This window comes from Pinus tabuliformis, chromosome 4_2 (assembly GCF_031772625.1).
Source record: "Pinus tabuliformis cultivar Carrire ecotype Pingquan chromosome 4_2, CPIR1, whole genome shotgun sequence".
In the NCBI taxonomy this organism is placed as follows: Eukaryota; Viridiplantae; Streptophyta; class Pinopsida; order Pinales; family Pinaceae; genus Pinus; species Pinus tabuliformis.
This window is the reverse complement of record NC_142304.1, coordinates 520,577,545-520,721,723: the sequence shown is the minus strand read 5'-3', so window position 1 is coordinate 520,721,723 and position 144,179 is coordinate 520,577,545. Positions and strand designations below refer to the sequence as shown.

The 144,179-nt window shown below is 38.4% G+C and overlaps 1 protein-coding gene across 1 annotated transcript; it reads right to left on the bottom strand.

The window, feature by feature from the left end:
* Window positions 1-41,010: 41,010 nt before the first annotated feature.
* Window positions 41,011-138,282, bottom strand: LOC149170272 (GPN-loop GTPase QQT2-like). Its single transcript, XM_089428975.1, has 5 exons — window positions 137,838-138,282; window positions 137,455-137,681; window positions 92,435-92,725; window positions 41,912-42,117; window positions 41,011-41,769 (listed from the first exon to the last, which is right to left on the bottom strand). The coding sequence occupies exons 1-5, from the start codon at window positions 138,007-138,009 to the stop codon at window positions 41,544-41,546; spliced, it is 1,122 nt and encodes a 373-aa protein (XP_089285101.1). The 5' UTR covers window positions 138,010-138,282; the 3' UTR covers window positions 41,011-41,543.
* Window positions 138,283-144,179: the final 5,897 nt, after the last annotated feature.

The following is a 144,179-nucleotide window of genomic DNA, read 5'->3' as shown; positions in this document are numbered from 1 at the left end:
AAAACATAGGAAAATATACTTAAATTAAATAATTAAATCCAATTAAGGGAGTGAACTCCCTTGATAAATGAAATACCCCTAAACTTAGTCAAAATATATTTTGACTTAAAGGTAAGATTCTCTTGCAACATACTCCTAAGGTGAAAAAAAATCGCGGTCTCCTAACCATGTGCTTTCATAGACTAGTAAAATCCTACTGGATCCCAAACTTTAGTTAATAATCGATTGTTTTCTCTATCGTGTTGTCATTGTTCTATTGTTGTCTTCTTCATTGTTATGAAACCAACTCAAGAAAAGATAGATCAACGCCTTAGAATTCAACCTCTTTGAGGGGGCAACCTCCTTTTCATTACATAAATGAATAATTCTTGGATGATTCAAATGACAAAACCTCCTTTCTATATATAGGAGTCTAAGGAGTCACAATTTAACCCAGCCGACCTAACAATAATAATATAAAGCCACAAAAATAACAATAGATGGATTCTATGGGGCATAATAATAACAATATGGGGATAATAGGGGCACAACAATATTAATAAGGGATGCAACTACAATAGTAATGGGGTAATCACTAGTATTATAGGGACCCAACATTCTTTCTTCCAAGATACCAAACTTTATGCTACAATTCCCCTCCTTATTTACTAATGTAGAGCTACTCATTTATCTCCAATTTGCTACTAACTTTGCTTCTTCCTGCAATATGCCTCCTTTGAGACACCTTCATCATCAACTTCCTCATCTCTTCAATATTTATGTCTAGCTTGTCCTCTAGTTTGTACATGCTCTAAAAATATTTATTATTTTCTTGCTGAACTTTTTTGTTGGTATTCCTTGTTGTTGATGCACTTTCACCTCATCTTCCTTCAAATTGTTGGAACTTGTCATGTTTGCACTTTCTTCACCACTTGGATTTGGATTATCCAACCAATCTTTTAAAAATTTGAGCTTTACTGCAAAATCACTAACACTTCCCATATCTTTTTCAACAATCCTCAACTCATATTCCTTTATCATGGGACTGTTCTTCCTTACTTCATATTTTATAACACTATCTTTTTGAAGATATCCTACACCATCATCATCTTTCATGGAAGCTTCCAATAATTATCCATCTATGATATCTGCAAAAATATGCTTAAGAAAAAATTCCTCAATCTCAACCATCTCCTTCAATAGCTTCATTTCTTCACCTATCTATATAAACATGTCAATCGAGTGTTGTTCATTACCTGCAATCACACACAAATAATTATTTTAAAAACATAAGGCTCCTTAGCCTTGCTTGATGCATTTATCAGTACCTCCTCATATTGATCTGAACTAATCCTATACTTCATCAGATTTCTAATAAATCTCCTCCCCACATCTTTGACTTCTTCTTCATCAATGTACAAGCCTTGTCTATAGACAATTGGATTATACTCAAATATTGTGAATTGTTCCTTCAATTTGTCATACCTTCTTTGCTCAACTCCTTTTTCTATGGATGCCATCTTACCTTCTTCTTCTTCATTTTACATGTATACCTCTAGCCTTATAGCAACCCTCTTATATTACTGAGTTCTGCCCTTAACTCAACCATTTCATTTTCAAATTCTTCATCACTCATTTTGTTCTTTCCAACTGCTTTGGACTCTTCCTCATCTAGTTGTGACTTCTCTTCTATGAACCCTTGACATGATTATCAATAGTCATCATTTCCTTCTTTTATGAACTCTCCTTATTCACTCATGAGCTACAACAAGCTTTCTCCATCTTGTAACTAGTCTACAACTAGCCACAGTACGAAGATCTCCTCTTGATATCCTTCTCTTCTCTTTCTCTCTACAATTCTACCCACACTCACAATGGAACTGCCATTGGAAACTTCTACCCAACTGTTGTTAGAATTTTTCCTCCTTCTAGTTCTTTGAAATAGAACCTCTTCTCCTTCTTTCTTCTAGAGCACATATACTCCTCAACTTTTAAATCTTCCAAGCTTCTGTAATAAAGTGAAATATGGCTTATGGAATATGAATGTAAAAATAAAATGAAAATGAGTTATGATAGTGAGATGGAATGAGATGTAAGATAAAATGAAAAATAGGGTGAAATGGGGTAAAACTGTAAAAAGATAAAATGTAAATGAAATATGACAGTGAGATGAAGTGGAACTGTAAAAAAATGAAGACAAAATGAGATGGAATGAGATGATGAATTTGCAGACTCTAAACTGTAAATGAATGTAGCTTTTTGTCACTACTTATTACAGAAAGGAAATGGAAAATATAGGATGTCAGAAATCTTTGATTTTCACCCTGTATTTTCTGTATAAGTATGCCAATCAATGATTGGTTTTCAACCTCATACAATTTATTTATTTATTTACTTATTTTTATTTTTAATATCAGTCATTTCTTAGGAAAAATAAAGACTAAGTTAGTGGAGAAGAAGAATTCTTCTTCACTAGCTTCATTTCAGAGTTATTCTGGAAAATCTTAATGAACTCCTCTCTTGAAATTGGTTTTTGATATATCTTCAATCGATGACCATTCACAAGAAGAGGTATTTTGCTTCCATCTATCATCCTTATCTTAACTGCTCCGTTATTAAAGACTTCTTCAATCTCATATGGCCTAAGCCAGTGAGTTTGAAACTTCCCTTGAAAATCTTTGAGCTTTGAATCGAACAACAGTGCCCAATGTCCTACTTCAAACTTCTTCTCCTGAATATATTTATCATGCCACTTAGCCCTCTGTTGTTGGACTATACTGGTTCTTTGGACTGCATCTTGCCCGATTTCATCAAATTCATTGAGTTGCTCCAATCTATGTTTCTGTGCCTCTGATAAATCCAGTCCCAATTGGACTGCCATCTTGAAGGTTTTGATTTGAAACTCTATAGGGAACAGGGCATGTTTCCCATAAACAAGTTCATAGGGTGTATGTCCCGTTGTGTTCCTCCATGTAGTTCTATAGGCCCATGTTGGGTCCCTATAATACTAGTGATTACCCCATTACTATTGTAGTTATACCCCTTATTTATATTGATGTACCCATGTAGTGCCCATATTGTTACTATTGTGCCACATAGAAGCCCACTATTGTTATTGTTGTGCCCTACAATATTATTGTTATGTAGGCTTTGATTGTATTGGGACCATTTAGACTCCTATATATAGAAAGGAGGTATTTTCATTTGTATCATCTAAGAATTGTTCATTTATGTAATGTAAAGGAGGTTGCCCCCTCGAAGAGGCTGAATTCTAAGGCGTGGATCTCTCTTTTCTATCTTTTTGTGAGCTGGTTTCATAACATTTGGTATCAAAGCTTTGGATTCTAGGGTTTCGCTGCTCCAAACAGGTCATCGTGGCATTTTCGCTATAACTTTTTTTCTGTGGCGTTTCAGAAGTCGCAAAAAAAACCCATTTGAGAAGAAATCACGTTGAACCTTGGGTCCGAATTTCAGATCTTTTCGCGTGATATTTTCGGAGATATGATCTCAGGAAGTTGGTCTTTTTGCAGACTCCTGAATTACACTCAAAACAGGTGACCTGGGGAAAATCGTCATAACTTTCTTTCTGAGCATCGGATTGAAATTTCGTAAGAAGTTACAGAAAGAGGACGAACTGTAGTTTTCTTTTATATATTTTTCAGAGTCAAAGGTTGAAACAGTGACACGTGGCACTTCATACAAGTTCGCTCTACTGAACCAGTCTATAATCAGGTCACTGTGGGAGATTGTGCATAACTCTTTCTTGGAGAATCCAATTTGGTTCAGACTAGTGGCATTGGAAAGAGGACACAGACAGCGACTACAGATCACAATTTCAGAACTGGATGATTCGAAATTACAGAGGTACATCAGATTCAATATCAGGCTTCTTCAAAGTAAAAAAAAGGTGTGTAGTTTTTATTTTTTATTTTTGCATAAGCTTGGTTTGAAGGAATTCAAAGGGCCTAGTAAAGCATTATTATCGGTAACTGATGCCCCGAGGAAAGAAAATGCAAACACCTAGTAAGGAACCTGAAAGCTCTAGCATGACTCATGAAGAAGAGGAAGAAATGCTACATGATATATCAAAATTACAAGAACAAGTGCAACAAATGTCACGCTCACAAAAGCTAACAGATGCTAAGATAAAGGGCATGGAAGCTAAGATGGACGATTTGAAGACTGATTTGAAGAAAGACATGGCAAGTTTGAAGACAGATTTGAAGACAGACATGGCAGATTTGAAGACAGATTTGACAAATTTTCTACAAGAGATACTTACTAATGGTGAAAAGGTTGTAAAGGAAACTCATGATGTGAACAAAAGAAATGTTAATCATGATTCCATAGACTCTAATGTTGGATCGAAGACCCACCATATTCCAAAAATCGATATGAGGAAGTTTGATGGCAAGGATCCCGCCACATGGATATTACAGATGGAGCAATTCTTCGATCTCAATAATGTGCAAAACACACAAAAGGTACGTATGGCAACTTTATATTTGGAACCAAATCAATTTGTATGGTATCAATGGCTTTGCTCTCGTAAACAATTTATCACTTGGGCAATTTTTACGGAAGAATTGATAGCACATTATGAGGATACAAAAAGCAACACTTTTTTTAGCCAATTGATAAGTCTCAAACAAAAGGGTTCAATAATGGAGCACATTGAGGAGTTCCAAAAATTGAACATAAGGGTAAAAGATATTCCAGAGGAGCATAGGATTGATGTGTTCATAGGGTCTTTAAAGGATAATATCCAACATGATGTTCGCCTTTGGGAACCTGATTCATTAGAGAAGGCATTCAGGTTAGCAAGAAAAATGGAAAGCAAAATTATGGCAACTAGGAAGCATACCATTCACAACTATAAAGATGGAAGTGTTGTTGCCCATAGTCTTCCACAACCTACAAGGTTGACACCACAACAATTGGAAGAAAAAAGAGCAAAAGGGCTTTGTTACAATTGTGATAGCAAATACACAAAGGTCATAAGTGTGCTGAGAAGAAATTATTCTACATAGATTGTGAAGAGGAAGAAGAAAAGGAGCAAGAAAGGTCAAAAGAAGAAGATATACTCCAGGAACAAAGCCTAGATGAAGAACAAATAAATCCGACCATATCTTGTAATGCATTGGCGGGAATTACCACTCCTCAAACCATCAAGATAGAAGGACAAATCAAGAAGAAAAAGGTAATAGTGTTGATTGATTCAGGAAGCACCCACAATTTTATTCATTGTAGGGTAGCAAAAGAATTGAATTGCTTCCTATATCCAGCACCAGAGTGTCAAGTGATGATTGCAAATGGAGGAACAATAAATTGCTCTGGAAAGTGCCATAATATCAAGCTATCCATGGGAGAATATGTATTGACTAGCCCAATGCTTTCCATTCCAATGGGAGGTGCTGATGTTGTACTAGGAGTCCAATGGCTACAATCCTTGGGTACAATAGCTTTTAATTTTCAAGAACTTTTCATCAAATTTTCTGTGGAAGGAAAGGAAGTTGAATTAAGGGGTATTGCAGGGAAACCAGGAAAGATAATCAGCTCTAATGGTATGACAAAGCTTCTAAAAAAGGAGCAAAGAGGTGTAATTGCACAATTATGTTCGCTAGATGTTTCCACATTGGAATCATCTATTTCTCCAGATCTCCAAAAAGTCCTGGACAATCATTCCAAGGTATTTGAGACTCCCAAAGGTCTCCCACCTATGCGTGATCATGATCATGCTATTCATCTGATTCCAGGAAGTGTTCCTCCAAACATCAGGCCGTACAGATATCCCTATGTCCAAAAAAGTGAAATTGAACGTATGGTTGCAGAAATGCTAGAGGCTGGTATAATTCAACCGAGTCAAAGTTCTTTCTCTGCTCCAGTAGTATTGGTGCACAAGAAGGATGGATCATGGCGCATGTGTCCGGATTATAGGGAGCTCAACAAGCTCACTATTAAAGATAAGTTCCCCATTCCTGTCATTGATGAATTACTGGATGAATTGCATGGATCAATTTACTTCACCAAGTTGGATCTTCGTTCAGGATATCATCAAATCAGAATGAAGATTGAAGACATTCCGAAAACAGCATTTAGAACTCATGAGGGTCATTATGAATTTTTGGTCATGCCTTTTGGCCTTACCAATGCACCTTCAACATTTCAAGGTTTGATGAATTCAATTTTCAAACCATTCCTTAGAAAATTTGTGTTAGTATTTTTTGATGATATACTAATCTACAGCAAGTCTTGGAAGGATCATGTTGAACATGTTGACAGGGTGCTACAACTATTGGAGGAGAAACAATTATATGCAAAAAGATCCAAATGTTTCTTTGGAGTCCAGGAGGTGGAATATTTGGGTCATATTGTATCTCATGAAGGAGTTAAGGTAGACCCTAGCAAAATTAAAGCCATTAAGGAATGGAAAATCCCCACATCCATAAAGCATCTGCGAGGATTTCTTGGGTTGACAGGGTATTATCGCAAGTTTGTTAAGAATTATGGGAGAATAGCAGCACCTCTAACAACATTATTGAAGAAAGATGCATTTTCATGGACTCCGGAAGCAACAAAGGCCTTTGAACATCTTAAAGAGGCAATGTGCCAAGCACCGGTCTTAGCTACACCGGACTTCACAAAAACCTTTATTGTGGAATGTGATGCTTCAGGAAATGGAATTGGTGCTGTTCTAATGCAAGATGAAAGACCCATTGCTTTTGAAAGTCGTCCAATCAAGGGAAAGTTTTTAAGCAAAGCTATTTATGAGAAGGAAATGTTGGCAATACTCCATGCACTTAAGAAATGGCGACCCTACCTAATGGGAAGACACTTCAAGGTAAAAACGGATCATGATAGCCTTAAATACTTTTTAGAACAAAGATTATCCTCTGAAGAGCAACAAAAGTGGGTCACAAAGATGTTGGGTTATGACTTTGAAATCATCTACAAAAAAGGGAAGCAAAATGTGGTGGCAGATGCACTCTCAAGAAAGGATGAGGATGTGGAAGCATTGTTGTGCGCCATTTCTATTATCCAACCAGATTGGATAAACGAAGCAAGGGAGGAATGGAAGAATGACGAAGAAGTGTGGGCACTTATTCGAAAGCTACAACAAGATTCCAGTACGTCTGATACATTTAGCTGGAAAAATGATTCGTTATGGTACAAAGATCGCTTATACCTCTGTAAGAATTCCCAGCTAAAACAAAAGATTCTTATGGAATTGCACACTTCTCCCTTAGGAGGGCACTCAGGATTTTTAAAAACTTACCACAGGGTTAAGAAGGAATTTTTTTGGGATGGCCTTAAATCAGATATTCAAAAGTTTGTGGCAGAATGTTTGGTTTGCCAACAAAATAAAGTTGAAACAATTAAGACACCGGGTCTATTACAACCTTTATCCATTCCAAGCCAACGTTGGGAGGAGGTTTCAATGGATTTTATCACAGGTTTACCCAAGTCTGAGGGAAAGAGTGTCATCATGGTGGTAGTTGACAGACTTACCAAGTATGCACACTTTTGTGCATTATCACATCCATTTAAAGCCAGTACAGTTTCTACTGCATTTATGGAAACAATTCAAAAGCTACATGGAAACCCAAAGATTATTGTAAGTGACAGAGATCCCATTTTCACTGGAAATTTTTGGACAGAATTATTTTCTTGTCTTGGTACTCAGTTAGCTCATAGCTCATCTTATCATCCTCAATCTGATGGGCAAACTGAGATAGTAAACAAATGTTTGGAAGGATATCTTCGTTGCTTTGTATCTGATAAACAGACACAATGGGTCAAATGGTTGCCTCTGGCTGAATGGTGGTATAACACTTCCTTCATACAGCAACAAAAATGACCCCATTTATGGCACTTTATGGGTATCAACCACCATCCATCACATCATATTTAAGAGAAAATTCTAAGGTTCAGGCAGTGGAACATCACATCGAACATCAACAACAAGTCCTCCAACTCTTAAAGGATAACCTTGTGTTGGCACAGAATAGAATGAAACAACAGGCAGATCAACATCGCAGTGAAAGAAGTTTTGATGTAGGTGATTGGGTATTCCTACGGCTACAACCATATAAGCAAATGTCCCTCAAGCAAGCTAAGAAGGATAATAAATTATCACCAAAGTATTATGGTCCGTACAAGGTGTTGCAAAAGATTGGTACTATGGCATACAAATTGGAGCTTCCTGCAGCTTCTCGATTGCACCCAGTTTTCCATGTTTCATGTTTAAAGAAGGTTATAGGCGACAAGCTCCCAGTTCAAACAATATTGCCAGAACTTGACGAGGAAGGAAAAATTATATTGGAACCGGAAGCAGTATAGAAACAAGAACTCGACAGCTACGAAATCGATCAATTTCAGAGTATCTTATCAAGTGGAAGAACTTATCCGCTGAAGATTCCACATGGGAGGATGAGAATTTTATGCAGAAGTATCCAGAACTACTCAAGCGTTGAGGACAACACTTTTTTGAAGGAGAGGGGCATGTTGGGTCCCTATAATACTAGTGATTACCCCATTACTATTGTAGTTATACCCCTTATTTATATTGTTGTACCCATTACCCCCATATTGTTATATTGTGCCCCATAGAATCCCTCTATTGTTATTTTGTGCCTTATAATATTATTGTTAGGTAGGCTTTGATTATATTGTGACCCTTAGACTCCTATATATAGAAAGGAGGTTTTTCATTTGTATCATCCAAGAATTGTTCATTTATGTAATGTAAAGGAGGTTGCCCCCTCGAAGAGGCTGAATTCTAAGGCGTGGATCTCTCTTTTCTATCTTTTTGTGAGCTGGTTTCATAACAGCCCATAAGGCTTCAGGAAGCCTTTCTGCCCAATCTCTTTTATGTAGGTGTACAGTCTTAGTGAGAATTCCTTCAATCAACTTATTTGTAGATTTAACTTGACCATTTGCTTGTGGATGATAGGGAGTAGATTTCCTATGTTTGATCTTGTAATCTTCCACAAGACCCTTCACCATTTTAGATGTAAATTGGGATCCCTGATCTGTCACAATTTCTCTTAGAACACCAAAGCGAGTGAAGATGTCCTCAAAAAGAAAATTAACTACAGATTTTTCATTAGAAAAAGGTAATGCTTTGGCCTCTACCCATTTAGTGACATAATCAGTGCATACCAATATATACTTCTTTTGCTTAGATGAAGGATTAATTGGCCCAACAAAATCTAAAGCCCATTTTTCAAAAGGTTCAATGAGTACCTGAATTTGTAGTGGCATTTCATTTGAAGGAGCAGGTTTCCCTACCCTCTGGCAGTTGTCACACCTCTTGACATATTCTTTGGCATCTTTGAAGATGGATGACCAATAATATCCTAAAGAAAGGATTTTATAGGCTATCCTCTTGTTAGCAAAGTGTCCACCACATGGCTCATCATGACATGCCTTAAGAATCTCAGGCATTTCATCTTTCCTAACACATCTTCTGATCATAAGATCTGGGCCTGTTTTATACAATTCATTAGTGATCCATGAGTATCTTGCACTTATCTAAATGATTTTTCTTTTTTCTCTAGGAAACAAATGTGAAGGCAATTTCCCTATGACTAAGTAATTAGCAATATTTTCAAACCAAGGAGTTTGAGTAGTCACTGCAAAAATATATTCATCAGGAAACTTATCTTCAATCGGAGTGTCATCTTTGATATTTTGAATTCTGGACAAGAAATCAGCAACTGTGTTTTGTTTTCTAGGTCTATCTAGCACAGTAATATTGAATTCTTGCAAGAGTAAAAGCCATCTTGTAACTCTGCCATTAGTAATAGGTTTATTCATTAAGTATCTAATTGCAGAGTGATCTGTATGAACAAAGATTTCATAACCTGTTATATAATGTCTGAACTTGTTGATTGCATGAACAATAGCTAAAAATTCATTTCCAGTCACAGTATAATTCAACTCAATGGGAGTCAAATTCTTACTTGTATAGTAGATGGCATAGGGAATCAAGTCTTTTTGTCCTAATAAACCTCCCAAAGCTGTATCTGAAGCATTTGTTGAAATGTGAAAGGGTAGTTTCCAATTTGGACCTCTCAAGATGGGTGCTTCAAAAAATTTGTTTTTAAGGTCTCAAATGCTAACTAGCAGTCATGATTCCAATTGAATTCACAATCCTTGGTGAGTACTTTGAAGAGTGGGGATGCTATTTTAGTGAAATTTTCTATAAATCATCTATAGTATCCTATAAATCCTAGAAAACTTCAAACATCCTTTTGGCAATTTGGAATTGATAATTTAGAGATGACTTCAACTTTAGATTTATCAACTTTAATCCCATCTCCTGAAATGTGATTCCCTAAAACAATACCTTCTGTAAACATCATAAAACATTTTTCATGGCTTATTGAAAGGTTTGTTTCCTTACATCTTTTAAGATTTTTTTCAAATTTTCCAAATCTTCTTCAAATGTATTCCCATAGACTGTAAAGTCATCCACATATACCTCTACACAATAAGGTATTAGATCAGAAAAAAAGTCCTAGTACTGCTCTTTGGAATGTTGTAGGTGCATTACATAACCCAAAAGGAAGTACTCGGTAGGCATAGATTCCCCGTGGACAAGTAAATGTGGTTTTATCTTGATCTTCAGGTGCCACCTGAATCTAATTATAACCACTAAAACCATCCAAGAATGAGTAATACTTCTTACCAACTAATGTGTCTAACACTTGATATATAAAGGGCAAAGGAAAATGACCTTTAAGAGTGGCTTTATTCAATTCTCGGTAATCAATGCACACCCTCCATTTACCATTCTTTTTAGGCACAATCACTAAAGGGGAAACCCATTGGCTGTCTGAAATTGGGTAAATGAAGTTTACATTCAACAGTTTTTGCAGCTCTTCTTTCACAATTTCCCTAAGATTTGGATTCATCCTTCTCTGAGGTTGTCTGATAGGTCTACAATTTTCCTCAATGTAGATGTGATGTATACAAGTCTTAGGACTAATTCCTTTCATGTCAGTATATTCCCATGCATATGTAGCAGAATGTTGTTGTAATGTCTTGATTAGCTTTTCCTGTTGTAATTTCTCCAAGTTATTGTTTATGTTCAATGTTCTCCCTGGAAAGATTTCAATTGTAGAGCTACCAAATTCTTCCATAGAATAAAGAGACATCTGCCTAGATGACAAATATTCAATATTGGATTTTTCTTGAAATTGATCATGTTCATATTCTGGAGATGATTCAAAATTTTCCATTGTATTTAAGATTTGACTATCTTCACTAATATCTGAAATAGTAAAGAGAGGTTGAATGTCATTTTCATCATCAATCCATTCTTTGTCATCTATTTCTGTGATTGTTCTTGCTGGAGGATATAGAGTGAATTTCTTTGTTGAATTCCCATCAGAAATATACATATCACCAGATCTACAGCTAATGAAAGCATCAGCTGTGGCCAACCAAGGTCTTCCTAATATGAGTGGATGTCCTCCTAGATTGTTCTTGGGGGTCAAGATCATAAAATCAACAGGATATTCCCAAGAATCTAAGGATACTGAAATATCTTCTAACACTCCATCTGGTTTGATTACAGATCTGTCTGCTAATTACAGTAATGTAGGTGTGTAAAGAATATTAGGAAGCTTGAGTTGTTCCATGGTTTGTTTGCTCATGATGTTTATTGTTGCCCCTAAATCAATCAATGTATTTGGAATTTCAACTCCATTGATATGTGTTTTCACAATTGGACTTCCTGGATCTACATATTTTTGTATGGAAAATTTTCCCATCATTATATCTGTTATTTTTCCTACCAAATGAATTCTTTTTATTTATTTTTCTTTTCTTCCTGGTTTCTTTATGCTCAACTCCTTTATTGTTTTAGCTAGGATTGGAATCTCCTTAATGGCTTGTAACAAAGGAATTTTGATACAGACATTTTTTAATTCATCTAGAAAATCATAATTAGGCAACATGATCTGCTTTGCTATCCTCTATCAACTTGTAATATTTCAGGAAAAGGAGGTGCAGAAGTAGATACTGGCTGCTCAATTATAGGAGTTGAGTTCACTGGTTCTTATGTTTTTCATTTTCAGTATTTTGATTTTGGAGAAATGTTCCCTCAAAACTTTTATTGGGCTGTAGAGAATCTTCCTCAGAATTGTCTTGTTCCTGAATAGCTATAGGAGGCCTTTCCTTTTCTAATACCCTAACAGATCTTAGTTGAACATCATTAAGATCTAGAGTGATCATATAAGTTGGAAATTGTTTTCCTTCCACCATGTAAGTATTATGAGGATTTTTAATATTGGGGTTTGGTAATGGTTGGGCAGGTAGCTGATTAGATCTCCGCTAAAATGGCAGCAAGAGTTGAGGATTTTAGTTTTGTTGTGGAATTTGTTGTGGAAATGGTAATGAAAGTTGAGGGTTCTGATTTTGAAGTTGTGGTTGTTGATTTTGTTGTGGAATGTGTGAGAGAGGATAATTCTGATATGATGGAGGATATTGATAATATTGAGAAAATCTCCCATAAGGATTTTGTACTCCTTGTGCCCAAGGTTGAGATTGAGATTGAGGTTGAGGCCAAGGTTGTTGCCAAGAATTCCAATTTGGTGGGGGCTGAAGATACATTTGATTGTTAAATCCCTGATTTTTTGGCCCCTGCCAAGGTTTTCTAGAGACAAAGCAAAGAGGTTCTACTAAATTTGGAACTGTTCTTCTTGAAAAATAGCCTTAAGACCTGGAATCGAAGGACAACCTTTGGTCTCATGATTCTCTGAGCAAATCATACAAGTCTCTATAATTTTTGCATCCAAAGGGCATTCTCTTAGAGCATGTTTTTTTCTGCATTTTGGACAAAAAATAGCTAAAGCATCAGCCTCGGTTTTCTGCTTGTTTTGCAACTTAAGGGTGTCTATTTGCTCACTAAGACTCCCTAGAATATCTATTTTGAATTCATCAAGCATATTACCAATTTCTGCCCTACTCACTGATCCAGTTGCAGATTTATTTACTCTAACAAGAGAAGGATCTCTTGGACCTTTCCCAGTTTTGGATTTCCCTCTTGAGAGATGAACACATAATTCTCCTATGTCATTTAATGGGAGTTGAGAGATATCTCCCTTCCCCATCATGTTAAGGATATCTATCCACTCATCTCTAATGGCTTTTAATAAAAGAGATTTTAAGGTATATTCATCTAAATTGCCCATCTTTGCTCTTTTCAAATTATAGTTGAATCTCTCAATCAAATCCTCTAAATTTTCATCCTCTCTTTGCATCATTTTGAACACTTCATCTTTGTGATTGGTAGGCATGCAATAATCCAAATACATATCCAGAAACACTTTTTTCATCTCATTCCATATTCTAATGGACTAAGTGACTAACCCCATTAACCACTTCAAAGCAGATCCTTTCAGTGTTGAAGGGAACAACTTAAGTTTTTGAGAGTCTTCTAGATAATCATAGGTTTTGCACAAGACTTCAAAATCAAATGAAAATGTTTCAGGATCCTCACTTTTTAACCCATGGAAATTTGGGAGGACAGAAGGTGAGATATTTTTCATTGTGGCATTTGTTTCTTCATCCACTATAGGGAATCCAAAAGAATTATCTATTTCCCTATTTCCTCTGCCTCCTCCATTATTTCCTCTACCTCTTCCATTATTTCCTCTACCCCCTCCTCCAAACAGTGTGAATTCTCCATCCTCTCCTTCTTCTACCATTATAGTTTCTTCAGAGTGAGCATAAGGTTCAACTTGCAAGGTTACTTTGTCTTCCTTTGGTTCTTCTATTAATGGGATATGGGTGAGAGGTTCTACTTCTTCTTCCTCACTAGGTATTCCTAATTCTTCAACTAAAATGTGCTCCCCTGTGGAGGTGAAAAAGGCTACTCCTGCTATTGGAAACCCAAGATTTTTCTCATCTAGAACTGCCTTGGTAGATGAAGTAGGAGATTCTTTTGATTGGATTTCTTCCCCTGGAATTTTAGGAGTTCTATGGCTAGGAGTATGAGCTTGAGGTGGAGGTGTACCTCTTCTTGTTCTTGGTGAAGTAGGTGGTGTTGTAAGAATTGAATTCCTACCTCTAGCTATAAATCTACCCCTAGAGTCTCTTTCTCTATGCATATCATTTTTTTTTTAATGTAAGAGATAAGGTTACCTAGTTACACTTCCTCGGCAGCAGTGCCAAAATATTTAGTCAATTTAGTGTCCCTAATTGCTTTGCATAAATTATCAACCGAGGCTCGTAAGCTGATGAAGTGTAGTGCATTGTATGTGCTAGTTAACCCCTATTACTTCGTTGTTTTGTATTTTGTATTGTTTTGGGGGTTTCTGTTCTTTGATTCCTAATGATGTACAATTTGAACTATGAGAAAATAAATCTAAATTTCCTAAAGGTGAACCAAGAGCTTAAAACTAGTCAAAATCTAAGTTAAAAGAAGGAAAAACAGAGCATCTGTCTTATCTTCTCATCTAATCCTAATTCATGAGTAATTCTTAAAACTAGAAGGTAAATTTGTAAGTCATGTTGGAATAAATACAGAGAATGAAATTAACTGAAGTACTTCTAGTTACTCTAACCTTCAATTTTGAAAGATAACCTCCTTGAGATGGAATTCAAGCAACTTTTGTACTTCATGATCTAGTAAAAACTAAATAAAAACATGCAGAAGGTAACTGATTGGTTTCAACCCTTATGTAAAGTGAATGCTCAACCATTTAGTTTAGGATGGATATCAGCTTGAAATGGTGACCAAAAACATTCATTAATATAGTGCATTGACAACTTGAACTAAGAAATAAATAACAAAAACAGTGAGTAAGCTAATCAATAGTGCATCCTCATTACTTTCAATCTTACTATGTTTAGAAACAAAGTCGTTTCCTTTATGAAATGGATTGGGGAAATAAGACTGCACAATTGAATTCTAACATTATGCTATTGATTAAAACTAAAAGAAATCAAACTACAAGAAATCAACCTAAGTTATAAACACTGCTAAAAGTAAATGAGGAATTTAAAACTAAACAGAAAGAAGAAAACAAATGAAAAGAAAACCTCCTTCAGCGCAGGGGCCCTCTGCAACTAACTAGGTTGAGCTGCTAACTTAATTCAAAATGCTCCTTCAAATGATCATCAGTCAACACACGGCTTTGTATTATAAAACAGGAACAAAAGTCCAAAATTACAGAGCTGATAAGTTTAAACTTAATACATCAAAAGCTTCCCACTCCCTCCAATTCTGTTCAACTGGTATTTAAAAGAAAATATTCATAACTGTCTTTTGAGGAAAATTAGCTACAGGTGGTCTACACGTATTACAACCAGTCTGCGTAAATGTTTGATCAGCTACAGGTGACTTGAATTCGAACAAGGTGGTTGCACAGAACCGTTGACACAGGTGGCTGATCCGAGTTAATGCTTCAATAGATCTATTGGATTTATTAATTAACCTCGAAAGGGTAGACAAACAGTCATATTACTTCCCGGTTTCATACGTTTGACTCCACCTTTGACTGTGGTCTTGAGATGGCTTTTTATCTATCTGGGTTGGGTTACTAGGATAAGATCCATTTCGAGATGATTCCAGAGATGCCCATGTGGCCAGTTTCTTTGTTTGACACCTGTAACCTGTTCAACCATGGAAGTAGCTACGGAACACACAGTTAGCTGCAGAATAGGCTGCGTTCCGTAGCTAATTTGCAAAAACTTATTTCAAATAGAAAAAACATAAAAGTATAACATGTCAATCATTTAATGTCCTCCTTGAGACAAAATCTATCATTTATCAATGATGGGGATCTGTCTTTTATGGAAAACAAGAGAAAGAAGTGAGAAAAGTTGTCAAGGAGAGAGTAATTCTGAGGTCCAACAATATATAAGAAATTATGGAAAAACAAGGTCTGAAATTTATATCATAGGTACCTTGAGATTTGTTCTCTATCTCATCCAAATTTTGCAATTTGCAACATCTCAAAAACAAATTTATAGCAAAAATGCCAAAATGACCTATTTGAAGCATGTTTCGGGAACATTCAAGAACACTAAATTCCTCATATCATATCACAAATTATAGTGAGAAAACACATGAAACTTCTAGCATATCTACCTTGAGATCTCTTCTTTTTATCCTCTATATTTCATATTCCAAAACATCACAGAAAAATATGTAACTAAAATACCAAGCTACCTTGTTTGAAGAAGATTTCAAGAGCATTTAAGAAGCCTAACTTCCATAGAGAATATCTATGAAATTATAGCGAACCAAGGTCTGTAATTTGAACCACATGTACATGATGATATTCTATATGTATCCTCCATGTTTCACTATCTGAAACATCCCATAACAAAAGTTATAGAAAAATTGCCAAGATGATTTGTTTGAAAAGGGTTTCAGAAGCATTCAAGAAGCCTAACTTCATTAGACAATATCTCTGAAATTATAGTGAATCAAGCTCTAAAATTTGAACCAATGGTACATGAATATCATCTATTTGTATCCCCGAGCTTCATGTTTTGAAACATATTAAAAGAAAATTTATAGCAAAAATTCCCAAATTACTCATTTACCGCATAAATTACATTATTGCTTCCACCTTTAAACTCCAAGAATCACCCCAAAAGTTATTCCTCAACTCCTCTTGTGACCTCAAATCTCTCCATACTTTAATTCTGTACAAATGAACTCATACTCTCTTTATTTCTGGTGTTTATATGTTCACTTATGGGGTTGACTTGTAAAATGGTTTAGGTCGGCCTGCTTGTAATTTTGTTGGATCAACCTGACTAAATATTTCATATCTCCTTATTCTTATAGAATTAGGAGTATCATAGAACATTGGACAGTTATCAGAATAATATTTCCAACCATATATATTTTGTTCCAAGAATAAGATTTCCAACTATATATATTTTGTTCCTTCAAAAATAGGATACCAAATGGGGCATCAAAATTCCAAAAACAATATAACCAACGATTTTAATTTTCAAATATTTATACTAGTCATAAGTAGTCACCCCTATCTTTGACATCAATGACAACAATATTTCCAACAATATTCATTTTCCAATATTATATCAGATATAAGTAGTCCCCCTATCTTTGACATCAATGACAACAATATTTCCAACGATGTCTCGCTCTGTCATTGATGGCAACCCTTAGTCTATTCTATAATAATACCGCGGAAATCCCCCTATCTTCAATTCTCCTTGTGCCTACAACTTCTCCCCCTTTGAAATCAATGGCAAATGGATGCCCCCCTAAACTTGTGCTTCTCCTTATTTGTAACTCTTCTTTTGTATGCAACTCTTCCTAGTGTCTGCAACTCTTATTCTATTTGTAACTTCTCTTAGTGATTGCAACTACTCCACCTATATACTATGTATATTTGTCCCTTTGACAACGATTGCGAAGGGATGATTTTACTCATGGTTTCAATTTCTCCCCCTAATATCTTAACAATAAAACAATTACTTCCCTTGACTACTTACTTCTCGTTTTTCTGTAACTAGGCTCCCCTTGTCAAGATTGTGTCTATATGTCCTTGCATGCAACATTTCCTCTTTTGTAGCTCTACTCTTCAGGTTTCTCCCCCTATGCATTAACTTCCATTTACTTCTTCTTTTTAGGACTACCCCCCTGAGCTTATGCTTCCTTTTGTCTACAACTAAACTATTTTGACATCAAAGGGTTGCTCCCTCTGAACTGATGTTTTTCCTTATTTGCAACTCTCCCCTTTGCTTTTCATGCTAATTGAATTTCACTATTCACTTCACTTTCAATAGCTTATTCATATCCTACAAACTTTCCATTTCAGCATCCTTCTCCTACAACCCACTCTCAAAAGTTCCCATCTTCTTAATGTGGGCTAAGATGTTGTAATCTCTTATTTTGTTTTTTTACCGATAAGTTTTTAGGCATGTTACTCCCATAGATTAATTTTTCTTTCCTTTATTCTTATTGATTTCATATACATTGTTTGGATACTTGATTTCATTTTCTACCAATCTTCCTGAATCTACTTTTATTATTTCACATACTTTGGAATTAAATGTGAGATCATACCCTTGATCAACCATTTTACCTACACTCAGTATTTTGTGCTTTAGACCTTAAACCAACAGAACATTTTGAGTCTTTTTCCTTCCATCATCAAGGTTGATTGTGTATTTTCCCATTATCCTTCTAGAATCATTATTTCCAAAGGTGACACTCACTCCCTTGACTTCCTTTAGAGAGATAAATTTTCTTCTATCTCTTAACATATGACTTGAAAATCCATTATTTATATACCATTATCTATCTTTGTTTTGAAAACATATAGATATACCACATTCTACTTGATCCTCTTCCTTCCTTCTCCATACATTTGTTCTTTGATTTCTATCTCTGACAATATCTTCTTCTCTACATTTATTTTGAAGCCTCAATGTACTGCTTCTAAAATCATGAGGTTTTTGCCCAAAATTATTGCACTTGAGACATTCAACATGATATAATAAGGGGGGATATGGATTATAATTATGATAGCATGATCATTAAAAATTCTAGGATTGTTGTTCACACAACCATTTGTTGAGATCTTATATGCTCCCCTACTCCTATTTCTCATATAGTTATTTCTAACATATGCTCTGCAATCTATTTCCTTGTGACAAAATTATTACATGTAAAACAAAATCCATAAAAGAGATTTCAATACTTGGATGTAAATTCTTGGGGGACTGATTCTTTTAAATTCATTCTTGGGTCTCAAATCATCTTCACTCCCTTGTCTGGTTCTGCTTTCATTCTTTCAGAAATTATATCTTTGTTGATCCTCTCCTTCTTTCCTATTGTTGTTTTCATTGATAGATATTTTGAGAAAATTAACATACTTTCATGTTTATTTTTGCATTTATCTTCTAATGTCATTGAGCTTGAATCTTCCTTGGTATTTCATGATAACTAAGACATGTTTTAACAAGAGAACAATCTCAAGTTCTAATTTCTCGTAATTTCCTTCCTTTTCCTCGAGTTGACTTACCAATATTTCTTCTCTTATCTTTTCCTCTTCTAGTTGTAACTTTATGAGATAGAATGTTTATTCATTAAGATCATGATTATTTTCTTTCTCATATTTTTGCAATAGCTTATGCTTTTAGTTCTTTCTTATGAGTCTCTTTATTAGTTCTCCTTCAAAATCTATGTCACCTTCAACTTCTTATTCTTAATCTGATTTCTCTTTATTAAAATATTGGGCCTCCATATTCATGAGTAGAAATTCTTTTTTGTCATTATCAGATGCATATCCATTACTTTGTTCTGATGAGCCACATCTTTCCTTTTCATACTCATAAGTTTTTCTTTTATCTTCTTGTTCTTCTTTATCGTGACTATTTTCCAAAATTACATGTGGACATATAGAAGCAAGATAACCTATTCTTATACAATTACGATAGAATAGTAGCTTACCTTTGTGTTTTCTAGATTTTATTTTCATGGATTATACTTCTTCTACATCTACTTGACCTTCAACTTATTCCTCTAAGTTTGAATCTTCATTTTGATTATCGACAACATGAGTATTCATGGATTTTCCTTTACTAGTTCATCTGGAGACAGATTGCACTTTTTCCACCTCTACTACATTGTTGAAATAATCACAAGCTTTGAACTCTCCTATCTTATTTGAATCTTAGGAATCTATTTATTTTGAGATGAATTTTCTATCTTCATTTCATATGCAGTGTGACTGCCATCAACCTCATAGATGCTTTGCAACTTATCCAACATTTCTTTTGTTGTTTCACAACAAATCACCTTATTGGAATCTTATAATATGGCACTCACGACCTAGGGAGGAGAATTAGTATAATTTTTATTTTTATTTATTTAAACATTTTAATATCATAAAACACCAATCTCATAAACTGAACAAGTAACACAAGATATACATGGAAACCCTTACAAGAGAAAACCACAAAAAGTCATTATATGTAAGGTATTGTAGGTACCAACCTATAGGAGACACCAATCCCCTTTGTTTCTTTGTAAGCACCAACCTACAAGGGACAACAATCCCCTTTGCTTTTTATAGGCATAAACCTACAAGAGACACCAATCCCCACTGCTACAAATATTCATATGCACCAACCTACTTCACTGAGTTTGTTCACTTCTTCACAATGTATGTTACATGCTTCTACATTCACCAAGTCTACTTGTTGCTTCTGCATTCACTAGGTTTGTTAGTTAATTTTGTCTTCACCGGGTCTGCTTGTTACTTATTCCTTCATTAGGTCTATGTCTCCTAAAACTTTTTCTTTTGGCTTCTTACCAAGAACAAATTTTCACAACATGCCACTTATCCAATTTTGTTAATCTAATTTTGAATTTTCTACCACATGTTCAATAGAGATCAATCCCCAAGGGTTAGCTCAAGTGATCTAGAGCCAAACATGAAGTTATTTGCTATTGTTGCTAGTTTTTGTTGATCATAGGTTCAATTCTCTTTGATTCCCTTGGGGAAATTCCTCGTAATCAGGGTCGGCGGTTTACCTAGTCTACTATCCATGAAATGTGGGGAAGTACTCTAGGGTTTACCTTGATTTCATTCCAAGTAAAAAAAAAAAGAACCTAGAGATCTCTTCTATGTCTCATCCAAATTTCACATTCTGAAACATCTCAAAATTAAATTTATAAAAAAAAATTCCAAGCTGACATATTTGAAGCATGTTTCAAAAGCATTCAGGAATACTAACTTCCTCATATCATATCTCTGAAATTATGGTGAAACAAGGTTTGAAATTTCTGTCACAAGTATCTTGACATTTTTTCTCTATATTATCCAAATTTCACATCCTGAAACATATTAGAAATTAAGTTACAACAAAAAGGCCAAGCTGACCTATTTGAAGCATGTTTCAAGAGCATTCAAGAACACTAAATTCCTCATATCTTTGAATTTATAGAAAAACAAGGTCTAAATTTTATGTTAGGCCCCTATATTACTAGTGTAACCCATTATTGTTATTAGTACAATCCCATTATTATATTTTTGTACCCATGTGGTCCCCATATTGTTACTATTGTGCCCCATAGAAGCCCACTATTGTTATTATTGTGCCCTTACATTAGTATTGTTATGTCGGCTCCGATTATATTATGACCTCTTAGACTCCTATATATAGAAAGGAGGTCTTTTCATTTGCATCATCCAATAATTATTCATTTGTGTAATGTAAAGGAGGTTTCCCCCTCGAAGAGGCTGAATTATAAAGCGTTGATCTATCTTTTCTATCTTTTTCTGAGCTAGATTCATAACATTTGGTATCAGAGCTTTGGATTCTAGGGTTTCGCTACTCCAAACAGGTCATCGTGGAATTTTCGCTACAACTATTTTTCTGTGATGTTTCAGACGCTAAAACAAAAACCCATTTGAGAGGAACTTGCGCTAAACCTTGGGTCCGAATTTCAGATCTTGTCTCGTTATATTTTCGGAGATATGATTTGAGGAATTTAGGGTTTTTGCAAGCTCTAGAATTTCAACTAAACCAGGTCATCGTGGTATTTTCACTATAACTCTCTTGCTATAAAGTTTCAAAATCTAAAACAAAAACCCATTTGAGAAGAAATCGCTCTGAACCTCGCCTCCAAATTTCAGATCCTGTCTCGCTACATTTTTGGAGATATAGTCTGAGTAAGTTAGGGTTTTTGCAAACCATCAAATTACATTCCAAATAGGTCACCTTGGGAAAATCGTCATAACTTTCTCCCTGAGAAACAAATTGCAATTTCGTAAGAAGTTACAGAAAGAGGATGGACTGTAGTTTTATGTGCATAGTTTTTAGATCCAAAGGTCGAAATAGGGACACGTGGTATGTCATACAAGTTCGCTCTACTGAAACATTATATAATCAGGTCATCTTAGGAGATTGGGCATAACTCTTTCTTGGAGAAACAAATTCTGATCAGACTTGTGGGATTAGAAAGAGGACTTAGAGGGCTACTGTAGGATACAATTTCATAAATTTGAGATCTGAAAGTACAGAGTTACAGTCATTTCAAGATCGAGCTCCTGAAATCAAGAAAAAGTCGATATGAGGAAGTTTGATGGAAAGGATCCAGTAAATTGGATACTACAGATGGAGCAATATTTTGATCTACATGGTGTACCACTATAACAAAAGGTATGTATTGCATCTTCATATTTAAAACCGGATCAATTTTTATAGTATAAAGGGCTTTGTTCTCATAAACAACTTGTTACATGGTCAATTTTCACGGAGGAAATGATAGCACATTATGAGGATATAAAGAGCAACACCTTTAGAGCAACTCCACAACAATTGGAAGAAAAAAGAGAAAAAGGGCTTTGTTACAAAGTGGAAAGAAAAATTATGGCAACAAGGAAGTCTACCCCTCACAACTATAAAGATGGAAGTGTTGTTTCTCCTAGCCTTCCACAACCTACAAGGGTTACACCACAACAATTGGAAGAAAAAAGAGAAAAAGGGCTTTGTTACAATTGTGATAACAAATACATTAAAGGTCATAAGTGTGCTGAGAAGAAATATTTTACATGATTGTGGAGAGGAGTAAGAAAAGGTTCAATAAGTGAAAGATCACATCGAGAAAGAAGAAATGAATCCAACCATATCTTGTAATTCATTGGTCGGAATTACCACTCCCCAAACTATCAAGATAGAAGGACATATCAAGAAGAAAAATGTTCAAGAAGTGAAAGATCACATCGAGCATCAAGAAATGAACCCGACCATATCTTGTAAAGGATTGGAAGAAATTACCACTCCTCAAACTCTAAAAATAGAAGGACATATCAAGAAGAAAAAGGTTCAAGCTGTGAAAGATCACATCAAGCATCAACACCAAGTTCTCCAACTTTTAAAGGATAACGCCACTTTGGTGCAAAATCAAATATAACAACAGGTAGATCAACATCGTAGTGAAAAATGTTTTGATGTAGGTGATTGGTATTTTTACTGCTACATCTCAAGCAAGCTATTTATGAGAAGGAAATGTTGGCAATACTACATGCACTTAAGAAATGGCGACCTTACCGAATGGGAAGACCCTTCAAGGTAAAAATGGATCATTATAGTCTTAAATACTTTTTAGAACAACTATTATCTTTAGAAGAACAGAGAAAATGTGTCACAAATATGTTAGGTTATGACTTTGACATCATCTATAGAAAATGGAAGCAAAATTTTGTTGCAGATGCACTCTCAAGAAAGGATGAGGATGTGGAAGCATTGTTTTGTGCTATTTCTATTATCCAACTAGATTGGATAAACGAAGCAATGGATGAATGGAAGGACGAAGAATTATGGCCACTTATTCAAAAGTTGCAAAAGATCCCAATTCAAACAATATTGTCAGAAATTGAAGAGGAAGGAAAAATCATATTGGAACCTGGAGCAGTCACAGAAACAAGAACCCGACAGCTACGAAATCGATCAATTTCAGAGTATCTCATCAAGTGGAAGAACTTACCCACTGAAGATTCCACATGGGAGGACAATAATTTTATATAGAAGCATCAAGAACTACTCAAGCGTTGAGGACAACGCTTTTTGAAGGAGAGGGGCATGTTAGGCCCCTATACTACTAGTGTAACCCCTTATTGTTATTAGTACAACCCCCTTATTATATTGATGTACCCATGTAGTGCTCATATTGTTACTATTGTGCCCCATAGAAGCCCACTATTGTTATTATTGTGCCCTTACATCATTATTGTTATGTCGGCTCTGATTATATTATGACCCCTTAGACTCCTATATATAGAAAGGAGGTCTTTTCATTTGTATCATCCAAGAATTGTTCATTTGTGTAATGTAAAGGAGGTTGCCCCCTCGAAAAGGCTGAATTATAAGGCGTTGATCTATCTTTTCTATCTTTTTCTGAGCTGGTTTCATAACATTTTCTATCTTAAGTAATTTGAGATCTCTTCTTTGTCTCCTCTAGATTTCAGATTCTGAAACATCACATAGAGAAAGATATAGAAAAAACACCAAGCTGACATGTTTGAAGAAGATCTCAGGAGCATTCAAGAAGCCTAACTTCCTTAGAGCATATCTCTAAAATTATAGCGAACCAAGGTCTGTATTTTGAACCAAAGGTACTTAATGATATTGTATCTGTATCTTTCAAGCTTAATGGTTTGAAACATCTAGAACAAAAGTTATAGCAAAATTTCCAATTTCACTTGTTTGAAGAAGATTTCAGGAGCATTCATGAAGCCTAACTTCCTTATACCATATCTCCAAAATTATAGTAAATTAAGTCTAAAATATGAACCATGGGTACATGAAGGTCTTCTATATGTATTCTCCAAGTTCCACGTTCTGATACATCCCAAAAGAAAATTTATAGTGAAAATTACTAGATGCCTCGTTCACCCCATAAATCACATTTGTTGCTTCCACCATTAGACTCAAAGAGTCACCCCAAAAGTTATTACTTATCTCCTCTTGTGGCCTTTAATTATAAGTCACATGCCCTTTAGTAATAGTGTTTGTACATTCACTTATGGGGTTGACTTGTAAAACTAGCAAGGTCGGCTTGCTTATACTATGGTTGAGTCATCCTGACTAGATATTTCATATCTCCTTTTTCTATGGAGGTGAGGGAGTTCCCTATACTATTGGAAAGGTCTCGAAACACGATTTTCAACCACATATCCTATGCTCCCATTTGAGCTAGGTAATTGGAGTAAACATTCCTTCAAAGATAAGGTATCCAAATGGGGCATTAAAAGTCCAAAAACAATATCTCCAACAATTTTCATTTTCCAATATTTATCTTGGACATAAGTAATCTCCCCTTGTATTTTACATCAATGACTAATATTTCCAACAATATTCATTTTCCAATATTTGTCTTGGACATAAGTATTCTCCTCGTGTCTTTGACATCAATGACAACAATATTTCCAATAGTGTCTTTGGAAAGGTATGTGTATAGAATAGTGCTAAAAGTTGTTTACACTTAAGAGGAAATGTGTTGTCCCCAAAAAACTCCATTTTATAGCTCAAAATATTTCTAGACAGTTTCAAACCCTAATTTTCCAAATTGGGTCCCACTAGTAAAAATGGTCTTGTGTGTTGATTCCTCCACTTTTTCCATTGTGAAAGCGTAGAGATGGATGACAAATAATATAATGATCCAATCTGGATCATCCCTTTTAGTTTGAATCACTTGATTTAGTACCTTGTACATGACATATGTAATAATAGCTTGATATGGGTTGGAATCATAGGACACTTCAATGAATAATGTTCATTTCTACACCATTACGTAACTCTCAAGGCTACAACTCTTGTTTAGCCACTATTTTTTTGAATTTTGGTTAACCTGTTGAAGTAAGTCATTTTCAATGAAACATTTGGTAAAGTGGCTTTACTATATGCTTCCCAAGAGTTAGATAAAACAAATGAATTTTTATTTAAAAAATAGGAGCTTATATCATAAAGGATACATTATTAGAGTACAATTGTTGTAAATTTTCCATTAGAGTAGTTTTCCATAAGGATTTAAACAGAAGAATATGATTGAGCCTCAAATTCTGATACATGTAAAGTAGTTATTAAGAACATAACAACTTCTAAGTTAGTAGTACTTTTTCAAGACTCCAGGAAAGCACATGCCATCAGTCACAAAGGAGTTGAATACCCACATTGCACATTGTTGCTTATACACCAATAAGATAGTTCCCTAATTGAACACAAATATGATTTGCAAAAAAAAAATTAAATGTAAATACAAGAAATAGCATACCTAGCTAATAGATTATCGAGGAACAAACTTTCACATTGGAAAATTTTTAGTAGCATAGTGATTGAGCCTACTCATATAAAAATGATCGACTACAAATATATAAATAATAAAATGGATTCATCTATTATTCAAAGCATTAATTTCTCTACATTCAAGTGTATTTAAACAAGAAATTTATCTTTACCTTTATTGCAACAACCTCTCTCAAATTCTAATTACAAGATTTTCTAGGTAAAAGGACTATACATAGAATTAGATGGGTACGTTTATAGGAACTATTGTTCAATGATGCTTCAATAAAGGTTGGTATCAAATTTTATGCTTTGTAAAGAATACTTCCAAGCATTTGAAAAGTTGCATCATTAAGAATTATAGAGAAATGTAAGCATACAACTATATTATCAATGACTAACCTCCTAACAATGATAAAATTGTTATAGGAATTGTTTTTTGTCGTCTTAGCCAAATTAGGTCAAATGGGGAAGTAAATTCTATATAATAAGGGAATGTGTAGTGTAATAGTGAAAATAGCAAGGTTATAATAGAATGTGTGAACCCATCTCACCATTTATATTCTTGTATATTGGAGAAAGAATATTGAACATTGTGTCGCACATTGCATTGCCTTTACAACTATTATGTTGTTCGCCATAAGCATAATTTCATATGCCTTTTTTCTTCTACCCTATAAATATTGTCATTGCACTTCTATGGGTGATACCCAAATTTTTTATGTGTAAACCTTTATAATTAAGACTCCTTTCTAAATCCATCTAGCCCCAACCTTCTATAAATACCATGCCTCTTCTCAACATACTTGGATTGCAAAAAGGACAGAGAAAATAGGTAGTTTCTTCCTCGCCATACTTTACTCATTGGAACAATATAGAACATGTGCTCTTGCTACATATATCGTTGTGGTTGAATGCTGTAGTTTTGTGTGGATTCAAAGAGGTTAACAATAGAGGGTGTTATTACTGCAACAACTTTTTAACGGACATAAAATCAATTACTAACCCAATTGGATTGAACTTGAGGGGATTTTTCCTTGGTCAATTCAACTTTCTTTTCTTTTTCTAGTAAAAAGAGGTGAATGCAAGGGATGACAGCTGCAATGGATGCTTTTGCTCCCCACAGGAAATGAGGAAATTACACACTCCTGGAGTCTTTGTCATGCTTCCAACAACTAGGCAAAAGCATATGTTGCTTACCAAGGATTAAAACAAGATTCTCTTCTAAATATCTCTAGCCTCGTAATAGTGGGAGACTCTAATATTGTTATCAAACATCTATATTACAATTCCTCTCCTTCGGATTGTTAACTCAACTCCATCTTTCTAAGAATTGGAATTGACTTAAAACAAATAAAAATTAGGAAATCCTTCCAAATCCTAAGACATAATAATAAGTAGACACTCCTGGAGTCTTTTTCGTGCTTCCAACAACTAGGAAAAAGCATATGTTGCCTACCAAGGATTAAAAAAATATTATCTTCTAAATATATCCAGCCTCATAATAGTGGGAGACTCTACTATATTACAATTCCTCTCCTTTAGATTTTAAACTCAAATCCATTTTTCTAAGAATTAGAATTGACTTGAAACAAATAAAAAATTGGAAACCCTTCCAAATCATAAGACATGATAATAAGCACACACTCCTCGAGTCTTTGTCGTGCTTTCAACAACTAGGCAAAAGTATATGTTGCTTACCAAGGATTAAAAAAATATTATCCTCTAAATATCTCCATCCTCGTAATAGTGGGATACTCTAATCTTATTATCAAACAGCTATATTACAATTCCTCTCCTTCAGATTTTAAACTCAACTCCATCTTTCTAAGAATTAGATTGACTTGAAACAAATAAAAAATTGGCAAACCCTCCAAATCCTAAGAAACAATAATAAGGAGGCAAATGAGATTTCTAATAAATCCACTGAACTAGAATAAGGCATACTCAACATCAATTAGGTCTCCACATACACCCCAATACAATAATTAATGTTCATGAGGATGGAGGTTGATACATAGTTGTTTGTGATGCAAAAATTCTCATGGACAAAAAGCACAAGTGCAAACATAACTCTCGACCTTGAGACATGTCCCCTCATTTCAATTCACAAAACTTTCTATCTGGTAGAGTATAGATATGTTGGTACACACACAAAGAAGGAGATCACTCTATCGTATTGCATGATGGCAGTTCCATCATTCGTGACCCACTATTGCATGATCATGGTGTCACATCCACACATTATGAATACAGGTTGGAAACTATTCTATGTCAATATGATGTTGCCTAGTTTAAAATTTGTTACTTTCTCTCTTCATTAAACTTTTCTCTTCTCATCTCTCTGGGGCATCGGCTCCAGTTTGTTTTATATGCAATCCCTTCTACCCCCACCATTCATCTCATCCCCTTGCTCAAGTCTTATTTATCCCTCGAACACTTCATCCTCTTGACCCCTCTCCTACCCATAACTTTGTTTCTATTTACCCATCATCAATTGCCTATTTATTTTTCATATTGTTCGTCAACATTCCTTTTGACAAATTTAGAAAACATGGCTCTTCCTGTCAATCAAAAAGAAAAAGCAACTCAAATCAACCTCTTTGAAGGATGAGGATGTGGAAGCATTTCTTTGCGCCATTTCTATTATCCAACTAGATTGGATAAACGAAGCAAAAGATGAATGGAAAAACGACGAGGAAGTGTGGGCACTCATTCAAAAGATACAACAAGATCTCAGTACATCTGATACATTTAGCTGGAAAAATGATTCGTTATGGTATAAGGATCGGTTATACCTATGTTAGAATTCCCAACTCAAACAAAAGATTCTTAGGGAATTGCACACCTCTCCCTTAGTTACCATAGGGTTAAGAAATATTTTTTTTGAGATGGCCTTAAATCAGATATTCAAAAGTTTGTGGCGGAATGTTTGGTTTGCCAACAAAATAAAAGTTGAAACAATTGAGACCCCAGGACTATTACAACCTTTATCCATTCCAAGCCAACGTTGGGAGGAGGTTTCAATGGATTTTATCACAAGTTTACCCAAGTTCGAAGGAAAGAGTGTTATCATGGTGGTAGTTGACAGACTTACCAAGTATGCACACTTTTGTGCATTATCTCATCCATTTAAAGAGAGTACAATTTCTACTACATTTATGGAAACAATTCAAAAGCTACATGGAAACCCAAAGATTATTGTAAGTGACAGAGATCCCATTTTCACTGGAAATTTTTGGACAGAATTATTTTTTTGTCTTGGTACTCAATTAGCTCATAGCGCATCTTATCATCCTCAATCTGGTGGGCAAACTAAGATAGTAAACAAATGTTTGGAAAGATATATTTGTTGCTTTGTATCTGATAAACAGGCACAATGGGTCAAATGGTTGCCTCTGGCTGAATGGTGGTATAACACTTCCTTCCATACTACAATAAAAATGACTCCATTTATGGCACTTTATTGATATCATCCACCATCCATCACATCATATTTAAGAGAAAATTCTAAGGTTCAAGCAGTAGAAGATCACATCGAGCATCAACAAGAAGTTCTCCAACTCTTAAAGGATAACCTCACCTTGGCACAGAATAGAATGAAACAGCAGGCAGATCAACATCTCAGCGAAAGAAGTTTTGATGTAGGTGATTGGGTATTCCTGCGGCTACAACCATATAAACAAATGTCCCTCAAGCAAGCTAAGAAGGATAATAAATTATTACCAAAGTATTATGGTCCGTACAAGGTGTTGCAAAAGATAGGTACTACGGCATACAAATTGGAGCTCCCTGCAACTTCCTGAGTGCACCCAGTTTTCCATGTTTCATGTTTAAAGAAGGTTATAGATGACAAGCTTCTAGTTCAAACAATATTGCCAGAACTTGATGAGGAAGGAAAAATCATATTGGAACCTGAAGCAACCAAAGAAACAAGAACTTGACAGCTACGAAATCGATCAATTTCAGAGTATCTCATCAAGTGGAAGAACTTACCCGTTGAAGATTCCACATGGAAGGATGACAATTTTATACAGAAGCATCCAGAACTACTCCAGCGTTGAGGACAGCACTTTTTTTAAGGGGAGGGGCATGTTAGGTCCCTATAATTCTAGTGATTCCCCCATTACTATTGTCATTGTATCCCTTATTGTTATTGTTGTGCCCCTATTGTCCCCATATTGTCATTATTGTGCCCCATAGAATCCCTCTATTGTTATTTTTGTGTCTTTATATTATTATTGTCAGGTCGGCTTGGTTATATTGTGACCCTTTAGACTCCTATATATAGATAGGAGGTTTTGTCATTTGAATCATCCAATAATTGTTCATTTGTGTAATGTAAAGGAGGTTGCCCCCTCGAAGAGGCTTATTATTTCTAAGGTGTTCATCTATCTTTTCTATCTTTTTGTGAGCTGGTTTCATAACAGTAATTAACCTTCATCCCCAAGCCAAGTAATTTCATTTAACTTTAATACCAGTTCACATTTGAGTGGCTACCATCCCTAGTTTCACTTCCAAAAATTAACATAATAAACTAGCCTACTACTTGGTGGACAACTAGGCTGAACCTACGAGTTATCCACTACTTACTAAGCATCACAAATTCACAATTGAGAGGTTACTACATGTCATGTTTGAGACTAACAAGCCACATATTTACTCTATCAATCAAATGTTCTAAATCTCTATACAAGGACAAGGAAATGAACATTTAGGGGATGTGAAGGTGTAACTATCATAGTTCAAAATTCAATAGGATGTCTTGGCAAGGACATTATGTTAAACATATGCCAATAGCCAATGCAAACTACCACTCTGCATTAACTCCTTATCATCCACATGAGATCAGTTTGGGATTCCATGATGACTCCAATGACGCTATGCTAAACAAACAAAGCATAGAATAAACAATATCAAGCCAAATGTCTTTCGTTGGAGGGAGAATTATCTAGATCAAAAGAGACCATTCAAGAAAGGTCAAAATCGCAAAATGGATAAACTACTATGGATACAATATCTTAGTTCATCACTGCAATTGCAACCAAATCCTAACTAGGGCATCCATCATCAACAAGAAACCCCAACCAACAATATGACCACCTAGTAAGGGACCTCGTCAAGCTCTCTTGCGAAGAATAAATGCTCCACAAAAAGCTAGTATGGCACTAACAATATCACCATCAAATCTCCCACTTGTATCACATAAGCTCCACTAACGTCAAAGCACTCCAAATTTTCTCCAAGCTTGCATGCTACTAATCCTATGCTTTTCTTACACCAAGACTTCAACCTTAGTACACCAATTATTCACTTAAACCTTCAACTCTTGCATTACATAAGCATAAGGAATACTAGACAAGTACGTGAAGAATATATATGATTTTTAAAATTGTAAATACACAGACACTCTTCCCTTTATAACAGGGGAGAGAAGCTAACAATAGTGTGGATAAAATCTGAAAATAACTTAATCTAAGCCACTAGAGTATGTCCACATAAGACAACTCAACTCAAGTTGTACACATCATGTGGTGGTTGGACACCACCTCCTAAGTGCACGCTCCCATCTAAGGTTACACATATGAAATGTTCCCACAATGGCTTTAATCTCCAAACACACCTCTACACGTGTCTTTTGAATCCATGAACTCCATGTTGTGTGCTCTCCAAACAAGATACCCTCAAACTACATGCTCAGCCACTTAAAGTGAGCGACATGGTTCCAATGCTCCTAGCGCCAAGTACCCTTCCTCTTAAAGCCTAGCACTGCTTCACAAAGTAACTCCACGTTGTTTGTAATGCCCCCATCCTTCTCAACATGTGTGCCATTTAAAAGATATCGATGCCACATAGGATAGTTGCCTCTTTATGAAACACACCTCCTCTAACACATATCTTGAGAACAAGAATCCATCTCTGGTAAGCTCTCTAAATGTCAATAAACCAAAACATTCTAAGATAAAATATCGGGTTAAGTTTTTAAAATGCACCACCATCACATAAAGGACACTGCTAGTGTGGTACAAACACTTGAAACAATCCAAAAAGCAGCATACCTAAGTTATGATTAAGATCTAATTTTACTTTCATCTATATTATGATATAGAGAAAATCCAATGACAAATAAATTCTAATTATTCTAATATCATATTAAAATTTTTAAAAGAGAAACAAACTTAACTCAACCAAACTAGCCAAACACCAACATTTTAATACAAGACATCATTTAAATGATCTGTAAGACATTTATTTAAATTTTATAACGCTGTTTTCATTTCTTCAAAGATTGTTTACGAGTTTATTGGTTGTAAAAAGCGTTTCCACTAGTGTTAAGGTGGCAATTGACATTTTCACAGTATCAGAAATCATTCATTGTAATTCTTTGTCATTTTGTAATTTTCCTGAAATACTAATAAATTTATCAAATGTAAAACAAATAAACTGCATACTTGTCTAGAAATTTAATTATTGGACTTAACATGATCACAGTAAATTTAATAGACTTTGAAAGGAGTGTTTTAGATGGATTTTAACCATTCTTTTTCATGTCACGGCATGTATGCTTATTATTATGAATCTTCTTTAATTAAATATTGATGAATTGATCATACATTAAAAATATATAATTTAGCATTTCTGATAATCTAATGGATATTTAAGTTTAGCGGGCAAAATGCAATATTTAATTGGCAAATTCAAATCCAATGTTTAACTGCAGGCTGATTTATATCTTAGTAATGAACTTTTATAAGGAAACAAAAGGATGGCCTACCCTTCAATTATTCACATGTGGACATGAATAACAACAATGCTTCTTTAATGGAAGAACTTGCATTAAAGAATCAAAGAGGGAAGGAACACTAACAAATGGAAGAAGAATCTCTTCAATTGGCATTGACTCGCTAGCAATGGTTGCCCTGCTAGTTGCCCATCCACAAATTGGTGTTTGTGTCGAGGTGTATATTCTGACGAAATGATGAAACAAAATGAAAGGCAATATATCAATACCTTGTGCATATAGCTAGGATGCATGTCACTATCAAACCGTTTAACAGTAAAGTAGTCCAGGCAAAAGAGAATTTGCAATAGAAGGTTTCTTGTGATTAAAATAGAAAAGTACTAACAGAGATACAGTAATACAACCATCCAGAAGTACCAGAATTGGGTATGATCTAACATCTCAATTATTCAAAGAAAACTTGCAATTGTATTGGTTTCTTGTGATTAAAATAGAAAAGTACTAACAGAGATACAGCAATACAACCATCCAGAAGTACCAGAATTGGGTATGATCTAACATCTCAATTATTCAAAGAAAACTTGCAATTGTATTAAAAGAGGTATGATCTAACATCTCAATTATTCAAAGAAAACGTGCAATTGCATTAAAAGGGCAGCCCCAATGTCGGATGCAAGAATGATCTGCCCACTTGTGGGATGTTTTCACCAGAATTTTGCAAGGCTTGATAGAGCTTATACACCATGTGGGACAGGTTTTATCCCCCACAGGTGGTTCCCACCCTCAATCCCTCCCCGTAAGATTTAAACCAATAACCTGATAACTCATATTTGCATACAAGACACTCATATTTTGCATATGAGACTCATAGGTCGAGATTCACAACACGTCAAAGATAGTATTACATTAACTTCAATAATTCACTTATGATCACATGTCCAATAGAAATGCATGCTATGTTTTTATCATTTCAAAAGGGAAATGGTGTAATACTTCAAGGACATTGATCCTGGAACTACACTCTAATAGAGAAATTTTTCTATGATTTCTATAGTATAAATGTGTTTTACCATTACACTACAAATTCTATAAATTGATAAAACTTGTCTGAAACAAAAGTTCTTTATGCTCTTATCCACCACAGGACACCGCACAATATTGAAAAGTTTTAGACCAATCAGGATATCAGGCCCACATAAAGCTATTATAAAATACTGAAACCCAGCATCTCAATGAACAAACCATTTCATTGCTATTGTGGGAGCACAAACAATATACAATTTGAGACTTAGGTTGAGAGAGATCGATAGGAGCGGCGATTTTTGAACAGGGGCTCCCGTGCTTGCCTTCTGCGGCCTTGACAGGCCTCCTGCCTGGCAGCCCTGCTACTGGGCCCTCTCCTGCTCCTACTGGCCGCCTGGGCCCCTTTCTCATTGGTTTTCTTCGCCTCCCGTGGTCTCTTTCGGGCCTCCTGCTCGGCCCCAGCAGTGGGGCCTCTCCCCCTGCTTCATTTCCAGCTTCCGCTCCTCGCTCATCTCCGGTCAGCGACGAGTCTGACCTCCCCCCGCTCCTCTCATGGCTAGGACTGACTCCACCCCGCAGCAAGACAATGAAGATCAGGTGGAAATATTTGCTTCCCTCATTTCAGAAAATCCTTCCTCAAGAATCTGTCCCTCTGCATCAAAGTTTGTCAAGAAGTTGGCTGACATCCCTGAAATCTCTCTCCCACCCAGTCTCCCAAGGAAGGCAGTGATCCATGGTATCGATGAAATGGGTAGAACGTAACTGGAACACGATCATTCAAGGGAAAATCGCCATTAGATTCTGCAGAAGGGGCTTCTATACTTTCCTCTTCGAAACAAAAGAAGACCGGAACCTCATCTTCAGAAATGGTCCCGGGTCGAAAATGGATATCCCAAATGTTGTTCCGGTCTAGGTTGCCTGCCGCACCTCCCTCTGCATTGCTGGGGGGATGAATCTGTTAAAACTATTGGGAATGCTGTGGGAAAATACATTGACAGATGTGAACCAAAGGAAAACATGCATGCTTGCGCAAGGATTTGCGTTGAAGTTGACTTAGGGAAAGGTCTACCGGAAGCCACAAGATCAAAGTGGACCAATGGACCCATATTCAACAGCTGGACTACGAACAACTCCCATTCAAATGCAAGGTATGCCATGAATATGGTCATTTCGCTAATAGGTGTAGTAAGATAAAAGTAAATGAACTGAATGAAAATGCTGAAACCACTGAAGGCACATGGGAGCAAGTCAAAAAAAAAGAAATCAAACCCCATCCAGCGTGCCCCTAAACCTATGCCCCCCCCCCTGGAATCCCATTCCGGCCCGCCCCCCCCCCCCTTCCTCCCTCCCATATCGACCCAGCCTTTCCCCTCCTCCTCCAACCCTTTTGAATCCTTGGTGGACGAAGATCCCTCCTCCTCCCCTTCCTCTCCCTCAGCAACTGCTCTAGCAGTCATCCCTTCCCCCTCGCTGCCCCTCCCCTCCCCTCCTCCTACCATAGATCGTATTCTAACAAGAAACAAACTCAAAGAAGCAAACTACACCTCTGACCCACCGAAAAAAGCAGGCAGGAAGTCAAATAAAGAAATAAGGGATAAAACAGCAGCAAAAGAAATGGCCACGGGCACACAACAACCGATGGACTCATTCTTGGACAAGCAAAAAGGAAGCGGGGAAAAGATAAAGAAAAAGAGCGGGGCTCACCAAAAAATTAGTAAGTAATGATATTGGTCTCTTGGAATTGTAGGGGATTGGGCTCCTCTCTAAAATCCAATGCAGCCCGGGGTTTAATCAATCAAGAGCAGCCAGATTTTTTCCTAATCCAGGAGACCAAAATGTCTAACCAAGACTTCCAAACATTCACAAAAAGACACAAAAGCTTTGCAGGAACAGCGACAGATTCTGTGGGCGCCTCAGGAGGAATAGGTACATTATGGAATAAGAGAAATTGGGACCTCATCAGTCAAAACTCATCTAACTGGTGGGTCAGAACTGACCTCAAAAATAAAATCACAAAAGCAGAGTTTACTGTTCTTAACATCTATGCACCAAATCACTACAGGGATAAAGCATAATGTTGGGACTCTACCAATTCAGAGTTGCAGGTATGTCAAAATAGAAACATAGTCATGGGTGGTGACCTGAACTTAATCAGGAACATTGAAGAAAAAATAGGAGGGAAATTCCTCGCTGATCCTTCAAGAGATACTCTGGAAACAATAATAGAAACTCACAAACTCATTGACACCCCCCCTAACAATGGTAAATTTACTTGGAGCAATAAGAGACTAGGAATTCACAACATCAAAGAGAGACTCGACATGATATTAATTCATGAAAGAATAGTTACAGGTTTCTCCTCAGTAAAAAGTAAGATAGTCCATGCCACAGCTTCATATCACAAGCCAGTGGTCTTGATTCTTGACAATGTAAGAAATCTCGGCCCTATCCCATTCAAATACAATAAAATCTGGGATAGCAAGGAGGGCTTCCGAAAACTCATCAAAGATCACTGGGAGATGGAAGTCATCGGCTCACCTCACTATGTATGGGAATCAAAATTAAAATCCTTAAGAGCAGCAATCAAACAGTGGGCCAAAGAGAATGCAATACTGGAGAAAAAAAAAAAGAATAGAGCTTCACAGAAAATTGGAGAAATGGAATCAGGAAAAAGAAGACCAACAAATCTCAAAGGAAGAGCAATCACGGGAAAATGAAATGTTTAGGGAACTCTATAGGCAGAACAGAGAAGAGGAAGAGGAGCAGAGACAAAAATCGAGGTGTCTTTGGCTCAGAGCGGGAGATAAAAACACCTCTTTCTTTCATAATAACCTCAAGATCAGAAGAGCAAGAAACCAAATCGATAAAATTACTGCTGAGGGAAAAGAATTAAGCGAACAAGAGGAAATCAAAGAAGTTGCACACAGCCACTTCAAATCCCTCTTATCTGCAGACCCCCAGTACATGGACAGCGAGGATTTTCTACAACCAGTCGAGTGCAAAATCAATGCGCATCAAAACAGTGAGTTGGATCAGGATGTTTTGGAGGAGGAAATAAGGGTGGCAGTGTTTAGTATGCAGTCGGACAAGGCCCCTGGTCCAGACGGCTTCACTGCTGCCTTCTTCAGGAACCACTGGGATATTATAAAGAAAGACTTCGTTAGGATGGTTAAAAATATCTTCAAAAAAAATAAGATGGGTGAAAACACTAAAACCTCCCATCTGGCGCTCATTCCCAAGGATCCTAACTCCCTCTCCTTTGATCGCTTTAGACCTATCTCTCTTTGCAATGTCTCCTACAAAATAGTAACCAAAATCCTGGCAAATAGACTGAAAAAGCTTTTGCCTTCCCTTATTTCAAAGAACCAAGGAGGATTCGTTCCTAAAAGACAAATAACAGACAATGTCATCCTGATCCAAGAAGCAATCCATAGCAGCATTAATAGAAAGGAAAGAGGTATGATCATAAAACTTGACATGGCAAATGCCTTCGATGGGGTCAATCATCAATTCCTAGCTAAGGTTCTCCGGAAATTTGGAATATCCAACAAATTTATAAGCATCATTATGGAATGTATCTCAAACCCTTGGACAGCCCCCCTAATCAATGGTAGGCCCAGTCGCTACTTCAGAAGCTCCAGAGGATTGAGACAAGGTTGCCCCCTCTCACCCTTCCTTTACATCATCATGGCTGAAACCTTGAGCATACACCTGGAAAATCTTCGAAAGCAAAAGGAGATCACAGGGATCAGCATAGCGAGAGGGATAAAAGAAATTAATCACTCGCTCTTTGCTGATGACACCCTTTTAATTGGGGGAGCCTCAAGCTTAATTGCAAGAAGATTTAAGAGAACATTGGATACCTTCCTGGCAGTCTCAGGGGGATTGCTAAACAACAATAAGTGCAAAATCTACACTTGGAATGTCTCTCTCCAAATCATGCAAAGAATCTCTTTGATCATGGACATCCCAGTTCAAAGAAATTGGAGCCACTTTACATATCTTGGCCTTCCCTTAGCAAAAGAAACTGTCAAGTCTGAGATTTGGAACAAGCAGATCGAAAAAATGAGAGGGCTTCTCCACAGTTGGGGGTTGTCGTGGCTAAATCTGGCGGGCAGGACCACCCTCATAAAAGCTCTCCTCTCAGCTCTCCCCATATACCAATATGCTGTCACTCTGGCCCCTACCAGCACTCACAAGCACCTGGAGTTAATCATGAGAAGCTTCCTCTGGCAGGGAGGGAAGCAAGATTCAAAAAAATCCAGTCTGGTCAGATGGGATCAAGTTACCCTCCCTTTCGAAAAAGGGGGCATAGCAATCAAAATCCAAAGCATTACCAACAAAGCGATGGGCTTCAAACTGGTGTGGAGAATGCTAACGGGAAAAGGTACCTAGTGGGTCGAGGCTCTCAAAAGAAAATACCTCAATGGGCTGCACTCCAATGTCCTCACTGATGTAATAGTGGAAAGACCTTGCACTTCAGTCTGGAAACTTATAAAAAAAGTCCTCCCCCAAATTAAAAATAATATCTCTAAGTCACCTGGAAATGGCAAAGAAATAAATATCTGGACTGACAGAATTTTGGGATCGGAACCAAGAAACCTCATTCAGCAGTTCAGTCCTTTGAAACTATGGATGGAGGCCAAAAATCTGCATTCTTTATTCGACATCTCAGTCTGGGATCACAACAGTTGGTTTGCATGGAGGGATCTCCCCTTCTCAACTAATCTCAGGAAACAATGGGCAGACCTCAAGATTTCTCTAACGGGATCAGCTCCTTTAAACAAAGATGCTCGGGATAGCTTCATCTGGGACCCCAGCGGAGGACAGTTCACTGTAAAAGATGGGTATAAACTCCTCCATTCCAACCCCACTATAGGTAACTAGAATCTTCGGTCAGCTGTATGGAACACCAAATGCCTTCCAAGGATTAAATTTTTTGCTTAGATCCTTCTTAAAGGGAAGATTCTCACTGCCGAAAATCTCAAAAAAAGAGGGATTCATGGCCCCTCAATTTGTTGCCTCTGCGCAGAGAGCAGTCAGCATCTCTTCATAGACTGTCCTTTTGCTCAAAACTGCTGGAATCAAATTAGCAGTCCTCTGAGACCTAGAGAAACCTTCAACCAGCTCTCAACCCTCAACAGATACTGGGAGAAAAGCTACCCTCACACAAGAAAAGGCAAGACTACTATCACTCGCTTATGGAAATGTATCCCTTCAGCTCTTAGTTGGCAAATATGGCTTACCAGGAACAACTGCATCTTTAAAAATCAAAAACCAAACCCAGCTCGCACCCTGGCCAAAACTATGGGCCTAGTTGCTGAAATGATAAGTGCCAACTCAGTTTCACAATCTGACCACTCCAGTTGGCAAAAGGAAGAGGAAGAGTGGTATAACAAATTCCACTTAAACTATGTCAAGAATATGCAGCCTCCAACAAACGCAGGCAAGGGGGGGAATAATTGGAAACTCAGGGGATCACAAGAAGACATAGAACAATGGATACAAGAGCAAAAGAAAATAACACTCCAGTTTGATGGTGCATCCAAAAATAATCCTGGGCAAGCAGGGGCAGGGGGAATAATCAAAGACCAAAATGGCCAAGTTATTACCACTTATGAATGGGGATTGGGAAACATGACGAACAATATGGCGGAGGCCTACAGCCTCCTTCTAGGTATCTGCATTATGAAAAAACTGCAAGTCAAAAACCTAATCATAATCGGCGACTCGGCAATTGTGATTGCTGCTATGGCTTCAGGGGGAGAATTCAAGAAACAGGCTCTCAATAGCATCAAGCACAGGATCAAGGATAACTCAAATCAGCTGGGGGACATCCATTACAAGCACGTTATGAGAAATAACAACACTAAGGCGGATTCACTAGCCAACAGGGCTATCAACAGACCCATAGGACAGGTTCGTGAGAATGAACAAATCTATGACAAACCAATACCATAAGTCGACTCTCTCCTCAATCGAGCACGTGAATCAAGACTACATCAGTCATCTCTACAATACTTCCGCCTTCCCTCTCAATGCTGGCAACCAGACAGATGAATCCTCCCCCTCTGACAAGGTACTTCATCATATCAAAAGCACTGTCAATGAAATCTGCAGGGCTATGGGAAATCGGTACTGGATTATGGAATGGGATAGGTCTCGTGACAAAAATAAACAGAAGTTAGGCATCAGTCAACTCATAATCCACATTGGCTGCACAAGGAATTCTCGAAATGACATTCGGGACAGGAAAATCTCTGATCTGCCCGATTCGCATACTGAGGCTCCGCTCCTTGAGTTAGTTTATATTCAGCATGAAACATCTCAGTTCCTCCAGCCCAGAGTTTCAGTCTCTCTTTGCCATAAGAGAAAAGGCTCGTGCTTCAGTTGCGCCCCCTCCAGATCGTCTCAGGTGGTCAACAGCTCAAATATCAGCCGGTCTAGAACGTCCACAGTGCTCCTCAGCCGAAGAAGTTTTCCAAGCTCTGCTTGGTGCGGTAATGATCGTGTTTTTCGAGAGTGTATTTTCTTTATCTCTAACAGTCTCTTTATCTATTTGAAGCAGATTCTCCCTTCCCCGTCGGACCTCACTCCTCATAATCCTATCTCTCCTCTTTCTTGTCTACACCCCCCAGTCTCTCTTTTTTCCCTCTGTCGAAGAACTCCTGTCTCGGCTCCTCTTTGTTTTCCGTCTTTCTGTGGACCCTCGAGCCCCTTTCTGATCAGCACATTTTCCTTTCTCTCGATCCGCCAGTCTCCTTCCTTCTTATCCTCTGTCATCCCTTCATCTCACCTCTGTATTTCCTCTTTCAACCTCTGCCTCAAGATCCCCAAGTCTCCTCAAGGCTTGTCAGCTATGTCTGATAATCCCCTCGAACGTGTTATTACCAATAACAGCTGCACTCTGTGTAAAGCTCATTGTTTCATGATTGCCCGATTTGTCAAGCACTTCAATGATCTCAAGGATGAATTTCAGGCAGACAGCAAATCTAAGAGGAAAAAGCTGAAGAAACAGAGGGCGGAAATAGAAAGCCTTAAAGAAAAGTGCAATCACCTAGAAGAAGCTATCAATCACATAAAAACAATGACCCAAAGTATGCAAGGAGAGGCCTCTACAAAGTTCAATGGGAAAAAAGAGCCTCCGCTTGATGATTCAGTGAATCAAGATATGTAAAACACCTTATGTTCTATAAATACTGCTTTCTTTTAGGACAGTTTATACGGCAATATAGCCGTTATTTCTTCCAAATCTCAAACCACAAGTCTAAAGAATCGGATCAAGGGTCTGCGCACCCATTTTGGATCCATTCTGCTTCGCTCCTCCCATCTTATGTAACAGGACTGGTTCCTCTCTTGAAGTTTTTATAATACAATAGTAATCGACCGTGTTAAAAAAATATATATACAATTTGAAATACTTCCTAGGATAGTGCTTCATGCTAACAACAATGTGTGGCAGTTTCCAAAAAGATACACAAGGCAACATTCTGTTTAGCATTAATGAGAAAAGTGTCCACGTGCACATACTACTTCAAGTTAACTGCAACGAGAAGCTCAATAGTGGACCAGTTTATGCTAAGCTGGAAATAAGTTTACCAGGCCAAAACAGAAACCAGGATAAACTACTGGAACCTAGCTTTTGAATGAAGAAAACTCTTACAGATTTTCATAAGATATGCCGACAATTTCTACAAGCACTTCTGCCATCAGGCAATTTACCCGCCTAGAAGGTTCATACACTGGAATTCTAAGAAGACAAGTTCTGAAGGCACGATCGAAGGGACAAAATTTTCATCTCTAAAAAGCTAATGAAATTATAGATGAAAATGGAAAAAATATGTATGCTTTAATCCACATATTGAGTTTGCAGTCTCTAACTATCATGGTCGTTGAAGCAAAATAAAACATCATACAAAAAAATGTCACGTCCTAGCAAGCATTTTGCTAAATGATAGCCATGACACCTGACAAAAGTTTCAAAAGAGAATTCTGGGTGAAAATATTAGTATTCATCATCGTCTTCTTCATTCTCTTCTTCCTCTTCAGTGTAAATCTCTTGCTCCTCATCTTCATCTTCTTCCGTGTCATCTTCCTTAGGTGGACCAGAGCTCAAAACAACCCGTTCACCCCTTGTCTCCTCTAAATCTTTTCTCAATTTGTCCATGTCTGCTTTCTTCCGCTCCTCCTCTAAGCGTTCTTTTGCTGCACGTCGCTTCTCGAGATCAACCCTTGACAGCAACAAAATGGCATAATTAGCATACCACAAAATATATAGTAATCAATGCACAGAAAAATAAATATCAAACAATTTTAAATCCTTGTAGTTAAAATACCAACGAGAAAAATAATCTAGTAAAGGAGTTTAGTCACCTGTAGTTTTCCATGTACTCATCTGCGCTTGCTTCAACTGCTGCAAAGAACTCATCCATTCCAGCACCTGTTACTGCCGATACCCCAACTGAGCGCAGATTTTGATAAAACTCATCAAGTACAAGACACAAGCTTCTACTGAGGTCAGAAGTGTAGGATTTGTCATTTTCTATCGCTGCCTGAAATGCATCGAAATCCTCCATCCACTGTTTTTCCATGTCCACCACCATCAATTAGAAAATGCCACCAAATGTCTATTATGAAGATAATGAAATATAATCAGAAGAAGTCATCTGAAAAATTCAACGAAAAACTTTCATGTTATTTCCCATTGAAAATAATATAAACTAGTTTATAAGTACTTCAATTAATTTTACCACTTAGCATTCTGCACGGGGACCTGTCCCCCCCAAAAAAATCTGCATACCCTCCAGCGTTTCCAGGACTTGTAGACCCTTAGGAAACATTCCCAAACTGATGGGCACTTCAATGGAGACTCGGGTACTTGCTAGTCATCCCAAGACATTCCAAGCATATTTTAGGGATGTTCCAAACAAATTTTAGAGATGTTTTCAGCATATTTCAGGGATTTTCTGGGCAAATTTCAAGGATAATTCAAGCATATATCTTCAGTTTTGAATCATAGACATTGATGATAGCACAATGTGATTATTTTTCCCACCCATTATATTAAGATTGCACTGATTCTAAATATGCTGTATAAATTCCAACACAAAAGTTTTGTATGATGGATTTCAATTTGCGTTTCTAGTGATTTACATATTGTATTTTTAGCAACAAAATCACCAGAAGCAGAGCCTCCAGGTCAAGAAAACATTGAATATAACATTTCAAATTGCTGACCCTTACGGTTATTGCTCTTGTTCTTCTCATTTTTTGAGTCATCTTAGCTTTTACATATTGTACATGGTTTCCCAAGAGTCATTCAGGTCCATTGATTCCACCATCCCAACCTCAAACATTGTGAAAGTAATCAGATAGTAGTGACTTGAATTAGGTACTGCACAATCATATAAATTCCTATTCAATCACCTTCTTAATCTAAAATATGAATCTAATCTCTTTACATAACCAAAGTATTTTATAGTAGTTTTCAACACTGACGTAAAAGTCTACAAATTAACATAATCATCATTAACAAGAAATATGGGAAAGAAAAAATGCTATAGAGAGAAATTCTGTCTCATAGACCCTTCATGGACCTTACTGGAAAATTGAAAATGGTTTCACTTAATTTTACTGAAGCCAAACTGCATTTTGCTCATGTCTAGCAGCCAATAATGGAGTTCGCTCAGCCCTTTCTTAAATTGCTCAAGATTTTTCAGAATTGAGAAGTGTAGGGGTTGTGCATAATACTATATAGTATAGCCTGTTTTACTTACAAGCTTGAGTAACTACAAATGTTAATACTGAATTCTAAATTTTTTATGTTCTTTTAATATATCTATCTGTCTATCTATATATATATATATATATATTATTGACGTCCCTAACCTACCATCCCCAGAAAAAAATTGGGGTGCACACCAGGTGTCACGGGGACACGGCCCCCCATCTCCCACCATTCCCCCATCCCAAAAACCAGTGCAACATAGCATTTTCCACATTTGGAGGAAAGCTCTTTGCATGAGGAGATGCCATGTGGCATTGTTGACATGATCAAACTCTCAAATAAAAAATAAATGCATGCTGTCAGAAAGGCGTTTGCTTGTGGAAATGAAAAGTGGATTTGAGACCTCATCCAAAACCCTTTTAATGATATTTTATGAGAGGTTAAATCCTTCTAACGTAGGAAAAGATAAAGGATCTGCTAGTTCTTTCTTAATAATATTTTAACGAATGGTAGTTGGAAGGGAAAGCCATAAAAGGATATTCATTCTCATTTGTTAAGGGCATGGTTGGAAGATAGGGATCTCCCCCCAAAGTACTTTGTTGAATATCTTTTGGGAAGATTCAAAAATGGGTGTTGCTTCCAACTAAGGTTTCTTCCTCTCATTCTCTTTCCACGAATTATTAGTGTTTTGCAAGAATTGCAATAATATTTGTAGAAGGTAAGATTTGTCCCTGTTGCCCACCAAAATGTGGGTAACCCCATAAGAGAAAAAAATTCAGCTTTGGACAGCCAGCCAGGTGGGTTATCATTCCGCAAGTACTTCAGCAAATTAACCGGTGATTTGGAGGATTGACCAATCTTGACAGTAAACCTGTTCTCTCACTTTACTAGGGAGGTTAGTTTCTGACCCTAGTCTAGTGGGACCTCTCTATAGGAGGAGCACTACTTGGGAAACTTGGGTTGAATAGTGTGTCTATAATATTCCATATTGTAATGTCCCTAGGGTATTTTTTCCCTTAGGGTTGTGAAATTCATAAGTCATAAACTACCAATTTTTCACAATATTCCTTCAACTTTAAGCAGAGATAACATAGAGTACTGGTCATCGAACCGAAAAACCTTTTGGAACTGGTCATCAAACCAAAAAACCTTCTAGACCGAGAAACGATCAGAACTAGAAAAAAACCGGTTTACCTAAAACACATAAAATATTCATATTTTAAAGAAGAATACAGATATAGTCATGTACATCCATATCAATCCAAACCATTTACACACAAATATGCAAAAGTTCTCATTTATATAGCAAGAAATAGTGCATATAACCAAAATAGCAGGTAGTGCAAAACATCATTGAACCAAAAATGTTACAAACATCAAGAAGCAGGCAAAGGCCTTTATAGTCCAAAATAACATGCTAGATCATAGTATTATACTACATCCTACATTGCTACAAGCTACAGCTATAGCAAATCAATGATCAAATCAACCATCATCAATCATCATCAAAAATGCAAGAGACTCGAATGAATAGTGTGAGTAGAATAGAGGGGCTGGGGGTGTTTAAATAGCTTTAGGGGGGGGCTAGATTAGGTTTAGAAATTAGGAAAAATAATAATAATAAAAAAACCAAAAAAAAAACAAAACAAAAAATCAATTTTTTGGCATGCCTAGTCGTGCGGCCCGCGAGCTGGTAGAACTGGTCCGGAATCAGTCCGGACCGGTTCGGTATCAAACCGGTCATTTCCGGTTCGAATCGGTTTGCCTCCAAACCAATCAGACCGGCCGGTTTTGCCGGACCGAGTTCGGTTCCGATAACACTGAATGATGCAGACATAGTAAACTTTACAGTATATCAATATAACAATCTGCCACTAGAGCTGCTATACCAGTAGTTTCGAGTAACCAACAATGGTTGTCTACCAATACAAAATATCCACTTCTGTATTTACAATTGAAATCAACAACAATAACCTTATAAACTCTTTGACCAACTTACAGACTGATTATATACTTGATCTCTGCCTACTAAGGGTTGGTGGTGCCCTAACTATCGGTCTATTGTCCTACACAGACCTGTCAATCATTTACTGCCAAATTAATACATTTGGGTTAGAAGAATGCCCTAGAACTCACAGTTATGCCTGCCACCTAAGTCCTCCCACACGGTCTACACAGGCTGGTCGAATCTCGGATGGCTGAGGTGGTATTTGTTGTTTCAGGGGATCCGAACTTCCCAATATCTCAATATGACCTTTGTACTAGTTTCCTTGTCACAACAATTCCCAAAAGTAGGGTTGACCGCAAGTAAGCACTAGAAACTCTCATTGCCCTAATGTAAACTTGGAACTTGACGTCTTACCTCAGAAGTAAACCTTGGACGCAAGATTTCCACAGCAAGCCTTAACTTGCTCCAAAAACGACCTCTATCCAGGTAATCTTCATCCACAAGCCTCAAGGTCAAACTCGGCCACAGTGTTGTTCCTTGATCTGCCACACATCAAGTCAGGAAATGGGGTCGTTGCCTTAATTAGATGCCTTCGGGACCTTGCACTAATCAAATAGAACCTTGAGGGGCCTTCGCTACTCCAAAGTTGCCTCAAGCTTTCTTCAATCAAGCCTTAGTGACCAGGAAAGGCCTTCGCTATTCTTGATCAGAAATTAATGATCCTGTAAATAATCATAGAGAAGTTGTGTTCTTGCTTGCCAAACCAAACCAAAATATTATAATGGAATAGGACAGAGAAAAGAGAAAACTAGTTCAGGTGGTATCACCTCCACCGAAACTACTCAAGGAAAAAGGGGTCTTAAAATCCTCAGAGCTGCAACTCAAAAGAAACAGAGATATTCCAATCCAAATCAATGATGATCCAAATGATTCTATCTCTGTCATATTTAAAGATTCCTTATGGGGCTCTTCTTCATTATTTTAGTGAGAGAGGTTACAAGTTTAGCCCCCAAATCTGGCTTTTTTCCCCAGCTACCCAAAATTTACCCAATGTTTCCCCAAAACATTGGATAAGGGCTTCCCCCTTTATCATTAACTATAGGCTCCAAGGTTGGATAGGCTACTTTGTCCTCCTTAGGGAAATTAATCAGGGGAACTTACAGTCCCCCCTTCCTGACATTGCCTGTCCTCAATCAATTGTACGTCCAGATGCTACACAATGTGTTCCTTGCTTTCAAGAACGAGGACCTCTCAATTAGCTCATATCAGTGTTGCACAATGTGTTCCCCTGCTTTCAAGAACGAGGACCTCTCAATTGGCTCATATATTTTCCTTTGGTCACTTCTAATCCAACCATCTTTGTTCAAAACAAGTGATGTAACAGTCCCTGGCTCTTCTCCATATTCACCTCCACCATGAATATTTGTAACTACAAAAACCCTAGTCTGGGACATATCACGGGTAAGAGATCCCAATTGTTGAGTAGATCAAATCATTGCACTAGAGAAGTGACAAAGGATATGTTAGGATGTTAATTTTAGGTATGTTTTATGCTTAGAGCAATTTACTTCAATTTTTCATATTAGCCCAATGACAATATTCAAATTAGCAATCACATCACCATGATAGTAAAGTGCAAATAGAACATAAACATAAACAGCAAAAGGCAAGCCAAGACAAGAGGACACAAGATGTGGCACCAGCCAGGGACAAACCCCAATGTGGGGAAACCCTTGATCAATTCTTCTTATATTCTTCAATAGTTCAGCACAGAGAGAGAGATAGTACAAATACATTTGAAGTCAATACTTGACTTGCCAAAATAGGAGATCAAATAGTAGAGTTCTTCACCATGAAGATGACACAATGAGGTTGCAAATCGGATAACGAGGACTGAAGATATGCAGCAGATGATAGGCCTAGAACTGCTCAACCAATTACCCAAAATACTAAGGCTTTCCTTCAATGAGATTCTCCTTCCTTTACTACTTCATTGATCATGACAAGGTTGCTAATCTGGCACCTTTCATATTGATGTATTTCATGGCAGACCTAGTCACTAGTTAGGGCACAAACTCAGTGTGCTACAGTACCCTAAACATATCCCACCGTCCACCTATTGACTGCGGCTAGCTTTCATACAATCCATCCAACCACATGTTGCCTTATAAGGTTGTTATCTTTCTGAATGCAACACTTAGAGACCTTCAACTGTTGGCTATGGCCTGTGGCCTAGCCTAGCAGTGGACTGTAGCTTTAGTCCCTCCAAACAATGATCCAAACAGCCCTTAAGCAACAGTCCCTAGCTCCTCCCTTTTGCAGATACCGAGTTCAAGAACAGCGTGAACATACCCAAGCAGTCCTGAAATTACCACGCTGTCACCTACAACAATGTGGCATTATCCATTATGACAGCGGCTAGGTGACTACAGTTAGGATGCGTATTAGGCCTCCTTCTGGACTGCAACTAAGCCTTCTTATAATGTTGTTAGGACTGCATTTGACTAGCGGATTGTGTCTCCTCCTGTAGCTGCATATTAGGGTCTAGATGCTGCGGAATAGGATCACTCTCTAGCTGTGAATTAGGGCTCAATAGACTGCGGATTTAGGGCACCTTAGGACAGCGTATAAGGGCCTCTTTGAACAACGAATAGGGCTCTTTAGAACTGCGGATAGAATCCTCTTCTTGACAGCGTTTAGGGCTTGCACTTCACAGCTAATTAGGCCTCCTCCTTGACTGCGGCTAGGGCACGTCTAACTACAACTAGGGCTCCTCCAAGGCTGCGGCTATGCCTCCTCCTAGGACAGCGACTAGGTGACCTTACTTGGACAACGTATAGGAGTCCCTCATGACGGAAGCTTGATCTTCATTAGGGTAGCGTATAAGAGTCCTCCATGACTATGATTTGATCACTTTAGGGCAGCGTATAAGACTCCTCCATGACTGTGATTTGATCTCTTGAGGGCAGCGTATAAGACTCCTCCATTACTGTGATTTGATCTCTTTAGGGCAGCGTATAAGACTCCTCCATGACGGTGGCTAGGGCACTCCCTCTAGATCTCTCTTTCACCAAAACCCAAACAAATGAAGAGAGAGATCACAAGAGATGAGTGTGTAAAAAATGACTTGAAGTCCTCTTCTATTTATAATAAAACGTTGAGGATAGGTTGGGGTAATTTGGTTGCTGGTCGACCTTGACGAATTGTCACATAACACAAATAAATTCATATCTCCATGAATACATGTCGGAATCGGATGATCTTTAGATCAATCCTACACCTCTCGACGAGAGGAATCCAAGAAAAATATCAGCTGCCATAAATAAGAAGACCCACATGGAGTTTGGCCCTAGTTGCCAATTTTAACACTCCCTCTCAACTAGGGAGAACTCCATCTGCTAATCCATCTGCCAGTCCATACTATCTCTGCCATCAATGTAGTGCCCTGCACTGCATTGCTCTACTGAACTATGAAGAAGTGATCAAGAATGTATCATACCATTCTCTACTGACCCGAAGTCAGTCCCATATAAAGAGAGTGTCTCATACCACTCTTACTGATCCGAAATCAGTTCCAAATAAAGAGTGTCTCATACCACTCTCACTGATCCGAAATCAGTTCCAAATAAAGAGAGTGTCTCATACCACTCTTATTGATCCAAAATCAGTTCCAAATAAAGAGCGTCTCATACCACTCTTACTGACTCGAAGTCAGTTCCAATTGATCCTAGATCAATATCATCCTAGCATAGGGAGTACGGTAGTACACGATGCGTCCATCGGTAGTATTATGGTCCCTATCCTCATTTCCCTGCTCATTGGCCAGATGAGAGGTACTTCCCATGAGTCCTAGACTGCATGGGTAGGATGTCTCAGCAGGAGAAGGATGAACCACTCATCCTGCCTACATGTCGCCAGGGGTATCCCAGGGGAAGGTTGAACCACTCACCCTGTACACAACAAATCACTAGGGGAAGGCTAAACCACTCACCCTATGATTGTGTCTCAGCAGGAGAACGATGAACCACTCATCCTGCCTACATAGCAAACCACTAGGGGAAGGCTAAACCACTCACCCTATGGTTGCTCATCGCTCCAAGAAGTACCCCATGCCCCCTGGAGCTCCCAGAGCTCAATATTATACAGGACCCTCAGGAGAGGGTCTATTCACAACTCCTAGTCGTTCTCGGAAAGTCAAGAATTTGACCTTTCCCAAGGGCTTCGATAAAATATAGGCGACCTGCACATCACTCCCAATGTGATGGAGACTTATTGCTCCTCGTTGTAGCATATCCCAGATAAAGTGGTACCTGATCTCTATATGCTTGGAGCGATCATAAAACATGAGATTCCTCAACAATCGAATCCCACTCTGGTTGTCACAGAAGATCACGATGGTATCCAGCATGTGTCCAAACAGCTCATAGAAGAGTTTCCACAACCAAACAGCTTCACAAGAGGCCATACTCTCAGCTATGTATTCGGCCTTAGCGGTGCTCAAAGCAACCGACTTCTGCTTTTTGCTCATCCAGGATATCGAAGCAGAACCCAAAGAGAAACAGCACTCAGAAGTGTTTTTGTGATCAATCACACTGCCTGCCCAATCAGTATCGAAATAACCATGTAGCCTCACATTTCCAGCAGTGTATCTCAGTCCATGAGTGATTGTGCCCCGAAGATATCTCAGAAGATTCTTGGCACCAATCCAATGTAAGTGATGAGGCTTAGCCATATGTTGGCTCAACATGCTAACTGCAAAACATATATCCGAACTGTAGTTCACCGAGAACATCAATGCTACTATGAGTTGAAGAAACTCAAAGGCATTTCCCAAATCAGGTCCGGCAGCACTACTACACAACTTCTTAAAGTTAAGCTCCATCGAGGTAGTCACGGGCTTGCAGTCCACCATTCCAAATCCGGAATCAAACTCCCTCTTACTTTTGCAAATGAGAGGGTTTGCACCTGTCAGAAAGAGATCATCCACATTAAGTACCAGTATGAGAGGTTTATCATCCACAAGCTTTAAGCAATGGTTTGGATCAACTTCACTCCTAGTGAATCTCAGCTTCATCAGATAGCTATCAATCCTCTCATTCCCATCCTAGGGTGCTTGCTTCAAGCCATAGAGAGCTTTCTTCAACCTGCATACATGAGATTCTCGATCATGAATCTCAAACCCCTCGGGTTGTTCCACATTTGTGGTCTTGCTATTACATGAGGGGAAAGGTCCCTTTTTAAGTTTTCCTTCGGTACATCTCGAACATGTACCTTCATGCTCTTCTTTGAATTCAGGCATCCCTGTCACCATCTGTCTTACATCATGTAGGGCCTTACATTGAAGATGGACAGACCTCTATTGCCATTGAAGAGATGTGCCACAAGACATGGTCCCCAGTGGACTTGCTGCAACTTAATACAAAGTGCCAACCCTGAACCCAAGAGTAAAAGCATCTTTAAAATTCCTTTTCCATACATGTACCTTTCCATTGATGAATGCCACCTTGTAACCTTTGTCTTCCATTGGCAAAATGGACACCAGGTTCTTCTTGAGATCAAGGACATAAAGAATTTCTTGTAAATGAATCGAGTTACCCTGATCCAATTTAAATGTAACATTCCCTACACCCCTTACGGGATAGGTGGCATCGTCTCCAAGTATAATCTCCAAATTTGTTTCCTTCTCTATCAGATTAGAGAGCGCTTCCTTGTATCCGGTGAAGTGCCTTGAGGCACCCCTAAATGAGCCAATTTCCCAGAGTGTCCAGAGTAGAGGTAGTGGAGAGGGCCGATATAAGATAATACTCCTTTTTCTTATCAGAAACAACATTTGATTCTTCATACCTAGAGTTCCTTGCTTTCTTGGACAGACGACCATTTCCTTGATGTCCTGCATTCCTTTTTCCTTTGCCATTGTACCTGTCATTCCTTTGATCATTGAAGATGCCACTAGAATGATTGTGATCATCATCATGTGATGTGTCCCTTCTATTTGGACACTCCCTCGCATAATGGCCAAACTTATTGCAAGCAAGGCATCTGTCCCCCCTTAGATCCGGACTTTCCATTGAAGTGACGTTTAGGTAGGCCACCAGATGCTTGTCAATGGAATCTCTGATAATCTTCTTTGCTTCGGCTTCACCCTTGGTGTATTTGTTCTTTGGAGTAGCTGGTGCATTTGATGGAGGCTCAAGGATTTTACCCTTCACGTAATCCAGCACTTCTTGCTCTTCCAATTCAGCCGGGAAGTGGGATGAGGAACCCATTGAGCCTTTGACCTTGTCCAACTGTCTTCGGTGATTGCTCTTTCACTCTTGCTTGGGATTTGTCTTCACCTCAGCTTTGATACCATGTTAATTTTAGGTATGTTCTATGCTTAGAGAAATTTACTTCAATTTTTCATATTAGCCCAATGACAATATTCAAATTAGCAATCACATCAGCATGATAGTAAAGTGCAAATAGAACATAAACATAAACAGCAGAAGACAAGCCAAGACAAGAGGACACAAGATGTGGCACCAGCCAAGGACAAACCCCAATGTGGGGAAACCCTTGATCAATTCTTCTTATATTCTTCAATAGTTCAGCAGAGAGAGAGATAGTACAAATACATTTGAAGTCAATACTTGACTTGCCAAAATAGGAGATCAGACATCAGAGATCTTCACCATGAAGATGACACAATGAGGTTGCAGATCTGATAACAAGGACTGAAGATATGCAGCAGATGATAGGCCTAGAACAGCTCAACCAATTACCCAAAATACTGAGGCTTTCCTTCAATGAGATTCTCTTTCCTTTGCTGCTTCACTGATCATGACAAGGCTGCTAATCTGGCACCTTTCATATTAATGTATTTCATGGCAGACCTGGTCACTAGTTAGGGCACAAACTCAGTGTGCTACAGTACCCTAAACATATCCCACAGTCCACCTATTGACTGCGGCTAGCTTTCATACAATCCATCCAACCACACGCTGCCTTATAAGGCTGCTATCTTTCTGAACGCAACACTTAGAGACCTTCAACTGCTGGCTATGGCCTGCGCCCTAGCCCAGCAGTGGACTGTAGCTTTAGTCCCTCCAAACAATGATCCAAACAACCCTTAAGCAGTAGTCCCTAGCTCCTCCCTTTTGCGGATACTTCTGCCCAGCATACCGAGTTCAAGAACAACTTGAACATACCCAAACAGTCCTGAAATGACCACGCTGTCACCTACAGCATTATGACAGTGGCTAGGTGACTGCAGTTAGGATGCGTATTAGGCCTCCTTCTAGACTGCAACTAAGCCTTCTTATGATGCTGTTAGGATTGCCTTTGACCAGCGGATTGTGTCTCCTCCTGCAGCTGTGTATTAGGGTCTAGATCCTGCGGAATAGGATCACTCTCTAGTTGTGAATTAGGGCTCAATAGACTGCGGATTTAGGGCCCCTTAGGACAGCGTATAAGTGCCTCTTTGAACAGCGAATAGGGCTCATTATAACTGCGGATAGAAGCCTCTTCTTGACAGCGTTAGGGCCTGCACTTCACAGCTAATTAGGCCTCCTCCTTGACTGCGGCTAGGGCACATTTAACTGCAGCTAGGGCTCCTCCAGAGCTGCGGTTATGTCTCCTAGGACCGCGGCTATGTGACCTTACTTGGACAGCATATAGGAGTCCTTCATGACCGAAGCTCGATCTTCATTAGGGCAGCGTATAAGACTCCTCCATGACTCTGTCAGGGACCTATTGCTATGATTAACGCCACCACATGATTGTTGCACTAATTGTGTTAAAATGGGTGTCTTTATAGATTCAACTTGAGACTCTCCAAGTTGTGAATGTTGTTGATCTTGATTCTGTTTACGATTTTCTTCTTCCATTACTCCATTGGATGAGAGGTTCCTACTCGACTAAAACAGAAGAGATTTCTAAAGATTCACTCAGATGTGAAGCTAAGTTGCACAAAACGCCGAAACATTTTGGAGTTTCCGAAACGGGTACGTTTAGAAACATCACCTCCCAAAAATGGAAACACTGGCCGAAACGTCCACTGAAACGTCATATATGTATATATAAAAATATATATAAATAAATAAGTGAATAACACATTATCTTACAAGAAAAAAGGGAATAAGACCATAAATGACAATTTAAAAGGAAAAACAAGTCTATATTAACTCTAATGGATGATCACATGATGGCCGAGTTTCGGCCAAGTTTCGGAGTTTCGGGTATGGGTACAGCCCGAAACGCCGAGTTCTTTGAAGTTTCATGCAACATAGATGTGAAGAAACCCCATTGAAGGAGTTGGAACAATCAATGTTCTGCTTATCAGTCATGCCCAAATTTCCTTTTATTTTAGCAGGGCAGGGGCTAGGATATCTGGTCATTTTAGTCTTGATTCCATTTGCATCTGCACCATTACATGGGATCTTCTTTATCTGCTGAAAATTTGTTTACATTATTCTTGGATTCAGAGGCATGTGAGTGTCGAATGTTGTAGCTATGCTCGATCTTCATAACCAAGATTTAGCCCTCCAATTAATCAAGAAATTATTAATATATATGTGGATTACTAGTTGGCTTCATAAGAAGAAAAAATTAATTTTAAAATCATAAATTTCCCCTCCAAATGTAAGGTTGGATTCAAGTCAGCTCCAGTGAAGGAACACGCCAATTCAGCACATTCGACCACACTATTTATTGGCATTTATCTTCTCCATTTGAGCAAGAATTCAGATCACTTCTGATGCCAAAATTCGTATTATCTGAGGCAGATTTTTGGGACTAATGAGCAACAAATCTGAGGAAGAATGAAGGACGAAATCTGAGGCAGGCCTAATTCTCTGAGGAAGGCCGAAATTTCTGAGGCACAACAGACCAAATTTTCAAGGCTAATTGAGGGTTGTTTGACTAGGTTTGACCTGGGTTGGTTACTGGTCAGTTTGATTTTAGTTTATTTAGAAAATTCAGATTGTATTCCTTGTTGAATGGAAAAAATTCTCTAAGAAAAGGTTGTTGGGTTTTTCCCCTGGTTTGGGGTTTTCCTAGGATAAATTTTGTGTCTCTTGTGTTTGGCTGTCTCTGCTGTCATTATTGTTTTATTGTTGATGATTTTTTTGTATAATTACTTAATGATAAATATGGTATATGATGAGTTGGTTTAAGAATCATTGGAAGTAATTATCAGTTAAGGAAATCTTGTAAAAGTCAACAGTGAACCTCGTAATTTATATGTTGCTAACTTCATAAAGCCAGTTTCCACAGCTTTAATTGTGTGAACAACAGGATCAGAATCCTTCTGTTGATCACTGTCAATCTTGACTTCTGCAATCTCATCATGCTCATTTAAAGGTTGAGCACTGCTCCTCTTTAACTGCTTCCAAAGCCTGCCAATCAATTCTCTCTTCATCAACTTCCACCTCTACTATCTCATTATGTCCATTTAGAAGTTCAGTACCATCTTTGTCTTCAACTACTTTATTTTCCTGTACAATCACTCTTCCTTCATCAAACTCACTTGGTTGATTATTGATGATCATTATGTTGGCAATTTCACTATCAAACTGTGAGTGTCCAACATTTACCTTTCCTTTAATGGGTTCAAATGCCTTAGAGTTAATTTTATCTTCATTACAAGCACTGGACGAAGTATTATGAACCCTGCCTGTAGTGAGATTACTATTTTCAGTTGACCTGACAGCAGATCTAATTTTTGGCTTGCCTACAGTCTGCTATTTCAAGTTGATCTCATTGAAGTTCAATTTAGAATTTTTTTGCATGTAAGGTGTCTCGGATAATGATTTCCACAAAGCCCTCTTTGAAGAAGCAATGTCTTTACCAAAGCCCTTATCTGAATTCTCATCTTCAGTCACCAGTGAGCTATTGCAGGGCTCCAATGAATTTATTCTGATCAAGGCTAAAGTAAGCCCCTTTACCACAAGTTTGGCATCCCAGCTTAGGCGACTTTGCACGGGTGGGAGAATCTTCTCAATTTCAACCTTTGGAGATGTTGCTTTCTGGTAAAATTCAGGCATGGGTGTGGCTTTGAATGTCAGACTTTTCCTAAGCTTCTTGATCTCGGATTCCTGCTCTTCCTTGGACTTGGCTTGCAATTGGTATTTTTCTCTGTTACACGGGAACCGCTCTCTAGTGGTGGGAAACTCGTTCCAGTGGTTCCTGCGCTCCCGGAAGCTTTGGAACTGTATGGGAACATTCCCTTTTCTGTGGGAGCTGCAATGGGAACTTGGGAAAGTTCCGGGAGCTTTGAAAACTGTTTTTTTTGGAGTTCCGGGTTCCCTCGGGTTGGGGAATACAAAGCATGTAGACAAATATGTTGAACTGCCCACAAAACATGAGGCTTTGTTGAAACCTTCGCAGGAAGAAAGGCCAAAGACATCCTTAACACCGATATCCTTAATTGAGAAACTGGAGCAATCTCTTGATGGGTTAAGGAAGCGTGTGACACCTCAATGTAAGGGCGATATCTGGGATGTCATGCTGATGAGTATTTATTTTTTTGTTTATGTATATGTATCGCAGAAGATTGTGTGCATATTGTATGTGGCAGTCAATTCTTAACCATTAGAGTCGCTTTACTTTTTCTCATAAGAATAATTAGAGAAACATAGGTAAAATTGTTCCTTTGTATTTTTAAGGCAGATTGTTTCAAATACTGGTCATGTGTCAGAGAACTGATAATGAACTTGACATTTTAATATTTTATATATATAAAAGGGAGAGACTCAGGAAGAGAGACACCCAAAGAATATATTTATATATAAGAGAGATTATATATTTAAATTGATTTTAATATTTGAATATTTTGATTTAATATTAATTTTGATTATTATATAATTATATATTTTTTATTTTTTTATTTTTAATTTTTTTTATTATATAATATTACCGTTCCCGATTAGCCATTTCCTGTAAATTTTGGGGAAACCTCTAGCCGTTCCCGATTAGCCATTTCCTGTAAATTTTGGGGAAACCTCTAGCCGTTCCCGACACCCGTACCCAAATTCCCAACGTTCCCACCTTCCAAAAACTCATGCAACATAGGTATTTTTCCAACTCCTTGGCATGGATCTTTTCCTCTAATTTTGAGTACATTGCTTTCCATTTCTTAGCTCTCTCATCACATCTAAAACCGAAGCTCATGCCAGAGACAGCGTTGTTCGGTTCCTCTTTCTAAGGTTGGGTTGGGATTGCAGTTGAGGAAACAACAGAATAGGTGTTTTCCTTGCCCTCATTTTTTTAAGCTACTTGTATGGGAACCTTTATAATTTGATTATGCACCCTCAAGCTCTCAGAACGCAAAGACTTGCCGGAAGATTGGATTGAAGCAGTCCTCACAACCAATTGTGTCTTTTCGGAAACTGAGGAAGACATGATATTATTTGCAATGGTGCTCATCTCTACCATCAACCATTTCATTATCAACAGGCCGAACTCCAGTAAAAACGCTTCTGTCAATTGTCATAACAAATAGTCGTGGGACAGTGTAATTTGATCTTGCAGATCCAACTGGGTAACGTGATTTTGCCTTTATCAGCTTCAGATACCTCTGTCGCATGTTTCTTAGATTTTTGAATTTGTATCTATACTATTTCTTGTTGTAGCTTTTGGGTTTCCTTTTAACAAAGTACTTGATTTCTGAGAAGTTCTCAACTTCTGGTTCTGAGATTCTGTAGTTCTACTATTTTCTGGGACAGTGGAGTTAACCTTCTTTGATTTCATCCAAGTAAAAAGTGGATTAGATACTATTTTGATACCCTCAGTAGCCATTGGATAGTTTTTGTTCAGGTACAGGATATTCTGTTGTGCATTGTTACATAGTATTGCAATATCATTGGGAATGCTTGGTGATCCTTCATCTGGAGATAGAAATGGAGCCCAAAGAATATCTGCACCTTCAATTTCAACTTTCTTGTGCTCCTTGTCTAAGCCATTTGCACCATCCACATTGCCCGTCCCACTAAAGTCAAGTTCATGCCTCAAATCTGTCTCATACTGTGCCTTATGAGATTCAATTTCATCTCGTCCCTTGTTATAAAATTCACCATCGGAAGTTTGGTGTTCGCTAGGTTCAAAACATTGGTGTCTTTTATTCCTTACCTCTTCCTCCACAACTTTAGCAAGGCTTTGGCCCTCAGCAACCTTCACTTTAGCAGTCTGTTGCTTAACCTTCAAATTAGCATCATTCTAAGTTGAGCTCTCATCTTCATCACTTATATTTTTCCCTTTGTCCACCTTTGCCGGGAATAGAATCTGAGTTACCTTAGCACTTTGTTTCATTGCCTTCGATTTATCTGTTACACATCATTTTTTCACTATTAGGCAAATGACCGCAAATCCAAATCTCTCACTATCCGATGAACTCTTGCAAGCAATCCCCTACAATGTTGGAAGCAAAACCATTCTGAAAACAACAAGAATCCTGGATTACATTGCTCAGAAACTTCATTTCAAGCAATGTCGCACTTTTCCTAGCCATTACCTGCGCAAATGCAGTTCTAATCATTCTAGCCTGCACAATCCTATGCTATGTCTTCCATCAAAAAGTGTGACTCGAGCCCCTACCTATTTGGGCCTCATCCCATAGCTCATGAATCTATTCCCTCTCATTATGGAACCCTAATCCCCTTCTTTGTGGATCTGATCCTTAGAAAGAGGATCTCTAACCCTCTCCTCTTGGCCTATAAATTCAGCACAAACCAGAGGGGAAGGGGTGGACTTTTATATGTAAACTTATGCTGCCAATTTGAGGCTGGAAGTTTGTCACTTAAGGGAGGATTGGAGACTATTGGAAGGAGATTTGTCAACATCAAGGCTAGGTTGTATCTCTCCTTTTCATTCAATTATAATAGAAAATAATATTTCTTTCTCACTATATTGTCCATTGGATCTCATATATTGGATGTTTACTTTCCTTGTCCATTGGTTATGATATTAGGTACTAGTCTCTCCTTGATCACTACATAGGTTGTATTGAATCATTTCTATATCACGTGCCTTTAATCTTGTTTGTTAGTGTATTTGCAGGTCTGGATTTTGAATATTGGGAAGTTACATCAAACCATAGCAAGGATCTTCATCAAGCATTTCGTTTGAAAGGTATGGATTTCATACTCCATTACTCTTGCTTGTGATTCAATAGAATGGACCTAGGGAAAGATTTACTAGTTTGTTTGTTTGTTACTAGATTCAGTCATTGAGTCTAGGGAGATCTTGTCTTGTCCGCAAGACAAGATTTGTCCGCCTAACAAATTGGCGACTCCACTGGGGAAAGTTTTGTTCTTCTATATGCCTTCCTGTGTTCTCTGATTGTCTTCCACTACCTTGATTGATTGTATTTAGATCCTTGAAAAGTTAAATTTTTGGATCTGTGGCTGCATTTTTTGTTTCTTCTTTGTTTCTCTCAGGTGTCGCACTTTTCTCTTTAGCAGCAGAGCGACAGTTGCGCAGTTTAGTATTAGCAACAGAGCGACACCGCATTGGTGTTAATAGCTTACCTGCGACACACTTAGAAAAAAAATTGTGTAAGCTTGGTAGTACTTCCTTTTTCTATCAATTTTACATAAACAAGTAGTAAAAAATGTCTATCAAAATATTTCTAGTGACCTCAACCTGCCCGCAGGAAACCAAGTCTGTTGGCCACCGATCCGCATCAAAAGTTGTCCAAAAATTAAACAGTTTAATTCTTATCATCTAGGCTACATTTGCCACTATGTCTACTATATACTTCATGCTTGAAAAGTAAATGTTATTTGACATAATAAAAAAATTTAACTATCTGGATCTCTACTTCAGTCATCTGATGATTCTACTGGAGCCAAGTCTTTCGCACTTGACCCGGGTGCTTCACTCTGCAACAGTGTCTGGATCTGCTTTTCCATTCTCTTTAAGAAGAGGTTTTGATGATATTGTTGCACTTGTACTAACTGGATTTCCTTCTGGAGATATTTTAAGCTTGGTTCTTCTTGCCTATCCCCTTCTGGCTCTTCTCTGTCCTTGTAAGTTATCATTGCCCTAGCCAGAAGGTTTTTCATTACCCAGTATTGCTATATGGTATGCCTGAACAATGTTTGGCGACCTCGAGTATGGCATGGATCCTGAATTATTGGCTCCCAATCTACTATTGTGATTTCTTCATTTTCCACATTGGCATTTAACTCCACTTCCCATGATGCTATTACTGCCCAACACACTTAGAAATTTTGAAAAAAAAAAAGATTTTTGCCATTTGGGTTTGGAAAATTTTGCTTGTTATGATTTCTTGGGTCTGTTTACATTATAGAAAAGTCAACCTTAGCTTGGATTGTCGTGTTTAAATGTCTTTTTGTGTAATTTGTTTATCTCTACATATTTAGGCTTTTTGTAATTGATTTGTTTCATTGATCTATCAAAAGGCAATTTCTTGCTTCTGGAAATTCATTGTATGAATCTATCTTCTTTTAGTGATCTAATTAAGAATTCCTTGTGTCTACGATAAAGAATTTTGGATTACTTTCACAAAAAAATAGAATAATTTGAACTTGTTTGGCTTGTTGTGGAAGTATTTTTTGGCTTGGATTTTAAGGAAATTAGGTTGCATTTTTCAAAAAAAAAAATTGCATTCTCTTTGATTTGCATTTCAAAAATGATTCATTGATTCTTGCATTGTTGAAAAGTGAATGAAGTCTTCTTTCTTTCGTAGATACGATTCATCAAAGTGAAAAAGTTACATTTCATGTTAGCTACATTTGACATTTAATTACTATGTCGGTTGGTTACCATACACATTTGACTACTTCAATAAAAGGAAAAACAATAAAATCGATTACAATTTATCAAGGCATTAATTAATCACATCATATCTAGTGGATCTAGATTAGAAGACGTATTCCAGCATCTATAAACATAGGAGTTGTTGTTAATTGTCTGTGTTACATTCTGTAGGTAGTCGATATTCCATGTACGTAAGTATATAGGATCGTTCTCCATGTACCCTTGGGTATATCTGATGTGCTCCACGTATGACAAGTATATCGGAATGCTTCCTATCGTACAAGACGCACTAAACAACACTAACACAGACTGAGCTTCCACGTACCCTCAAGTATATCAGAAGACCCCCTCTAAGTTGCAAACCTACCATAGGTAATTGAGTCAGCCGCCTTGTTGTTTGTGATACACCGAAGTGAAAAAGTTAAATTTCATGTTAGCTGCATTTGAAATTCAATTACTAGATCGGTTGGTTACAATACACATTTGACTACTTTAATAAAAGGAAAAACAACAAAATCAATTAAAATTTACCAAGACATTAATTAATCACATCATATTTAGTGGATCTAGGTTAGAAGACGTGTTCCGACGTCTATAAACATAGGAGTTGTCGTTAATTATCTGTGTTACATTCTGCGGGTAGTCAGTATTCCATGTACGCAATTATATAGGATCATTCTCCACATACCCTTGGGTATATCGGATGGCGCTCCATGTATGATCAACGTTTTAAAACTTGGACTCGAACCCGAAACCGACCAAAGGTCAACTCCGACTTGGACCGTGACTCGATATCGACTCGGACTTTTTGATTCCAATGACTTGGTATTTGTAAAAGGTACATTTAATATTTAATTTTTAATGAAAAAACAATATTTTTAAAGATTTCCATTCATGTTTCCAAACTCAAAGCCTTAGAATAATAGAGAAAAGATAGCAAAGTATGCTCATGAATATATCTATTATATCAAAATGGCACCCAATGCACTGTCCAATACATGTAATATATAGAGATCAGAACAAAAACACACAACCAAAGCTGCTCCAAAAACCAACTCCTCAATGGCAAATGTTGCTCCAAAAAACAACTCCTCGATGTTGCTCCAAAGATCGCCCAAGAACCTCCTCAATGCTGCTCCAAAGATCACCCAAGAACCTCCTCAATGCTGCTCCAAAAAACAACTCCAACTGCTCACAAACTCCTCACAAATGCTCACACAAATGCAATGAGATAGTTGTGAGGAAATATGAGGGGATCGGGTCACCTTTATAGGCGTGGGAGAGGGATAGAGGTGCTAGGAATTAATTTAAACAGAAAAAAATGCGATTTCAAGTCCGCCCAACTCGCCATTTTTTCTTGTAACTGAAACCGGCCAGTTTAAGTCGGGCTCGGTCAGTCCAGCCGAACTATTATCGAATCGGTTGAATCAATGACCAACTTTAGTGGTTCGGTAATGGATCGACCGCCAAACTAGATAATTGAACTAGTCGATCCTGGCAGAGGTATGGCTCGGTCAACCATGCCGGTTCCAAGTCAGACCGGCCTAGTATTAAAACATAGTGTATGATAAGTATATCGGAATGCTTCCTATCGTACAAGACGCACCAGACAACACTAACACGAACTGAGCTTCACCGTACCCTCGAGTATATTGGAAGACCCTCTCTAGGTTGCAAACCTACTGTAGATAACTGAGTCAGCCGCCTTGTTGTTAGTGATACACTGAACACAGCAATCGAGGAGATTGGTTGCATGTACTTAACCGTATATTGCAATTCATAGCAGCCTAGTAACCTTTTATACCTAATATCCCATTTTTACTACTTTTATTTATTTTCATTGACAACAATTGTATTTAACTATCATACGTTGTTAAAATTCTTAATTAAAATTCACCTAGACCTAGGGTTGAATCTGATGGCAACAGTTCCATAATTTACCAAGCAAGGAACCCCTCTTAACGGGGATCCTAGTCATTTTCCTTACTTTGGAAATGTTGGTCCTCCTCATTTTCCTTACATTGTCTCTTCCCGGATTAGCGATACATTTACCGGTATGGTTGTTTTCAACCTCGTTGGCTTCAAATACCCAAGTTGCTTCACGTCAACCAGATACTTCTCTTCAACCTCAATTGGATACTTCTCCTCAACCTCAACCGGATCTTTTACCTCATGTTGATCCTTTACCTTCTTCACCCATCATGTCCTCTTCCGTGTCTTCTTCTTCACCAGGTGAAAGTGTTAATGCTAGTAATCAGGAGGCTAAGAAGAAGAAGAAAAGGAAGAAGAAGAGGAAGCGAGATAAGAAAGGAGTAAATCAACCAACCATGGTTGTGACGGTTGATAATGTGGAAGAAACCTCCAACGTGCATCGTAAGCCCAATACCCTTGTAAACTTTGTAAGGGTGACCACTTCATTATCAATTGTCGTGGTATTCCTAAGGTCTTGGAAGTATGGTCTGAAAATTCTTATCAACTTACTATTTATCCATCAACCAGTGATTATAAAGATCCTAGGAAAAAGGCTAAAGTTAGGTTTCCTTGTAGGTTATGCAAAGGGAGTCATCAAACTCACCTTTGCCCTCATATGGATGAAGCCTCTAAATTGTTGGAAAACCTTATTGTCTCTCAGTCGCAACTTCTAGTTCCAACTAGTTACCGTAAGCTTTCTCCCAACCTATTGTCAGTTGACAAAGTGATTGACCCATTTCAAGTTCGGTCAATCCCACTCCTCCCTTGGAGAGTGAAACCCATATCACTCAAGTTGATGAACCATTGGTTGATGAAAAAGTCGACTCGATTCCATCTTCAGTTGATACCACTCTCCCCTTAGAGAGTGAAATTAATACCGCTCATGTTCTTCTTGTTACTTGAAATTCCACCACACAAGGGGGTATTTCACCCATTTCTGCGGAACCCCCTCCAAGTACTAAGGTCACTTCCTTTGATTGGAATAGACTGACAAAACCTCGTGTCCCTTCTCGCATCCCTTTCCAAATCATTGTGAAAGGTTGTGATAAGAACGTGTATCATACTATTGTAGATGAAGGTGCTTATCTTAGCATTTTATCCATGAACCAGTGATTATAAAGATCCTAGGAAAAAGGCTAAAGTTAGATTTCCTTGTAGGTTATGCAAAGGGAGTCATCAAACTCACCTTTGCCCTCATATTGATGAAGCCTCTAAATTCTTGGAAAACCTTATCGTCTCTCAGTAGCAACTTCCAACTAGTTACCATAAGCTTTCTCCCAACCTATTGTCAGTTGACGAAGTGATTGACCCATTTCAAGTTCGGTCAATCCCACTCTTCCCTTGGAGAGTGAAACCCATATCACTCAGGTTGATGAAAAAGTCGACTCTATTCCACCTTCAGTTGATACCACTCTCCCCTTAGAGAGTGAAATTGATACCGCTCATGTTCTTCTTGTTACTTCAAATTCCACCGCACAGGGGGGTATTTCACCCATTTCCGAGGAACCCCATCCAAGTACTAAGGTCACTTCCTTTGATTGGAATAGACTGACAGAACCTCGTCTCCCTTCTCGCATCCCTTTCCAAATCATTGTGAAAGGTTGTGATAAGAACGTGTATCGCACCATTGTAGATGAAGGTGCTTATCTTAGCATTTTATCCATCAACTAGTGATTATAAAGATCCTAGGAAAAAGGCTAAAGTTAGGTTTCCTTGTAGGTTATGGAAGGAGAGTCATCAAACTCACCTTCGCCCTCATAAGGATGAAGCCTCTAAATCAGTGTTACTTGGGAGCGGGAGCGGGAGCGAAAACGGGTGTGGGAGTGAATTTTCAAAAGCTCACGGTTTGGGAGCGAATCCCGGAGCAATTTTTATATAATATATATATATATATTATATTTTTTATATTTTGATACATATATGTCAACAAAAACATGTAGAATGATGAATTAGATATAAAAAACATAAAAAAACATAGATTGATCATTGAACCATATAACATCAATCATCTAGAAGTTATAATCTTCATCAACCACGTCCACAAGTTAGTAACATACAACATATTGAGTCTCGTGAATCATGATTCATCAATCTTAAAGTTTCAACTTCAAGCTTTCAAAATTGAAAATTCAATATATAACATTTATCATCATTGATCACCAAAGTTGTACTTGTAAGCTAAGTTTAAACTTTAACCATTACAAGAAATAATATCTAACATGAAATGAAATGTTATAAAATGAATTATGAAATGAAATGAAACAACTTTCACGAAGCATCATATTCATAATTCAGAATCATTACCAATGAGTTATAATTGCCAACTTCAAACTTCAAACTTAAATTGTCACAGTCATATATTGTTTACAAAAAATATCATTATGATATGAAAGAGTCAAGACTCAACAGTTATGAAAACTAATAGAAACTAGAAAAGACAAGTAAACTGTAAATCTATTATCTACTACTTCATGTGGCCCTTGCCACGAGAAGTGTCTGATGTATGAGCAGGTCGTGGTGGTCTTCTAGGAGTCTCCTCCTACACAGACCGACGACCAGAACCAGAAGGCACATGCCCTCCATGTGAGGGTGTAGATGGAGGCGGCGACAGCAAAGGAACAAGACTCAAAACTCAAGCACTGCTACTGGATGGTGGAGGTGGCATGGTTGTTGCTTCATCTTCCTCTCTCATAAGTTCCGCTTCCAGTTCTTCAAGATGTATAGTGCCATCTTCCAAATTATCATCCTCTTGCCAAATTTTATATGTTGGATCTTCATAAGCCCGATCACAGTAATGACTCAACAACCTCAAGTTGTAGTGCACATAAACCAAGCTTTCTGCCCGGTTTTCATTGATTCTATATTTCTTTTCACATTATGTATGAAGTTGTAGATGCTCCAACACCTCTCTGCAAAAGAAGTATTTACAACCTGTGAGAGAACTTTTTTTGCCAATTTTGACAAAAGTCCATGACCGCCATATGATTCCCACCATGTGAGAGCATCAAATTTGTCTCTATCTTCCATTGCATGAAAGGTACCAAACAAACCAGTGCCACTGAAGTATCTGCCTAATTGAAGACGCACACTATCACATTCCTCCCTGTCAAGTATCAACTTTTCTAATGCTTGCAAATATCCTGTAGATACCTCTTCATCTATATGGGGTTTGACCCTAACCCCACCCCCTGGTGCAGGTTGGCCCAATCAAGATGTAAAGTACTATTTTGGCGTAAGGATATACGCCAAGCAATGTAGTGGAACATTAAGTTTATCCCGCTGTATACACACACAATTGTGTATCAGTTTATACAAGTTGGGATCATTGTTATGAACAATATCTTTTATTTGCCCCAAGATGGTATGCATCTGCTCATACACCTCGCCAATCACTGGTTTATCTGTATCTACAAACCGAATCATGTGATAAATGGGCTTGGTGAAATCCAATACTTTCCTCACACGTGCCCAAAACATGCCATCAAGAGCGGCCTCCTCCACCTGTTCAAAACCTTGCCTGTCAGCTGCATTTGTAGCCCTTTCCTTTAATACCTGCCAGTGTGGACTTGATACCATGCTAGCCAATGACTCTCTTACCTTCAAAAGGCGCCTGAAGGTGAGGTAATAGCTACCGAATCTAGTCCTTGCAATCTTCAACAACTCCAATCTTGAGTGACTGTGGAAAAGGCCATGTGTATTGCTATGATTTGTAATAAATTTTATCATTTGTTTGCCTCTCTTGTACAAATCACCAATCCATTTGTATTGTTCGCTTTTGTTCTTAACAATATCATGCATCAAAAGGTTCATTGTGTAAACCAAACACCCAGACCAAAATATGTTAGGGTATTTATCCTCAATAATTGCTCCCACTGCCTTACAATTAGGAGCATTATCAGTGATGACTTGGATGACATTGTATGCCCAATACGCTCAATTGTTTCAAGTAATGGTTCTGCAGTGTTGATGTTGGTCTTGAACTTGTCTGAGTAATCATATGTTGAATGAAAGATGGCACCACTAACAGACACAGCAAGAACATTTATCAATGACTTGCCTTTTACATTTGTCCATCCATCAGATACAATGGACACCCCATGGTCAGTCCAAGAACTTGTCATTCTATTCAAAGAATGTGATGTTTTTGCTTTTTCATGATCAAGTCTAATGGTTCTTGCCTGGTAATACCCAGGGCTCTTGTATCCTTTAGGGGCATCATTTATGGCAAAAACCATTTCGTGCCAATAAGGTGAGCGAAGAACATTGAATGGTATCCCACATGCATAGAGAAACCTGTAAACTTTTGAATCCACATCATTGCTACACCCTTCATCAAGGAAATCTAATATGCTTCTACGCCTTAAACCTGGTGACCTTGTGCCTCCATATCCACTGCCTTGGGAGGATGCTGAAGGAGTTCTTTGTGCATGTGATTGTGAGCTTGGTTCAAAGAAACCCTTTGATTTTTTATATTTGTATTGGGCTTCCTCCTCTTCCCTTGTGTATTTAGCTCTATCTGCTGCTGACACACCTGAACAAGTTTTGATTCCTATTTGCTGTTGACACACCTGAACAAGTTTTGATTCCTATTTGTTTATCTCCATCCCATGGCCTTTTCCCACAGAGGTGCTTTCTGGCACGGGTGTATGAACCTGTGTAATTATTGTTGCAATGGGGGCAATGAAATTTAGTGGTTCCACCCCCTTTCCCTGCTTCAAGCCTATTAACATATTTCCACAATGGAGTTTGGTCTTGTTTAGTTTTTTGAGCTGACTCATGTTCACTCTCCTCCAGCTCCTCCTCACCGGGGTTTTCATCAAATCCACTATGACCCCCTTCTTCATCCCCTTCTTCATTTTCAACCCTCCTTTTTCTACTCTCCAACACCATAATAACCAAAAAAGGAACCAAGAAGAAGAAAATGCCAAGAAATATAACCATGATGTTTGAAATTTGAAGTTTTGAATCTGCAAAATTTAAAAAAATGGAATGGGAATGGGAATGGGAAATAGAGAAAAAAAATTATTTATTTATTTAGGAATGAACATTAAAAAAAATTGCTAGACACTCTATTCAATATTGTAGAGCCTACCTCTTTGGCGTCCAATCTCCCCTTGCAAGCTCTTCAATCTCCCCTTGCTCCTTGCTTTCTCTTGCTCTCTCACTCTCTTGCTCCTTGCTCCTTGCTCTCTCTTGCTCTCTCCTTGCTCCTCACTCTCTTGCTCTCACTCTCACTCTCACTCACTCTCACTCTCTCTCACTCTCACTCTCACTACAATGATGAAATGAATGAGGGAGGGTCTATTTAACCCTCCCTCCCTCCCTCACTTTATTTCCACAAAAATCTTTTTTTTTCCGCCGAAAACTTTTTTCCTGCGCGTTTCTCCGAGCGTCGCTCCCGGAGCGACATCACGTTCCCCAACCGCTCCCGGGTTATAAAAATCGCTACCAGAGCAACGGGAGCGACGCTCCCTATATCGAATTGAAAAAAACCAAGGAGCGTAAATTTTTTTAAGGAAGCGCGCTCCCAACCCGCTCTCGAGTCACTCCTGCCTGGAGCGAGGATTAGGAGCGGGATCGAGAGGGGGGGCGCTCCCCCGCAACACTACTCTAAATTGTTGAAAAACCTTCATGTTTCTCAGTAGCAACTTCCAACTAGTTACCGTAAGCTTTCCCCTAACCGACTGTTAGTTGACGAAGTGATTGACCCATTTCAAGTTCGGTCAATCCCACTCTTCCCTTGGAGAGTGAAACCCATATCACTCAAGTTGATGAACCCTTGGTTGATGAAAAAGTCAACTCGATTATATCTTCGGTTGATACCAGTCTCCCCTTTAAGAGTGAAATTAATACCGCTCATGTTCTTCTTGTTACTTCAAATTCCATCGCACAGGGAAGCCATTTCACCCATTTCCGCAGAACTGCCTCCAAGTACTGAGGTCACTTCCTTTGATTGGAATAGACTGACAGAACCTCGTCTCCCTTCTTGCACCCCTTTCCAAATCATTGTGAAAGGTTGTGATAAGAACGTGTATCGCACTATTGTAGATGAAGGTGTTTATGTTAGCATTTTATCCTCAACTGCTTGGCAAGCTTTGTGTTCCCCTCAGCTTGTGTCTGTTACTCAAAATCTATTAGCTTTTAACAAAAGAGCTAGTGAACCTTTAGAGGTCCTTCCTCAATCGCCTATTGCTCCTTGGATTTCAATTTGCTTCTTGGGCAAGACTATGTCTATGCAATGAAAGCTATCGTGTCCACACTCTTTCATGTGATGTCTTTCCCTCATAATGGAAACATTGTGACCATTGACCAACTTTCATTTGGTGGTCTTGATGTAACTACCAACCATCCAACCTCCCTGAATGTTCCTTATACGCAAGTGGTATCCACCCCACCACATGTTAATTATGTGGCAACTTGTCCCATGCCTTCACTTACCGATGAAAATGAGCCTTTGGCTATATGCTCAACTTCTTTTGACTTAAATCCGGTAAGTGGCATGATGAACCCTTCAATGGGGACATTGGAGCTCAATCTTACCCCTATTGAGTCCCTTGACATGTATTCCTTCCAGATAATTGTGCTTCCATTTGATCAAGACCCCTTGGAACCCATGGTCGAGGTGTGTCCCTTGGCATGGAATCCATGACAAGGTTCCATGAGCATAGTTCCTTTTCTTGTGTCAAGCTTGTTAAAAAATGAAACAAGGTCTGAGCATAGTTATTTTTGTTTCAAGCTCGCATAAAAATGAAACCAACCTATCAAACTTGTGAGCATAGTTCTTTTTCTTGTGTCAAGCTCGTTAAAAAATGAAACAAGGTGATATGAGCAGAGTTTCTTTTCTTGTGTCAAACTCGTTAAAAAATGAAACAAGGTTCCATGAGCAGAGTTCTTTTACTGTGTCAAGCTCGTTAAAAAATGAAATAGATCCTCTCCCGTTGATTTGACTCTTTACTATGATTTCGATTTCGATCTCATAGATGTTAGCTTCATTTCATCCGCCCATAATCCTCTTCCTTCCTTCCTGGTGAACATATTTCTATTATAGTAACCAACGGTCTATTTGGGGTCCATGAGAAGAGTTGTCAGGCGAAACGAAGTTAGGGGGGCCATGCCTCTACCCTTATGCTAGGGGCAATAAACCAGTTCCAAGCATATTTTCCACATGGTTCAAGCTTGTGTAAAAATGAAACCTATCTCAAGCATAGTTTTCCCATGTTTCGAGCTTGTGTAAAAAATGAAACCTCTCAAGCATAGTTTTCCCATGTTTCGAGCTCGTGTAAAAATGAAACTACTCTCAAGCATAGTTTTCCTCTATTTCAAACTTGTGTAAAAATGAAATCACTCTTAATTTATCCTCGTGATTGCCACTTTTTATCAACGTATTTCAGCCAAATGAGCCTTAGTTTTTTCATTCCATCGTCACCATCTACTTGGCCAATCATTCGCTTTCACTTGGTGTTTTTCCCTTTCCTGAGGAATTGTTGTGATGAGTGGTCTTATTAGCCAACCTCTTGATGATTACGTGTTTTGAGCAGTTCCATCATGACCGGAACCAGTTGCTACCCTTTATATCACTCATTCCTCTAGGAGGAGTTTCTCTTTAAACTCTTTTCAGTTTCTCAAAACATGAAAACATTGTCGAGTACACTTGTTTCTTTCAAACTCGTAAAAGTAAATGAAAGGACGCCTACCAAGTATAAATTTACCCCTTTTACGGACCAAGTAGACAAAAAGGTATACTTTAGTCGATCATGGTTAAAAGAGTTCTCTCCTGCATTATTTTACCCTTTTCCGGGATTGAGAGACTAAATTTACAAAAAATGACATTTTGGAGTTTACTTAAGTTTTTATCCTGACTCCATAAATATGAAAAACGCCAAACTTCACTTTATCTGGGCTCATTAAAACTTAACATTGAAAGAATTGCATGAGTTTTCCTTTTGCCTCTTTTCAAACTCTTAAAATATGAAAAGGAGTCAAGTTACCCCTATATTGGACTCGTAGAACTAAATAATGTACAACTCGTCAACCATGATGAGACCAAACCACTTCTTCCTAGGGTATTGGTGAATGCCATTGGGCACCCTTCTTGCATCAAAATTGGGCCAAGACCTCTACAGGAGGCATCACATTCGAGTACAAAATTCTTAGTAAAATCTAGCACTATTAACACTAGAGTAGTGTGCATGGCATCCTTTAAAGTTGAGAAGGCTTGCATGACTAATTTGCTCCATACAAAGGCATTCTTTTTTAGCAATGATGTTAGGAGATCAACCATTTTTCCATAATTCTTTGACAAACTTCTTGTTGCAGTCAATAAGTTCTAAGAACCCACATATGCTCTTACCTTATTGGGAGGCCACTCTTGCATAGTGATAAATTTTTTTGGATCTACTTGTATGCCATCCTTACTAACAATGTGCCCCAAGTATTCAACCTCTGAAGCCCCAAAAGAACATTTGGAGCATTTCAAGAATAGTCAGTGGTCTAACAAGAGTTGCAAGTCTCTATCAACATGCTCTATGTGAGAATCCCAAGTTTTGTTGTAGATAAAGATAACATCAAAGAATAACCATACAAAATTGTTTAGAAAGAGTCAAAAGAAATTGCTCATGAGGCAATGGAAGGTGGATGGAGCATTACCAAGGCTGAAGGGCATCAGTAATAATCCAATATGACCCTTCTGTGTGAAGGTTGTCTTCAAAATGTCTACCTCTTTCATTTGTATTTGGTGGTAGCCAAAAATTAGGTTAAGTCTGGTGAAAAACTTGTCTCCATGAAGTTCATCCAAGAGATCATCAATAACTGGGATGGGGACTTTATTTTTGATAGTTAATTTATTGAGAATCTAAAAATAAATACACGTGTCAATTACCTTCTTTCTTTGATAACATGACCACCAATCATAAGTAGGGACTCGTATTGGAACATATTAATCCAACCTCCAACAATTCCTGAACGGACTTTTCAATTTCATTATTTTGTGCAAATGGGTGCATATAAAGGATGCACATTCAAGAATTAATGGAATACCATGGTAATGAAGGTGGTAACAACTAAAGGTGTTTCAAATACTTCTTAATGTTTGGAGAGAACCAACTACAAATCAAGGTGAATCTCTTGTAGGGGGTGTCCACTAATTGTATGGAATTAAACTATGCAATCACTTCAGCTTGCGGTGAGAGGTGATAATTTCAAGGGAACCAAGCGTATTAAGCCCTTTAAAGGTATGTTTATGCCCTTCCTTAGTGAAATCCATGGTGACAAGTATCAATCACTCAAATCCATGGTGATAAGTATCAAAGTGCCCAGCCATTCTACCCAAAGAACTACATCACAACCACCCATGTTAATAGCAATCATGTGGGCTACGAGATGATACTCACCCATTTGGAGTTTCACATTTTCACATCAACCACCACATTTCATCATATCGTCATTGGTAATCATAATTTGAAAATTAGGTATAGGATGAACACAACATGTTGAAAATTGGGCAGCGTCAGGACAAATTTCCCCAAAAGGGAAACCCTAAGCCCCAATAACACATATGCCCCAACAGAAATCCCCACAAAAGAACTCGAATTGGTCCAAGAAAAAAAATTATTATTATGTGGGCAAGAAATTATTTAACTTCCTGGAACATATATTTAATTACTTTGAACAGATATTTAAATTAAGGCTTTCCCTCCAATTTCTAAAGTCCACTCCCCCAAGTGATGTGATCTTTTCAACTATAGAAGCATCTATATATTGTCTCTCCTATTCTCCGTATGACTCATGGATTTCTATGGATCGAAGATGTCTCTGTAGAAGTGCATTATTTCTAAGGTTGGCTAATATTATGGTTTGCATTACATCTTAGAAAGCTCGCAATATAGCTCATAGCCTGGCTTTCGATCTCTGAAGTTCACTATATATATACATATCCATTCGTGGAAGCTCGTATCCAATTCTTTAAGGATTGCTTTGTTTCTTGATGTGCGCATTACAGCTCTATGGTCTGCTCTATCTCTATGGCTCACTTAACTCTGAGGCTTGTGGCTATGAACGGCTCATTGATATTCATCTTTGTGACACGGCAAACAATTTTTTGTGGTATGGTTTCGCTTCTCTCCTATGGTATGGTCACGTCATTCTCTATGATATGGATGTTATTTTCTATGGTAGAGTTTCTCTACTCTTCGATGGTATGATCATGCTATTCTTTGTGGTATGATCGCACTCTTCTACGGTATTGGCAAGCTATTAATTAGTGGTATGGACGCTACTTTCTGTGGTATAGTTTCTCTACTCTTTGATGGTATGATCACGCTATTCTATGTGATATGGACGCACTCTTTTGTGGTATGGTCAAGATGTTATTCCTTTGTCCTCTATGGTACGGACACATTTGTTTATGGTATAGATCCTTTGCCATGAGCTCATAGTTTTTAAGTCTTGTATAATCGTTATAACAATGTATGACATAACCACAGTTTACACGATGACATTTTACAGTAAAGACAGTGATCTTGTTATGCAATGATAGTGATCGTGATGACCTTGATGACACTCACCATAAATAACAGAAACCATGTTTGGATTACAATGACCTTGAAGATGAATGTGTTTGTATGTCTGACAATAGTGTTCTCTATAGAAGGAGTCTATCACTGTAATAGACTCGAGAATTCTATCTTTGTGATACTAGAAGACCGATCTCCAATCCGAAGCAAAAGACAATCTTTGTAATGTGACAATGATACAACATGACAATGCTCTAATACATGACTACAGGGACCTTGCTCTAATGATAGAAGACGATAATGTTCGCATGATTGGTTCAATGACCTTGTTCATATAGCATTTTCTATGATACTTATGTCAAAGACCTTCTATTAGTGACCATTGACTCAAGGACCTTGCTCTTATGATCTCGCTCTTGTGATAAATGACAGTAGGGATATAGATATTTTATATGGCTTGACATAAACGATGATAATTGCTAGTGACGACTCTTGACATGGGTGACAAATGTGGTAATGTCTCTATGACAAATATAATATGACTATGATATGGAAACAGCGTTATCTGATTATTGGATTTCAGTTCACAAACGAAGTTATGAACTAACTTGGGGTGGCCTAGGAGGCCTAACGTGATTAATGTATCTCATTATGGATGTACTTTGTATCTCAGTTGAACATTTGATGAATATCTAATAGAAGAAGAAATTGGTTGGGTTTTCCCACTTGTGGGGTTTTGCCCTGGTCTCTGACCTAAACACTGGTGTCTCTGTTGTGTACATTTTTCTTATGTTGCTCCTTTACCTTCCACTGCAAATGTTGATGTTATTGTTCTTTCTACATAATTGCTCATTACGTTCAGATGTTATGGGGTGCATGTGATACAAATGATGGAAAAAAATGCAATTATCTAAAGCAAAGAACAATTTAGCCCTAAGAAAATTAACATGGAATCAAAGTTGGGTTGAAGAAAAGTCATTGAGATCACCCTCGTGAAGACACCTATGGATCAAGTAGAGTGAACGAGTTGAAGATGACAGAGACCTAAAAGAATGCTAGGGTTTGGAGGAAACCCTAGGGGAGTCTTTTTTTATAGAAGCTAGGGTTTGGAGAAACCCTAGGAGTGGTCTTGATTTGGCTAGGGACTCATGATTTAGAATTTCTTCATATGATCAAAGAGAAGTTATTTGGGACACATTCAGAGAAACCCTAGGAATAGGCTTGAGATATGGCAAAAGCTTGGGTTTTACAGCTTTGAAACCCTAGTATGAGAAGACATACAAGAGCTTGTGACTGACTTTAGAGAAACCCTATATGGATTTGTCTCATATCCAATAGATGATATGCTACAGATTCAAAGGTCATGGATGGTTGGAGTTGGTTGTTGATGAAAAAGATAAAGGTTACATGTGATGCTCAAGAGGATGCATTTCTTCTGAAGACAACATTGACATATGATCGATGAAAAGTGGTGCCTCCTAGCTAAGGGGGAGACAAGATCAAGAGGGAGTTGTAAAGCCTCCTACAGTCTACATTAAAGGTAAGTACTTTCAAGGCTTGTGTCATTTCTTTGTGTCTCTATTGTTATGAATTTATTATTTTCGATTATTGGTGATTCTTCCTACATGAGTGTTCTATTTGTTTCACTAAGTTCTTTGATGAAGATGTGATCCATCTTTAGGATCATCAAGATGCAGCATAGTGCAGGAAGAGCAAGCTCCTAGAGGGGCCAGTGTAAAAAACTTCAGAGGCAACTGGGGCAAGATAATACAAGAGCCACTCTTACATCTAGAAAATAAATACAATCCTACCTCATCACCAAGTACACTTTCACTATGATTATTTACTTGACTATTATTGCTCTTGCTCTTGTTCTAGGGTCACAGGTACATCTGAAGAATGTGAGGATCAAGCCCTCTATATCAAAGATTGAGGATGATGTAGAATCATCCCATAACTTATGAAATAAATCGAGCCCTCTATATCAAAGATTAAGGATGATGTAGAATCATCCCATAACTAATGAAATAAATCTCAAGACCTCATAGGAAGGATTATAGTCTCACTAGTTGATTGAAGAAGCCTCTTATTCAAAGGAAGTAGATTGAGGGCAACAGTATGATATGATGCTAATAGCATGAAAGGACTATTCTTGATATCTGAGATGCAGCAGTGTTTGATGCTTCCGCAATATACTATGACAAGAAATATTCTCTCAAAGAAAGAAAGCTATCCTAGAACCTGTTGCCTGATGCCTTAGATATATGTGAAGTGAGCTTCCCTTATGATGTACTTGCAAAACTTTGAGATGCATAAGTAAAGGACTCATGATTGCAGATTGAAGAAAGCCCCATCTAGATTCTAGCAAGTTCCTTGGGCTTGGTAGGCTAGAATGATGAACATTTGATGTGACCTATGATCTCTCTTATTGAAGGTATGTACTTGATATTTGGTTTTATAAACTAACAAATTATTTCTGACAAGATTAAGATTATTTCAACATTTAGTACCACAGGGAGTTAACCCCTAATGATCCACTTCCTGAGATTAGAAGTATAAAAGAGAGATGACAAGGACTTCCTTGTTAAGGGAAGCATGCTATCAAAGATGGTTTACACAGAAGTAGCTGAGAGAGCCTCCTCTTCAGATACAGTTTTGATGAAATCCCATGATGAGCCGACAGCTACATGGATTCTTGATTTGTAGTATGTTCTTTGAGCCATATAGAGCCTGAATATGTATATTGGAATGTCGCAAAGCAAGTATTTAGTCAATGTAGTCATTCATGGACTGAGACACTTTATCAGATACTTGAAACTTTCTGGATTCACTATTTCTGAGAACGTTGTTGACTGGAAGAGCACATCTGAGTGCTACCTTTGGTCTGCCTTGGTTTCCTAGATGATTTCCTGGCATACAAATTTATTACTTTGAGAGACAATGTGCATGATTGATTATGAGTTACTATGATTAAGTAAGCTCTTTGGAGAGTTGTTTGAGCACATGTTGGGCACGACTATGATATACTCTGACATATTGTGGGATCCAACATGCAGAGAATCATGTGTTCCATGACAGGTTCAAGCACATTGAGATCAGATATTGCTATATATGGGATATGGTGCAGAGAGGAGCTATGAGACTCCATCATATTTTGATTGATGAACAGACAAACAATTGGATTCTTGAGTTGCAGCATGTAAGCTTGTGGTTGACCCGATATTCTCTAGGTGTCATGCACTATGGCCAAGACTAATAGTCGTAAGCCTAGTGAAGGCACTGATGAGAGGAAGGGGTCACGGGTTGATCGAGAACACTGAGCTATGTTCTTCCCCCCTATCTGAGCTCCCAAGGGGAGGAATTGGACCGTAGAGATTCTAAGGTTGAGGGAACTCTGCACTATAGGATAGCTGTGATCCTTACCTCGCAGTAAGTAGTATCCTACCTATTGTCTAACAATAAGATAGTTGTGATCCTTACCTCACGGTAAGTAGTGTCCTGCCTATTGTCATCATTTGGACTTGACAGAGTATACCCTAGTTAGCATCCTACCCACAAGTTGGGCTTGTTGGGATTGCCACCCATCTAGCCAATGGGTGAAGAGACTTGGGATAGTTGCGATCCTTACCTCCTGGTAAGTAGTATCCTGCCCAAGTGAGAGGATGCAAGTGTTCTACCACTAACTCTTGAGGGTCAAGTTGGGAAGATCAACAGGAAATAGGATAGTTGCGATCCTTACCTCACAGTAAGTAGTATTCTGCTTATTGTCCTTGGATATAGGGTGGTAGTTGGAGCTCCCCTATGATGATTCTTCTTCTTTAGACATCATTGTTCAGTTGATGATCAAAGGAGTAAAGTTGAGACGAGATGTGATGAATCATGAGCTAGATATCTTATTGATGTAGCTGAGAGGAAGATCATGGGACTTGACATGGAGACTAGAAGGGTTTGGAGGATTGATCTCCCCTACTTTTGTTGTGCATTATTCTTTTATGAGACAAGACAATATGTAATGATGATGCAGTTGCTTGCCTTTCTATATTGAGATATGTCATCTGAAATGACCCTTATGATGTAAATGGAAATTCCTCCCTAACTAAGAGGGAGTGTTGAAAATTGGGCAACATCAGGACGAATTTCCCCAAAAGGGAAACCCTAAACCCCAATAGAAGCCCATTTGCCCCAACAGAAATCCCCTCAGAAGAACTCTAATTGGTCAAAGAAACAAAAAAGATTATTATTATGTGGGCAAGAAATTATTAAAGTTCCTAGAACATATATTTAATTATTTTGAACAGAAATTTAAATTAAGGCTTTCCCTCCAATTTCTAAAGTCCACTCAAATGACGTGATCTTTCAACTATAGAAGCATCTATATATTGCCTCTCCTATTCTCCGTATGACTCATGGATTTATATGGATCGAAGATGTCTCCGTAGAAGCGCATTATTTCTAAGGCTAGCTAATATTATGGTTTGCATTATATCTTAGAAAGCTCGCACTATAACTCAAAGTCTAGCTTTGGATCTCAAAAGTTCGCTATATATATATATATATATATCCATTCGTGGAAGCTCATATCTAATTCTTAAGGATCGCTTTGTTTCCTAAAGTGCGCATTACAGTTCTATGGTCTTCTCTATCTCTATGGCTAGCTTAACTCTAAGACTCACAGTTATGAATAGCTCGTTGTTATTCATCTCAAGAGGATGTGGCACCAACCAGGGGCAAACCCCAATGTGTGGAAACCCTTGATCAAATCTTCTTTCGGTTTTCAATAGTTCAGCATAGAGAGATAGTACAATTTACAAATCTAATAATTTATAACAACAGCAAAAGAACCCTAACCAGAAAAGTCAACGTTGGTCAACAAGGCAGATTTGACCCTTGGCAAATCGGTCAACTTCAGTCAACTTCGGCCTCCAAACAGCAAGATAAAACAGCCTTCAAAACAGTCAAATTCAGCCCAGTCAAAGCCTGGTCAAACAACCCTCCTACGGTCAGCCCTAGCTACAATCAATGTTGGTCAGCAACCAACGTTTAGCCTCGATTGTTGTGCCCAAAAATGCGGCCTGCCCAAACAGAGATAGCCCTCACAAAAACGCAGTCAAAGGAGGCCAAGCATGCTAGTCAACGCTTGGTCAAATTATCTAGAAATTTGGTCTCCTAAGACTTCAGCCTCCTTAAATTTCGCTCTCATGAAATTTCGGCCTCTTGAAATGTCGCTCTCCTGAAATTTCGACCTCCTGAGATTTCGCTCTCCTGAAATTTCAGACTTGTGGAGAGAGAGAGAGGCCTAGAAATCCGTACCCAATCAATGAGGAGAGAGAGAGAGAAGTATGAAGATGAGTGTGTCCAAATGAGGCTAAGTCATCTTCTATTTATATGCAACGTTGAGGATGAATAGATGTGACTGTTGGGCTTCTGAGCCTACATAAATTTGTTGGTCGACCTTGACAATTTCAGCATAATCAAAATAAGTTCATAACTTCATTTCTACATGTCAGAATCGGATGATCTTTAGATCAATCCTACACCTCTCGGGGAGAGGAATCCAACAAAAATATTAGTTGTCATAAATAAGATGACCCATGTGGAGTTTGGCCATAGTTGCCAATTTTAACACTCACTCTCAACTAGGGATAACTCCATCTGCTAATCCATCTGCCAATCTATATTATCTCTACCATCAATGCATTGTTATGCACTGCTCTGCTAGTCTGAACTATGAAGAAGAAGAAGTGATCGAGAATGTATCATACCGTTCTCTACTGACCCGAAGTCACTCCCAATCAAAGGAGAGTGTGTCATACCACTCTTACTGACTCGAAGTCAGTTCCAATCAAGAGTGTCTCTTACCACTCTCACTGAACCGGAGTCAGTTCCAATTAATCCTAGATCAATATCGGTCATCCTAGCATAGGGAGTACGGTAGTACACGATGCGTCCATCGGTAGTACTATGTTCCCTATCCTCATTTCCCTACTCATTGGCCAGATGAGAGGTACTTCCCATGAGTCCCAGACTGCATGGGTAGGATGTCTCAGCAGGAGAAGGATGAACCACTCATCCTACCTACATGTCACCAAGGGGTATCGCAGGGGAAGGCTGAACCACTCACCTTGTACACAGCAAACCACTAGGGGAAGGTTGAACCACTCACCCTATGGTTGCTCATCGCTCCAAGAAGTACCCCAAGCCCCCTACAGCTCCCAGAGCTCAATGTCCATCTCATACAGGACCCTCATAAGAGGGTCACTCCCCGACTCCAAGTCGTTCTCGGAAGGCCAAGAACTTGACCTTCCCCAGGGGCTTTGTCAAAATATCGGCGACCTACTCATCAGTCCCAATGTGATGGAGCCTTAGTGCTCCTCGTTGTACCATATCCCAGATAAAGTGGTACCTGATATCTATATGCTTGGAGCAATCATGAAACACAGGATTCTTTGATAATCAGATACCACTTTGGTTGTCGCAGAGGATCACGGTGGTATCCAGCACATGTCCAAACAACTCACTGAAGAGCTTCCTCAACCAAACAGCTTCACAGGAGGCCATACTAGCAGTTATGTATTCGGCCTCGGTGGTCCTCAAGGCAACCGATTTTTGCTTCCTGCTCATCCAGGATATTGAAGCAGAACCTAAAGAAAAACATCCAAAAGTGCTCTTGCGATCCACCACATTGCCAACCCAATTAGCATCAGAATAACCATGCAGCCTCATATCTCCCACAGTGTATCTCAGTCCATGAGTGAGTGTGCCCCGAAGATATCTCAGAAGATTCTTGGCACCAATCCAATGTATATGATGAGGCTCAACCATATATTGGCTCAATGTGTTAACTGCAAAACATATGTTTGGACGGGAGTTCACCAAGAACATCAGTGCTCTTATGAGTTGACGATACTCAAAAGCATTTCCCAATTCAGGTCCAGCAGCACTACTACATAACTTCTTAAAGTTAAGTTCCATCAGAGTAGTCACAGACTTGCAGTCCACCATCCCAAATCTTTCCAATATCTTCAAAACATATTTTTCTTAAGAGAGGAAAATTTCACATGGCATTTGCCAAACCTCCAACCCTAGGAAATAATGCATCGGTCCTAGGTCCTTCATCTCAAATTCAGAAGCCAACTCCCTCTTACATTTATGAATGAGAGGGTCTACACTTCCATCAGCTCCATGCTTGATTTTTTAAAGCCACTTAGAGGTGACAACCGTTTGTCCTATGGTCTAGGGGCAACATCCCAAACATCATTCTTTATAATTGACACGTATTCTTCATTCATAGCATCCTTCCATACTTGATGCTTCACAGCTTCTTCGAATGATGAAGGCTCATTTTGAATGATAGTGCTAATGGCGGTCAAATATCCTTAATACCTTTTTGGCTTCTTGTTTTCACGGAAAGTCCCCCTTGGTGCAATGTGTCTTTCAGCATCTTCGAGAGTCTCCCTAAGCCATGAGGGTCTCCTTTTGGAGGAGGGCTCATGAGGAGGAGGACCAATATGATCCATAGGTTTATCAACATCAGGCATTGTTTCGTCTTCTTTTGCACCCTGATTTCTGGTGCCAGCTTCTTTGTCCTTCATTGGAATAGGAAGGTTGTTGATCTTCCTAAGGGCCATATCTTCGTCGAAGGTGACATCATTACTTATCTCAACTTCCTTTTGACCAGCCACATAAATTCTATATCCCTTAGAATTTTCACTATAGCCCACAAAGATTCCTTTCTTCCCAAATGCACCCAATTTGCTTCTTTTCTCTTTCGGCGAATGAAAATATACGGGACTTCCAAAAATTCTAAAATGAGAGACATTAGGTTTCTTACCGGTGAACATTCCATCGGGAGTCTTGGAGTCCAATCCTCAATAAGGGCATCGGTTTTGAACATACATGGCGGTATTTGCTGCTTCAACCCATAGGAACTTTGGAAGGCCTTGATCATGAAGCATGGCACGAACTGCTTCTACAATAGAGTAATTCTTCCTTTCAACCACACCATTCTTCTCAAGAGTGTATGGCGTTGTAGTCTCCTTCTTAATGCCAACTTCTCTGCAATAATCTTGGAATCCATTGGATTCGTACTCAGCCCATTATCAGTCCTCAATATCTTGATTTTCTTCTCATATTGGTTTTCGATCAAGGCTTTGAAGTGTCGAAACCAAGTGAACACTTCATCCTTCTTCTTCAAGAAGTAGATCCAGGTCTTGAGAGAATAATCATCCCTAAAGGTGAGATAATATAAGTATCCTCCCAAAGAGTTTCCAGGCATCATACCAGATATGTTGGAATGGATCAATTGCAATATATATGTGGTCTTGCTATTACTTGTGGGGAATGGTCCCCTTGTAATTTTTCCTTCGGCACATCCCGGACATAAACCTTTATGCTCTACTTTGAACTCGGGCATACCTGTCACCATCTGTCTCATATTGGGTAGGGCCTTATAATGAAGATGGGAAAACCTTTGGTGCCATAGTTCAGATTGTAGAGATGTGTCGCAAGACATGGCTCCCAATAGACTTCCTCCAACTTGATACAAAGTGTCAACCCTATACCCAAGAGTAAAAGCATCTTAAAAATTTCTTTTCCAAACTCATACCTTTCCATCGATGAATGCCACCATAAATCCTTTGTCCTCCATGACTGAAATGGGCACCAGGTTCTTCTTGAGATCAGGTACATATAGTACTTCTTGCAAATGAATAGTGTTACCTTGATTCAATTGAAGGGTAACATTCCCTACTCCCTTCACGGGACAGGTGGCGTCGTCTCCAAGGATGATCTCCAAGTTTTTCTCTTTTTTTATCAGATTAGAGAGGGCTTCCTTGTATCCGGTGAAGTGCCTTGAGGCACCACTATCAATCAGCCAATTTCCCAAAGTGTCTGGAAGAGAGGCAATGGAGAGGGCCGATATAAGATAGTACTCTTTTTGCTTATTGTTAACAACATTTGATTCTTCATACCTAGAGTTCCTTGATTTCTTGGAGGGTCGACCATTTCCTTGATGTCCCGCATTCCTTTTTCCTTTGTCATTGGACCTGTCATCCCTTTGGTTGTTGTCTGTTAAGTTTAGGTATGTTCTATGCTTAGAGAAATTTATTTCAATTTTCATAGTTAGCTCAATATCTTTTCCAGATTAGCAATCACATCAGCATTAAAGTAAATTGCAGTTAGAACATAAACATAAATCACAGAAGACAAGCCAAGACAAGAGGACACAAGATGTGGCACTAGCCAGGGACAATCCCTAATGTGGGGAAACCCTTGATCAATCCTTCTTATATGTTCTTCAATAGTTCAACAGAGAGAGACAGAAGTCAACACTTTGACTTATCTAGATAAGAGCATAGATCATCCCTAAGAAGATGATACATGAGATCAGTTGAAGACATGCTGCTTCAACTGATTCTCCAAGGTAACTCATTCACCTACCATCGTGTTGCATCTCGTCATCATGTTGCATCCATCATCTCAATGCTAGACCTCACGATTGTTGCACCTTAAGCTGCATTGTTGTGCCATTGTTGGACCATGTTGTCATATAGCATGTCTCATGTGCTTGCAACACCATACTTGCCACTGCTATCCATCTTGTCCATGGTAGCCATGTTGTCCATGCTTCACCATGCTTTCTGTTGTCCATGTGTCTTTGCTGCCATGTCACAGCTGTCCTATTTACTTTGTTGCACTTGTTGCCATGTCACAGCTGTCCTATTTACTTTGCTGCACTTGCTGCCATGTCACAGTTGTCCTATTTATTAGCATTGTTGTACTAGTTGCCTTGTTGTCCCATGCATCTATCTATTAGTCCACAAACAGCCCTCAATTCTGCTGCATGCTACTGCTAATTTCTGCCTAGGGTTATGTGCATGTACTAGTTCGATTAGGGCACACCAACAAGCCTAACACATAGGGAGAACACCCATGTTTGTCTCGTTATCCTTAGAGATGATTGCAGCCTAGTTAGGATGTCCTTTCTAGGCCTCTTGGCCACCTAAACTTCATCTCCCAACAGCTGTTGTAATAGTCCCTCACTACGAGGCCTTATAAACAGAGATATACACCCCAAAATTATGCATAAAACAATCATGAAACTCACCTCTAGTCTGTGGCCTGATTTGCAAGGTAAGACTACTCCAACATGTCACCTCAAGCCATCCTTCTTGCCTCCTGCAATGGCTAAGAGTTGCGGCTCCTCTTCTCTAAAATCCGCACCCAAAACAGGCCACAAACTCGGACCTGCCTCAGCCTTCCTTGCTCCAAACTCGCACTATATTTCAGAGCTTGTGTGTACCTTAGGATTGCGTTAGGGCATCCTGTGTTAGGGTTGCTTTAGGTCTGCATTAAGGCAGTCGTCTATCTGCGTCTAGGGCTGCCTTCCATCTGCGTCTAGGGCAGCCTCTTTTCCTCCAATGTCTAGGGCTTCCACTCCTAGATTTCTCTTCCACTAAAAACCCAAGACAAGTGGAGAGAAATCAAGATAGAAGTGTGTGTGAAATGACTCTCAAGTCATCTCCTTTTATACTAAAACGTTGAACACATGTGGGGTTTATTTGGTTGCTAGCCGACCTTGTTAAATTGTCTTATAACACAAATAAATTCATAACTCCATGAATACTTATCGGAATCAGATGATCTTTAGATCAATCCTACACCTCTCGATGAGAGGGACCCAAGAAAAATATCAGCTACCATAAATAAGATGACCCACATGGAGTTTGGCCCTAGTTGCCAATTTTAACACTCCCTCTCAACTAGGGAAAACTCCATCTGTTGATCCATTTGTCCGACTGTACTATCTCTGCCATTAGTGCCCTGCACTACTCTGCTGAGCTCTACTCTGCTCTGCTCTGTTTTGTTGAACCATGAAGAAGAAGAATTGATTGAGAATGTCTCATACCATTCTCTACTGACCCGAAGTCAGTTTTATTGATCCCAGATCAATATCACAAGAGAGTGTCTCAAACCACTCATATTGATCCTAGATCAATGGAGGTCATTCTAGCATAGGGAGTATGGTAGATACAACGACGCATCCATCAATAGTACTACTATGGTCCCTAACCCCATTTCCCTGCTCATTGGCCAGATGAGAGGTACTTCCCATGAGTCCCAGACTGCATGGGTAGGATGCCTCGACAGGAGAACCAATCATCAAGTCCCTAAGCTGCCTCGGGTATCACAGGGGAAGGTTGAGCCATTCACCCTGTACACAGCGCACCATTAGGGAAGGGTGAGTCGCCCTATGGTCGTTGGTTGCTCCAATAAGTACCCCAAGCCCCCCAGAGCTCCCAGAGCTCAATGCATGCAACATGTAGGACCCGAATAAGAGGGTCTCTCAACGACTCTAAGTCATTCGGGAAAGTCACAAATTTGACCTTTCCCCGGGGCTTTGACAAAATGTCTGCGACCTGTACATCAGTCTCAAATGTGATGGAGCCTCCTTGATCATCAACGTACCATATCCCAGATAAGGTAGTATTTGATGTCTATCTGTTGGAGCAATCATAGAATACGAGATTCCTCAACAATCGAATCCCCCCCTGGTTGACACAGAGGATCACGGTGGTATCCGTCATGTGTACAAACAGCTTGCTGAAGAGCTTCCACAACCAAGCAGCTTCACACAAGATCATACTCGTAGCTATGTATTCGGTTTCAGCGGTGCTTATAGCAACCGACTTTTGCTTCTTGCTCATCCATGATATCAAAGCAGAATCCAAAGAGCACCAGCACTCAGAAGTGCTCTTGCGATCCTCCACACTGCCTGCCCAGTCAGCATTCGAATAATCATGCAGCTTCACATTTCCAACAGTGTATCTCAATCCATGAGAGATTGTGCCCCGAAGATATCTCAGAAGATTCTTGGCACCAATCCAGTGAGGCTCAACCATATATGAGCTCATCATGCTAACTGCAAAACATATGTTCGAACGGAAGTTCACCAAGAACATCAACGCAAATGAGTTTATGAAACTCAGAGGCATTTCCCAAATCAGATCCAGCATCACTACCATATAACTTCTGAAAGTTAAGGTCCTCGAGGTAGTCACGGGCTTGCATTTTGTTATTCCACATTCGAAATCCAACTCCCTCTTACTTCTGCACATGAGAGGGTCTGCACCTATCAAAAATAGGTCGTCCTCAAAAGGTACCGGTATGAGAGGTCTATCATCCATCCACAACCTTCGAGAAATGGTTTGGATAGGCTTCACTCCTAGTGAATCTCAACTTCATCAAACAGTTATCAATCCTCTCATACTAAGCCTGGGGTGTTTTGCTTCAAGCCATAAAGGGCTTTCTTCCACCTGCACACATGAGATTCCACAACCAAGCAGCTTCACACGATATCATACTCGTAGCTATGTATTCGGTTTCAGCGATGCTTATAGCAACTGACTTTTGCTTCCTGCTCATCCATGATATCAAAGCAGAATCCAAAGAGCACCAGCACTCAGAAGTGCTCTTGCGATCCTCCACACTGCCTGCCCAGTCAGCATTCGAATAATCATGCAGCTTCACATTTCCAGCAGTGTATCTCAATCCATGAGAGATTGTGCCCCAAAGATATCTCAGAAGATTCTTGGCACCAATCCAGTGAGGCTCAACCATATATGAGCTCATCATGCTAACTGCAAAACATATGTCCGAACGAAAGTTCACCAAGAACATCAACGCCAATGAGTTTATGAAACTTAGAGGCATTTCCCAAATCAAATCCAGCATCACTACCATATAACTTCTGAAAGTTAAGGTCCTCGAGGTAGTCACGGGCTTGCATTTTGTCATTCCACATTCGGAATCCAACTCCCTCTTACTTCTGCACATGAGAGGTCTGCACCTGTCAGAAATAGGTCATCCTCAAAAGGTACCGGTATGAGAGGTCTATCATCCACAACCTTCGAGAAATGGTTTGGATAGGCTTCACTCCTAGTGAATCTCAACTTCATCAAACAGCGATCAATCCTCTCATACTAAGCCTGGGGTGTTTTGCTTCAAGCCATAAAGGGCTTTCTTCCACCTGCACACATGAGATTCCCGATCATGAATCTCAAACCCCTCGGGTTGTTCCAAACCTGTGGACCTTGTTCTTCAATAGTTCGACAGAGAGTGACAGAAGTCAACACTTTGACTTATCTAGATAAGAGCATAGATAATCTCTAAGAAGATGATACATGAGATCAGTTGAAGACATGCTGCTTCAACTGATTCTCCAAGGTGACTCCTTCACCTATCATCGTGTTGCATCTCGTCATCATGCTGCATCCATCATCTCAATGCTGGGCCTCATGACCGCTGCACCTTATCCTGCACTATTGCCCCATGTGCCATTGTTGGACCATGTTGTCATACAACATGTCTCATCTGCTTGCAGCACCATACTTGCCACTGTTATCCATGTTGTCCATGCTTCACCATGCTTCTTGTTGTCCATGTGTCTTTGTTGCCATGTCACAATTGTCCTATTCACTTTGCTGCACTTGCTGCTATGTCACCGCTGTCCTATTTTCTTTGCTGCACTTGCTGCCATGTCACAGTTGTCCTATTTATTAGCACTATTGTACTAGTTGCCTTGCTGTCCCATGCATCTATCTATCTGTCCACAAATAGCCCTCAATTTTGCTGCATGTTATTGCTGATTTCTGCCAAGGGTTATGTGCATGTACTAGTCTGATTAGGGCACACCAACAAGCCTACCACATAGGGAGAATACCCCTATTTGCCTCGCTGTCCTTAGAGATGATTGCGGCCTAGTTAGGAGGTCCTTTCTAGGCCTCTTGGCCACCTAAACTTCATCTCCCAACAGCGGCTGTAATAGTCCCTCACTGCGGCCTTATAAACAGAGATATACGCCCCAAAATTATGCATAAAACAATCATGAAACTCACCTCTAGTCTACAGCCTGATTTGCACGTAAGACTGCTCCAACGTGTCACCTCAAGCCATCCTTCTTGTCTGTACCTTAGGATTGCGTTAGGGCATCCTGTGTTAGGGCTACTTTAGGTTTGCGTTAGGGTAGCCTTCTATCTGTGTTTAGGGTTGTCTTCCATCTGCGTCTAGGGCTGCCTTCCATCTGCATCTAGGGTTGCCTCTTTTCCTCCAATGTCTAAGGATTCCACTCCTAGATTTCTCTTCCACTAAAAACCCGAGACAAGTGGAGAGAAATCAAGATAGAAGTGTGTGTGTGAAATGACTCTCAAGTGATCTCCTTTTATACTAAAACGTTGAGCACATGTGGGGTTTATTTGGTTGTTGGCCGACCTTGTCGAATTGTCTTATCACACAAATAAATTCATAACTCCATGAATACTTATCGGAATTGGATGATCTTTAGATCAATCATACACCTCTCGATGAGAGGGATCCAAGAAAAATATCAACTACCATAAATAAGATGACCCACATGGAGTTTGGCCCTAGTTGCCAATTTTAACATTGTTGTTGAAGTTGCCCCCGGAATGATTGTGATCATCATCAAGCTATGTGTCCCTTCTATTTGGACACTCCCTTGCATAGTGGCCAAACTTAATGCAAAAAAAGTACATGCCCTTCCTTCCTCCCTTAGATCCAGGCTTTCCATGGAAATGACCTTTAGACCCTGCATTATTTCTCCTTCTGGCATGAGCAGAGAATGCAATGGGGTTGCTTCTATTAGAAGGCATTTCTTGCTCCACCATTCTTGTTTCTTCTTGAATGCATCTCGACATCAATTCTTCAAACCCTGGAATTCAATCATCGTTGAGGATAGTGGTTCTAAATACCACTCCGGTGGGTGTCCTCCAAGGGTGGTGAGAGTAAGTTCTCTGTCAGGAATGACTTTTCCAATCGAGAGTAGATCATTCTTGATCTCATTAATCCTCAAGAATTAGGATTGAATATCCTCGTCCTTTCCCTTCTTAATATCCTTCAACTTATTCTTGAGAAATAGAATTTGATTAGCATTACTAACCTTGAACATGCCGACCAACCTGTCGTCAGTCTCCTTGGAGGTCTTCAATTCGGAGATGTGGGCCACCAAATGCTTGTCAATGGAATCCTTGATAATCTTCTTTGCTTTGACTTCAGCCCTATTGTACTTGGTCTTCACAGCAACCAGTGCATTTGAAGGAGGTTCAGGGATTTTACCCTGCACATAGTCCATTACTTCTTTGTCTTCCAAGGTCAAATCAAGAGACATCTTCCATCCATGATAGTCAAATTTATCATGGAGCTTGTCTTCAGTCGGGAAGTAGGATGAGGAACCCATTGATCCTTTTGTCCTTGTCCAATGTCTTTCGTGATTGTTGTTTCACTCTTGCTTGGGCCTTGACTTCACCTCACCTTTGATACCATGTTAATTTTAGGCAACAATGGCATGCTCTATGCTTTAGAGCAATTTTACTTCAATTTCTTTATTAGCCCAGTGTCAATATTCAGATCACATCAACATGACACTAAAATGCAGATAGAACATAAATATAAATAGTAGAAGACAAGCCAAGACAAGAGGACACAAGATGTGGCACCAGCCAAGGACAAACCTCAATGTGGGGAAACCCTTGATCAAATCTTCTTTTAGTCTTCAATAGTTCAACACAGAGAGAGTACAATTTACAAATCTGATAATTTATAACAGCAGCAAAAAAGCCCTAACCAAAAAAGTCAACGCTGGTCAACAGGGCAGATTTGACCCTCAGCAAATCAGTCAACTTCAATCAACTTTGGCCTCCAAACAACAAGATAAAACAACCCTACAATCAAATTCAACCCAGTCAAAGTCTGGTCAAACATCCCTCCTGCGGTCAGCCCTAGCTGCACTCAATAGTCAACGTTTAGCCTCGATTTTTGTGCCCAAAAATGCAGCCTGCCCAAACAGAGATAGCCCTCACAAAAATGCAGTCAAAGGAGGTCAACGCATGCTAGTCAACGCTTGGTCAAATTGTCCAGAAGTTCGGTCTCTTGAAATTTTGGCCTTCTGAAATTTCGCTCTCCTGAAATTTTGGATGTGTGGAGAGAGAGAGGCCCAGAAATCCGTACCCAATCAATGAGGAGAGAGAGAGAGAGAAGTGTGAAGATGTGTCCAAATGAGGCTAAAGTCACCTTCTATTTATATGCAACGTTGAGGATGAATAGACATGAGAGTTGGACTTCTGAACCTACATAAGTTCGCTGGCTGACCTTGACAATTTGACCATAATCAAAATAAATTCATAACTTCATTTGTACATGTCAGAATCGGATGATCTTTAGATCAATCCTATACCTCTCGGAGAGAGGAATCCAAGAAAAATATTAGCTGTCATAAGTAAGGTGACCCATGTGGAGTTTGGCCCTAGTTGCCAATTTTAATAGGTATGGTCACATTATTCTCTATGGTATGGTCGCACTCTTCTATGGTATTTCCAAGCTATTCACCAGTGGTATGGATGCTGTTTTTTGTGGTATAGTTTCCTTACTCTTCGATGGATGATCGCTCTATTCTTTGTGGTATGGTCGCACTCTTCTATGGTATTTTCAAGTTATTCATCAGTGGTATGGACGTTATATTTTGTGGTATAGTTTCTCTACTCTTCGATGGTATGATCACGCTATTCTCTGTGGTATGGACACACTCTTTTGCGGTATGGTCAAGATGTTATTCCTCTATCCTCTATGGTATGGACATTTGTTTATGGTATAGATCCTCTGCAATGAGCTTGCAATTTTTAAGTCTTGTATAATCGTTATAATAAAGTATGACATAACAATAGTTTACACGGTGACATTTTACAGTAAGGACAGTGATCTGCTTATGCAATGATAGTGATGACCTTGAAGACAATCACCATAAATAAGAGAAACCTTGTTTGGATTACAATGACCTTGACGATGAATGTGTTCGTACATCTAACAATAGTGTTCTCTATAAGAGTCTATCACCGTAATAGACTCGAGTATTCTATCTCTGTGGTCCTAGAAGACCAGTCTCCAAACTGAAGCAAAAGACAATCTCTGTAATGTGAGAATGATACAACATGACAATGCTCTAATACATGACTATAGGGACCTTGCTCTGATGATAGAGGATAACAGTGTTCGCATGGTTGGTTCAATGACCTTGTTCGTATAGCATTTTCTATGATACTTATGTCAAAGACCTTCTATCAGCGACCATTGATTCAGGGACCTTGCTCTTATGATCTCACTCTTGTGATAAATGACAAGAAGGATATAGATATTTTATATGGCTTGACAAGAACAATGATAATTGACAGTGATGACTCTTGACATGGGTGACAGATGTGATAATGCCTCTATGACAGATATAATATCATATATGATCGTGCTATGGCAGCAGCTTTCTCTGATTACTGGATGTCAGTTAACAAACGAAGTTGTGAACTGACTCGGGGTAGCCCTAGGAAGCCTGACATGATTAATGTATCTCATTATGGATGTACTTTGTATCTCAACGAAACATTTGATGAATATCTAATAAAAGAAAAATTTGGTGGGTTTTCCCTCTTGTGGGGTTTTGCCCTGGTCTTTGTCCTAAACACTGGTGTCTCTGTTGTGTATGCTTTTCTTCTATTGTTCATTTATGTCCCGCTACAAATGTTGATGTTATTGTTCTTTCTACATAATTGCTAATGATGTTAAGATGTTATGGGGTGTACCGTGTATGTGATATAAATGATGAAAAAAAAATTAAAATGCAATTATCTAAAGCAAAGAACAATCTAGCCCTCAGAAAATGGACATAACAATGGGTTTATGTGGCCACCATCCTATGAATAAAATTATGGGAGTTTCCATTGTCAATTAATAAAATCACTTTGCTATGCTTGATATAACCAGTCAACTTCAACGTTTGGAGTGGCGAGAAAATAGTTAAGCCATGGAGAGAGCAGCATCAGCCAAATAGGGCTCAAGAATGTCTTTAACGGATTTGTCTTCTGAGTATTCTTGTGGGAATACATCGATTTGAAATAAATTTTGTTCTTTAAATTTGTGCCCTTTGAAATATTGCTCATCACAATTATAGGAAAGGCAGGGGCATTAGCAATTTTCCATCTCTTTCGGAGATAACTTGTGGATTCTTATGGGTTGTGAGTTGGGGGAGTTGGGTGTAATCACCAAAAGGGAAGTAGGATGATTAGTGAAAAAAGTTCACTTGGTTTGGGCATTGATCACCCTCTCAATTTCTTTAACGTTATCACAAGCTTCCAGCCCTGTCATTGGGCACTACATCATGATGTGTGCACTGATTGCTTCCTTGAGACAGCTGATGAAACATTCTTTAAAATGAATCAGATAGGCCCCCTATGTGGATTGCCAATTCTCAAAGGTGGCAATATAGTTCATAACTATGCTAGCTTGGAGTAAGTTATTAAGCATCCCAAATAGTGAGTGTCACAATCAAAATGAGCATAAAGAACCTGCACAAACTAAGTCCAAGCAATGTAGCCTCCATAAGTTTCCTTATACCATTGCCACCACTACCAACATTTTGAATCCAAATATAAGACCCCTACTTTTAATTTTTCTAGGTCAACAGGAATGCCATGGAGAGCAAAATAGTGTTCCCTTTGGGTAACCCATGCCAAAGAATCGGAACCGTCAAATTTGTTCATGCCAACCTTTGGAAAAAGGTGACATGAATTGTGATCCTAAAAGTGTGGGCAGAGTTAATCCACAAAGAGTGTATAAGTGGCCTGCACTTCATTGACTTGGTTGGACCAATGTTTGGATCTTGTATATGAATATGCAAGTGGACACTTAACACCAGCAACACGTGGCCTTGTCTGTCCATTGTGTCACTCGTACCTCTAGTAAAGACTCAACACCAAAAACTCTGGCTTCAAGAGGTTGGTTCTGAGTAGGTGAGGCCTGGTTTTGGTTTTCTGTGTTGGCCATGATGTGAGTTTAGACCATGACACCACCAAAGATTCTATCAAAATGCTATTCTGCACTTACCTCACCATGATCATTGGCTTGAGAAGACTCTGTTTAGATATAACATGAATCGCTTTATTATCAAGTCCACACAAAAGAGTTACTTGAGAGGTAGATCCAAGCGATCAGCACAATGCAGGGAATCTATCGAGATAGGTCTCTCGCAATGTTGTCGGCAGAACCCTTTTATTCTTCTTTTTTCATTTTTACACTAAAAAGAGCATTACTCCTTGCTGAACATTACTGTGCTAATAGAATTTCCAAATTCCTTCTAGTTGCAATGATGTAGGAATTTCACTCACCAACTGCAAAGACTAGGGCTTGCAAGGTACTGAGGACAGAGGAGTGTCAAGTGCTCTAGCTTTCTAATATAGTGAAGGGTTTCCAACAATAGTTATCAGCCAAATCTTTCATGAACTAACAAGGATAGATCATACCCTTAGCCGTACTACCCAATACCTTGGTATATCTAAAATTAATCCAGCTAAAAACCCTACCCTACCTGCATCAGGAATCACTGAAGCTGATTTTAGCCTCAGAAGCAAAAGGAAAACCTGCTATATGAAAAGTACTATGGCAGAAAGTTGTGTATATTAAAAAGGTACAACTGACATCATATTTTGATAACTCAATAACAGGTAGCAGTATACATCATAGGAAACAGTGTGTAAAAATGGCATTCACTACACTTTGTTTTCCTTCTAAACTTTTCCTTAGAAAGAACTGTATTTACTGTCCTGATTTAGGATGATAATACAGTAACTTTCCTTTTCAAATTGCTAGCAAGGGTATTAAAAAATTCTGATGAAATTTATCTTTCTAATGGTCACCATCACATAGGATATTTTACATGGTAATGGTTTCCAGGTTAATGTACAGTCTGTCTGATGGATTTACAAAGGTAGGTTTGCTGAATAAATGAAGCTGATGAGATGGTGAACTTATTTCAGATGTTTCAAAATGTCAATGGCATACAATTTCTAACAACATTGCAATTTGAGGCCATACTACACATATCATTTTAAAACTCAAGAGCTGGTGTATGCCAATGCTGACCATACCTCTAAAGCAAACTGATGGTGGGACACATCAATCTTGTTAAACACAAGAAGAAGAGGCAACTGTGTCTTGTAAAGAATACTGCAAGCATAAAGCATATTGCTCATAAAAGTAGACGGACTTGTTGAGCGAGGAGTATCGATCACATAAGCCACCAAAGTGGGAAAGGTAGAAGCAAAAGCTTCTGTAATTATGGCTCCTGAAGCAGACCAAGTAAATATTTCTATCTGCCCTGGTGTATCTACAAGAACGTTGTCAAGATCATCTGCCCTTTTCTCCACCAATCCTATAACCTAATGTCAAAGAGAACAGAAGACCATTTTCAGTGTCAAAACCAAAGCATAGAAAATAAATATAACATACAGTAAACAAAATGAAAGCTTATCACATAGAAAATCAAATAAGCCATCTTTCATCCATGGTCAGAGTTGTGAACAAAATTTAAATATGAGAGACCTCAAAGAAAACATCCAATGACATATTTTGTAGTTCGCATGAAGATTACTAATTCAACTATACAACTAACGCTCTGAAGTCATAAATCTACTAAAAATCATTCATCAAATCACATCACAGATCTCATTCACATAAACTTATACATTCTCTGGGTTATGTTGAGAGCTTAAAAATCTACATAGAGATCATCCATCATAATACAAAGTTCATTCATAATAATCACATGCTTATGCTAATACCCAGAAACATGATAATTAAAAAGCTCTATTAAAGTGATATGGCATCATTAATATGGAACAAACATACTAAGACTCATTTCACTAATAATCAGACATCATGGGTGGCAGGTGTGGTGGGGATCATTCTTGATCCCAAGGGAAACATGGAAAGCTCCTTCAAATGGGAACTAGGTAAAGCTTCAAACAATAAAGAAGAGGCATTAGCTCTTTTTCAAGGGTTGAGGTCATCGATGACAAGCATATCAAGAACTTAATTATCATTGGGGATTCACTCTAATCATCAAACTAATGCTCAGAGCCTCCCCTCCAAGCAATGGCATTCTAATAAAAATAATGAAGTGAATCAAGAAAGAAGTTGCCTGGTTCAAAAGTGTTAAGTTCTAACACATTCTCAGGATGCTCAACCATCAAACCAATAACAAGGCCACCATTCTGGAATGTCGCAAAGCAATATTAAGAAGAGGGGAGGTCTCTTTCCTTATCCCATAAGTTTTATATCAATCATCATTATTATGAGAACTTGCATGTCAAACATTTGGCATGATATCGCACTTGGGGTGGTCAATTATCTAAGTCGATGACCAAGGCACATTCATTCTACAGTCCCCCCACACACAGAGGCTAAATGTGGGAACAATCTCATCAAGTGCTCCAGGTCTTTATCATTCCTGCAGATTGTTGGGGTAATTTGGGTAAACTTGACTCGGTCAGAGTAATTTTACCATTGGCAGTTTTTGGGCTTTGGGTTTTTGATAACCCATGGTCTTGCCCATGGTATTCTAATGTAATGTAACCTATTTAAACGCATGAAGACTCCATTGTACTTTGCCTTTGGGCCAAGAATGGTAGATCTATGATTTAACTGGTTTTCCCACAAGGGTTTCCAGGGTAAAAAATTATGGTGTCCATGTGATGTTGATGTTATGTGTTTTGATTTATTTGTTTATTGGTCTTGCATTATTGTTTTATTTCTAACACAGGAGGGCTAATGGCTCTTGGATCCATCTATTGCATGAGGATTTGCGGCATATTGTTGGTCTGTGGTTCATGATTTTGCTTCATAAGGATTCAAATTGGGGGTTTAGCATCGAGATTTCTCCTTTCTGGTTTATCTCTGTGGATCCCGGGAACCATAATTTGTTGGATTTTTGTGTGCTGACCCCAATCCACAACAAATAGGTGCCTTTGACTTGGGCTCTGATTTGTGTGGTTCTTATTGGCTTGGAAACTCAAGTCTACAGGGTTGCCTCAATGGCTTTCATGATTTAACAATTAGTTTGTCTAGGCTGGATTGTGCTACTCTTCACCAGAGGTTCCAATTTATGTCAAAAGTTAGCAACTCAACCTTTGTTTTTGTTCCTATTGGAAAATTGTTAAGTGATCACTGATAACATAATTGTTGGCATAAGTGTGGTGAGCGGTGAAAAAAGGCTTGCACAGGTGTTATGTTGTGAACCAAAAATGGAGCATGGCACGCTGGAAGATGCCCTCTATGTGAAACAATTGAAATTCACAAAGTCCTGCAAAAACAATAGGAATACATCACTAACAACAGAAACTCAATATATTCATTAATTAGTAGAGTGCACTCCCAAGAAGACATTGGATATTCTGAATTTGCTTTCAAAATGGAAACCCTACATAGTCAAAAACGACAAATCAAGGAACTTAAAGCTGAGCATGCAACTCTGTGACGTCTAGTTGCTATTCTAGTAGGAATTAATTCCACAACTCATTCAATTTGTAGATTCTCTATTGGGTCTATAGTGGAGGAGGTTAATAATAGGAGAGAATTCAATAGCAGCAAGGGGATGCGGAAATGTTGAAAGCGGATCAAAATTCCATGACGAATGAAGAGAACCAAGAGGAAGCTTGCAGCCAACATACCTTTATTCAATCATGTCTAAGTTTTGTAAATATTGCTTTATTTTAGGAGCATTTGTTCAAATATATACATGTTTAAAAATTAAAATCCTCTGCAAAGGATTGTTTTGTTATTATGAATTGTCAGTTTCAATTTGTAGACACATCTCAAATATTCTTTTGGCTAGTCCTACTATTATCATGTTGAACAATGCGGCTGCAACAATTTTCTAATACGAATATACCTGTTCTTGTTAAAATAATAATCGCACATCATAATGAAAGATAACATATATGGGTACAGCACGTACCCTTTGTGATAACATCAAAGAGATATGTTTGCTCAAGTGAGACAATTACAAATGAGGCTTAATCCTCTTTATAAAGAGGTGTTATGGTTACATATGATATGGACACTGACCCAATGGGAACCTTGGGGCGGCCTCTAACACCAGGATCGTCCACAAACAACCACTAATAAGTGACTTTCAAGGGGCAATGGAGTCACAAGTCAAGGTTAGCCAAAATATCCCCAACATCACACTTGAGAATGACTTAGAAACACAAATAGATTTGGGAAAGATGCAGTAACAAAAACTTAGACAAATAAACAATACAATAATCCCCCTTGAAATTTAAATTAGTAGGGAATGCAATGATGACAACATCTTCACAATGACGAGGTGCAAGCATGCTCTCAATCGAGATTCCATCTAAGAAACCACAACCTCTAAACAACAAAACACCTTCACATGACCCCTTTAGAACCGATGAAGTAGACACAAGTTTAAGCAGACAATCCTGCATCAGAACTGTAGGCCTCTAAAATACCTTCCCAAACTCAAAATTGGTGAAGCTAATGCATGTTTAAACAAGTAAACGAATGAATAGTTCGAGTACGAAACTTGAATCCCACAATGCTATCAAAGAATATCCTCAAAAAATTGATTTACTGACATAGAAGATGGCAAAGAGAATGTTGGAACTAAAAATTATCCAATGAAGCTACAAGCAATTGTTGAAGTGTAGAAATTCCTTGTAGATTCAAACTACTAATTGTAATTTACTAAAACAACAGACTTGAATCTACTTTACTCATCAATGGAAACAATTAAACGATCGCGAAATCAAGAAGCATACAAGAGTAAGAATTCAATCAACACATTACACAATGATTTCCTGGGGAAAGCCACAGCTAAAAACCCTTGCTATCTATATATTGCATTATTCATAAAATATGAGAATATTACAATGCTTTGCTCAAGCTCAAGCAACCTCTACACTATCTCTATCTGTCTCACAGCTTCCTAGGCAAGCCTGGACAGGCCTAGGCCAATACTTAACCAATTTTTTGCTTGCCCAAGTCCCTATTACCTTGCTTTGTTTCCTTGGGAATTAGCCCACTATTAATTAGGGAAATTCCTCAATATGAATTGTGCAATCCTCATAGGCCTTCTTTTGACTACATGCACCACCTATACAATTCGGATGATTATACAACTGATAGTACACTGCCCTTGAACTCTAATCTCAACTGGGTAACTCTTAGATCTGAGTTATTTATGAGTGAATCATCAGTTAACTGGTTGAACATATGAGCCAACACCCCATTGTCTAGCCTCCTACTAGTTCCTCCATCAGTTGGAACTAGTTTAACTGACTTTAACTCAATTAAACTGAATTAATTAATTACAACTCAAAATAAACTCAACCAGGGCTCCTATAAAGTAGGAGACACTCTACATGACTCAAGTTAGACCCTCAACTCGAATTAACTAAGCCAACTAAGTCAAATTAACTTAGTTAACTTGTACAAGTTGTCTTGTGATGTGGAATTACAATTTTATTCCTAATTTAATTCAAGGACAAAATTAAATTAGGATTTTCTTGTTGCATTTTCAACACTCCCTCTCAACAAGAAAGGGATTATCAGATACCCCAATCTTGCCTCTATGGAACTCAAATTTGCCTCTTGAAAGTGCCTTATTCAAGATGTCTGCATCTTGTTCCTTTGTAGGAATGTACTCCAGCAACATGATTCTCCTCTACACACAATCTCATAGATGGTGATACCAAATGTCGATATGCTTGGACCAATCATGAAAAATTGGATTCTCGGAGAGTTTGATACAACTCTGATTATCACAGTAAATCATTGTAGGATCCATCTACTGACCAAATAACCCAACAAGGATCTTCCTCATCCAGATAGCCTCACAAGTTGCTTGACTAGCAGCCATGTACTTTGCTTCTGTTGAACTGAGTGCAATTGATATCTGCTTCCTGTTGTACCAAGAAACTATTGTTGACCCAATACTGAAGATTCCCCCTAATGTGCTCTTCTTATCGAATGGACTCCCTACCCAATCTGCATCTGTGAAGCCTTGCAGCTTCACTCCCTCTATTTGTCTGTACCAAAGACCAAACTGAGTGGTGCCTCTAAGGTATCTCAACACATGTTTAACTGCCTTCCAATAAAGTTTGGTTGGCTTAACCATTGCTTGACTAAGTTGGTTAACTGCAAAACATATGTTTGGTCGTGTGTTTATCAAATACATAAGTGAACCCACAAGCTGCCTGTAAATAGTAGCCTCCACTACTTCACCTGAACTAGCATCTTCCTTCCTCCAGTTTCCTGCTAGAGGAGTCTCCATGGGTTTGCGCTCTCCATGTGGAACTTCTTCAGTATCTTGTTGGCATACTTGCCCTCAGAGACAAACATTTCCTCATCTCCTTGCCATAATTCCATGCCAAGGAAATAATGCATGAGCCCCAGGTCCTTAATCTCGAATTCTCTTGCAAGATCCTATTTGACCAGCCTCTCATCACCTGTTAGAATTAAATCATCAACATATAATACTATAATCAACAATTTACCTTCAACCACAATATGGTAAAGGTTTGCATTTGCTTCACTTTTGGTGAAGCCCAACTTGGTGAAATAGTTGTCAATCCTGGTGTACCAAGCACGAGGTGCTTGTTTCAATCCATACAGCACTCGCTTGAGTTTGCACACATGCAACTCTCTGTTGAAGGTCTCAAATCCTTCTGACTTCTCAATGTACACCTCTTCCTCAATCACTCCATTGAGGAATGTTGTCTTCACATCCATCTAATGTATCTTCCATCCCATCTACGTTGAAAGTGCTAGAATAGATTTGATTGAAGAGTACCTTGCTACTAGAGCAAAGGTCTCCTCGTAATCAATTCCCTCCACCTGAGAGAACCCTCTGGCCACAAATTTGGCCTTGTGTTTCTCCACACTCCCATCTGCTGCTTGCTTTACCTTGTAAATCCATCTAGAACTCACCACTGACTTGTCTGTTAGTCTTGGGACCACTTCCGAAACATTGTTTTTGATAATGAAGTCAATACTCCTCTACCACGGCATCAACTCATACTGATTTCTACACTGCTTCCTCGAATGAGCCATGTAGCCAATGTACCGATCTAGTGACCTCCTCTACCTGCACTGTGATGTGGGTGCTCCCACATTCTCTCTAGCACTATGTTGCAGGAAACGTAGGGCAAGGGAGCGTTTCCGTATGGAAACGGGACGAAACGCTGAAATGCGTTTGGTACGGCCCTGAAACGCGTTTCAGGCTGTACTGCCACGTTTCACGAAACTGAAACGTGGCCAGTACGGCCTGAAACGCGTTTTAGGGCCGTATGACTCACGTTTCAGCTTTTTACTTGTGTTTTTTTTAAATTTAGTTTGTTTTCTAATCTATTTTTAGGTTATCCTAGTGACTTCTAGTTGCTTCTAGATGCCTGTCTAAAGTTATAGAAATGAACTTTTGCCTTAGTGTTGATATGCAGTTCATGGTAATGTTAAATTCTTAAAGTAAAAGTGATATTCTCCTTTATTTTTCATTTTCATCCTTTTACTTAAATTTTTAACATTACCATGAAATGACTCAGGATGTTTGAGAGTGGTTTCGCCCTCATTGGATTTCATATGGAGAAAGTAGAATTTTAGATCTCACTCAAAATCCAGCAGACTTATCTGTTTTTCAGGATTTCAGGATTAGGGGGATTGCAATGTTTCCATTGGATTTTATCATGTACTAGGGTATGGAACTTGTATTTAATCAAGAGAACCAAGCCCTCTATGCAGGGGAGACTCCCAATAATGAAGAGCATGTAGGGTACTAGGGTATGAAACTTGTATTTAATCAAGAGCACTAAGGTCGTTCGACTATGTAGGAGGAGACTCCCAATCAAGCACGAGACAAGAAATTAGAAATTTCTCATGGCTGATTTTGGATATTTCTATTTTCATTATGTGATCATTCATGAGTAAATGTGATGTAAATTTAGAGACTTATAGTTTATGCATTGACAATTGACAATTTTATCATAATGTAATAAATTAGAATGTATCATATATGCTTTATGATTGCACATATTTCTTAAATGTCCTTATATATATATATATATATATATATATATATATATATATATATATATATATATATATATATATATATATTCGCGTTTCCCCGTTTCCAAAATTTGGGGAGGTCGCGTTTCGTATCGCTTCCCGTTTCAGAAACTCATACCTGTTTCCCCGTTTCGTGCAACTTAGCTCTAGCAACATGCATCAATGTGTCAACCTCTATGGTGTGCTTCCTTCCATCTTTGGAAATCTTTGCATGAGTGGGTGCTTCCACTCTTTGCTCCTTTGCATGTGGTTGCTCCACATCATCCTGAGGTTCTTCCTTTGGAGCTAAAAGCTCCTCATTTGCATGTAACTGAAGCTCCCTCTCAAGGGAACATCTCATGGCCTTCTCTTCATCGAACTTCACATCTCTATGAACCACTGTCATCCTATGAGATGGCAAGTACACTCGATAATTGTGAGGTGTATCAGTGTACCCCACAAATATGCCCAACTCAGTTGTTGGCTCTAGCTTTTTCCTTGCATCCTTGGTAACATGACAGTAAATTGATGAACCAAAGATCCTGAAGTGTGCCACATCTGGTTTCTTACCTAAAAAGCTTTTTTTGGTGTACTCATCCCGAGAATCCAATGAGGACTCCTATTTTGCACATATACAGTTGTGTTGCATGCTTCAGCCCACAAGTGCAACGGTAGGCCCTAATCATGTAACATCGCCCGTGCAACTCCCACAATACTTTTGTTCTTCCTTTCATCCACCCCATTTTGTTGTGGGTTATGGGGTGCTATTAACTCCCGTCGAATGCCTTCTAATGCACAGAAGTTTTTGAATTCATTCAACACATATTCTCCACCATTATTACTCTTGAGAGCCTTAACTTTCCTGTCAATGTCTTTCTCAACAAGTGCTTTAAATTCACAAAATTTAGAGAATGTTTGATCTTTCTTCTGCATGAAGAAAATTCGGCACTTACGTGAGAAATCATCTACAAATATTACATAATACTTGAGCTTGGTCGTGGAGGTTGCTTCCACTCTTTGCTCCTTTGCATCATCCTAAGGTTCTTCCTTTGGAGCTAAAAGCTCCCCATCTTGATGCAGGAGCATTCAGCTCAGAAGAATCATTGTATTTTAGTAGACATAGGGGGGTCTTGTGTTTTAAGGAAGTTGGTTTCCTAAGTGTTGAATTAATGTAATTATTAAGGTTTTGAGTGATTTTAATGAGAGAAGCTAGAATAGGGATTTAATTAAGTATAGTGAGGCATATTTGTAAATGTTCTCGAATGTTGGAGAACATGAGAGATTTAGGATAGTTGAGAGATTTGAGAATCAGTTGTAAATCTTAGATTAGGAGTTGGTTTCCTGATTTGTGGATTAAAGAGGATCCTTGGGGATAAAGATGAGATTTTAGGATTTTGTTGAGAAGTTTATGGATCTAAACCAGGAATTGGTTATAGAATCCTTTTGTATAAATGTAAGCCAAAAAGGTAGAGAAAAAGTTAGTCAAGTTAGATAGTTAGAGGTTGTGAGTTAGAGGTTTGATTGTAAGCCTACGGGCAGTTAGGAAAACAGAGGCCACTGATACAGAAGATCAGGCCAAGGAGAGAGTTCCTATGTAAATACCTGTTTATTAATACAAACAACTTGATTCTGAGTTTGTGTGTATGGAGTAATTTAGTTATAATCTGTGTGTGAACTAGAGTAAGTTTTGTGTAACAGAGGTTGCAGGTGGAATTCGAGCATAACACAGAGAAGAAGAATGATATGAAGGATCGTAATGGATCGCTTGAATCCATTCGAAGGATCACAGTTGAGATTCAGGAGTGATTGTGTTAAGAGCATGCGGAGTTAAGCTCAGGAGGAAGTTGTGATGTAGGACATCTAAAGACTGAAACCTTGGAAGAAACCCGAACCCACGGAAGAACACTGAAGAAACGGCATAAAAACGAAGTAAAGGGAAGAACGAGGAAGGAAGTAAACGTGCACAGGAGCGTCGGATCGTTTAGATCGACAGATATTAATGGTATAAGAAGAATGGCGGAGGAATAGATTTGGATCGTCAAATCAACAATTCTGTTAGATCGACGGTGATCAACAACTGCGGGAGTAGGAGAGTACGGATTTTCTTGATAGTGGCTGAAGTCCCGCACTCACTCCTAGCAGTCGATCTCATATTCAAACTTTTAGATCACAGTCAACTGCAGGGGTTAAGGCCGTTTTAATCCGTGTGCTAGTTGAAGTCCCGCAGGTCGTAGATTGATGGCCTCTTATATCCAACGGATATCGGGCCATAAAATGATCGGACGTTAATTTCAAAACTGGACAGGAACATTTATAGATCAAGGATTTACATTCCTTATCGGCTCCGTAAGGGCGGGAAATCCTCGTGCAAGTGCCTCACCCGATATCGCTGTTAACCGTTGGATCAAGTGTGCTTTGATCAACAGTGCGGGATCGCCAATTAGTTTCGCATCGCAATATGTCATGAGTGGATGAACCTTGGCCTTAAGAAAATGTGATTTGTGATATACGATGCTCGGGTGTATCATCAACCGTCAGATTGAAGGGTGAGATCAACAGCAGAGATTGAAGCCGATAAGGCTTGGGCCTGAGCGGACCCGAGAAGTTTATCAACACGAGTTAAGTGATTTGAGTTCCGGCGGATGAATGGGTTTAAGTGGCGATATGACGCGACAGTCGTTGATCTGATGGAGTGAAATCAACGGTGGAGGCTGAATGCGATAAAGGTGAGCGTCGGAAAATGTGCAAGGTCATGGAATGGCGGAAAGGTAAGGTTTAAAGCAGTTTATGTAATATTTCTATTATACTAGAGTTATAATAGAAATAGCAGAGTCAAAGGTATTATGGTTTAAGTCGGGTTTTACCAAAGTCTAACCATGGTATGGTTAAGACGAGCGGATATTAAGAATTAACCAAAGGTTAAGAAGGGTTGAATAAAGTTCCGCTCAAAAGGATTAATTAAGGTTAAGACTATGGACAGTCAATTAAAACATTTCCGCATGAGATTTAATCAAGGGATCTTAAACCTTAATTTATGAAGTTTTGACTAGGCACGGTAATTGAAATTCCTGGGACAAATGAGATTATGCATTTTATATGCATACTATGGGTAAAGTCGGCTTAGGCTGGCATCACATCTGCATGTAACTAAAGCTCCCTCTCAAGGGAACATCTCATGGCCTTCTCTTCATCGAACTTCACATCTCTACGAACCACTGTCATCCTATGAAATGGCAAGTACACCCGATAACTGTGAGGTGTATCAGTGTACCCCACAAATATGCCCAACTAAGTTGTTGGCTCTAGCTTTTTCCTTGCATCCTTGGCAACATGACAATAAACTGATGAACCAAAGATCCTGAAGTGTGCAACATCTGGTTTCTAGCCTAAAAAGATTTTTTTGGTGTACTCATCCCGAGAATCCAATGAGGACTCCTGTTCTGCACATATACAGTTGTGTTGCATGCTTCAGCCCACAAGTGCAACGGTAGGCCCTGATCATGTAACATCGCTCGTGCAGCTCCCACAATACTTTTGTTCTTCCTTTCATCCACCCCATTCTGTTGTGGGTTATGGGGTGCTATTAACTCCCGTCGAATGCCTTCTGATGCACAGAAGTTCTTGAATTCATTCGACACATATTCTCCACCATTATCGCTCTTGAGAGCCTTCACTTTCCTGTCAGTGTCTTTCTCAACAAGTGCTTTAAATTCACAAAATTTAGAGAATGTCTGATCTTTCTTCTGCATGAAGAAAATCCAGCACTTACATGAGAAATCATCTACAAATATTACATAATACTTGTGCTTGGTCGTGGAGGTTGTCGAGAATGGTCCACACACATCTGAGTGAACTCTTTCAAGGATCTCTTGCGCTCGATTGTCCTTATCATGAAAGGTGGCTTTGGTGTACTTCCCCAATGTACACCCTTTGCATGTATCTCTCTGCTCTAGTGCACCCATCGGAAATCCTATAGAAATCTGTTGCATGATCTTCAAAGCTCCCTGGTGCAAGTGACCCAATCTTCTGTGTCACAATTCATCGAAGTCTCTGCTCTGCACCTTCTCTGCTTTTGTGCTCAAAGCAGCACAGTCTTCTACATCCAATTTGTAGAGGTTCTTCACCTGACCCCGATCTGCTTCACTTGTCCCGAGGCTATGTGACGAAGGAAAGCCTTTCCTTTGCTAAATATCACATCGTAGCCACAGTCCTCCAACATAGCAAACTGAAACCAAATTCTTCTTCAAACCCGGAACATACATGACATCTTTTAATGTGAGAGGAGAACCAGACTCCCTCTGAAAAGTAACAATACCAATGTCGGTCGCGCTATACCTTCCATCATCTCCCATTTCGATGTGCATCTGTAGGTCCTTCTCCTCCAAGTCACTGAAGAATTCTTTGTTGTCGGTCATATGGAATGAGGTTCCACTATTCAGATACCACACACTACCCATCATTGATGTCACCATGCAAGCAATGAGGGTGAAATCCAACTCGAATTGTGAAGCAAGAGCTTCACTTGTCGCTCCTCCTGAGGGCTTCTTGTTGGCCTTCTTGTATGGACACTTCGTGGCATAGTGTCCCAACTCATGACAGTGAAAACATTTAATCTTTGACAAGTCCTTCTTGCCGCCCTGACTGGAATCTCCTTTGGGTTGGAATTTCTTTCCTTTCCCTTTCTTCGCCTTTCCAGCTAAGGCACAATTCTCCTCATCATCATGGTTGGATGAGGTTCCATCCCTCGTGCTCTGCCTTATCTCTTCTTGAACTAAGTCGGACCACAAACACTCCCACTTTAGTAGATGCTCCCTCCCATTTATCGAATCCTAGTAGTTGTGCCAGCTCTTGGGAAGGCCTAAAAGTGCTAGGATGACTAGATCATCTTCAACAACTGTAATACCGACACTCCCAAGCTCATCCCAACATTGGGTGAACCTGCTCAAGTATTGTGGTATTGTGTCGCCCTTCTCCATCTTGATCTTCCGAAGCTTGTCCTTCAGTGCCAGCTTCCTGGCTCATTGTTGTTCTGAAACAAGTTAATCAAGGCTTGCCACATTGCATATGGTGTATCCTTCCCATGGAGGTTCGAGACAATATGATCTTGAACTCCTTCTAGTATGATCCTTCTCGTCTTTGCAACACATTTCCTCCACTCTGCTAGATATTGAGCATCTGTTGCTGGAGGCTTAGGAATATCTTTGTCTATGAATTCCTTCAACCTGTTGTCTTCCAACACTACCTCCATCCTATCCTTCCAAGAAATATAGTTCGAACTACCCTCAAGGGCATATTCGAGTCTTAATCCATAGAACGACATCCTGCTAACTCTGAAGAATGATACTACAAATTCGATTTCACCTACAAAAGACAAACTCATATTCTCCTCTTTTAGAGTGATTTCCGCTCTGATACCATGTAGAAATTCCTTGTAGATTCAAACTGCTAATTGTAATTTACTAAAACAATAGACTTGAATCTACTCTACTCATCAGCGGAAACAATTAAACGATCGTGAAATCACAAAGCATACAAGAGAAAGAATTCAATCAACACATTACACAATGATTTCCTGGGGAAAACCACAGCTAAAAACCCATGTTATCTGTATATTACATTAGTCAAAAAATATGAGAATATTACAATGCTTTGCTCAAGACCTAGCAACCTCTGCATTATCTTTATATGTCTCACCGCTTCCTAGACAAGCATAGGCCAATATTTTAACCAATTTTTTGCTTGCCCAAGTCCCTATTTCCTTGCGTTGTTTCCTTGGGAATTAACCCCCTATTAATTAGGGAAATTCCTTAATATGAATTGCATAATCCTCATAGGCCTTCCTCTGACTACATGCACCACCTATACAATTCGGATGATTATACAACTAATAGTAAACTGCCCTTGAACTCTAATCTCAACTGGGTAACTCTCAGATCTGACATACATGAGTTATTTGTGAGTGAATCATCAGTTAACTAGTTGAACACATGAAGCAATGCCCCACTGTCTGGCCTCCTACTAGTTCCTCCCTCAATTGGAACTAATTTAGCTGACTTTAATTCAGTTAAACTGAATTAATTAGTTACAACTCAAAATAAACTCAACCAGGGCTCCTATAGAATATGAGACACTCTACATGACTCAAGTTAGACCCTCAACTCAAATTAACTGAGTCAACTAAGTCAAATTAATTTAGTTAACTCGTAAAAGTTGTCTTGTGATGTGGAATTACAATTTTATTCCTAATTTAATTCTCAAGGACAAAATTGAATTAGGATTTTCTTGTTGCATTTTCAACACAAATATCAACCAAAACGATTCCAATCACACAAACCAAGACAATAGACCACATGTTTTTTGAGCAAGAGGATCAAAAACTCAACAATTGTTGCAAAAACCAAATGCAACAAGATAGGCTATCCATCATAAAAGCATCTTACAGTCGTGTCTGTGCAAAAAAGGACAACAAAAAATGGTTACCATCAAAACTGTCAAGAAGAGACAAATGCTATAGTCAATCAATAAAAGAATGATGAGGATTGTATAATATACAATGGATAAAACAATTTGACATGAAGTCGTCAAACAAGCGCTCAAAGATCATCGTGATCAATCCTCAATCCAACAATAATGAGTCCTCATAGTGCATACTAATCCAAAATATCCTTCTTAATTGTTGGTTTGTATAAGGGATTGGTATTATGCCAATGGGTGCAACAATCAAAATTGCAACATCTAAATGGGCAAGAGAATGCCTCATCTCTCAATCATGACAATGTTGATACATTTGAGTTATGAATGGTAGAAAATCTGGTGTTGGTTGTGCAAAAGGCGTGGGATGTGAATCTTGCAAATCAACAAGAAAAGAATCATCAAAAGATATTGATTTAGGTTTCGGCATGTCATTAAAAGGTGCAAGGTCTAGTCACTACAAAATAGTAGCAGATACAGCAAGTGATGTAAGATCTATTTCTTGCAAAATAACAATTGTAAAGGGATTCGGTGACTTGCATCTGCCAAAGAAGTCTCAAACTATCCAAGCCATGTTCTCACTAGCCACACCTTAAGTTGAATAGGAGTAACAATACCTTGAACATATTTACCAAGTCCATTTGTATAACCCATCTGATAGAGCAATATGGAATCATTGCCCTAAATACGTCTTTCAAAGTCTGGAGAGAAGAATCCAATGACGTCAATACTCACTGAATAGATGCAAAAGAAGGATTACATTATTCAATAAATGATAATATTCTTCCTATAAAGTGGTCAACATTGTCATCCAAATTGTCAAGTAGTTTCCTCTCCTTTTGATGTCAAAAACAGCCATCTCTCAACAAGTGCATCATACTTCTCAAAAGAAAAACTAACAATTATAAACAAAGAGAGGTGAAGAAGTTGTACAACTTCCCAACCCTAAGTGGTTGTTGTACTCATGATCTCTATTAAAAGACATAAATTGTTGAATTCAATCCAATCTGGAAATTAATTTCAAATCATAGCATCAATCACACAAAAGTCAAAAACATAAATAGTGAAAACATAAAATAGTTTCACATACACAAGTAATTTCTACTTGAAAATCAGTTTTTCATTCCTTAATCAAAGCTTACAAGGAGATCTCCACATGCTACTAAAACACCAATTGCATAGTTACCAAAATCATCTCAGAATGAGTTGTACTACCTACAGATTACCGTTGCACAAAAAGAAAGACAACAATTGTACAAGATTTACAACTCGTTGTATGAATCCATGTGCCTATATTGATTCCATGGATTTGCTATAGGGCTACCTTTTCAACCTACTAGAAACTTGCAAGTTCATCCTCTTCCTACTACACAGTACCTTCAGTCCTCTGGCGACTCAACTTGTTCAATTGTTCAACTATCAATAGCTCTCTATCTTGTATTATTTATGCTTTTTTGAAACCCTAATCTAATTTTGAGATGTACGATTGAGATTAAATCTAGTCCAAGTCATTGATGCATTAGATGCACTTTATTAGACTCAACTGAAAACATAAGACATTTCACTTTATCCTAGGCGAATTACGAAATAGAATAAATGGGCCCTATTCTGAAGTGTTCACTAATGAAATATCTTGAACCACTTCTTACACATTCTCTTTAAAAACCATGCAAGAAGTTCTTGTTCAAGCTACATTTCTTAACACGACTTCTCAGCAACAAAGATCTTATGCACTAATGCAAGTCTACCTTCGAATGCTTCAAAACTTCCCTTTTGATAAGGGCTTGGTAAAAATATCAACTCCCTATTGATCTATGGGAAGATATCGAAGCTTCATTGTTGCCTTCTTAATCTTGTCTTGTGTGAAGTGATTTATGATATCTGTGTGCATGTACCTATCATGAAATACTATTTTGTGAGAGAGATTAATACAACATTGATTATCATAGTATATGATTATGGGATCCAACTCTTGATCAAACAATCTTGCAAGTAACTTGCAAAGCCAAACCCAAATGGCCTCACAACTAGCAACATTGGCTACCACCTATTCTGCTTCTACTAAGCTAATTGCCATGAAAACCTACTTCCTAATAAACCAAGATATCATGGCTAATCCCAAGCTAAAGCAACATCTTGAGGTGCTCTTGATGTTCATTGCACTACCTACGCAATCTAAGTCTATATACTTTGTGGCCACATTCCATTGTGCCAGGCCACATTCCATTATGCCCATAGAGTACTTAAGCACACATTTTGTGGCTACTCAATGCTCCTCCCTCAACTCCACCATGTCCTGACTCAAGGTGTTCACTGCAAAACATATATATTGGTCTAATGTTGACCAAATACGTCAAACAAACTATCAATTACCTATACATGCAATCCACCAACTAAATATGAAGTTGTCACCTTCTTCATATTTATGATCATGGTTGTGGCCATAGGTTTGCAATCCTCCATCCAAAACCTCTTCAAGATCTCAACCACATACTTACCCTACCCTAGGAAAATGTCCCTTAGTCTCTACCAAACTTCCAAGCCCAAGAAGTATGCATCATGTCAATGTCCTTCGTCTCAAACTCAATTTCCATGTCTACTTTGCACCTTGCAATGAGTTTCTCTGCACATATAAGAAACAAGTCATCTACGTATGGCACCAAAACAAACAAAACCCCACGAATATATAATATAAATTAGGATTTGCTTCACTTTTGGTAAATCCCATACTCTACAAATATCTTTCTGTCTTGGAATAGCATGCTCTCGGGGCCTACTTGAGGCCATATAAGGCTTCCATGCTCTCTATGCATGCTCGAGTCCATACAAGGTTTTCCTAAGCCTACAAACATGCGACATTTTCCCATTTACCCCAAACCCTTGAGGCTACTCTATGTACGCTTCTTCCTCAATGATCCCATTAAGGAAAGTTGTCTTCACATCCATCCAATGTATCCTTCATCAAATAAATGAAACTAAGGACATAGTTGCTCTAAAGAAAGTGTATCTAGTGACTAGAGTAAAATGCCCCTTCATAGTCCAATCCCTCTTTTTGGGAGAACCCTCTCACCATAAACCTTGCCTTGAACTTCTCAATCTTATGATTTATTGCATGCTTCATGTTGTAGAGCCACCAAGAAGTCATTATTGACTTCCCCTCCCATCTTAGCAACATGTCAAAAACATCATTCTCACGACACAAGTGTACTCCTCCACCATGGCATCTCGCCATACCTACTAGACCATTTCCTCTTGATAACTAGAAGGTTAGAAATCCATCCATTCAAAATCTCTTCAATGCCATGTAGTTTGAAAACTTCTTTAGAGGTCTACTCTCCTAAACATGCTCCTAGAAGCCTCGACATACTCTTGAGCAACCTTCAATATCTAAGTGAATGATCAAGGTTTCCTACTAGAAGTGATAGGGGTTATTATCTCCTCCTCTTCACCTCAAGATTGCTATAATACTATATAAGTAAATAGTGAACCTAGTTTAACCTTCAAAGCTTCCTACACCTCATCCTCTATCATTGGAATATGATCATGGAAATTCCTAGATGCAAACTCTTCCTCAAACTTTACGTCCCTAATCACTACTATCTCCCTCTACGCTATAATATAGATCCTATAGGCCTTTGAAGCCTCACTATGACCCACAATTAAACCCTTCCTACTAAAGGACTCCAACTTGATCCTCTTCTCTATTGATACATGGATAGAAACTTTGACAACCAAAGATGCAGAAATGACTCACCTCTAGCTTCACACTAGTGAATGCCTTCTCTGGTGTCTTGTTCTTCAATATCATGTTAGGGTGTCGATTATGGATGTAAATTGTTGTGTTGCATGCCTCTAACCAAAGAAACATCGAAAATTCATGGTCATGAATCATGCCCTTGGCAACCAATATGATGGATCAATACTTCCACTCTACAACCCATTCTACTATGGGTTGTACGAAACAATTAGTTCCCTCTTGATTCATGCCTCCTTGCACAAACCCTCAAACTCATTGGAGGTATAGTCACCCATAGTTTTAAAAATCGAAACCATGTTTTGAACTAGCCCACCTATCTAACCTAGTTTTGAACCAAAGTTGAATCAAACTGGATTTGAAAAAAAAATACATAAAATAATTATTTTTAATGAGAAAAAAAAATTATATATATATATATTAAGTTTTCAAACCATGTTTCCAAACCACTAGAGACAAGATATGCAAATTTTGTTCATCTACCATGTAATGGTTAATATATCAAAATGGCACAAAGTGCAATACATAGTCAATGAGGCTCTAAGTGGCCTCTAGAGTCCATAAACAAGACAAATTATCGATCAACATGATCATTCATCAAACTGATAATTGATTCACCACTACTAGAAATCGGATCATCAACAAGAGCTACATAAACACCATCTAGCTCAAAGTGTTCAGACTTGGATTCCTCAACCTCATAATATGGTAGAAATTGAGAAAGCTTAAGATGCCCAACCAATGATTTTTGTGAGTGAAGGGTTCATCTCCTCAACCTTATAATATGGTAGAAAAAGTTGGCATGCCTAACCAATTATTTTGCTTTGAGTAAAGAGTACATTTTTGTTAAGGCCATGGCAAAGGAGTTCAATAATTAATTCCACCAACATCAAAGGAGTTCAACAATCAATACCACCGACATCAAGGTACATAAATGGCTTCATGATCTTAATTAAATGCCAATCCCATACCCTCACATACATGACAAAATCAAATGGAATTGTTGCAATCCTCCAAATCTTGAAATCCTAAAAACTGTTAGGTCTGTTGGATTTTGAGTGGGATCTAAAACTCTACTTTCTCCATACTAAATCCAATGAGGTTGGAACCCCTCTCAAACATCCTAAAACAATTAATGTTAATGTTAAAAATTTAAGTAAATTAGCATTCCAGCCATGTTTTTCTACCAGTTCATTACATGGCCCTGTCTGACTGGTCGTTTTGACCGGTTACCAAATCAAACCGGCTGATTTTTAAAACTATGTAATGAACCCTATTGTTCGATCTCAATACTTTGATCTTCTTCCTTTTCTAGTTCTCAAGTAATGCTTTGAACTCCTCAAACCTGCTAAATGCCTCACTTTCATCTCTAGGATGTAATTCCAAGTCTTGCAAGAGAAGTTATCAACAAAGGAAACATAATATGTGCTTCCTAAAATTAATGCTACTGACATCAATCCACAAACACCCAAATGCACTAAGTCTAGAATCTCCTTAGACCTATGCTCATTGCATGGGAAAGTAGCCTTGGTATGCTTACCATGAGTGTATCCTCTGCATACTCACTACTGCTCATTGTTGAATTTTGGAAGACCAGTGACTATCCCTCAATATAGGCAATGCCCTATGATGCGAGTGCCCCATCCTATTATGCCACAATTGGCACAAGTTGGCACTATTATGAACTAGGAATCGAATAAGTTCACCCTTCGACCTATAAAGATTACCTTCCCTAACCCTTATTACATATGCCCCATCTAAGCTAGATTCCTTCAATTTGATGAGGACTTATTGGTTCTTGAACTCAACTACATAACCCTTATCCTCCATAGTTGAAACTAGAAGTAAGTTATTCCTAAGACTTGGAACAAACAAAATATCATCAAAATATAAAGAGTTCCCTTACTTGAGTTAAAAGGGAATAGTACCAACTCCTACACTGGGTACTTGGCATCATCACAAAGCTCAACCTATACTCCTAAGTTCTTTTGCCTCACTATTTGCATACCACACATTCCTTGAAACTGCACAAAAGGAAAAATACCATCAAGAAATCCTTCTAAACTTAGCAACAAACTCATTCATTTGAGTTTCTGAAAAAGTTTTTAATTGCTTTCACCACTAGTGCCCTTTACCCTTCTTATCTAGACATTATGACACATAATGATCTTGCTTATGACAAATGAAGCACTTGATTTTACTCAAGTCATTTTTTGGCTCTAAGGTTGACTCCTCACTGTTTCCCTTACCCTTGTTAGGTCCTTTACAGCTCAAATTGTACGGTAAAGTGATGAAAGTTCCAACCCATGGTATGCAATCTCAGTGGAACCTTGATAGGTTACCCACTGTCACCTCAGTGGCCTACCTTGCCTCTTCAGGCCGACTCTCCATTGGCTTTGAGAAGGGGCTCCCCTAAAGATCACCAGGGCTTAAACAATATGGAGAGAGGTGATAATCACAAATAACCCAGTGATTGAAACAGTTTTTTAACAAAAAAGGGAAATATTGGTGGAGGGATGTGAAGACGATTAACAATAATGCCTTCTGGTGTTACTGAATCATTTACAAAATAACCTTTAAAAATGTTGCAGACAGAACCAAGCAAGAAAAGCCTACAAGATTGAAACATGCATCGCATAATAAACCAAAAATCCCAATGGCTCCAAGAAAATTTTCATCAAGCTCTCGAGAGAGGAATACTCCTGCTATCCAAACATGATTATGAATGAGGAAGTCATTCCTTTCTATAGAAGAGGTAAGGGCTTCCTTTACATAAAATAATATTATTTTAATGGGGATCATTGGAGCTAGTCTAAAAAGACTAGATCTTAACTAACTGTCCATAAACTAACTAATTATTACATGAACATGAAATAATAATAAAAGAAGAGAGTGGCTTTGCCACATGTACAATAGAAAATCATGAGCCCCCATAAAGGTGAATCTATCCCTCAATAAAATAATTTCATCTAAGCCTCATATACGTAAGGCCCATTGGCACGTTCCCACTCCTTTGAAAAGATCTTGTGGTTCTCATACAATGTGTTTTACAATGAGTCGACTCTCTTTAGAAGAGGTCAAAATCCATTTTTCACCAATCTGCTAGCAGATTGGATGGTAAAGCATGGGCCGATAGTAAAGCAAGGGCCGATAGTAAAGCAAGGATCCCAAATTCGTCACTGCTTTGCATGAATCGCCACCGATACCATAATCACTGCACAACGGTTTCCAAACCCTCGAACCCACACAAAACCTCGGGATTCTGAGCTTTGCTTTTATTTATGCCTGGGATGGCTTCTGTAGCTCACAAGAGGGCGAGTCAAACCCCAAATCAGCTTGGTGATCCCAAAATAACTTCTTATCACGATGAGTGTGCGGTACCCTTTTGCATAGTGGAAATTCCCTAAAGATCTACCTTAGTCATACCATATTCATTGCATACACCTTCAAATTTATGTTGCTGCTTTCTAAATGAGAGAGCACAGAAAATAATTTGTATGCATGATGCTGCCTGAGCAGGATTCCTAACAACTGCCCAAAAAAAATTAAGGAAAGTTGATCCTCTGTTGTATATGTTGTTTGTTAAAAACCACTCCTATCACGTGAAATATTTGGCTTTTCATTCCTCTTACAATCTCAAGAGCAACTCTCATTGCCTCTGCAGGTTGTAAGCACCCTTTCTTTTTGAGTTAACTACTCAAATCTCTATTTGGAAGATACTCTGCAACGATCATCATAGGAACATTTTGTGTGTTGAACCAAATGAGGATGCTGAACCTTTTGCAACAATGTCATTTCATTCTTGAAACATTTTATGCTTCCTGGATTAGAATAATAGGTTTATTCCGAATCTCTACAACAACTCTTGTCCAATTCCTCTGGCTAATTCACTGCTACCACTGCATTCTCTATATGTGTGCCCCAAGGTGTTAAGTATATTGAAACGGGGATAATTGCTTTTTCTTCATGAATTCTCAACAGTGGATGCCCCACATGCTTATCTTCAGTCAAATGGTCAACCAATTCTTCTGAAGCTTTGACGGATGAAGTTGAACCCTTTACGATTTCCAACTGTAATTTCTGAATTTTAGACTCATATGCATTTAATTTGTAATTGTATGATGTTGGTAACAATTCCTTTTAAGAATTGTCCCATCCCAAAGTGGCTCTAGGAATGTTGCACAAGTCATACTCGGCAAATACTCAGCGGGCATATCACTCACCAACTCGAGAATAGACTCAAGAAGGACTCAGCAAATAGCAAAAAACTAAAAAAAATCTCTTTTTTTTGCATAAAAAAAATTAATGGCATTTCCAACACATACAAGTTATAAAACCATGGTTTACACAAGAATTCATAACATCATCTCATAAAATATGATCATATAACATAACACAATTGATATTTGTATTCAAAAATTTTAAAAGCAAACTGAAAAATGATTTCATAAACAAAATCACATATGGTAGCAACTTGCAAGTTCTCCATGAGTCATAACATAATTAGAAAACCAAAAATAGACAATGTCTCCATGTGCAATGTCATGTCTCATGCATCAGCATGAGGACGCCTAGAATAAGCCCTCGAGGAGCTAGTGCCAACATCAGTGGGCTGAAACAACAACTGTGAGGCAGGTGTGTTTGGAGTTTCCATTTGAGAAAATGGCAGACCAAAGGGATCCTGTGTCTCCTCATCAAGCCAACTCAAATCATCAGTAGGCAACTCCTCCACAACCCATTCGAACTCTAGATCAATGTCATCCAATACAATTGGATCTAAATCCTTTGGACGCATTTGTTTAGTGAGCAGTCGAATGTTGTAATAGATGTAGACCAGCTTCTGCAACCGCTCATGCTCCAGCCTCCAACCTGTTACGTTTTTTCTTATGGATGTGCTCAAACACTAACCAATTGCGCTTACATCCTGAAGCGCTGCAAGGTTGGCTCACATCCTGAAGCACTACAAGGTTGCTTAGAACTCTGATTGCAAATTCTTGCAATTCTGGTGCCTCAGTGCCACAATCTATCCACCAATTGGTTGTAAAAACAACAAAAAAGTTTAGAGTGTTGCAAATTGCAATGCCAAACTTAAAGAATTTATAGAATTTAAAATTGAATCTTACATGGCATTTTCTTGTCCCTGAGCTGTATGGCTGACATAATCCAAACATGTCAGATGCTTCCTTGTACATGTCTCATTGAAAACTGATTGTATTGTCTTGAATTTCTTAGCTCGGGAACATCCTCTCAATGCATATTATGATACCTCTCATTACCTTAGGATCTTTTTGAATATTAGACCCCTCATTCTGGAATATGCTTGGATTTAGATATCCTCCTGTTGCATGCAACGGTGAATGTCACTGCTTGTCCCACCTGGAATCAATAATTTCCCATATAGTGAGTTATTTAGAAGGACCCCCCCCCATAAAAAGCCTTGATGGCCTCTTTTGCCTTGTCCATGCCCTCATAAATGTAGCCCATTGGAGGTTTGTCTCCATCCATGATCCTCAAGACTTTCACAAGGGGCTCAGTTAAGCTAACATTCTTAGTGACCTTCTGCCACAAGTCTTGTTTGAAGAGAGACACCTTTACAGCCATGGCAACTGGTTTTGTGCTATCTTTCCAAAATAGACATTGTTGGCTACAAAACATCCACATTCAAAAGGTGCTGGAGGGACAGGAAATTAGCGGCAAACCATGTGACAGCAGGTCAACTGAGCGCACCCTCTATGAATTCTCTCATAAAACTCAGCACCCAAGCATGGTTATAAATGTACTTGGTTATTTGTTTTCACTCTACAACAACATCTTGCACCCATGACAACTTCCCGATGTCCTCCAAAATCAGGTCTATGCAATGGGCAACACATGGGCTCCAAAAAATGGTAGGATATTTTTTGGTTAGCATTCTTCCAACTGCCACATAATTTGCAACATTGTCTGTGATTACTTGGACAACATTTTTTACCCCAACTTCCTCCACAACCTCTGACAACATTGAAAAAATCAGATTTGCATCCTTTACATGTGAAGATGCATCAATGGACTTTAGGAACATGGTTCCTTTAGAGCAAACAACAATAAAGTTGATGATTGTTCTACCCCTTTGATCTATCCACCCATCTGACATAATTGTGCACCCAGTGGTCTTCCATGAGTTTTTAATGCTCTCCAACTGTGCCTTGACACATTCAAACTCCTCATTAAGGACTTTCTCCCTAAGTGAATTATAAGAAGGTGCTTTGTAGCCAGGGCCAACACATGCAATTGCATCTACCATGGGCTGAAAGAAAGGTGACTTTGCATAGTTAAATGGGAGGCTATCATGATACCAAAACCTCCTCACTGCCATATCTACCTCCTATCATTTTTCATTAAAAATTTCCAAGCTTGGTTGAGATCCTGAACCAGTGCATTTTGTTCCTGAATGGCATCCAAATTAGCTTGCATTTTGGTTGTGACTTCTAGAGGGCAATGATCACAAACTGCCACATCTTTACATACTATTCTAGCTAGGTGGTATTTCAATCTGTTTATGCCCCTGGACACCACAGTGGCACAAAAATTGCATTCGACTTTCGCGTCAGAACCAAAAAATTCACAAGAACCATATTCCCGGGCTTCATCAAGAGGCCTTCTAGACTTAGACTTAGGAGCCATGGAAATTATGGATCAAGATGACAATCTTATTTCGGAAAGAAAAATTATATTAAATGTATATTTTTAATCACTGAGGCCTGCGACAGGAAATGCATTTGAGGCCCCACAGATGCCTATAAGGGATCAATGATTACTTGAAGGCTCATTGTTGGATCCTGAAGGCTGGATACTAGAGGAGAGCTCGATTCCAAGTGAAGCGAGTGCGAGCAAGCAGAGAAGAGGTCAACTTTAACAAAAAAGAAAAAAAGGCAAGAAGGAAAAAAAATGATTTTGGGGACCAGGATGAGTACCAGCCGAGTGTCCACGAGTTCGCAGAGTGCCCGCAAGTTTCACCAAGTGTGCCACGTATTGGCGACTCTGTGGACCGAGTATGACCGAGTCACTCGTTTCATAGAAGACTCAGCCATACTCAACCATACTCAGCCCACTCGCCAAGTACTCGTTGGGTCTTGCTAGATTGGGCTCTAGTGCCCTACAACTATAATCTCAATGATGTGATTTTAGATTTGCATTCATTAAGCTTCTTTTTTGCAAATCCCAATGACCCTTTCAAACATTGGACCTGTTTATTTTTGTCCTTGATGTCCCTTTGATTTTATTCCAAAGATCTACCTAGAGCACTTATTTGTGCAATAGTCGACTCCTTGCTTTTATTCAAAGCTCCCTTCTCCTTTAGAAGTGCATCATTCTCCTTTATTAGAAACTCATTTTCTTGTATTATGGCTATCTTCTCCTCTTAAAATGGTGTTAACATGTCCTTTACCTCTACCTTATTTTTGCAACCAATTAGGACTATTTTCTCGTCACCACCCTTCTTGTTGGCCTTTGACTCCATTCAATTCTTCTCTTGGATACAATAATCCCACAACTTTTCAAAGTTAGAAGGGTTCTCACAAGCACAAATACCTTCAATAAACAGTCCTCGTAAAGTTGGGAACCCATTCAGTGCCATGTTCACTAGCTCTACATCTACAATTTTCTCCCCAACTACTACAAGCTGATTGGAATCCGCATGACCTTCATAAGGTAATTGACAACTAAATCTAATTTGGTCATCTTTATGGATATGAGTTTATTCAACAATATCATCTTCCCATTTATGTTCTCACTCTAGTAAAGGCAAACCACAACATCCAACATCTTTGCAATTTTCTTCTTAGACATATGAGAGATCAAATGATACTTTATAGCATCCATGATCATCTGCTTGGCCTTCACTTCCTTCTTATGAGTTGCCAATAGCTATGGATCTATGGGCTCTACCACAACATCTTTAACAATGACCCAAAGATCATTCTCTTCCAACAAGAGTGTAACCCTCACTTTCCAAGATAAGAAATTTGAGGCACCATCCAATCTGTCCTCAAATCTAAGGTTAGCTAATTGTTGATCCTTGTTTTCGACAATTGATTTGTCGTGACAGATCCTTGAGAATCTCAATAAAAAAAGCCATGATACCATGTAAAAATTCCCAACCCTAGGTGATTGATGTGCTTATGATCTCAATTGAATAGATAAATTGTTGCAACTAATTTAATGCATGAATTAATTTCAAACTATCGCCTCAAACACATAATAGCCTCAAATGTAAATAGCAAAAGCACACAACAATTTCACACATACATAGGTAATTTCTCCTTCAAAAACTTTTCACTCCTTAATCAAAGCTCACAAGGAAACCTCCACAAGCTGTTAAAAGAGCAACTACATAGTTATCAAAATCACCTCAAACTGAGATGTACATTCTACATAGCATGTACAACCTGCTCTATGGTCATTATACAAATCCATATGACCATACAGATATGGTGTATGACTACCTTTTCAACCTACTAAAAACCTGCAAGTCGTTCCTCATCTTGCTATGTGCTTCTTTCTTTCCTCTGGTCATTCAACCTACTCAACTATTCAATTGCGAACAATACCTCTCTATCTTGTCTTATTTATGCTTTTCTGAAACCATGCTCTACCAAAACCCTAATCTGAATTTGGGATGTATGGTTGAGATTAAATCTAGTCCAAGTCAATAACACATTAAATACACTTTATTAGACTCAACTAAAAAACATAAGATATTTCACTTTATCCGAAGTGAATTACAAAATAACATTAGTGATCATCTTCTCAAAATGGTCACTAATGAAATGTTTCGAACCACTTCTTGCATGTTCAAACTAAACCCTGTGCAAAAATTTCCTGCTCGACAAGTGTCCTACTATTCATCTAACCATTTGCAAACCAGAGCGTCTAGAGGTAACCAAATAGGGAAACAATGAATAGGAGCCCATAGTGGTTGATCCTAAGCTTGCAACTGAAGGATGGGGACCTCCTCTCAAGAACAAAGACCCCCCTCCTAACACAAGTTTAATTTCTATAGTGTCTGGACCAAGATGCTCACTTTTGCTAGAAGGATTAGTTTTTTGTGTTTATTGTTCTTTGCCTTCGAAGTTATGGCACTATAATTTTAGTGGCCCTGCATGAATTTTGGTTGGACAGACTATATTCCTTGCAATTGTAGCTTATGGTAGTTGTCTCACAACCAATTTTTTGTAAAATGCATCATCTATTGTAATATATTAATAATTTTATCAAAACAAGAACTACAATTTGCTATGCAATCCTCTAATGTATGTACCTCTCATAATTTTCTAATCACTTGCTTATAACGCAACACCTTGATTGAAGTGTTCCAAATCCTAGATGGACTTGTCCTTCCTATCCAAGAGAGGAATTCATAATCATGCTTCAAGTCCTAACAATAATTAAACAACAAGACATTATCATCCTAAAGTAGGACAACTTCCTCACCAAGCTAGTAATACAATCTTGCAATTACCATAGAGTTGCATATTAATTTCTTGCAATGAAAGATTCTACTCACGAACACTAGAAATATTATTTTGTACAGTAGTGACTTCACTACAAAGTTCAGAAATAGTATTATGTTGATTGCCATTAACAACCCCCAAAGGAATTAACTTCACTTGCGAAAGAGCAACTTGTTCATGAAGCTTGACATTGATACCTTGCATAGAGGTAAATCATCTCACTATGTTTCCCAAGCAATGATTCTTCTTCAAGTTCGTTCATAACAAGATATGAAGGTACTTTGCAACAATCAGCACATCAGAAAAAAGGTGCTAAGTATCTAGGTGAGGCACACAACATGCGAGGGATCCCATGGAAATGAATGTTCTTCCCATGAAAATAAAGGTGATACACAAAAATATATCCTTAAGAAACTCCCCGCCCCCTGCCCTCAAAAGGAATAAGCCAAAATTTACCCTAAGGTTAAGTAAAAAAAAAATCTTTTTGATCTCTCACCTTTACACTTATCACATTTATTTTAAAAACACATACATCAACTCCAACTGACCTAAAAAAATTTGTTAGCAACACATCAATACATACTCTTTCAATTCCCTTTTGAAGTGCAATATTTGGACCTCTAGGTAAGGAAATATACAAATTCAAAAGGTCAACTTTCAAAGACCATATCTTCCACATTAAGGATCGACATATTATGTGTGACACCTTTCAGGAAAGCATTTGAAGATTTCTTTCAAATGACATTAGAAAGAACTCAATAGAGGTCTGAAAAGAGAGATATATTTTCCACACGATATATCATTGTTTACTATCAACAAAATACGTAGGTCTGGTAAGGAAATAGAACATAAGCAAGACACAAGAACTTGCCAAAAAAAGACTTTAAGCCATTATAAACGCATACATTCAACTCATGATGTCAATGTACACACATGTATTTGACCACGTCTTATTCTAGATCTCACTAACAACTCATCAATGGATAATGACAACACCTCATCAGTAGATAAGGATGACAACTCATAAGAATGTGGTCTTGAACTTTGTGATTATCTAGGGACTCACAATGTAACATCCCCTGCCCCCGCCCCCTCACTCACAACTTTGTTATACTAGTAAGGCTACACAAACTGACGCACAAACCATTATCATTTCAATCTTCAATCTAAAACTTATAAATTGAGCTTTGATGAAAATATGCCTAAATAAACGTTGAAAATTGGCAGCTCGGGGATGAATTTCCTTAAATAAAATCTCATTTCTGACAATTCTGGAGTGACTTTCTAAAAATAGAAAGTCATATCTAGCATCTCAAGTATGACTTTCCAAAAATAGTAAATCACCTTGCATCAATTGGTAATCAAGTATAGTTGAAGAAAAATCACTTAACTTATCATTAATCAATCTTAATAGTTCAATCTCGACTTAATCACCAATATTATTATTATCCTTTACGATATTACGATATTATTATTAAAAAGAATTACAAGTCACCTTAACTTCATCACCTCAATCACTTCGCATCTATCTCCTAGATGTCTCTCATAGCACTATGTAATTCTCTCTCTCTCTTAATGATACGTTACTCTCTCTTTCTTACGCACTCATTAAAGACATGGCATATTCCTCTTACGCTCATTAAAGGCATGTCATAAAAGATTCCTCTTACGATCTATTTAATGCATATGTTACACTCTCCTTATCTAAGGCACACGTACCTTTCTTAATGGCATAAGTTACTAAAGCATGTGTTCCTCTCTTAATGGCATGAGTTACTAAGGCATGTGTTTCTCTCTTGATCGCTTAAGGTGCTAAGGCATGTGTTTCTCTCTTTAATGGCATGGGTTACACTCCCCTAAATGGCATATGTTACTCTTCCTCAAGGCATGTGTATTGCTCCTCCTTTATGACAAGAATTTGTTGCTCCTCTTATATATGTATCTCATATCATCTCATCTTCTTACTACTTGTGCATTGTGAAAGAAGAATTCGAACTTGAGAGAGAGAGTTGGAGAGACTTGAAGAAGATTGTGAGAGAGAGAGAGACTTGGAGAGTAAGAGCAAAACTTGGTGAGCCAAGGTTGATTCAGTGCTTCAGTGTTTCAATGTTGATTCACTTGAAGGGAAGGTTAATCAGTGTTTACAACTATTATTGCTACAATGATCTTCATGCTATAGTTTGTTCAAATTGGGTGAACTTACTCATTCCCTTGATCTCTCATTATACTTTGTATCTCTGTTGAACAATAGATATCTAATAGAAGAAGAATCTAGTTGGGTTTCCCCCTTGTGGGTTTTTCCCTAGACATTGGACCTAAATTCTCTATCTCATTTTTTTCTTGGTTGTCTCCTATTGTGCATTTGATTTATGTTCTAACTACAATTGCTTAACTAATATTGCAGCAGAAAGAAGTTTTTGGAATAAGTAATTGTTTCAACATAGAAAAGCAGAATTTTAACATGGTATCAAAGTTTTGGTGAAGTCAAGCTTAAGAAGATAAGAGTTGTCACTTCTTTGCAGAAATTTTACTTCAAAGAGATCTTACTTGCTGTTGAAATTTGTTGCCCAAGAAGATAAGAGATGTCACTACTTTGCAGAAATTTAAATTGAAATCTTACATGTTGCTCCTTTGAAGATCTTATTTGCCGCTGAAATTTGTTTGACTTGATCAAGATGTCTTCTTCTTCCTTCAAGAATGAAGAGAAGTCGAATGATGCTTCGAATTTTGGTCATGGAAGGCAAGATTGAATATTACTCTTGAAGAACATGATGTATTGGAGTGTGTGGAAGGCGAGGTAGCAGAACCACCAGTAAATCCAAATGTTGTTGTAAAGGTCAAATTCAAGAAGGGAGAAGTCAAGGATAAGAAGATTATCCTTGATTCTCTTGGCGACCATCTCATCACCTATGTCTCCAAGTTGAAGAAATGTAAGAAAATGTATGACAAGTTGATTGGAATGTATCAAGTAAACAACTTGAGTCAAATCTTTGCTTTGAAGAATCAACTCAAGGACATTAACATGAACAGAGGAGAGACCATTCAAGCATACTTCATGAGGATATCAAAAATCAAGAATCAGTTGTCAACAATTGGTGAAATTGTATATGATTAGGAGTTGGCGTTGACTACACTTGGAGGTCTTTCTCCAACTTGGGAAACTTCTATTACTACCATCAGCAACAATGATAAGTTTCCCACATTTGATGAACTCCAGGGAAAGTGCAATCAAGAAAAGGCCACAATGATTTCCAGAGGAAGAATTCCTAAACATGAAAAGGGAGAACCTATTGTCGTTGTTGTCTAAGGCAAGAAGCAGAAAGAAAAAAGAGGTCATCACTTTTCTAGAAAGCCTACTCCTAGATCCAGCAGTTCTTATAGATGGAAAAGGGACTTATCAAAAGTTCAATACTACAACTTCCATAGACATGGACACTATGCTCGTGACTATCCAGAAAATAGAAGAGCACCAAAATCCAGCTACAACAATTGTAGCAACAATTTCAGATCTGATTATAAAAGAAGAAGAAAAGCTCATGTTGTTCGTAAAGAAAGCTACCGTTCTTCCAAGAGTTCAAGGAACCCAAGGTATGATAATAATGCAGTTGAAACACAATCATAGTACTTTCTCGTTTCTACTCTTTCTAGTTCCTCTCCTATAGATTCTTGTGATAGTTGGTTGGTTGATAGTGGTGCTTCAAGACACTTTACTAGTTATAAAGAAGTTATCTCGAATATAGTTGAGAGGGAAATGGATCTGAAAATCATTCTTGGAGATAACTCTACATATCTTATAAAGAGATTTGGTTTTGTTTCTTTTCATCTGGATCAAGGTAAAACTATATCTCTTCAAGAAGTTTTGTATGTACCTGGTTTGAAAAAGAATCTTGTATCTATATCTGCCTTAGAAGACAAATGAATGAAAGTTGTTTTCATAAATGGAAAAGTTCTCACTTGGCCAATGAGATCTAGCATGAGAGATGCCTTCACTCTAGGATCGAGATTTGAAGGTCTTTATAAAGTCAATGGAAGACCAATCCATGTTCTGATTCATGACAACAATCATCAATGTGAACTTTGGCACTGAAGGTTTGCTCATCTACACTATAAAGCATTGCCTCATGCAAGAAAGATGGTTTCCAGAACGCTTGAGATTAGCATGGATCATGATGGGGTCTGCCAAGGGTGTGCAAGTGGAAAGCATGTAAAGGGACCATTCCCTTCAAGCAAAAGCAAAACTAGTCAGGTACTTCATCTTATACATTCTGATTTATGTGGACCTATGCATGTAACTTCTCTTGGTGGCTACTTGTATTATATAATCTTTGTGGATAATTTTTCTCGTAAGACAGAGATTTCCTTTTTGAAAAATAAAAGTCAATAATTTAACATGTTCAAAGACTTCAAAGCTCTAGAAAAACAAACTGCAAAGCAAATCAAAATCTTCAAATTTGAAAATGGAGCAAAGTTCACTTCAAATGATTTTATTAACTTATGCAAAGAAGCTGGAATCAAAAAAGAGACCACCGTACCATATAACCCAGAACAAAATGGTGTGGTTGAAAGAAAGAACAGAACTATCATGGAAGCAGTCAAAGCTATGTTGCATGATCAAAAGCTACCAAAGTTTCTATGAGGAGAAGTTGCTAACACTATTGTCTATGTCCAAAATAGATCTCCACACCGAGCCTTAAACAACAATCCTCCTAAAGGAGTCTTCACTGGTGAAATGCCTGAGGTTGGGCACTTGAGGATTTTTGGTTGCCCTATCTACTTTCATGTGCCAAAGCAAAAGAAGAACAAGTTAGAAGTTTCAGGTAAGAAAGGTACGTTTATTGGTTCTTGTGAAAATTCTAAAGCTGACAAAATATACCTGGTCAAAGAACTATAGAGTTTAGCAAGGATGTAACATTTGATGTAGATGCAACTCTTGGAAAGGCAAGCGACACTCCTCTTCGTCCTGTTAATGTTGATAGACAAGATGATGCCTTTGAAATTCAAAAAGATCCCGAGTCTAAGCCCAATCTTGTTGATGAACCCATCGACCCCTTGGATCCTCCTCCATGTGATCCTCCTGCTTGAAAGAGACCATTATAGCTTCGTGACACTCTACAAGATGCTAAGAGACACGCTGCCCCCAGAGGAACCTTCAGAGAAAGCAAAAAACCATGTCGGTTCTATGGATACGTTGTAGCCATGAGCAATATTATTCAAGATGAACCATGCATTTTTGAAGAAGCAGTGAAAGATCAAGTATGGAAAGATGCAATGGTCGAAGAATATGAGTCCATCATACATAATGATGTATGGGAAGTAGTTCCAAGAGCCAAAGGTAAGTCTGTTGTGACTTCTAAATGGTTGTATAAAATTAAACATGGTGCGGATGGCAATATTGAAAAATATAAAGCTAGATTTGTGGCTAGAGGTTTCTCTCATAAAGAAGGAATACACTATGATGAGATTTTTGCAGCTATTGCCCGATATGCTACCATTTGATCTATTGTGGCTCTAGCTGCTAGCCAGGGATGGTCTCTTCACCAAATGGACGTGAAAACTATTTTTTTGCATGGATTTTTCAAGGAAGAAGCATTTGTGGAGCAACCAAAAGGCTTTGAAGTACATGAGCAGAAAACTCATGTGTGTAGACTAAAGAAAGCTCTCGATGGATTGAAGCAAGCCTCAAGAGCTTGGTATGCCCGCATTGATAGCTTCCTGATGAAGCTTGGTTTTACCAGAAGCAATGTCAATCCAAATCTACTTCAAAATAGTCCAAGGTATGCCCTTGATTTTGGTATTATATGTTGATGACTTATTCTTGACAGGTGGAGAACCTCTTATCTTCCAATGTTAAGAGGGAGTTCACTTCTGAGTTTGAAATGAAAGATATTCATTTGATGCACTACTTCCTGGGCCAAGAGGTATGGCAAAGACCTGGTGAGATTTCCTTTCTCAAGGAAAATATGTTGTTAAGCTACTGGAAATATATGGTATGGCAGAATGTAAGTTCATGAATACACCAATGGAAATGAATTTCAAAAAGTTATGTCGTGATTTGACAAATCCTTCTGAGTATCGACAATTGATTGGGGCATTGATGTTCTTAGTGAACACTAGACCAAACATATGTTTTGTGGTCAATACTCTGAGCCAATATATGATTAAGCCATCACATGCACACTAGATTGTTGCAAAGCATGTGTTAAGATACCTACATGGGACCAATCTTGGATTGAGATATACTGTCAGAGATGTGAGACTACATGGGTACTCTGATGTTGATTGGGTTAGTAACTCTGCTGACAAAAAGAGCACATTTGGATGTTGCTTTAGCTTGGGATCTGCCATGATATCTTGGATGAGCAGAAAACAGAAGTTTGTAGCCCTTAGCATGGCTGAAGTCGAGTACATTGCTGCTAGCATGGCTAGCTATGAGGCAGTATGGTTGAGGAAGCTCTTTGGAGAGTTGTTTGAGCATGTACTAGATACGACAATAATATACTATGACAATAAAAGTGGGATTCGACTGGCAGAAAATCCAGTGTTCCATGACAATTCTAAGCACATTGATATTAAATACCACTATATTTGGGATATGATGTAGAGAGAAACAGTGAGGTTCCATCATATTGTGACTGATGATCAGATAGCTAACATACTTACCAAGCCTTTGCCGAAAGGGAAGTTCTTGGTATTCATAGAGCAACTTGGACTGATGAATGTGACCCTTCCTGGTGGGGGCGGTCATGGATGATCGAGAACATTGAGCTATGCTCTTCCTTCTTATTTGAGCTCACAAGTTGGGAGTGGAGCTAGGAGAGCTCTTGAGGCTAAGGGGACCCTTAACTATAGGTTGCGTGCGATCCTTGTCATGTGTTGACAAGTGGTAATCCCCCTACCATCAAGTCTGGGACTTGCTAAGAGTATAGCCCAGTTTGCATCCTACCCACAAGTTGAGCTTGTTGGGATTGCCACCCATCTGGCCAATGACTATGGTAAAGCTTGGTTGTGTGTGATCCTTGTCAAGTGTTGACAAGTCATAATCCCCCCAAGCAAAGATGGGACTTGGTTGTGTGTGATCCTTATCATGTGTTGACAAGTGGAAATTCCCCCCAAAGTCTGTGGATGCAGGTGTTCTACCACTTGACTCTTATGGTAAAGCTTGGTTGTGTATGATCCTTGTCAAGTGTTGACAAGAGGTAATCCCCCCAAGCAGAGAGGAGGCCTGCTTGTGCACAATCTTTGTTAGGTGTTGACAAGTGGTAATCCCCCCAAGCAGAGATGAGACTTGGTTGTGTGTGATCCTTGTCATGTGTTGACAAGTGGTAACCCCCCCAAGTCTATGTCAAGGTGGGAAGATCAGTGGATATAAGGTGATAGATGAATCTCCCCTATGATGATTCTTCTTCATTAGATTGAGACATCATTGTTTCAGAGCAGAGATGAACAGAGAAAGCAAAGACCTTTGTTGCAGAAAGAAATTCCTCCCGAGCTAAGAGGGAGTGTTGAAAATTGGTAGCTCATGGATGAATTTCCTTGAAAAAATGTCATTTTTGACAATTTTGGAGTGACTTTCTAAAAATAAAAAGTCATATCTAGCATCTCAAGTATGACTTTCCAAAAATAGTAAATCACCTTGCATCAATTGGTAATCAAGTATAGTTGAAGGAAAATCACTTAACTTATCATTAATCAATCTTAATAGTTCAATCTCGACTTAATCATCAATATTATTAATATTATTATTATTATCCTTTACGATATTATGATATTATTATTAAAAAGACTTACAAGTCACCTTACCTTCATCACCTCAATCACTTCACATCTCTCTCCTAGATGTCTCTCATAGCACTATGTAACTCTCTCTCTCTCTCTTAATGATACATTACTCTCTCTCTTACTCACTCGTTAAAGACATGGCATATTCCTCTTACACTCATTAAAGACATGTCATAAAAGATTCCTCTTACGCTCTCTTAAATGCATATGTTACACTCTCCTTATCTAAGGCATGTTCACCTCTCTTAATGGCATAAGTTACTAAGGCATGTGTTCCTCTCTTAATGGCATAAGTTACTAAGGCATGCATAACTCTCCTTAATGGCATAAGTTACTAAGGCATGTGTTTCTCTCCTTAATGACATGAGTTACACCCCCCTATATTTTTGGTCATTTTTGCCATCCATAAATAAGTCCATTCAGTTTCTCAGTGGTATTTTCTATTTCCAAGCAGGAGTACCTATCATCATCTATGGCTCAAGTTCCTGAAAGCCTACCCTAAAGGACTTTCAGTAAGCCGACTCGTAGAGCTCAGGTGTTCGTTTTTGAGCGGTGCGTAGTGTGGGAAACACCACCCTGGAATTGGTGTAGGCACTACTATGATATAGCAGAGTCGAGTTGCCAATTCGATCGAGTGACCGAGGAGTCAGGCCTTACTATTTCAACTATTGCTTGTTCCTTCCCCCAACATGACATGCTCGTAAATAATGTGCGTCACGTCTTTGTATTGTATAAGGTCCTGGCCTTCTATTTCTTCCTCAAGGCATGTGTATTGCTCCTCCTCTATGAGAAGAATTCGTTGCTCCTATATATATATCTCATATAATCTCATCTTCTTACTAGTTCATTGTGAAAGAAGAAACCAAACTTGAGCGAGAGAGAGTTGGAGAGACTTGAAGAAGATTGTGAAAGAGAGAGACTTGGAGAGTAGAACTTGGTGATCCAAGGTTGATTCAGTGCTTCAGTGTTGATTCAGTTGAAGGGAAGGTTGATTCAATGTTTGCATCTGTTGCTGCTACCAGTTATCTTCATGCTACATTGTTCAAATTTGGGTGAACTTACGCATTCTCTTGATCTCTCATTATACTTTGTATCTCTGTTGAACAAATGATATCTAGTAGAAGAAAAATTTGGTTGGGTTTTCCCCTTGTGGGTTTTTCCCTCATCATTGGACCTAAATTCTTTGTCTCATTTTTTTTCTTGGTTGTCTTATATTGTAAATTTGGTTTATGTTCTATCTACAATTACTTAATTAATATTGCAGCAAAAATAACTTTTTGGAATAAGTAATTGTTTCAGCATAAAACATCAAAATTTTAACGAAAAATGCAAATATGGATGTTGAATGGTTCATTTGAAATGAATTTTGAGAGAGTAGAATTTTTTAAAGTGAACAGTGACCATGTCTAAACATTCCCTAATTACTTGATAATTCGATCATTTGCCAAGTAATTTAGCTAGAAGAAATTGTTGTCTTCTGCTAATTTGGCGAACAAATATTATGATCATTTTGCTATTAGTGAACAAATAAGATCACTAAAGCACTCTTTGTTTTTAGACGCAATTAGGTGTCGAACAACATCCAATGAATAGTTGAAGAGCAAAGAAAGGATTCCAGATTCCATGCTAGAATTTTCTAAATATGTTGCTTTGAAGAGATATATTGAATTGTAGATATCTTATGGAGGAGACTAGTTCCCATGCTAGAATTCCCAAATTTTGATTGATGGGATTTCAAAACTTGAAGCGTGAATATTATCATTGATATTCCTCCTATTAGGTGCAAGGTGACAAGATTGTTGAAGAGATTCAAGCTTGAACTTTTGGATTCTTTTGTTCTACAATAGTTCGTCATTGTATCTGATGGTTTTGGTTGACCACGAACTAGATGGTAAGACTTATGCAATTTCTTGACATGTTGATTCCATCATCAATAATTTATCCAACCTCAATGAATTGTTTGCTTAACCACCTACTTCTTCCAACATTTATTTGAAAGATGACTTGTCTTCCCACAATGGAGACAATGATGGAAATCAAAATGTTAATTCTCCATGTAACCAATTCTATGATAATGTTGGCACTTAGCATTATGATGTTGAACTAAACTAGGTGAAGCACTCTAATGTTGAACTAAAATAGGTGAAGTGGAATTCCCTTGAAGAGATGTAGAAGTGGCTTGGTCTGGAACAGTCAAGAATATGAAAGGTAACGTCCATATTTAAGTCCTATTTTGTGTTTGTTGTCACATATTTCTTCCCAATTTCTAATTATAGGCTTGTGTTCTACAACACCATGGTCGGATTATTCTGCACCTCTATAGTAGGTTACTATTCACAGCAAATTCCTCTACGACCAACGAATTGGAATTCAATGGCAATAGCACTTCTAACATAAGGATTGATTTCATTAAGTACTTTATTCTCCTCTAATGCATTAAAGGCTACCCTTAGATCCTTCAAGAAAGATAGTCTCTTGTGGCTGCCATTCAAAATGAAATCATTGAATACAATTCATTCAGCAACACCTCACAAACCATTTTAGTTTTTTTTTATTGTGGAAAGCCTACATTTACCACAAATAGGATATTGACACAAAGTTTGTTAGGAAGCTAGACACTTTCAATAATAATAGGGGATCCTTCTGGTATGGAATAACCTATTTTAATTATTGACTACCAACGTGCTAGTTTTTTAAAACTGAACAATCTGATTTACAATTTATTAAATTTTTATACACAAAAATGCAAAACTGAAGGTGTCGAACTGAAATTTAAACTGCAAACAATCTGATTTACAATTTACTAAATTTTTATACACAAAAATACAAAACTGAAGGTGTCGAACTGAAATTTAAACTGCAAACATTGAGTTTCTATTTGTAGTGAAATAAGGAAATTTTGCCCTAGGTTTCCTTCTAGTAGATAGGGTTTTAATAAAAAATTCTCAAACGATCTAATTTCACACAAATAAGATAACCTTCAAAAACAACATGAAATAAATCCAACAATATATTCCAATGATTCCAACAACCAATGCAATAGATATATCCCAAGTAAACCCTAGTAACTTTAACAACAAAACATCAGTTCGACTTTATATATAGTCTGATAAAAATCGTATGGGTTCTACGCCTTAGAACAACACTATTGCAAATATGAACCCCCGAGCTTCCACCAAAATCTCAATTACTTTGTTATGGGATCCGCACCTTCCTTCAGAGTTTAGGTCGATGGAGTTCGGTTTCAAAAAACGACACACATCTCTTCATGGGAGACTTTGCAATAATGGTTCAACATCATGATTTTTTCGCAAAGAGGCACCTCAAGGCTCAAGCCTCAAATACAACCCCAACCAGTTGAAGGAATCATTGCCTCTGAAAAGTTCAATAAGGACTTTCCAAGTTTTTTTAAGCAGGACATTTGAGGTAACAGAAATGGATCACTCATAAAAACCCCACAAACCTTAAGGAGGATGTGGTGCCTATAGGTTCTAGTGAAACCTCTCAATTTCTTTCTAATGGATGTTTTATCATTGAGAAAGCAGCCTCAATCCCTATTATTTCCCTCTGTCAAGAGGCCCTAGAACAAATGGAATTGTATTTGGACCTTGACTTAATATATGGGTTAAACGGGCTCTAGGCTCGACTCTCAGACCTACAATAGACCTTCAATGGAATTCCCAATCCTGGAAACTCCTCAAAATAGAAGCTTATATCCATCCTTTTGCTCATGGCATTTCATAGTAGAGTTTGACTCTACATAGGAGCCAAACCTTGGTTATCGGGATATTATCTTATGCATGAAACCCTAAGTCCCCTCATTTGAGCTCTCTTCTAAATCTCTATCTTTGACACCTAAATGGGTTACTTCCCAACCAGCCCCTGCATTTTTGAGATCCTAACTCCCTGTTAACCATTAAAAACACTCTATGGAAAATTTATTTATGCTCCCCAAGAACTAATATTACAACCTATGCAAGGTTATTTGTCAAAATAGAATTCATAAAATATCTAGAGAACTCTCTTTGAAGATTACTGGCATCACATGGAAGGAAAAATTGGACTATGAACATTTTAATATAAAGATCCCTCAAAGGAAGGTACCTAGATGAATAAACCTACAATTCCCCAAAGCAGGGTGTGTTGATATTCCCACCTCCAAAGGGGATATATGCAAGACAAAACATTGGATTATAGCAAGAAAGGAGGGAATCATGCCTGTCTACGATCTTGAAGAGTGAGAATCAATCTGCCCCAATAGAAGATGGAATTAAGTAAAGAGGAAAAAGAAAAAGAAAGACAATAATTATCTCCATATGTATCTTTGATCAAGAAAAGGGAAAGGATAATGTTTTGATTGTTTAATTGACTTATAAATGTATACAAGTTTTGGGATATAGAGAGCCAACATGAAACTTGACAATCATTGGGATAGGATTAGTTTCTTCAGATTTAGGTGAATTAAAATCACTCACCAACTGGTTTTTTTTTGTATACAGCTCCACAAACATGCTAGACCTATCATACCCATATCCAATATGGGATATGGTGTACACCAGGCCCTACATAGGCATATCTGATATCATAGATTTTATGTAAAAGCTACATTTGTACCTCGGGTCAACATCCCAAAAACATCCTCCTTTATAGAGAAAAATTATCATGCAACCCATAAAGAATTTTGAGCTCTAGAGGTTTAGAAATTCGGTGCCAACAACAGCATGGACATTCTTACCCCTAGGAGAAAAAATTTGTACCACACTTCACATCCAGCCAGACAGCCGGAAGCCCCTGACAGCCACCACTAACCTGTTAAATTTCCTTGAAACTCTGCAACTACTTACTGAAAACAAGGCAATTGAAAACTGAAACCAAATTTACTTTCACCAAGATACAGAGTTTCTTAACAATCTATAACCAACAAAAATAATCGAGAGATAAGAACACATTCACACAAATTGACACGCTTGATTTACCCAAGAAAACCAAAAGGGAAAACCCGCTTTCTTTGTGGTGGTATTTTATTGATTCTTTTTTAGCAATTGGATCTATTACATTCACGCTGCTTTCTACAGCCAGCAATCTATCTCTAAGAACACTATTGTTCTCCAGTGGAATAGCCTTGACTTGCCCTAAGAATCCCTCATCCTATGCTCCACAATCCTTGCACACTTCTCCTAAATCCTTGCGCACATCAAGCCCCTATTTCCTAGCGCACTAGGCCTCCTATTTCCTAATGCACTTGAGCCCTATTTCTTAGCGCACTAGAGGCCCCTATTTCTTAGCACACTTGTGCTCCTAAATCTTAGCACACAAGCTCCTCAATTCTGCACACACACACACACAAAGAATGATCTCACAATAATGATTGATCTTGTGCCTTCATCCTTCTCTTTATAGACCCAATTCAAGCATGCAAGGAGGCCTAACTCAATTTAGAAGTTTGAGTTGTGATTGCGAGTTAACTAAGAGTTCTACTCATTCTCTCTCCAATCAACAATGGAGTCTTAACTCGTACTTTCTTCAATCAACACTGGAGTCTTAACTCGTACTTTCTTCAATCAACACTAAAGACTAAAGTCATTCTAACTAAACTTGTCACTGCCACCTCGTCCTCTAGTCAAAGTGAAGAAGACTCCATGCAACTGAAGCTCCAACTCTACGCATGCAACCTTGATGATCATTCTAGTAAACTAGAAATAAACTCATCATAACTGAAGTCTATCTCTTGAGCTCACACTCATGCTAGAGAAAGACAAATCCATGGTCTTCATTGGCTAAGGCACAAGTTTGAAGACCTTCCATTGCTACATTTTCAACATAGCCGATGACGTGTTGCTATTCATCTCCACCAATTGCATCAGTTATATAACTTCTCACCCACCTCATAGGAGCACATGAACAAAGGTGGGCTTCTAATCAAAAGGTACTTTATTCATTTTGCAATCGGGTGCTTATGCTTGTTTGTACTTTGGGCTTTTGGCATGGATTATGGGGTGACCTGGAAGAAGGAGGGGTTTTGACCATGATCTTGTTCCCTCACCTTAAATGGGGGGTTAATCTTCAACCCTAGTCTAGTGGGACCTCCCCTAATGGCCCAATGGGTATAGGAGGGGCACTACTTGGGAAGCCCTGATTGAGATAGCATGTTCCATCTATCCCTATTCCATACTTACCACTTTCCATCTTACATTACAAGCCCTATATTCCACCTCCATTCTTCAGGTTCAACTGACCATTAGTTCTCTGGGATTTGGCACCCATACATCCTCATACCTGGGTAGGGCCCTGGAAATTGGCCCTGGGAGGTTGATGTAGCTAAAAGAAAAGGAAAAAACATATATTGGCCACAAGCAAAATAAAAGAAAGAATATTAAAATGCAAAATATGGCCGAGACATACACATTAGCACGTGGGCAAAAGCCTAGCATGAGCTCTACCTCACCCCTTATGGCCATCACCCAGTTCTTGAGCACCATATTGCTCCTATACATCATGAAAGGAACCCTTGCATGTCCCAACCTCGATGGGCAATGAGTTGCCTCATCATTGAGGGGTAATACAATTACTATACATCATACAAAGCAAGCTCTAACCCTTTGAGCTACGAGCAATAATACAAAAAAAATCAAGAAAAAGTAAAAGACACACAAGAGGGGTGGAAAAACAAAGGTCGAGTTGGTAACTCATGCATCCACAATTGCTCCCTCCTCACATTTATACACTCAGGATGTGGATCCCCATCATGTTGGTCCCTTTGACCATGGCACTTGGCAGTGAAGTATTTTCCCCTCTATTACCATCATTGTTCGCATATGTTGGTCCCTTTGACCATGGCACTTGGCAGTGAAGTATTTTCCCCTCTGTTACCATCATTGTTCACATAGCACCTATTGATTGAAGGGTGGATTGAGGAAATGTCATTTCCCCTTCGAGGCTAGAAACACCTAATAGGGTTGTCCTTTAGCCACCCCTACCTAGGGAGGAAACACCATTGCGAGTTCAATGCCCCAAATTTGGAAGGGAGGCCTTGCTTGAAGTGTCAAATAGCCCTTTGCTCTCAGGCTTGCTCCACATAGATGCAAAAATGATTATTGCACCTGATGACTTGTTGCTTGCTAGACATTGTGAGGTGACTGTTAAGTGGTTCCACAACCATGACTTGGGCAACATAACTTGGGCTCAGGCCTCCAAAAAACCATATTGACACCCACAGGTTAAGCATTGAGAGCCATGGGACTCTAAGTAGCAACAGAGCATCATATGCACCCTTGGGCACCTCCAGCACCCACAGGATTTTGGCACTTTGCCCTACATTTGATAACATTTTGGGATGATGCACCTAGACCAGCAAGCCCCCACCCGACTTAGCACTTCATGAGGGATGGCAGCTAATCTAGGGCCCAAATGAGGATGGTCTCACCCCTTGATATGTGGGAGGGTTAGCACCACCTTGGAAGCCCTCAATGTTGGAATTGAGATTGATAATATGGCCATCGACCCATGAGACCACCATTGTGCCCCAAGATGAAGTTTGCGGTCCACATAGAGATTTTGACAGAAATGTGAAGGCCAACCTTCACATCATGATTTTAGAGAGTTTCTACATCACTTATGGCACCTTGAGCCCTCAACGCATGCGCTAGAGAGCCTTACGCATGGATGACGTCAACTTATCTAGCCCTACGGCTCACACGTGTGGGCAAATTTTTATGTTTTAGGTCTTGGCTAGTGGGTTGGCTTGTAACCCACCTCATCATTGTAATTTTACTTGTTGATTAGGGGCTTTTAGGCTTAATTGTATCTATTCCTCCTCATATAAATAGAGGAGAGGACACTTTGTAATTCATCATCACTTGGACTTGGATATTTCAACCTCTTGAGAATTTCGGCCTCTTTGTCTTGTGGAGGAAATTGGATCTATGAATGCATTTTGATATTTGGAGCTACTTGTCTTTGGAGCTATTGTCTTGGATTAATGGATGGAATTTCATGCATGTTATCTTGTAAGTGAGCATTTTGTTGGATAAATATTTTCTTTATGTCTAATGTATGGAATATATTGAATCTAGGGTTTTCTATTGTGCCCTAATTTATTGAAAATTTATTTGATAGAATCTAGATATCATTGTTGCATACATTACTCATGAATAACATGTGAATGATAATCCTAGTGGTGAACTTTGATTAGCTCTCCCATAAAACTTCTTGATCCATTACATAGGTAATCATTGGGGTTCTTGATGCTAAGGCATCAATTGTCCTCCCTCCTTAGCAACTTTTAGTCATCCAATCAACTCAAAGACTCCATCCTCCCAAGGAGTATTCACTTTTCATCTATAAATTTTCTCTCTTTTTCTCTTGACCTAATTCGGCCCCTTTAAGGCCAAGCATCCAAGCTAGGGCTTGGTGTGAATTTCTAGGGAGGAAGTATTTTAGACATTGAAGAGCATAAACTTCAAGAGGATAATATTTGCCACAAAATCTCTCCTTTTGGTGGGTATCCACTTCAATCTCGTTCATAAATTCATTTGCCCTAGTTGTTTGCCCTAAGGTGAACCCTAGTTTGGTGTTGCTACAACTTAGGGGCTTATTTGAGGGTTTCATGTGCCTTTGTCTTATGGAAAACATTGTTGGAAATCCTTTCTTCTTGCCTTCACCTTTGGCCATCCTAACACTCAACTTGCTAATCAAGCCCTACGTCTTGTGCCTCATAAATTCAACCTCTCTTGGAAAAGAAATTTGCCTCCATTTGGATTGGAACCTTGTAATTAAGTTAAGATTTTCCCTTAGAAGCCTATTGGTCATCATATACCTTTGTACTTAGAATATCCATCATAGGTGACTTCATACTAGGACTCCTCCCATTGGTGAAAGTCCATAAAAAGCAGGGGGTTTTCGTTGTGGTGACATTGGGCCACTACCCCATTTTTGTCTCTTGGTCTAGTAATAGCCCTGAAGGGTACCCCTCTCCAAGGCCTGCTAGATTTTGCAGCAACACACACATCCATTTCAGTCTTCCAACACCATGCGTGCATTGTTACAAAGGTTTCATGCCAACTTCCAATCTCGCATGCACACCATTTGACATCCTATGCTTGCACCTAAAACTAAGAATGCCAACAATTGTAGAAATCTCAATTGTCACCAAAGATCACGTGGAAAACCAACCACTTTTGTAGTAATTAAGTCTTATTGCATTTGTATAAAATACTTGTACATACATTTTGTTAGCTCATATAGATCCTTAGTCATCTAGAAAATAAGATTTCGTGTTACATTTCTCCTTAGAACTTTGGCATACATGATTTCTCAATCTTTACATCCTATTCATTATATTGTCAAGTATTTTTCCCCATTTTGATGAAAATGGAAGAGCTTTAGCGTTATATCTCTATTTCAAGTGTGAATGTTTGTGTTTGGATGGCATATCTAGATTTCTCCATGTTCATGATTGGATTTTTATTAATCTAAATTCTCTCAAGATTGTACTTGTTCTACACACCACACATCCTAGGCTTGTGATGTGTTTCACTAAAGATAGTCACCATGTGCTTGTATCATTATGACTTAAAACATGTGGGCCACTAGTAAGCCAAGGACAGCTATAGAGTGGTGATGACTAATTATAAAAAGTTTGTGATGATGATAACCCCTTTCCGATCATGTAGGTTAACCAAGAGCTTAAGGGTAGCATGTTCTATTGCTTCAGTAGGGTTCAGTTCACGTTAACAACATATCAGTATCTCTTGTATTCATTCCATGGGAAAAAGGCATTAACATTATTACATGAGGGCCACACATACAAAGCAATGAATTGTCATTTATCCATGGGGAGGAAATTACATGTATAGGATAAGCATGCCTTAATGTTGCATTTAGTCACCAACTAACTTCCCTTTAAGCATGCCTTGATCGTAGACATTCCCTTTAATTTTTTAACCTCAAAGAGAGTATTTAGCCAGAAAAAGACCCCCTTTCCTGCTCTCTCTGGGGCCTGTCATTTCTTTGGTTTTCCAAAACTTATTATTTCCATGACACAGGTGCACAAAGCAGGTCAATTTTGACTGCCAAGCACATTTTTTGCTTATTTCAGAATGCCTTTTCTAATAAAAAAATATCTTATAGCTCATGGGATTAATCAACCAGTTGTTGCCAATGTTGCTGCACATTTGACCCACGGAGCGAGCGCCCAGTTCAAATATCCATGAGTGAGGCATACAAGTCTATGCCGATGAGTTTACTAGGATGCCATCCACAAATGTGGGAAATCCCTTGGGTTTGCAGTGCAATCATTATGATAGAAGTTAATTTTATTAGAATAACAATCTTAAATTTTTTATGAACACATTAACATTTCTATGGTACGCTGCGTTTATACAGCACCATGCACCTTGGGAAGATTAAAAAGAAAATAAAGATTTACAGAAAAACATACTCCTGTGTACAGACAATAGTCTAGAAAATCCAAGGAAACTAAAGCCGAAATGTTGATAAAACAAGCAACATATACTTTTGATAAATGGAACACTAAAAAACATTTTACCTCGTCAAATTTGGTAGCGAATAAGTTCAAAGATGTCAAAATCCCCCCGTTGGGACCGAGGCTAAACTCTTTCATTACTTCCTTGTACTTGACAGTGTCTCGAATGTCGATATTAGCAGCAAAAGGCAGAGTCATCACTGCAGGGTCAAGATTCAAAACATATCCTCGTATTTCTGACGTCTTTGTGTGAGCAATAAGTCGATGCAACAGCGTTGTCTTGCCACTTCCTGCCAATACCAGGAGCAACAATTTCAGTATCGCTTAGACCAAAACCTCCTCTAGGCCCAGATGCCATCCCCAAAATATTCCGTGAAAACATCAAAACATAAGAAATTATAATCACAAATATAAAATTTGGACCTCCATGGTATTCAAAAAATTGCCTGCCATTCCAACCACAATTACGACAACCGGCTTCCTTTTGATGTTTGGGTTCCGGTACAAATTGGCTGCTAGCGTGGAAGGCGATGCCGGCGAGGACGTGGATGCCTCTGCATCGTTACTCGCTGTAGTAGGCTTCTTCTGGTTCTCTGCTTCTGACGCCATTTCGCTCATTCTGTCTTAGGGTTTAAACCCGCCGCTAAACAAAATTTAACAGACGCAAAGGCACTTACTGTTTTCCTGAACCCAAAATGCAGTTAAGGGTTCTGTGTGCTTAAATTAAAGCGCCAGTAGGAGCAAACACCTGCCCTGCGTGTTGTATCGCAGTGTAAACTGCAGAACGTTATGTGTTTTGCGACAAATCAAAAATTAATATGCAATTAGCTCGCGGAAAAGAATAAGGATAAGGGGTCTCTCGAGATCACGTGGCTACTATCTGGTAGTTGGTAGTTGAGTGCCGATTTGTGAGATTGAGTATTTAGTGGATTGATTTGTCAAATTCTTTTTAAATTTTGAAGATTTAATTCATTTTTATGGGTGTGTTTTCGTTTTTTTTAAATAAAAAGGGTGAGTTAGGTTAACATTTGAAAATGATTTAGGCCAGGGTTTAGCTCTTTATAAACCATTAGTACGTTTTTTAGGGTGTTTGGTGTCTTTTTTTTATTAATGGTGATGTGATGGTATGTATTTACAAATAATGATAAGTGATAGTTTTTGTTATTGGTGGTTGACAAATGAGTTATGATAAGCATAGTCATGTAAATTATATGGCTAGTAAATATAGATAGGTATCTATAATAAGTATCAAAATAATGACACCATGAGAAAGAGAACCAAATTAAGTAACAGCAATTGAGATTTTGTGTAAAGACAAGCCTCGCTAGCGAGAGCAACTTCCTGGAAGCGATGGTAGTTGACAGCGAGTCCGTTCATTTTAGGTTGGTAAATTCTCGACTTAAAAAGACATTCTTGGAGTACTTCGCATAGCGGCACACATTCAAATCTCTTCGCCTCGACCTTAATGCAGCAAGCAATAAAATAAATTTGAAATTTTATATATAGAAATAAATAAAATTATATACATATATTGATCAATACTTCCTTTTGGGGCGAAGGGCATTTGGCACTCATGCGTCATTTGTGGACATTTAAAATAAAAATAAAAAAATTGCACGATGAGGGTGAAAATTGTACCCCATTGGTCAAAACAATAGTCATATTTGGCATTTATGCAGTTTTTTTGGACATTTAAAGAAAAAAAAAATTGCACCATGAGAGTGAAAATTGTACCCCACTAGTCAAAACAATGGTCACATTTGGCACTTATGCAGCCTTCGTGGACATTTAAAATAAAAATTAAAAAATTGCACCATGACGATGAAAATTGTACCCAATGGACATTTGGCACTTATGCGACCTTTGTGGACATTTAAAATAAAAATAAAAAAATTGCACCATGAGGTGAAAATTGTACTCCACTAGTCAAAACAATGGTCACAAGGCCAAAACATAGAATAGATAGACTATGGTGTAAATATTGTTTGTCTTTGAGCTTCCACATCAGCTCACCTCAAGATACATGTGACATGGATAACTGCTTAGCTTCTATACACGGATGTGAGGTATGGGTGAGTAGCAACACTTCAGCAAGAAACTGGACACAAATGGAGAGACTACAAAAACATGTAATCACAAATAGCCTCAAGATTAAATCAACTATTCCATATGAAATTGTCTTGGCAGAAGTAGGGGCTTTTACCATTGAAGCATGAGCTATATTTCGATTATTAAGTTATTTAAGAAAATTAGATAACATGGAGACTCATCCAATGTTTTGGAAGTGATATTGGGGTCAAGTAGGGATGCTCATTATCTCCTACTTTATTTGGGATAATACATTGACAAATTAGAGGAGTGGATAGACAAGTTTGGTGGTGAGGGGGTTTACTTGACCAATTATGTTATAAAGTTGCTTCTTTAAGTTGATGAGCTTATTTTAATGGCAAAAACAACACAAGGTTTGAAGGAACACTTAAAAGCTCTAGAATTGTTTTGTCATGAGGTGGCGATGCAGGTGAACATTAGCAAAACTAAGGTCGTGATTTTTATCTTGAAGAGAAAGAAGGTTCACATGGAATTTGTTTTTGAAGGCAACCCCTTGGAGGTGGTTAATGAATATAAGTACCTTGGCCTTGATTTCCACAACTTGGCTAGGAACACATGTAGAGCAAAAAGGATACGAGGATGGAGAACTTTATACTCATTGCAAAATAGATGCATAAGAGTTGAGCTATGGGACTGGAAGACTAAAAAGACTCTTTTTGGGCTTATAGTGGTTTCGATGGTATTATATGGATGTAAAGTATGGAGTAGCAACACTTCAAAAAGAAAGTGGAGACAAATAGAGAGACTACAAACATTTAATCACAAATGACCTCAAGATTAAATTGAGAATGTCTTTGCAGAAGCATAGGCTTTCCCTGTTGAAGCATCGGCGATGTTTCGATTGTTAAGTGCTCTAAGAAGATTGGATAACATGGAGACTCATTGCTAGCCAAAAATGGCAATTGCGAAGAAATTAGATAGAAGGAAGAAGATGTGGATGAAACAAAACATCAAATGGATGAATAAGTGGAGTATTGGCATAAGTGAATGTCCAAATAACAAAGGGAAAATAAAAAAGTATGTGTAAGGAAAATTCAAAGAAAGCATGTGGAAAGGGTTGCTTAGGAGGAAAAGGAATATTATGTTAAACATTTCAATCCTACATATGACCATGCGCAAAAGATCCACGTAGGAATGGAAATAAAATGGAAAGCGAAAATGTTAAACACTTAGATAAGAACTATTTCATGTCAACTTAGATGTGAAATCGAAAGATGGATGATACCCAGAGAGGAGTGGGCAGATAGAAGGTGTAGTTATTGCACTCATTAGGTGATAGAGACAAAATGGCATTACATCATGGAATGTTCAACTTACAAGGATATATGGATCAATTATATTGAGACACTAAAAGTGAAAAACCTGAGTAATTTGTTCGAAGAAGAGAAGATAATAAGAGTTGTAGATTTCATGGTCATGATACACAGTACAAGATCCCAGATGCAAAAGGAAAAGGAGATTTAGGTGTGGCGTTTTGGGTTCCCATAAGTTTCTTGGCCTTATGGACATTATTAAAATATTCTATTATATTCCTTGCTCTCTATAAGAAGGGCTAAGTGTCAACCTTTGGTGATGAAGATCCAATGCATTAAAGAGCATATGAAGATCAAAAGTGGCATGAATTATACAAACATCATCAATCAATTAAACATTGTTATTCGATTCATGGTAAACATTATTTACTTAGCTATGCAACATTGAATGTTGTGGTGAATGATCTATAGGTCATTAGACCTGAATATGAGGTGGATCTAACACTCTATACACCATTTGTTGTAGCATTCAAAATTTTGTAACTAGGTGGATAGTTTTTGTTGTCAATTCATCACCGATACCAAAAAATTAAATGTAGCAAAAGGACTTCAACACAATTCAATTAAACTAGTTCCAAATGATTTATGACATCTTTTAGAGTGATTAAGAGGGAAATTGTGGGATCCAATTATCTACTCATGAAATTACGGATAGAAAGGGGCATTTGCAATGAGTTTTGAGCAATGACTCCACACCAATAACCATGCAATGTTTGTAGTGCAAGCAAGCCAATTATGGAATTGAGAGTGAAAAGAGATGTTTCCATAAATGTGTTTTAGGCAATATGAATACATCAACAACCCCACAATGTTTGGAATCATACAGGGAAGTGGTGTTTACGAAGTGTGTTTGTATGGAAGGATGATTGATCATTTCCCTACCATAATAGGGAATGATAACAATGACAATGTTTTTAATACTTTTGGTTTGGTATGTATAACAAAGATGCTACATCAAGACTAAACCAAACTTGAAATTCTAAAAAGTTGGTTTAAGTGGACACCAGTGGCCACCCTCTTAGTCCACTAACTCGGAATGGTTTCATATCTTGGTAGTTCTATTATATTTTTATCAAGTCTCAAACTCCCTATGCATTTTCAAACATTTCCCTTGCATTTTGAGAACATCGATTGAGCTTTGTGGGGGTCCAAGAGACACCCTAAAAGGAGTTTATATGCAAAAGTTGTGCCCTTGGGAAGTTGACATATCATTAGCCTCGTTTGGACTTGCATTATTTTTTCCATGTCGTTTCCTATGGTTAGGGCTTTGGATCTTTGGTTTTTTGCATCTTAAGATATAAAAAAAAACTTTATGCTAAAAGAAAATGTCGGCATCTTGTAGTGTCTTATTGCAAATGAATATATAAAACACAACTCTCTTTGGAGATGAGCTCCCACCATTCTAGCTAGTTTGTATTGCTTTGCATTTTTCAATGATCTCCTATTTCATTCATTCAATTGGGTTTCATTGTATTATCATACAATTTGCAGTATCTTTATGTGTTCCTGTAACAGCCCCAGGTAAAGTTCCATGTAATAAATGGGCATTATAAAAAAAGGCAAAATAAAACCAAGGTCATGGGACACATATTCCAAGTTGAATGGAGGGGTAAAACATTATATTGGGATCCACTTGTGGTTTATTATTGGCTATGGAAATTGGAATTGGCATTGGAAAAGGTAAAAGGCAATAAATGACAATTTAATATAAGAAATAAAAGAAAATAGGAGAAAAGGAAGATGAAGGGACAAGAATATGCATGCAAGGGAAAATGAAGGAAAAGTAAAGGAAAAGGGAAAAAGAAAAAGGAGAGAGGACATACACACACACTCTTGGACATTCTAGCATTCACTTAGAGAAGAAGAGAGCAAGAGAGAGAACAAGCACTTGAACACAAGGAAGACACAAGCAAACAAGCAAGGAACAAGCAAGGGAGCGCAAAAGGAAGATTCAATCAACAAGAAGATTTTGCAGGTAACAGGTTGCATGTTTGGTTATCTTGCAGGGATGTGAATGTACGGTTTATGCATTGGTTTATTGGTCATGTTTGTTGTCATTGGCATGGGATTCTTTTGTATTGATAGTGGTATATGGCCTTGCCGTTGCAATTTCATGAATAACCATGGTATAGTGGGTTTTCATTTTTGGTTGAGCTTTGGATTGTCGGTGGATTCATATCGGATTGAGGTGGTCTTAGGAAAATCCCAAGGGTTGAGGATGGAGATGGTTTTCTCTATAAAGCTCTTGACAGCTTGGTGGATACAGGAAAATTCCTCTTGATATGGTGAAGAAATCCTGAGGCATGTAAGCCTCTATTGGTTTTGCTGATTTCTGGACCGGTTTGGGTGAAATCATTGTGGTTGAGGGTGAAGGTGGTTTAACCTCTGGATTCTCTAGTTGGTTTTGTCTTGGTTTATTCCATGTGATCCCACATTCATGCTTGGAATATGGCACGAGGGTGATTAGTTGAAAGAAAGTTTTGGTTCAACCCAATCTATGGTCGGGTGCTACATGGCAGTCCCTAACTTGGTTGGTTTTATGTATATGTCATTATGTGTTATTTCTTATTGAGATCAATGAGCACAAGCATTGGTTATCGTGTTGATTTTATGACTGGTTTTTCATGTTGGAAAATGGATAGTGGTAGTTATTAATCTTATTTTCCTTAAGATTTATATTTGCTTGTGAGTCTTATTTATCTTCTTTATGTTCTTTAGTTAGATATTTTCATCAAACAATATAAAGAACAATAATAACAATAATAGAGGACACATATAATAGGCTCTCAGTTAAGGCAAAACCCCTATAAGGGGAAAACTTGAAAACTCTTCTCTTCTTGGAATTTGCTTCAAATGAGATACAAAGACCCAAACCATATACCAAGTCATCCCTTCTTCAATTCCTTCCTTGATTATGCATGAAACTGCTACACACTGCAACTTCGACTTGTCAGCTTCAATATTGCTACTCAACCTGCAACTTTGACCCTACAATTTCAATCTTGCAACTTCCAAGGAAATCCTAGGTCAACCTCCTCTTAAGACCTTCCTGGAGCAAGACAACTCCTACTAAGGTCGACGATTCTCAATAGAGTATCCTTCCTTCCAGCTACAAGATGTAGCACTTCGTCCTACTACAACTCAGTCCTGCAATTTCAACCTCTTCCTGCAGCCCAAAAACCCTATAATTTCACACATGTGAGAGAGATAGAGCCCAAAACAAGATATTTTCGTCCTCCTTTCTCCTCCTAGACTTTCGGTCTCCTCTTCTACTTCTCCCAACTACAGATTGAACTTCTTCTTGTGATATCGAACTTATGAGTAAGCGTGTCTTAAATGAGGTCAAACTACTTCTTTATATAACCT

Bases quoted from the DNA above. Each gene is read 5' to 3' on its own strand.
- LOC149170272 (XM_089428975.1), bottom strand. From the start codon at position 138,009: ATGAGCGAAATGGCGTCAGAAGCAGAGAACCAGAAGAAGCCTACTACA. The intron at 137,682-137,837 runs GCAATTTTTTGA...TGGTATTGGCAG, and splicing joins AATTGTGGTTGGAATGGCAG to GAAGTGGCAAGACAACGCTG. The intron at 41,770-41,911 runs GTGACTAAACTC...GTTGCTGTCAAG, and splicing joins GAGTACATGGAAAACTACAG to GGTTGATCTCGAGAAGCGAC.